The sequence below is a fragment of the Emys orbicularis genome, chromosome 14, assembly GCF_028017835.1.
Source record: "Emys orbicularis isolate rEmyOrb1 chromosome 14, rEmyOrb1.hap1, whole genome shotgun sequence".
NCBI lineage: Eukaryota > Metazoa > Chordata > Testudines > Emydidae > Emys > Emys orbicularis.
In genome coordinates, this window is record NC_088696.1 from 3,710,569 (window position 1) to 3,852,357 (window position 141,789).

At 52.6% G+C, this 141,789-nt stretch overlaps 3 protein-coding genes and 2 non-coding genes across 5 annotated transcripts; all 5 read right to left on the reverse strand.

The window, feature by feature from the left end:
• Positions 1 to 359: 359 nt before the first annotated feature.
• CPNE7 (copine 7) lies at positions 360 to 36,681 on the reverse strand. Its single transcript, XM_065416537.1, has 15 exons — positions 36,508 to 36,681; positions 18,316 to 18,498; positions 17,044 to 17,118; positions 15,375 to 15,449; positions 14,345 to 14,428; positions 12,622 to 12,711; positions 11,959 to 12,057; positions 11,284 to 11,370; positions 10,300 to 10,359; positions 7,484 to 7,617; positions 6,785 to 6,839; positions 6,006 to 6,057; positions 5,424 to 5,557; positions 3,480 to 3,716; positions 360 to 497 (listed from the first exon to the last, which is right to left on the reverse strand). Exons 1-15 carry the CDS (start codon positions 36,679 to 36,681, stop codon positions 360 to 362), a joined length of 1,677 nt encoding a protein of 558 aa, XP_065272609.1.
• A 22,937-nt stretch (positions 36,682 to 59,618) lies between these two features.
• On the reverse strand, positions 59,619 to 67,922 carry RPL13 (ribosomal protein L13). Its single transcript, XM_065416350.1, has 6 exons — positions 67,863 to 67,922; positions 67,313 to 67,430; positions 66,677 to 66,818; positions 63,413 to 63,586; positions 61,153 to 61,209; positions 59,619 to 59,821 (listed from the first exon to the last, which is right to left on the reverse strand). The coding sequence occupies exons 2-6, from the start codon at positions 67,414 to 67,416 to the stop codon at positions 59,663 to 59,665; spliced, it is 636 nt and encodes a 211-aa protein (XP_065272422.1). The 5' UTR covers positions 67,417 to 67,430; positions 67,863 to 67,922; the 3' UTR covers positions 59,619 to 59,662.
• LOC135889070 (small nucleolar RNA MBII-202) lies at positions 63,646 to 63,730 on the reverse strand. Its single transcript, XR_010561912.1, has one exon. It is a non-coding gene; the product is annotated as a small nucleolar RNA MBII-202 (small nucleolar RNA).
• LOC135889071 (small nucleolar RNA MBII-202) lies at positions 67,006 to 67,087 on the reverse strand. The gene has a single exon (XR_010561913.1). It is a non-coding gene; the product is annotated as a small nucleolar RNA MBII-202 (small nucleolar RNA).
• Positions 67,923 to 70,014: 2,092 nt separating the features above from the next.
• On the reverse strand, positions 70,015 to 117,655 carry SPG7 (SPG7 matrix AAA peptidase subunit, paraplegin). Its single transcript, XM_065416353.1, has 17 exons — positions 117,305 to 117,655; positions 113,407 to 113,509; positions 111,655 to 111,744; positions 102,745 to 102,986; positions 101,530 to 101,669; positions 98,413 to 98,515; positions 96,667 to 96,792; positions 95,868 to 96,030; positions 94,678 to 94,851; positions 86,813 to 86,937; positions 85,220 to 85,322; positions 83,416 to 83,526; positions 79,369 to 79,484; positions 78,018 to 78,174; positions 76,694 to 76,857; positions 74,307 to 74,384; positions 70,015 to 72,173 (listed from the first exon to the last, which is right to left on the reverse strand). Exons 1-17 carry the CDS (start codon positions 117,653 to 117,655, stop codon positions 71,964 to 71,966), a joined length of 2,556 nt encoding a protein of 851 aa, XP_065272425.1. The 3' UTR covers positions 70,015 to 71,963.
• Positions 117,656 to 141,789: the final 24,134 nt, after the last annotated feature.

The following is a 141,789-nucleotide window of genomic DNA, read 5'->3' on the forward strand; positions in this document are numbered from 1 at the left end:
CACTGCATCACGCCCAGAAGCCGGACGCTCATTGTCAAACTGAGCAGGGACCCGTCCCGAATGAGAAACCAGCAAGGCATGCCCCCCCCCCACTTCCCATGTGCCTTTGTGCTGCTGGCTCAGCTCGCTGGCTGGGTCCTTCAGAGGGCCAGGGGAGGCAGGGGGTGCAGCATGGCGTGTGGGTGGTGGGGGAGGCTGCCTGGGGCCCCGCGCTCGCTGCGGGGGGGGGGAGCCTGTACGATTCAGACAGCGACACACTCTTGCTCTCCTTTGCCTTTTATTTCTTTGTCCATCGTGGAACGGGCTGAGGGACGACGGCGGGGCAGGGGCGCCGGGGGGGGGGGGGGGGGGGCGGTCCCTCACTGGGGCGAGTTGAGGGTGGAGTTGGGCGAATCGGCTTTGGGACACCGGGGCGGCAGGGCCTTGTAGCTGTAATACTCCACCACCTGCTTCGGCACCTCGGCCAGCACGCACTTCGCCAGGGCCGTGGGCGAGGCCTGCAAGACAAAGGGCAGCCGTTGGTTCTGGGCCTCTCCCAGCCGCTCTCCAGCCAGCCGCTCCTCAGCACAGCCTCCCCTCCCCCCACTGCCCCCTTGTCCATGCATGGGCTCTGTCATTTCCCAGTGCTTCCCGCAACAGCATCTGAAGGGTTAATCCTGCCCAGTGGCTCTAGGTATCGCTGTGGCTGTAAGTCTCCAGGAGCTTCAATTACTGACAATCAGGATCAATTAGCCCTTGAAGTGCCCAAGCAGCTCAGATCTCAAGAGGGGCCAGAAATGCAAACTATAGATTTCCCCCTCCCCCCCCCAATTCCATCGCAGGAGATGCAGCTGCGCTGACCGTGAAGGACCCAGAGGAACCGTTCCCTCCATCTGTGGCTTCGCCCGCACACCCAGCTTCAGCTCAGCTTGATCAAGAGAGATTCCAGCATGGAGCCAGAGAAATCCATACACTGCGTCTCTGCCCCTTGGGGAGCCCAGCTGCTTAGATATTTGGCTAGTGCGGCTGGAGACCCTGGCCCGGCGGCTCTGGGGAAGAGCATTGACACGGGCAGAGACGTAGGCCAGGGCTCCCTGGTGGGGCATCTTGCTCACTGCCACCTTCCATGTGCAGGAAAACTCAGGGCAGCGTCGCCAGCAAAGCACCCGGCCACCCCCCCGTGCTACACACAGCGCCAGCGTCCCCGACACAGAGCACCACCCAGACACACCCCTGTGCTACACACAGCACCCGCATCCCCGACACAGAGCCCCACCCTGGCCCAGACACACACCCCCGTGCTACACACAGCGCCCGCGTCCCCGACACAGAGCCCCACCCAGACACACACCCCTGTGCTACACACAGTGCCCGCGTCCCCGACACAGAGCCCCACCCAGACACACCCCCGTGCTACACACAGCGCACGCGTCCCCGACACAGAGCCTGACCGAGACACACACCCCTGTGCTACACACAGCACCCGCGTCCCCGAGACAGAGCCCCACCCACACACACTCCCCCATGCTACACACAGCGCCCGCGTCCCCAACACAGAGCCTGACTGAGACACACACCCCTGTGCTACACACAGCGCCCGCGTCCCCGACACAGAGCCTGACCGAGACACACACCCCCGTGCTACACACAGCGCCCGCGTCCCCAACACAGAGCCTGACCGAGACACACACCCCCGTGCTACACACAGTGCCCGCGTCCCCGACACAGAGCCCCACCCAGACACACCCCCGTGCTACACACAGCGCCCGCGTCCCCGACACAGAGCCTGACTGAGACACACACCCCTGTGCTACACACAGCGCCCGCGTCCCCGACACAGAGCTCCACCCAGACACACCCCTGTGCTACACACAGCGCACGCGTCCCCGACACAGAGCTCCACCCAGACACACCCCCTGTGGGCTGTTTAAATGCCGTGTAGACATTTGGGCTCAGACTGGAGCTCGAGCTCTAAGACCCTGGCAGGAGGGAGGGTCCCAGAGCCGCACGTCTACACTGCAATTAAAGAGCCCCTTAGCGGGAGCCTGAGTCAGCTGCAGGGATCTAAGTGCAGTGTAGACACACCCTGTGGGGGTGAAACCAGACAATTGCTACACTCTGGAATGAACGCACACAGGACAACGATAAAAGAAAAAACCACCCCATCGCCTGTGGGTGAACACGGCTCACAAAGTGATCACGCTGCATGTGACCTCTCCGTCGTCAGCCCCAACGGAAACCTGCACAGTGCTTACATTCAGATCTCGGCTGGACACTACAATCATGGTCTTCACAAAGACACTGGCTTTTACAACACTAACCCCGCTTTCTGTCCTGTGACTGCAGGGCTGTCCCTTAGCCCCTTCACCTTGAATGGGCCCTTAGAATATGTGCTAACTGCTTATTCTAAACTATCGGTTTGATCTTGTATTTAGCCGGGACACACCACGGCTACACGACAGACCTATATCGGGAGAACTAGGTCGCTCGGGGATGTGAAAAATCCCCCAGTGCAGATAGCACTAGTGGCTGGGAGAGCTTCTCCCGCCAACACAGGTACTGCCTCTCGCGGGGTGGAGTAAGTGCGCCGAGCAGAGACCCTCTGCCATCGGTGTAAGCGCTGCACTGGTGCAGCTGTGTCGCTGAGCGTGAGGACACGTGGGCGCTCCGAGTACCTTTCCCCGCACTGACAAGGAGCTCCATGTAAATTGGAAGCTGGTCTCTCTCACCAACACCAGCTGGCCCCTCACCCACCTTGTCTCACCGCGTGTTTCAGCCTGGAGACCAGAGAGCAAAGCGGGTGTCTGGAGCCCCTTGGCTTACAGGTACCAGTGGGGTAAAGGCAGGGACGCCCCCTTCAGCCCCCTGTGATCCGCAGGAGCAGGAGAGTTTCCTTCGATGCACACAGCAAGGACATGGTTTTACTGAACAGGGAGAGAGGGCAGCCAGACTGTGACTGGGCCCATGGAGACCAAAGGGGGTGTGAGGAGAAGAGCCCTCGTGAGCTGCCTTCACCAACAGCACACCCCCTGAATCCTGCCCCTGTAGCCCTTGAGAGGGTCAGCAGACCAGCATGGCACCAGGCCACCCTCCCCTGGGAGCCCCGCGGTGCCAGGGCAGGCGGGAGAGGCCTGAGCCTCTCTGGTTTTGAGGAGGATACTGCCAGCGCCCTTCCTAGCCCTCCGAAGTGCATCTCTCTAGGTATTCCACAGCCCTCATCACTGAGCGCTGCCCCTTGACTTACCCTCACGGCACCTTGGGAGGGGTGGCAGTGCCACCAGCCCTGGTGATGGGGAAACTGAGGCACGGAGCCACAAAGGGACTCGCCCATAGCCAGTGATGGAGTCTGTGCCAGAGCCAGGATGTGACCCCAAGTCCCAGCCATGTGCCCTACCCACTAAACCATCCTCCCTGATGCCACAGTGACGGGCACGCCACAGACACGTGCGGTGGTCGCAGCCATGCGGTCATTACGGCAGCGGCTTCGGGGGCTGACTCACGTTCTTGAACTCTCTGAAGGGGACGAACTGCACGATGTCCCGGAGGACGGGCTCCCCCTTCGGGGAGCGCAGGACCCCGTCGTCCCCGTCCAGGATCTGCATGTCGGTGAAGTCCGCATTGCCCACCCCTACGATGATGATGGACATGGGGAGGTAGGAGGCCCGCACGATGGCCTCCCGCGTGTCTGCCATGTCGGTCACCACCCCGTCCGTCAGGATCAGCAGGATGTAGTATTGCTGTGGGGCAAAGGCGGGAGAGCGGCTATGGGTGACTGGGCAGAGCTGGGCTAGCCCCCCCCAGCCATCCCACTCGGGAGACCCCTGTCCCAGGCGGTGACCGATTCCTTGCTCCTCATCTAGCCCCGTCTTACGGCTGCTGGGCCCCGACTCCCCCAGCACCCCAGACACAGAGTGGGGTCAGCGCACAGGCTGAGGACGATGCATTAGCTGCCGTCATTAATTGATAGGCTCAGCCGGCGCTGTAAATGATTCAGTGAGCAAATAGCCAGGCAGGTCCCAGAAGAAAATGACATTTTCCTAAAACGCTCCACGTCCGCGGGTGTAAATAATTGACGGGATTTTAATGAAAGGCCCCCGCCCGCCCTGCCCAGTGCACGCACGCACACAGAGCCAGTCCATGGCAGACGCCCCGAGGCCAAGTGCCAGGTGAGCGGGGTGTTGCGTGGAGACTGCGATAACTGGCACCGCATCTCCGGAGCCAGGAATCTGCTCCGTGTATCCCTGTCACTCCACTGCCCCCCCCAAGAGCTCTGTGCAACCTCTGGCCTTTTCTTACTCGGCTGGCCTGGCCCAGTGACGCCACCCTGACCTGCCAGAAACAACACAGGCCCCGGAGGGTATTGGCTATTTATTCACAGCTGATCGAATGTTGCTGGAGGACAGGAGGACACCGCCTGAGCAGAGGGGAGAGGAGGCCTGTTCTGAGGAGCCCCTGGAACTCGGGATCTTCTAATAAGCACTTGGCTTCTGTCACATGCTCCAGGTCCACCAGGGCCGAGTGCGCCGGCTGTGCTGTGGAATGGGCCGATAATGTCCGTTCAGGCAGACGCCCTGCGTGTGAGGACTGGGCGCGTGCTGCCATGTTAAACGTTCCTGGCACGTGCAGCTGAGGTAGGAGCTGGCGTTCCTTCGATGGCCAGGGGCTAGCCCTGATGCCCAGCCAGCAGCCACGGGGCTGACAGTAGCAGTGCCGAGCCATGCTGGGCAGGACTGGCCTCTCCCTGCTAGGCCTGAGTCCCGAGTAATGGGCCTTCCCCACAGCCTGGAATGTCTCACTGAGGAAGCTTTCCCTGGCTCTCAGCTGCAGGTTCATGTTCTTTCACCCCATCTCTGCTCGGTGCACCCCCTCTTCCCCGCCACTAACTCCTGCTCCCGCCTGGTGCCTGCACTGTCGCAGGCTCTCCGAGGAGCAGACTCAGCATCCGCCACAGCTGTGCCCTTCCAGCTGAGGGGTGCAGAGTGAACTCAGCCTCCCAGCGCCCCGGGAGCGATACAACCCCAGGGGGCAGATGAAGAACATTTGCAAAGTGCCTCGCTGTCTTAGGAGCCAACGTCCCATTTGCCAACCTGGCATCGGACCCTCTCTGAGTCAATGGGCCGTAGTCGCTTTGACAATGTTACCCTAAGCGACTTGCCCCAGGCCACGGTAGCAGCCTGTCGCCGTGGGACTCAAACCCTGGAGAGATCACATGTGAAAGGAGTTAGGAGGGTCTCAGCCAGGTCCCTCACGTTGCAAACACCACACGCTATGGGCACAGCTGGCACTCTGTGCCCAGCCCAGGACTGTGCCCTCACAGAGCCGCATGGCAGAGGCTTACACAGCACAGCTGGACAGTCTACATCCAGGCAGAAGCAAGTGCCGGAGATCCCAGGCCCCTCGGCCTGCGGTGCAGGCAGCGCCGTAGGAACGGGGCAGGTACTCACAGAGGCCTCCTTCGTTCTCTCCTCCGCCGCCGCCACCCTGGCCACCTTGGAGATGATGGGGGACACGTTGGTGGGGCCGTAGAGCTGGATTTTCGGCAGGCAGTTCTGGTAGGATTCCACCACGCCCTGAATTCCTAGTGGGGGACATCAAATCGGGTGAGGAGCCGCCCAGCCCAGCAATTCCACGGCCCAGGGCTGCTAACCTCTCCCTGCCCATCCCCAGTGAGGACACTAATGAGGCAGGTCCAGGCTCCACTGCCCGGCTCCACCCACATGCCCAGCAGACAGGCTGCATCCATTCCTCGTGGGGGCACTGACAGCGGTCAGCGAGCAGGCCAGGGCAGCCTCGGGAGGAGGCCCCCGGATTGGAACATGGTCCATTTCCAGCGCAGAGGCAGGAGGGGAAGCGTCCGTGCTCAGCAGGGAGAGAGGGGGTGGGAACAGGGCCGTCGAGGGCAGCAGCACACCGGCCCACAGCCCCCTCCACACACAAGGGCTAGACGGGGTGAGGCCTGGCTGCCCCCCCGGGGCCTTGGCACGATGTGGAGTGGGCTGGCTCTCACTCCGCTGCCAGCCTCTTACCTTCACACTCGTCATCGTCTGGATTGAAGTTGATGGCGAAATCATGGGAAACCTACCAGAGAGCAGAGAATGAATCTGGGGGGGCTCCCGGCCCCTCATAACCACCCCACTGCCCCTTTGTGTGCAGTGAGGACACGTCTCTAGCCCTGCCTCTCGCCTCCCCTGGCTGGACTCTGGCTAAAGGGCAAACAACGCAGGGGCTGTTCCTGCCTCCTCGTGCGAAGCCCTCGCACCGCTTGGCCTCAGCCCTCCCCGGCACGTGCTCTGGAGACCACATTTAGTCCTGTCATTTCACTGGGGGGCCTTTGTCTGCTCTGCTCTATAGAGATGGCAGGTGCCGTCGACGGGACGTGTCGTGTCAGGGCTGCGCGCTGCTCCCCGGGACGGAGCCTACTCGGCAGTGCCAGCGAGAGGGAGGCCTGCCCAACTGAATCCATCCAAAACCCTCCACGCCCTGAACAGGGGGAATCAAGGCAGGCGAGCTGGGAGCAGCTGAGGCAAGCGGGAGCTGCCCAGCCTGGCCTGCCAACATCACCGCCCTGGACAGGAGTCTCCCCTACCCCCGCTCCTCAGTCCATCACCTTCCCCTACCTCCGCTGCTCAGCCCCCCTATAGCCTCTCCTGCATCTCACTCCCTGTAGCCTCCTCCGCCCTACACTCCTCAGCCCCCGTAACCTCCCCTACCCCCGCTCCTCAGCCCCGTAGCCATCCCATCCCCCACCATGCTGCTCCTCAAACCCCTCCCCCCCATCCTGTTTCTTACCCTGCAGGGGTCTTACCTCGTACTTGGGTGGGATCCTTGCACCAAACCCTAAGGCGGAGAATTTCTTATCGCTGGAAGGAAGCAGATGTCAGAAGCTCCCACCTGCTCCGGTGCCCCAGCACCCAAAGCGCCCCCACCCCTATAAAGGGATCCCCAGGGAGTGAGGGGCCCAGACAGGGCACAATGAACCCTGACGCAGACCGTCCAGCCGGCAACCCCGGCCCCTCCCCGCTCGGTGTCTGCAACAGACCCCTCTGCCCCAGGAGCCCCCCGGAATGGACCATACCATGGTAAGCTGCAGGGACTCCTGCCGGGCCCGGCCCCACCTGGCATGGGGGTGCCCGGGGAGCACTCAGTGTATCACCCGACCTCCCCCGCACTGGGAGGGGCCCATCCCGGCGAGCTCCCAGCAGTGGAAGGGCTTGGCAGCTGGGGGAGTGGGCCAAGCTGGGGCACTGCTCGCTGGGGCAGCAGGGGGGTGTCTGGGACCTTGTCATTTCTGTGTGACAGAGTCTACAAAAACCCAGAGAGGAAGAGCCGGCCCAGACGCAGGTGTGTGTGTGTGTGTGTGTGTGTGTGTGTGTGTGTGTGTGTGTGTGTGTGTGTGTGTGTGTGTGTGTGTGTGTGTGTGTGTGTGTGTGTGTGTGTGTGTGTGTGTCCAGGGGTGGGGCTAGCCAGACGGGCCAGGCACAGACAGAGCCCAGGGCTGTCTCACCTGTCGTAGTCCTGGCAAATCTCTCCCACTGCCACCAGGGCCTTCAGGTACTCGTTGGGCTGGTAGGGGTTGATGTAGTGGAGGGAGCAGCTGTTCCGGGGGTCTCCGTTCGACGCCGTGAAGTCAATAGCCACCTGGGAGCGGAAGGCAGGCGGTCAGCAGAGCCAGCGGCAGGCATAGCTGGGTATCCGAGAGCGGCAAAGCCACACCCTGCGCTGAACAGACCCCTGAGGCTGCCAGGCAAGGGCCTATGCAGGGGTCCGAGGAGCTGCGCCCCTTCCAGCCCACCTGGCTGCTCCCCCAGGGATCTCTGGCCACCGTCCTGCTCCCTGATCCCTGATGCCGTCAGCCTCGGCCCAGCCTCCAGCAAGGGGCAGGCAATTCGAATGGGAACCAGCTGCACCCCTTTGCTGTGGGGAGCCCCGAAGTGCCCCCGACACGCCTTGTCTGCACGCTTTTTAATACGCACCGTCAGCCACTGCGAGCGGACATTGGGTATTGGGCATTAGCCATCGGCAATACGTTCCGCGATGTCGTTCTGCCCCTCCCGCCCAGGATCTCAGAGCGCTTCGTCTCCAGCCCCGGGTTCACTGCTATCCCCCAGGGACAGACAGGGGAACTGGCCGCCCGGAGAGACGGGAGTTGCCCAAGCGCACCCAGAGAGGCAGCGGCACGGACGGCAGAAGGGCTCCCGTCACATCAGTGCCAGCCCAGGCACATGCCGCAAGTACCCAGAATTCTGCAGGAAAGTCTGTTGAGATCTTTCCTCGGGCTCTCCGACATTCCCAGGGAGCCCCGGCCAGCGGCAGAACCAAGGAGCTCAGAGAGTTGATGGAAGCACCCTCTGCCCACCCAGGGGCACACAGCCAAGCCCACCCACCAGCCCTGGACTCACAAAGCAGGTAGCGGGGAGCATCCAGCAGTAAAAGGCTTTGCTAACATCCCCCCACTCTGTGACATCCTCCCGGCACCTCCTCGGTCATGGACATTAGCCCAGGGTGCACCGTGGTTTGCAATGGGGGGGTGGGGGTGATGCCGCATGCGAGGTTGGCACCGGTGACAGAGCAAGTGGCAGGAGCATTGGGGAGGAATTTTCTAAAAGTTCCTGCAAACTTCTTTCATTGCTGCTCGGAAGGGACAGGCGGCCAGCAGGACTGGGCTAAGCCAGCCAGCGTTTCTGCCCCGCCGTTCCCCTTCAAGCCATGTCACGGAGTGATGGGACATGATGTCTCACAACATGACAGGCCTTGCTCCCGGGACCAACCACCACTCTCGGCTTGTCTCATGCGGCGGAGCAGAGCCAAGCAGCCTGCTTCCCGCACATTGCGGGTCTGACTCACTCCGGGGAGAAGATGCTTTTGCAATCTGGAGGCTGGTTGTTTTTTCATTTTTAATGAGGAATCTGTGCAAAGTACCAGCAAAGGTCTAACAGCAGGGAATGCAAAACGCTAAGGAGCAGAGGGAAGGAGCCTGGCTCATGCCCAGCACCAGAGTGTGACAGAGACTCAGGTGCAAAGCCAAGGAAGGAGGATGTTTTTAGGGACTGATATGCATTTGCATGTGCAAAAAACTATGCACACCCATGCGCTTAATTGACGTGTGCAGTTGTACGCACAACTCAGCTAGCTGCACGTGCAGCAGGTCGTTTAAATGCACCACTACCCAGCTGTGTGTGCATGTGCAGTTATTGCACATCCCAGGCCCCTACAGTCTGCGGGGAAAGAAGCTCACTAGTTGTGTTTTAAGGAATAGGACTGGAGTATGAAAAAGGAAACTGCACCATGACTGGCTCTGAGGTGTCAGTAGCCCTTGAGAAGCCACTTAGAACCTTACTGGACTCAGAGAGTTAAACACTGCATCTGCGTCCCGCCTTCCTCTAGCAAACTGAATCTCAGGGAGGGGGGGACCTGCGCCAGGGTCCAAGCAGGGGCTCTGGACTGCTGCTGGCTGCACAAGGGACGTCCAGTTCGAACTCACCTCCTGCATGGCTGATTGTGGCGGCTACGCCCTGAGGTTCTGGGGAGCTCAGTGAGGTGTTAATGGATGACTGTGGCCAAGCAGGAGCGGTGCCGACCGCTGAGCCAGCAGTTAAACGGCGTGGGGCAGGTTCACTGGTACGTTCTGGCTGTGTTGCCCCAGTCCAGCCAGGGAAGCAGCTGTAAAATCAGCCCCACTCGCCCGTTCATCAGGGTTTATGGCTGCTGTGGACTGCAGCCAGCGTGCACCTGGCCCCGTGCTTTTCTTGTTAGTCATGTAACGCTGCGCTGTCCCTCCCAGGCACACACAGCGAGGCAGAGACGGGAGCCGTGCGTCTGCAGGGCCGGGAGCTTGGGGGATCACATATTTCTCTTTGGGCATGAAGCTACGAACCCTTCCAAATGCCCCTGCTGGGGGCCCGTTAACAGCAGGGCATGGCCGAGGAGCAGCTCGTTGGTGCACTTTGCCGTTCATTTCCTTACGGGTGGAACGACCCTGTGCTGATACAGGGTGCGGGATGGGCAGGCCTGGAAGCCTAATGATCCCGAAGCTGGCAGAGGGGAGCTCACGCTCTATGCCCACGCAGCCCTCGGCCCCTCCATGTGCCGTGGAGATCTTCCCCCCAGGAACCAGACAGCGGCCCACCAAACACGTGTCCCATTGGCCGCCATAGCATGCCCCATCTCCAGCCTCCTGCCCCATCGGCTCCCCGGGACGGGCCTGAGCAGCATCAGCTCCTGTGCGAGGTTCGAAGACTTCTGTCCTGGGACCTAGGACGAGGTTTGCTCCGGGCTCGCTGCTCATCCCGCCATCCCCGCCGCGGAGGGAGTGTCCCTTACCGTGAAGTGGATCTGGCATCCGCCCATGATGTAATCCAGGAAGGAGTAGACCCTGTGGAGCTTCCAAACAAAGGCCGTGTTAGCCAGCCCCTAACAGCACAGCCCAGAGCTCTGCTGGCCGGCCAGCCTCTCCCAGGCAGCGATCCAGGCATAAGCAGCCCGGAAGGACAGACACGAGCGGAGCATTCTGCACTGCCAGACACACGGGGACACAGCAGCCGCCCGCCGGGTGCTGGGAGCCAAGGAGGCTGCAGCAAGGGAAGGGATATGGATACAGCGGGACATGTCGGTGTCACCGAGCCCGGACAGAGCTCGCCTAGTGTGACGAAGCAGGGAGCGGGGCAGATTTGACCTGGGAATGTTGCAGGGAAGTTGCATTGGGGATGGTAACCTGAGCCAGGAGGGGGTTGGGAGAAGTGACACCTTCTGCCCGGGACACTGAACAAAGGAGAGGGGAGAAAGCTGCTGGAGGAGTTTTTAGTTTCAGTTTGGGCTGGGTGGTGCAACGCAGGGAACCCCAAGCTGGGGTCTAAGCTCCCTAAACCCCCCAGAAGGACTTGATTGAGGGGTTCTGGTTGTACCTACACGCTCTGCTTGGGACTGTGTTCCTGTCGTCTAATAAACCTTCTGTGTTACTGGCTGGCTGAGAGTCCCGGTGAATCGCAGGAAGAGGGGTGCAGGGCCCTGACTCCCCCACACTCCGTGACACCTAGTCACTGCTCCTTTACCAAACAGCCTCTGAGGAGGAGTATGTCCTGCAGGCTTGTCCGACCAGCCCCCTTCCCCATAGTACAAAGGCGCTTTTGCCTCCTGCTAGTCCCTCTGGCATCGAGGGGCCAGGACAGGCGAGGGGCACTGAGTCACCGCTGGGCACGGGGCAGCTTCCCCTGGGGTCACCACAGGGCGCTGCAATACAGGGCAAAAGCGCTGATATGAGAGCGCCAGGAAACGCCAAGGGCAGGCTCGGCCCGGCTCCCGGCTCACCTTCAGATCCAGTAAGATGACCACGCCTGAGTTCTTGTAATTTCGTTTCTTGATTTTGTACTTTGGGTTCATGCAGTCCCACTGGACCTTGGAGCACAACAGAGAGAGCAGCGGAGATCTGTGATCTGCGGACGAGCAGCCCTGGAGCTCAGCCAGAGGCACCCAGCACCGCAACACGCAGCGCCCCCGCGCATCCCCGCAGGCACACGCCAGTCACACGCCCAGACTGTGCACCGGGCAAACAGCGACCCCCAGAGCTGGTCAGACAAGGGGAAATCTGTGTCGCAAAACAGCTCAAAAACCCTGGAACATTTGGGGGGGTTGGTTTGATAGTTTGAGGATTTTGCCTTTTCTCATTTTAAACGTCAAGAAAGGGGGAGAAAAGAAAAAAAAACAAACACCACAAAACAAAAACAACCCATTTTTGTTTTAGTTTTCCTAGATTCCCCCCCCCCCAAAAAAAACGGAAAAATTTGAAGCCACCACTTTGGGGACAATTGTTGAAAGTCGGCCAATTTCACGGAAACAGTTTTGACCCAACCTGTGACCAGCTCGGGCGAATACCCAGCACACACACACGGAACGGCTGAGACACCTCACGTGCATCGTCACCAGCAGCCGGCCCACCTGGACACCCAGATCCAGATGCGTAGGGTCCCCCCCCCCACAACAAACCTTGTTCTCCCCACTTGCTTTCTGCATTTCCTCAAACGTGGTGTAAAACTCTCCGATGAAGTCGTGTTTTCCCCGGGAGTCGTAGTCCCAGACCACACACTGTAAGGAGAGGAGCTCAGCTCAGCCAGAGGGTCCCCCCCCCTCTAGGGAGGGGCCTTTCCCAGCCCCCACCATTCCCCCTCCACTCACCCTGGACCGTCGCGGTGGATACGCTGCCTGACTGACCGCCTGTGCATGCAGCATGGTGTCCTCCCTCCAGCCCTGGGCTATACAGACATTTCAGAGGAAGGGCCCAATGCACCTGGACAGCTATGTAAGCACACGGGGGGGGGGGGGGGGGGGCACTTGCCCTTCTTGGGGGCCGGTTCAGGTTCTGAAGCAGGAGGACCGAAGGCCCTGGTCATGTGTCTGTGTGTTAGTGTCACTGCAGAGGCTACACTCACAAACACATGGGTGTCCTGTGGCAGTGAGTTCCACAGGCCAAGCCTATGTTGCATCAGGATGCATTTCCTCTGATCCATCGTGCCTAGGTTGCCTTTGACCTTGGGGGCAAGTTGCACTGTGACGGGGCCGGTCCCCCTTGCAGGAGACTCAGTGAGGTGGCCCCTTTCAGCTCCCCCGAGGGCGGAGTCTACTCAGGGCTTCCCCCCTTCCCTTCCTCACCCTCAGCTTCCTCTTCTCCTCACAGCTGCACAGCGAGTTCAGAGAGACCTTGAACGGTTCCCACACGGGGCTCAGGTTGTTCTTGACCACCTGTAAACACAAGGGGGCAGCGTGAACGTGCTGCATACGGCCTCTTGGGGCACCCCTGGGCGATGAGCAGGGTGCCCGCTGGGCTTCCATCTGCCAGAGGCCCAACGAGCTTTGCAAACAGCCCTGAGTGGCCCTTGCCCCCCTCCCAACCCCTGCGGGCACTGAGGCACAGAGAGGGGAGGGGGTTGGTGAAAGGAAGGAGGGGGGAAGGGTCAATTTCTCCTTGTTTTAAGATCCAAGGGGGTTTGGATCTGTATTCACCAGGAGTTGGTGAAAGGAAGGAGGGGGGAAGGGTCAATTTCTCCTTGTTTTAAGATCCAAGGAGTTTGGATCTGTATTCACCAGGGAATTGGTGAGAGGTTTCTAAAAGCTTCCCAGGGTAGGGAATGGTGGCAGCGGACCAGAACTAAGCTGGTAGTTAAGCTTAGAAGTCCTCATGCAGGCCCCCACACTTGTACCCTAAAGTTCAAAGTGGGGATACAGCCTAAAGTTCAAAGTGGGGATACAGCCTTGACCTGGACCCGCCCAGGGTCATGCAGGATCCAGGCAGTCCCATGCCCAGCCCTGTGCTCTAGACACTAGACCCTGCTCCGGCAGGGGGAGGCGCTAGGTAGCCATGCCCTAGAGGAGAGACTCCCTGGACCGGCATCCAAGCTGCTACTGCCCCTCTCGCCTCTGTCTCTCCCCTCCCTGCAGGCTCCCACCGCCCTGGTGCCAGGAAGGGAACGGCGGGGCCCAGGCGACAGGCGGGGCGGACAGCACCTGACAGTGTAATAGCTCTGCTAGGTGCCTAATCCTCCTAGGCCCCCCATCAGGGAGGCGTGAGCAGAGCAGCAGCAGGCACTTCCATGGTGCGCGGCCAGCACAGGGAGCAGCGGGGGCCCGTCACTCATCCCCTCTTCCCTTCCCAGGCAGAGCCCATTACGGCTCCGGGGGGCCCTACTCTGCCGGGGAGCAAGAGGAGCTGGCGGGGGAGGGTCCTCTGGCAGCACGGAGCCGCGGGGAACTTTCCGGGCACGGCGCGTCCTCTCCAGCGGGGGGGAGCTGCCTGGGGTGACAAGCACCTCGCGGCTGGGGGCTGGAGCAGGGGGCCGGGGCACAGGGGTGAGGGATCCAGCCTCCCTGCCAGCCCCTCCTCCGCCCACCGCATCACCCCATCCCCACCAGCCCCTCCTCCACCCCCTCACCCCATTCCCGCCTGCCCCTCCTCCACCCACCCTCATCCTTCCTGTCCCTGCCAGCCCCTCCTCCGCCCACCGCATCACCCCATCCTCACCAGCCCCTCCTCCGCCCACCGCATCCCCCCATCCCCACCAGCCCCTCCTCCGCACCCCCATCACCCCATCCCCACCAGCCCCTCCTCCATCCCCCCATCCCCCCATCCCCGCCAGCCCCTCCTCCGCACCCCCATCCCCCCATCCCTGTCAGCCCCTCCTCCGTCCCCCCCATCACCCCATCCCCACCAGCCCCTCCTCCATCACCCTATCACCCCATCCCCACCAGCCCCTCCTCCACCCACTCCCATCCCTTTGACCCCCACCCCTGTCGCTGCCCACCCTTGTCTCCCCATTCCCTTCCCCCTGGGGTGGCAGCGGGCGGCTCCTTGGAGGCTCTGCCCGCGGCGGGGACCCACCTCGGTGCGGTACACCAGCTGCTCACTCCCGTCGTCGTTGATCCGGTAGATCTCCAGGAAAGGATCCGACTTGCTGAAGAGATCCTGCCGGGCGGGTGGGCAGAAGGGCACGGTGAGCTCCACAGCTGGGGTTGCCCTCCCGCTCCGGGCAGGGCCAGCTCAGAGCAGCAAACCAACCTCCGGGCCATCTCCCCCGATACCCGCCAGAAAGGGGCACGTCCTCCCAGGCGGAAAGGACCAGCCTCTGAACCAGCCCTGCCCGGGATGGGGGCTCTGAGCACCCAGGGGCCACTGTGCCTACCCTCCACGCTCAGGCCTGTCGCAGCAGGCGGCTCCCTCGCCCCTGCCCGGCGAGGCCCTGCTCCCTGCCACGGCCACGCTGGGCTCCGTCCCCGTCTCTGCCTTGTGCCCACTCTGGCTCTGGCCCCAGCCTGTGGCTCCTGCATTCTCACTGCACCTCCTCTGCCCGGCCAGCCTCTCTCGTGCTGTGCCCGCAGCAGCCTGCCCCGATGACTTCCAGCCCTTGGCTATCGCTGAACTGCCCCCCAGCATCCCTGCCAGCCCGTGCTCTCCCAAGGGGCTCCGGGGAGTGGGGCTGGGAGAGGGAGCTCTTTCACCCCGGCGGGTGTGGGGAGCCCTTTGGACAGCTGGGTGGGGCTCGATCGGGACAGTGGCACCAGCACAACCCCCCGTCTCAGGGGGCAGGCTCAGCGGAGGGACAGAGTTCCATGTGTCCCGTCGCTGGGCAGGGCCACGGCCCGCTGACCAGGCTGCTGAGGGGCGAGCTGGCCTGGCCGCTCCCATCGCGCGCTCTGCCGGGGGCAGCTCCAGCCTCCCCCAGTAGCACCCAAGCGTTGGAAAGGTGCCAGAGGGGCGCCGGGGCCAGTCGGCAGCCACGGCTCCCAGCTCTCAGCAAATAACCACACTGGCTCCTCCGCGCGGCCATTCCCAGGCTGCACCCCGCCCGATCCGGGTCTCAGCAAAAGCAGAGCGGAGTCTCTTGGCCAACCCCAGCGGCAAGCACAGGTACCTTGTCGTCCAACTTCTTGGCCCGGAACGCCAGCTCCACATAGCCGTTGTTGCCGGAAATCTCCTCTGACAGCACCTGAGGGGAGAGCGCCAAGGGGCTCTCAGAGACAGGTGGCCGGGCACAAGGTCTGGGGAGAAACTCGCCCAGTCCTGGCTGCCTGTTGGAGCCACCACGCACAGAGCACAGCTGTGAGGTACTGGCAGCGATGTGTGTGTCAGGCCGGGCGGCAGGGCACGGAGAGGCCGTTGTGCACATGCCACGCGCCAGGCCGGGCAGCAGGGCACGGAGAGGCCGTTGTGCACACGCCACGCGCCAGGCCGGGCAGCAGGGCACGGAGAGGCCGTTGTGCACACGCCACGCGCCAGGCCGGGCAGCAGGGCACGGAGAGGCCGTTGTGCACACGCCATGCGCCAGGCCGGGCGGCAGGGCACGGAGAGGCCATTGTGCACACGCCACGCGCCAGGCCAGGCGGCAGGGCACGGAGAGGCTGTTGTGCACACGCCACGCGCCACGCCGGGCGGCAGGGCACAGACAGGCCGTTGTGCACGCGCGCCAGGCCGGGCGGCAGGGCACGGAGAGGCCGTTGTGCACGCGCGCCCGGCAGGGCATGGAGAGGCCGTTGTGCACACACCACGCACCAGGCCGGGCGGCAGGGCATGGAGAGGCCGTTGTGCACGCGCGCCTGGCCGGGCAGCAGGGCACGGAGAGGCCGTTGTGCACGCGCGCCAGGCCGGGCGGCAGGGCACGGAGAGGCCGTTGTGCACGCGCGCCTGGCCGGGCAGCAGGGCACGGAGAGGCCGTTGTGCACGCGCGCCAGGCCGGGCGGCAGGGCACGGAGAGGCCGTTGTGCACGCGCGCCAGGCCGGGCGGCAGGGCACGGAGAGGCCGTTGTGCACGTGCGCCAGGCCGGGCGGCAGGGCACGGAGAGGCAGCAGGGGCCAGGGGCCGCCATCCCAGCACACTCTTTAGTGTGTTCTCCATCGCGTTCAAAGAGCACAATTCCTGTGCTGCACGGAGTGGGTGTCCCAGCAACGCCCATACACCAGCTGGCGGGGCTGGACTCTGGGGAATGAATGTGGATTCCCTGTAGCCGAGGACCAGTGATGAGAACCTGGGTTCTAGGGACTGACCCCTCCCCTGAGCCACGTCTGCCAGCCTGGGGAGATGGCGGGGGCAGATCAGGGCTAGTCTGCGCAGGGTGGGACGGGCTGGGGGGCAGGAGGAGACGGGCAATGGGAATTCGGCCCCTGCAGCAGCAGGATCTTCAGCACAGACCTGGCTGGTTGTGAGCCATACCAGAGCTCCGGAGGACGTGGCAGGACCCCTCTCTGGGGCAGGTGGGGGGCAGCAGCGTTAGAAATACGAAGAGCTCCAGACTGGGGGAGCAGAGCACCGGGCAGCTCTCTAGAGACAGCTCCTGCCCACAGAGTGCCAGGCTCCAGAGCCCGTCAAACGGGTACATGTGCCTGAGGGTTTCCTGGCAGAGCCGTGTGGCACCGAGGCAGCCAGAGCAGGGCACGGTGCGGCTCTAGGGGCTGCCCCTCCCTGTCCTTTTCCAAAGGGAACGGCCCAAGCAGGCCCAGCCGAACGCGTTCCCCCCTCCCTGCAGGCTGCATGAGCAGCAGGACCGCTAGGAAGTGTAGAGCCGGACCGAGCCGGCCACACTCACCGTGATGGTGGACTTGCCGGCGTACTTCCCGTACTTGAGAAACAGCGGCTTGGTCACCCGCTTCTGGGCCACGATCTGGAAGGGAAGATGATAGCATGAGTCGGGGGGGAGGGAGCCGTGGGCCCACGCGATGCCCTGGGGATGGGGGCAGGGGACCCATGGGCCCATGCGACACCGTGCGGGTAGACACGGCCACGCCAGTCTCCCCAGGGGAGATGGTGGCCCTGGAGTCGCGCTGGAGCATGAGCGGCCTCAGGAGACACGTTGCCATGGGAGTTGTCTCGGGAGAGACGTTAGCGTGACTGGGCTCAGGGGACACGGTGCGTGAGTCACTCGGGGGACACGAGTCATCCCGGAGGACGTCAGCACGGGCGCCAGTGACCCCCTGCGGATGGAACTAGCGCTGGGCCAAGCCTGTGCCGCACGCTGAGCTCCCCGGCCCGGGCAAGGGCTCGCCAGCAATTCCCAGACTGCAGGGGAGGGCCTGGGGCTGCCAGGCTGCGGTTTCATGGACAGTGCTTGGCCTTTACAGACAGTCAGTGCTCAGACGTGCCAAGCAGCGGGACTTCCTGAGAGCGCTGAAATCGCTCCCTTCTCCTGGAGCTCAGAGCCATCCCTACTACGTCAAGTTCTCCCCAGCCCTGGCCACGTTAACCCGCAGCCAGGGCCGGCTCCAGGGTTTTGGCCGCCCCAAGCAGCCAAAAAAAAAAAAAAAAAGCCATCTGCGGCGGCAATTCGACGGGAGGTCCTTCTCTCCCAGGTGGAGTGAGGGACCGTCCGCCGAATTGCCGCCGAATACCTGGACGTGCCGCCCCTCTCCGGAGCCGCCGCCCCAAGCACCTGCTTGAGAAGCTGGTGCCTGGAGCCGGCCCTGCCCGCAGCATCATCCCTCCGCTTTCCTCTCAGCCCTGGGGATTTCCAGTCCCACCGGCAATGCCATTAGAGACTATCTGGGGCTTCCCCGGCCCTGGGAGATCAGCGTCCTCGGCCGGGAGCGCTCAGAACTCCCACTCCTAGGGCGTGCCGCTGATCGCAATGACAATATCCTGCAACGTGCAAATATGGCGGCGATACGTTTCTGGCACCGCTAAGCCCTTCTGCAGGCCGCCCTGAGCCACCTTCCCAGGCCAGGAATGGAGCAGCCCCGCGCCCGGGAGCAGAGAACGGTCGAATGGCAGGATTCCCCCCCCCAGGAAACACCGCAGCCCTGCTGGGCCACAGCCTGGGGACAGGCGAGAGGAGTGGCTCCCAGGGGACAGCCAGGGCGAGTACCTGGCCCACGGTGCACTCCATGCCCCCCAGGAAGTCGTCATCGTGTGTCCCGAGGCTGGAGTGCCCGTGACTGTCGTACACCTCGAACCGCAGCTTCTGCACTTCCTCAAAGTAATAGTCCACCGTGAAGACCTTGGAGAAGACGGGGTGCAGGTTGCTCTTGATGATCTCGCTCCTGTCCACCTGGAGGCCAGAGGAGAATCAGGGCCCAGCCCAGCAGCCCTGGAGACCGAGGGCCTCTCCTGATCCACCCAGCAGCCCTGGCAATAGCAGTGCAAGCTCCCCGCTCTCCTCACCTCACAGGGTGCCCCCGCACCCGCCCACAGGGCTGGGGCGCCGTCTCCAGGCCCCGAGCCTCTGCCGCGGAGACTGTCAGCTGGTGCCAACTGGCGTGGTGGGCTCAGAGATGGAGCCCCCTGTTCCCAGTGGGGAGACCACTGCCTCTTTTCACCCACAAGGCAGGGCCCTCAGGCCTACAGCCCTGTCCTGGGGGCGGGCAGGGTTCTGCACAGCACTAGGGCTCTGGCGCTCCGGATAAGATGGCCCCGTTACGAGCCGGGGGAGGGTTTTCCTAGCTCCCAGCACCACAAACTCCCCCTGGGCATGGAGAGTCCAACACCACCACTTGAGGGTGCTCTGCCAGGCGGTTGGGGAGGACGGGGGCAGTAGGGGGCACTATTCTGCCCTTTGTAATGTCCAAAGAGAAGCATATTTTTTTCCGCCGCCTCTTCCCGGCAGACGAGCAGCGACTGGTTCTCCACGTGTCAGACCTGGATGGCACCAAGATGAACCCAGTCCCTGTTCAGGGTCAGGGCCTGCAGCCCCAGCGCCCCGAACCAGCCCTTGGCATTGTGTGGGCACGGCTCTGACAAGGGGCTTTGTTCTTTAACTGCTGCCGAAAACATGGCAGGGGGAGCAAGGCTTGAAAACGTAGGTTTTGGTAGGGTCTACACAAATAGCCATTTTTAAAACACGTCTCAGTTTTCGAACGGCAGAATTCTTGGAAATGCCCTGCACCGAGGGCTTTTCCCCTCCCAAGATCCCAAGCTCTACATTTGTTTTTAACGCCGTTCTAAAAACAATTTGAACGTAGGTAAAACGCAGGAGCCAAATCAAACCTTCGGCTCCGTCCCTCCCGCAGGAGCAAACCCAGCATTTGTATGAACTGCCGTGAACGAACCCCAGAGCTCACACCGAGAGAGGGATTAACTCTAGGCTGCCACTTTCTCTTGCTGCCCCCATATTCCCGGCTTGGCGGCGGCTGGGCCGTGCCCCGACGTCCCCTCTGACAGGCAAGCTGGCTTCACACTGGGAGGCTTTGCCATCCCCCTCCCAGGAAGCCAGAGCAGGGCCCAGGCCCGGCCGAGTTACTAGCCACCCCGGGACATCAGCAGCTCCAGAATCCCAGAAACCTGCACTTTTAAGGTGTGACAAAGTGGGACTGTTCTTAATGTTTTCGTCAGTTTCCCCTATGCAGTTCTTAAGTATCTAGGGGGTGGGATAAGGGGGTATGGTTGCTGCAGAGCAAAGGGCCAGGGTACATAAATGCCCGACACTCTGTCTCCTAGCAACTGATGGCCTGGGCCCCTCCTCTGCAAAGGTGCCAACTGAAGGTGTTGGAGACAAAGGGATCAGGTGACCTCCTGGCCTGGAAAAAAGACAAAGCCCAGAGAAGGAGGGGCTGGACGGGGGTTGGAGTTTGGGGCTAGCTGGGGACTGGAAGGGAGGGCAGACGGGGGTCTGCCTCGCTGGGCCCCAGAATGGACCCGGCGGAGGGGTCCCGTTCGCTGGACCTACAAGCTCTGTTTTAGACCATGTTCCTGTCATCTAATAAACCTCTGTTTTACTGGCTGGCTGAGAGTCACGTCTGACTGCGAAGTGGGGGGTGCAGAACCCTTTGGCTTCCCCAGGACCCCGCCGGGGCGGACTCGCTGTGGGAAGCGCACGGAGGGGCCAAGGATGCTGAATGCTCCAAGGTCAGACCCAGGAAGGTGGAAGCCGTGTGAGCTTCTTGCCCTGAAGACAGTCTGCTCACAGAGAGGAGACTTCCCAAAGTCCTGACTGGCTTTGTGGGGAGCAGTTCCAGAGCATCGCCCGGGGACCCCGTGACATAAGGAAACTGAATAAAACGTCTCAAACCACCCTGAACATGGACTCGTTAGTGTGGGGAATGCAGATGAGATGCTAACGAGCTACTCGATTGTCAATGACTCTGGGAAGCGAGAGCTGCGTGTGTGGCCAATTCGCTTCTCGGGACCAAGCCTGGGGTATGCAGGTGGCTCTGGGTACTGAGCACTAGGGGGCACTCTTGGAACTGGAGGGTATTTGTCCTGCTGCCTCGCCCAGCCAGCCCTCCCCCCTCCGGTCTCTGGCTCCCCCGGACTCCATTCATCCCATGCAGCGATAGCCAGGGAGCTGCCCACCGAGGGGGCCACGCCCGCCGTTCTCGGTGGGGCAGCACCTCCTCCAAGCGACAGCCATGACAGCTTTGCCACCCCTCCCTGGAAGCTGGAACAGGGTGTGACATTATTGACATAATCTGGGACCATATAGAACATGGCTGCAACCAAAGTCCTGTTGTGGCACCAAATCTTGTATGAAGGGGGTCAAATGAGGTGTCAAGACAAGGTTATGGTTTACTGGTTATGATTAGGCTGTCTATATGTGTGTATCGATTTTGTAGTTGAAGTTATGAATATTGGCTCTATACTGTCTGTATTTCAAACTTATGCTATGCTTCTGGGAGACTTCCCAGACAAGCTGGTGTTAGCTCTGCCTAGCCTGCTTGATGGCCCATTAAGGACCATCAGCTATACAACTGACCCATTGAGAGAAGGCAGATACGCCTTGTAACTCAGCAAAGTATGCAGGGACTGGCCCATGTGACTCCAGACTCCATTTTGCTGTAATTTTCCACAGTAAGGACAAAGAGATGTTCTTACACCTGGAAAAGACTATAAAAGGCTGATGCCTCATCTCCATCTTGTCTTCAATCCTGCTTCTTACCTCTGGAGGGACTTTGCCACAAACTGAAGCTCTGAACAAAGGACTGATGACCCATCCCAGCTGGGGATATTCCAGAGACTTAATTTGAACCTGCAGTTTATTTCATCACTGCTACAAGCCTGAACCAAGAACTTTGCCATTACTGTATGTAATTGATTCCATTTAACCAATTCTAGCTCTCATCTCTATCTCTTTCCTTTTATGAATAAACCTTTAGATTTTAGATTCTAAAGGATTGGCAACAGCGTGATTTGTGGGTAAGATCAGATCTGTATATTGACCTGGTCTGGGGCTTGGTCCTGTGGGATCAAGAGAACCTTTTTTTTCTTTTACTGGGGTGTTGGTTTTCATAACCATTCATCCCTATAACGAGTGGCACTGGTGGTGATATTGGGAAACTGGAGCATCTAAGGGAATTGCTTGTGTGACTTGTGGTTAGCCAGTGGGGTGAGACCAAAGTCGTCTTTGTCTGGCTGGTTTGGTTTGCCTTAGAGGTGGAAAAACCCCAGCCTTGGGCTGTAACTGCCCTGCTTGAAGCAATTTGTCCTGAATTGACTCTCTCAGTTGGGTCCCGCCAGAACTGCATCGTTACACAGGTCCCACGCCCCTGAGTTACTAGCCACCCCAGGGTGTCAGGTAGCTGGTGGGGAGCACCCACGTTACGGGCGGGAGGGGCGCTCATTCCTCTCCCTTGCGGGCAGCGCCAGGGGCAGTTACATGGGCAGAGAGGGAGCACCCGCTCCTCTGGGCTGCTCAGGCCCACCCAATCAACGTGGGATCAGCCCTGTGCATGGAAATGGGCCACGTGCCTGGGTCAGGACCTGCCGAGAAGGGACCCAGGAAGCCCCAGAAGCTATGGGGAGAGAGAACAGGATTCCCCGAGAGGAGTGAACCCTCTCCAGGGGCAAGGGGTTCCCTGCCCCCTTGCTCTCTGCTTGTATCGTCGTCTTTCCCCCGGGCACATGCCCCACCTGCAGCCCTGTCAGCACAGTGGTGGGGGGCAGATGGGGACCCTGCAAACATTGGAGGGCTGCGATCTGGATCCTCCATCAACTCCCGGGGATGCTGGGCACAGCCGGCCCCCCCGGTAGGTGCTCTGGCATGAGGGAGCTGCGCCCAGCTGTCACCAATTTCAGCCGGGAAGACTTCGTGACGGGGACTGGTAGAGGGACCGATCTCCCATTCGCCAGCCAGCCCCTGGCTGCGGCCCTGGGCTCTGAGCCGGGGTGGAAGGATGGACACAGGAGCGGGACCCTTCGTGGATGTGCACAAAGCCAGGACGTGGAGGGCTCAGGCCCCACTGCCAAGGCAGAGGCCATGGGGTCCCGGGTAGGAATGGAGCTCAGCCATTGGAGGGGACTCTGCAGGGCTGGAGCCTTTTCTCTCGGGATTATCAAGCTGCTGCCGCAAATCTCTGTGCCGGTGTCAGTCTGCTGAACAGACACACACAATTTGACGGCTTAGCAGACTTAGCTGCAGCTTAAGCCCCCTGGCTGCTGTTCCACTGGGGGCTCGGATGCACAGCACAGAAACAAGCATGTTTTTATCCTTCCCTGCACTTGCTTTGCATCCGGCCACATCACCCCACCACTCAGCTGCCCCCGCTGCCTCTCCTCACCACCTCTCACCCCTTCTAATGGAGCCCAGAGCTGGGAAATTGCCTAGCCCATCACTAGTGCTTTATTCAGCATGCAGATCCGTGTCTGCCTGGGGGCACCGTGTGTAGATCCGTGTCTGCCTGGGGGCACCGTGTGTAGATCCGTGTCTGCCCGGGGACATGGGGTGCAGATCCGTATCTGCCCGGGGGCACCGGGGGCAGATCTGTGTCTGCCCGGGGGCAGCGGGTGCAGATCTGTGTCTGCCTGGGGGCACCGTGTGTAGATCCGTGTCTGCCCGGGGACATGGGGTGCAGATCCGTATCTGCCTGGGGGCACCAGGGGCAGATCTGTGTCTGCCTGGGGGCACCGGGGGCAGATCCGTGTCTGCCCAGGGGCACGGGGTGCAGATCTATGCCTGCCCGGGGGCACGGGGTGCAGATCCGTGTCTGCCCGGGGGCACTGTGTGTGGCAGAGGGTGGGGGCGAGAAATATGACTGTAGCAATGACTAATTTGAGGATTTAGAGAGCATCTCACTGCATCCCGGACCCGCTAGCCGGGTGCTTTGTCTTCCTCCGGCTCACATGGACGCGCGACAGGTGGGCCTGCCTTGGGAGAATCCCTGGGAGAAGCGTTATCCCAACGGCTGATCCCCTGGATATTCCTCATCCCTGCCACCCTGCCAGGTCACAGCACGGCCCAACCAACCACCCATACTGTGGGGCACTCAGCAGGACCGGCTCCAGGGTTATTGCCGCCCCAAGCGGCGGAAAAAAAACAAAACAAAAAAAACCCGCGATCGCAATTGCGATGGCGGCACTCCGGCGGCAGCTCCACCGCGCCACTTTCTTCTTCGGCGGGAATTAGGCAGCAGCTGCTTCCCTCCGAGAGGGACCCGCCGCCGAATTGCTGCCAAACAGCCCGACGTGCCGCCCCTTCCCCTTGGCCGCCCCAAGCACCTGCTTGCTGGGCTGGTGCCTGGAGCCGGCCCTGGCACTCGGCCACATCACATCCTGGCCACTGCCGGCCAGCCTGAGTGGGCAGTAGGTCAGCGGCTGTTCTCTGTGTCTCCGGCCTGGACCAGCGCAAGTCTCGGAATCAGGTGCCAGTTTAATATTATTTATTGGGATGGGGCTAGCACCAGGAGGCCCCAGCCCTGGCACCGTTGTGCAGGGTGCTGTACAAAGAAAGTTTGCAGAAGAGAAGAATGAGGGGGGATTTGATAGCAGTCTTCAGCTACCTGAAGGGGGGTTCCAAAGAGGATGGATCTAGACTGTTCTCAGTGGTACCAGCTGACCGAACAAGGAGTAATGGTCTCAAGTTGCAGTGGGGGAGGTCTAGGTTGGATATTAGGAAACACTATTTCACTGGGAGGGTGGTGAAGCACTGGAATGGGTTACCTAGGGAGGTGGTGGAATCTCCTTCCTTAGAGGTTTTTAAGGTCTGGCTTGACAAAGCCCTGGCTGGGATGATTTAGTTGAGGTTGGTCCTGCTTTGAGCAGGGGGTTGGACTAGATACCTCCTGAGGTCCTTTCCAACCCTGAGATTCTCTGATTCTATGAAAGAAAACAAAGCCAGGTCCAGCCCCAGGGCGCTCCTCTTCCGGGATTATTATGAGACACAACAGGTGGCTAACCAGACCCGTGGGGATGGTGGGGGCAGAGGACAGGTCACAGCGAACGTGGGGGCGTTGCATGGACATGACTGAACACTCCGGCTCCCAAGCAGAGCTCTCGTCCCACGGAGTCGCTCAGATATTTGATGGAAACGTGCTGTTTCCAGGATCGCTTCCCCTAGCCTGGCACAGGAAGGGAACCCACAGGGGCGGGGAGGTGGGAACCGGGGTGAATTCTGCTTTATAGTCAAGCCAGCTGGAAAGTCCTGGAGATGCTTGGCCAGCTGCACTGGGGCGCCAGGGATGCCCACCCCATAGCACCTGGGCTCCAGCATGGGGCATGGGCGAAGTGTGCCCTCGCCCTCGATCCTCTGCTCCCTGTCAGTACAGATGGGGAACAGGATTCCTCACGAACCGAACGGAGATTCCTATGAAGGGAAAAGCACCTGGTTCTGCTACGGGGTGAGCCCTGGGCAGCACGGCCCCACGGCCCCAGAGGAGGGAGAGACCAGAAGGGGTTCACAGCAGCTCCCTGCAAAGCGCACCCCATTCCAACACAGGAACCTCTGTTCATTGCAGCCCAGCGCTCCAGCCCCCGCCAGGAGAGAGCCTCGTGGCCCTGCCCTGCGGTATCCGGCGGGGAGAGGCTCGGAGATTAGCAGCGACCATGGCATCCCATTCCGTACTGATTACACGGCTGTGCTTTCCGTTCAGTGCCTGGAACAAGGATTTCAATATGGCCGTTATCAAATCTCAGCTGTGTAGCAATTGATTTCTAGGAGCGTGTTTATCTCGCAAAACCTCAACGAAGATTGTCTCGCTAATGAGCTGGGATGATGAATTAGATGCAATAACTGGCCGGGTTAATCTCATTGCACCGCATTAGTACATTGACAGGGCACTCAGCTCCCAGCGTTACACATGGGGGACTCCCTGCCCGGACGGGGCGGCTGGAAATCCAGCTTCTCTTTCACCGCAGAGTCGGACGCCAGGGAACCAGGTGGGAACCAGGTGACCCTCTCGGGCCAGCGTGGCTGTCCGCTGTGGAGCATCAAGCTCAGCTTCTGAAGCCAGGAGCCAGTGTCAGGCTGGACTCAGGAATGTGTAAAGCCCCAGCGGTTCTCCGGGGCAGTGGAAATGCCCCAGCTCAGCACCTGTTTTCTATTGATTTTCGCGGCACTCCAAGTGCGAATGGCAGTTTTATGATACAGCGCAGATCGGCTCCAGCAAAGAAATGAGTCTCCATAACTGCTACACAGGCACATTCCAGGGGAGGGCTCTGGGAGACAGGAGCCCCGTTCTGGGGGTTATTTCACAGCATCCTGCCTAAAGCCCTCTCGCCTCTTGGTTTGAATCTGCTCCGTAGCACTGCCGTGGGCAGGGGCAGCCTGGGGCACGTTCCAACTGTGGCAGCTGCATGCCAGTCGCGGATAAAGTGAGGGGTCAGGGTGCCCCACCATGGCTCCATGGATGTTATAATGAGTCCGTAGCCACCTAGGCCTTCATCTTTGTCACTTTGCTGCATACTACAGCCACTCAGAACAGTGGGGATGGAACTGAGAGCCTCTCACTCCCAACACCCAGGCCCCTCCCGCTAAAGGCGATTCCCCACTGGCCATTAGCAGTATAGTACCTATGACACACGCGGAGCACGTCTGATTCCATCCATCAGAGGGCACCCGAGTCTGTGAATGGGAATTACAGCCATCACACGAAGCTGGAAACACTCAGTTTGTTTCCTCGTGACTCTGCAGCAGGGCTCTGCCTGGCCGCTCTCGTCAGGTCTGAGGAGGCCAGATGGGGGTGTTCCTCACGGCCAGCCGGGGTCGCCTTCCCCTATTGCTCTCCTGAGCCTGGCCTGGCCTATGCCCTCCCGGTACCCTCGGGTGCTCTGGCACTGCAGCTCACTAGCCCCTCCACCCGCCCGTCCCTAGGGGCAAGTTAATCTTTCCCTTTGAAAGCAAACTCCTATTGCCTCTCCCAGGCCAGAGGCCCCATTAGGCAGAGCTCTTGGCAGACAATCCGGGGAACCATTAGTGAGCAACAAAGGCGGCCAGAGAATCAGCAGCGCACGCGGCCCCCGGCCGGCCCAGCCCTACCCCAGCAGTTCCTACACACTGAACTGTGCCCCCGCTGGTCCGGAGCGGACCCCCACCTGCGATGGTGCTGCACCTACAGAGTGACGTTGTGGCACCTTTGCTTCCCGTCCCCTGGCCCTGGGCTCCCCGGGGACTAAGTCAGCCCCCAGTGCAACTTAGAGCAGCCTATGGGAGGGCTGCTCTCAGTCAGACCCACTGCAGTGGGCCCCAGATAGGGTGACCAGATGTCCTTATTTTATAGGGACAGTCCCGATATTTGGGGCTTTTTCTTATATAGGTGCCAATTACCCCCCCACCCCCATCCTGATTTTTCACACTTACTATCTGGTCACCCTAGCCCCAGAGGGTTATTCCAGTAGGTGGGAACAGCCAAGCACTGAGGGGTTCGAGCACGGCCCCTTCTGGCCCTTGTCCCTCGCCCACTGTCCCCCTGCCCCACATGCAGGGAGGGCAGCTGGGGGAGAGGCCTCCCTCCCTGGACGACGGTGCCAAGGGCAGTGTCTGTGCGACGCCCTCGCTGCTCAGAGCCACGTGCCCGCGGGAGAGGGTGGCAGGGAACAAGGAAGCAACTGGGTCCTGGGGGCGGGTTCCCGCAGCCCGGCTGTCCGAGGGGAGCAGCTGCGTTCATCAAGCCAGTGCGCAGGGGAGGAGAGAGGTTCGGGGGAGGGAACAATGCTATCGCCATGGAGAACATCACCGCTCAGCTTGCAGCGCTGAGAAACCACTGCTCCAGTGCGGCTGGCTCCTCCACGCCTCCCTCCCCCAGCTTCCCGGGCATCCATCCCCAGCAGCGGGAGTCTCATGGCCCATGCTCAGCTGGAGCTGGCCTGCCTCCCATGAGTGCTGGGATTTACTGGCTGCTGCATGGACCCCCCCGGGAATGCAGCACTGAGGACTGGAGCCCGCACCCCTGTGCAGTGCTCCTGCTGCGCCTCAGCACCCACACCCCCGCGCAGTGCTCCTGCCACGCCCCATCACCTTCACCCCCCATGCAGTGCTCTTGCTGCATCCTGTCACCCACAGCCCCGTGCAGTGCTCCTGCCGCGCCCGCGCAGTGCTCCTGCCGCGCCCCATCACCCACACCCCCGCGCAGTGCTCCTGCCGCGCCCCGTCACCCACACCCCCGCGCAGTGCTCCTGCTGCGCCCCATCACCCACACCCCCGCGCAGTGCTCCTGCCGCGCCCCGTCACCCACACCCCCGCGCAGTGCTCCTGCCGCGCCCCGTCACCCACACCCCCGCGCAGTGCTCCTGCCGCGCCCCGTCACACACACCCCCGCGCAGTGCTCCTGCCGCGCCCCGTCACCTTCACCCCCCATGCAGTGCTCCTGCCGCGCCCCATCACCCACACCCCCGCGCAGTGCTCCTGCCGCGCCCCGTCACCCTCACCCCCGCGCAGTGCTCCTGCCGCGCCCCGTCACCCTCACCCCCGCGCAGTGCTCCTGCCGCGCCCCATCACCCACACCCCCGCGCAGTGCTCCTGCCGCGCCCCGTCACCCACACCCCCGTGCAGTGCTCCTGCCGCGCCCCATCACCCACACCCCCGCGCAGTGCTCCTGCCGCGCCCCGTCACCCACAACCCCGCGCAGTGCTTCTGCCGCGCCCCGTCACCCTCACCCCCGCGCAGTGCTCCTGCCGCGCCCCGTCACCCTCACCCCCGCGCAGTGCTCCTGCCGCGCCCCATCACCCACACCCCCGCGCAGTGCTCCTGCCGCGCCCCGTCACCCACACCCCCGTGCAGTGCTCCTGCCGCGCCCCATCACCCACACCCCCGCGCAGTGCTCCTGCCGCGCCCCGTCACCCACACCCCCGCGCAGTGCTCCTGCCGCGCCCCGTCACACACACCCCCGCGCAGTGCTCCTGCCGCGCCCCATCACCTTCACCCCCCATGCAGTGCTCCTGCCGCGCCCCATCACCCACACCCCCGCGCAGTGCTCCTGCCGCGCCCCGTCACCCTCACCCCCGCGCAGTGCTCCTGCCGCGCCCCGTCACCCTCACCCCCGCGCAGTGCTCCTGCCGCGCCCCGTCACCCTCACCCCCGCGCAGTGCTCCTGCCGCGCCCCATCACCTTCACTCCCCATGCAGTGCTCCTGCCGCGCCCCGTCACCCACACCCCCGCACAGTGTTCCTGCCGCGCCCCGTCACCCACACCCCCGCGCAGTGCTCCTGCCGCGCCCCGTCACCCTCACCCCCGCGCAGTGCTCCTGCCGCGCCCCGTCACACACCCCCCCGCGCAGTACTCCTGCCGCGCCCCATCACCTTCACCCCCCATGCAGTGCTCCTGCCGCGCCCCATCACCCACACCCCCGCGCAGTGCTCCTGCCGCGCCCCGTCACCCTCACCCCCGCGCAGTGCTCCTGCCGCGCCCCGTCACACACAGCTGGGGTGAAAATAATCAACACCCCAGGGACCAGGGAAAAGCCTTAAAATGCAGAGACGCTGGTGTCGGTGACAAAGGAGCCCAACACGACCCGAACCAGGGGACACCAGGCCACCGATGGAAACACACCCAAACGAGGAAGCCTCCCGGAGCTAGAGAAATCCCTCTCCACGCGGGCGCCAGGAGGGGCTCCCTCAGCGGGCTGCCTGGGCCAGTGTGGAATGGGGCTGGGCTAACTGGCAAGGGAAAGTGGCCCAGGCCCGTGGGTGCTGCACTGCTCGGAGCTGAGTGGAGACCCTCTGCCCTCACCCGGGCTGGCTCCCAGCACTGACTCCACACTGCAGGACTGCGCTCAGGCCCACCCCCGGCCCTGGCCCTTCGTGTGGTTTGCAGCTCTTTGCTGACTTGGCTGGGGAAGCAACGGAGCACAAGCCCTCGGTAGCCAGGCGCTACCCCCCTCCGTGCAAAGGGCTTGCACGACATTGCAGAGTGGAGGGTTCCTCTGGGCTACGGGCCCCAGAGGAAGTTGGTTCTTCCAGCGGATGCAGTTGCCCTTTCAAGGCAAGGAGTGGGTGGGGCGGAGTTCAGAGCAAACACCACTCACGTGCCAACAGAAAACACGGCGAGCTCAACTGGGACAGGAAACAGGCCCCCACCATACGGGAGTTGAGCGACTGATTCCAGATGGCTGGCCAGCAGGGCAAGCCCCGGCCCCGCACTGGCATGCCCTGGCACTAGTGAGGTGAAATCGCTGCGAAGGACCTTGTGTCGTAATGCCACACAACACGCGGCTGGAAATGCTGCACAGAGCCCACCTGGGTGCTGAGAAGCGTCAGAGCGGGGCTGGAGACGACCCGTTCTGGCCAGGCGTGAATGCTGCCGCGGGAGGGAAAGTACCCAGATGGGACAGCGGCAAGCAATACAAGATGCAGAAAGCACAGAAGCCACAGGGCATTGCGGCTGGTCCTTGGCGCAAGGCTGGCGCGGATCTGTCTGAATGGAGTGGAAAGGATCGTCTCTTCTCCGGGGACACCGCTCACGCTGCACAGCATGTCAAGTGGCAATGGGATCCTGGGAAAAATCGTTCCAGGGGATGCCCAGTGGCCGAAGAGCAGTAACAAGTCACCGGGGGCTCTTCGAGCTCTCAGTCCAAGCGCGCTGGGTGGAGCCCACACTAAGCCCAGGCAAAGGGGTTAGCAGAAAAGTCAGGCCAGATACCAAAGCCCTGGCAGGCTCGAGGGAGCCATTGTTAGAATATTGCAACATGCTGCACCAGGATTCATTGCGAGCGCCAGGTCACCGGCTCACAGACAAAAACCTTTGTGCCAACGTACGTTTTTCCTAATATCAAACCTGTCTCCTTGCTGCAGATTGAGCCCATCACTTCTCCTACCTTCAGTGGACACAGAGAGCAATTGATCCCTGGCCTCTTTAGAACAGCCCTGCACTGATTTGCAGACTGTTCTCAGGTCCCCGCTCAGTTTGCTTTTCTCAGAACTAAACACGCCCAGTATTTTAACCTTGCCTCACAGGGCAGGGTTCTAAACCTCTTCTCAGTTTTGTTGCTCTCCTCTGGACTCTCGCTAATTTGTCCACATTTTCCTAGAGTGCAGCGCCCAGGCCTGGACCCAGGACCCCAGCTGGAGCCTCACCATGCCAAGTCAAGCAGGACAATGACCTCCCGTGTCTTATATACAACGTGCCGGTTAACACACCCCGGAATGATAGGAGCCTTTTTTGCAACTGCATCACATTGTCGACTCAGATTCAATGTGTGATCCGCTTGAACCCCACATCCCTTTTCAGCAACACCAGTGCCTCGCCCGTTATTCCCCAGGTCGTAATTGTACATTTGCTTTTCCTTCCTAAGTGCAGTGTTTGGCACTTCTCTTTATTGAATTCTAATCCCGCCCTCCAAAGTGCTTGCAACCCCTCCCAGCTTCATGTCATCTGCACACTTGATATGCATACTCTCCACTCCATTATCCGAGTTATCAATGAAAACATGAACTAGCGCCGGACGCAGGACTGACCCCTGCGGGATCCACTCCCAGTTTGAGAGTGAGCCATTGAGAACTACTCTTTGAGAGCGATCCTTCAACTGCGTGCACGTCCACCTTCTTGTAATTTTATCTAGAGCACATTTCCCTTGTTTCCTTGTGAAAATGTCATGCAGAACGGTGTCAGAAGTCTAACTAAAATCAAGCTTTATCACATCTACTGTCACATCCCTCACATCCTGTAGGTCAGTAACCCTGGCAAAGAAGGAAATCAGGTTGGTTTGGCATGATCTGTTCTGGACAAATCCATGCTGTCTATTCTTTATAACCCTGTTATCCTCCAGGTGCTTCCAAACTGATTGCTTAATAATTTGTTCCAGTATCATTCCAGGTATCAAGATTAGGTTGACCAGCCTATAATACTACAGGTCCTTTTTGTTCCCCTTTCTAAAGCTAGGTACTATGTTTGCCCTTCTCCTGTCCTCTGGGACCTTACCGAACCTCCATGAGTCCTTGTAGATAATTGGTAACGGTTCTCAGATTGCTTCAGCTAGTTCCTTAAGTACCCTAGGGTGAATTTCATCAGACCCTGCCAAATTTAATCCATCTCACTTATCTAAATATTCATTAACCTGTTCTTGCCCTATTTTGGCTTGCGTTCCTTCCCCCTTGTTCTTAATATTAAGTACGTTGAATATCTGACGAAGTGGGTATTCACCCACGAAAGCTTATGCTCCAATACATCTGTTAGTCTTAAAGGTGCCACAGGACTCTCTGTCCCTCGTTGAATATCTGGTCACCATTAACCTTTTTAGTGAAGACTGAAACAAAATAGGCAGTAAGTACCTCAGACTGCTGCTATGTCATCAGTTATTAGCTCTCCTTCCCCGCTAAGTAGAGGACCTCCACTTTCCTTTGTCTTTCTCTTGCTCCTACGGTAGTTAAAGAAATGCTTCCTATTGCATTTTATGTCCCTTGCTAGGTGTAACTCATTTTGTGCCTTAGCCTTTCTGATTGTTGTCCCTACAGGCTGGTGCTGTTCTTTTGTGCTCCTCTCCTCCTTAGCAATTTGTCCATGTTTCCGCTTTTTGTAGGATCCTTTTTTGGTTTTCAGGTCATTCAAGAGCTCCTGATGCAGCCATACTGGCCTCTTACTAATCCTCCTGTCTTTCCTTTGCATTGGGATAGTTTGAAGTTGTGCCTTTAATATTGTCTCCTTGAGAAACTGCCAGCTCTCCTGATCTTCTATATCCTTTAGATATTCTCCCCGTGGGACCTCACCTACCAGTTCTCTGAGTTGGTTAAAGTGCGCTTTTTTGAAGTCCATTGTCCTTATTGTACTGCTCTCACGCCTTCCTTTCCTGAGAATCATAAAAACGACCATTTCATGGTCATTTTCACCCAAATTGCCTTCAGCTTTCAGATTCGCAGTCAACTCCCCCCATTGGTTAGAATCAATCCTAAAATGGCTGTGGCATGGGTTACTTCTTCCACGTTCTGGAACAAAAAGTCCTGCCCACCATATTCCATGAACTTACTGGACATTTTGTGTTTTGTACATTTCCAACCACTAACACCAAACCACCTTCTTGAGCCAAAGACAATTAATCATGAAGTAGCTACAGAAGAGCTAATATCAGGAAACTAGCACAAAAGCAACATTATGATGAGAATGTCCAACAGATATCAGATTCAAATTCCAGATTCAGCATTCAGATTTCAAAACAGAAAGAGGCCAGCAATCTGCCACGGTGACAGCTCTAACATCCGTCCCGTGTTATACCCACGGTGATGGCGCCGCCGCCTGTCCCACGCTGTACCCACCGTGACGGTGCCGCCGCCTGTCCCCCCTGTACTCACGGTGACGGCTCTGCCCCCCGCCCCACGCTGTACCCACCGTGACGGCTCCAGTCACCCTCCCCCGCTGTACCCACGGTGACGGCTCCACCCTCTGTACCACGCTGTATCCACGGTGACGGCTGTACCACCTGTCCTATGTCGCAACCAGGTCTGAGGCAAGTCCTAGCGGAGGAACAGAAGCCCCCTGGACCAATCCCAGGAGGACAGGGCACGCCCACCCACCCCATCCCAGACAACGCCAAACACCAGAAGCGGCACATAGGGGCTGCGGGGGGCAGAGCCCCCAGGCCTGCCCGTCTAAGCGCAGCAGAAGGAGCTGTCAGAAGGACTAGACGTGGCCGTGTGCTCCATGGCCCGTCGGTGGTGGTTACAGATGACGTCCTGCACGCGGATCCTGGCCTGGCGGGCTCTGGCTGCGTGGCCTATCCGCTAGCCAGTGTTGTTTGGGGGGGTCATTTTTAGCCAACTTCACATTTTATTGGCCCTTGATTTACCAAGTGAAGGCAGGGGTGTAATGGCAATCCCTGAAGCCAGGAGGCGCCAGTCTGGCTGTGCGATGGGGTGACCCTGCGCCTGGCCACGGGTCGGGGGGGTGTGGTACACAGGCCAGTCTCTCCCCAGGGCTGCTGTCGGGCCCTTGTCCCAGAGGGGGTGGCAGGGGCCGTGGGGGGCAGGGGTGTTGGCTGGCGCCCGAGTCCCTGTGTGCAGCAGGAAGGGCTGGGGGTGCGTTTTCTCATGCGCTGAGCCATGCTGGCAGAAGGCGCAGTGGAGCCGCTTCCAGGAACGGCGCGGCCTCCCACACACCAACCCCCTGCCAGCTCTGAGTCAACAGGACAACTTCCTGGGGAAGGCACCTTGCCAGGACAGCGCCAGTCCCAGCGCCCGGACCCCAGATCAACCCTGGTGAGCACAGCACCACCCCTGCCATCACCTCCAGGCACTGGAGAGCCACAGCCCCGCTGCCTCCCTCGCCTGCCGAGAGAACCTGCAAAATCCCAACCAAACCACCACCTAGCGCCAGCCTGGCCCCGCTGGGGGAGCACCAGTCCAGCAACATGCCACCCGCCCCTTGGCACCCAGCGAATGCAGCCCAGCAGGTCACAGAGAAGGTGGGCAGGGGGGTCTGCAGGCACCAGGCTCAGCTCAGCTCCCTCCCTGGCCAGCGCTGGGCTGTGGCCTGTGGGCAGCAGGGTGTGCATCGCACCTTGCATCCCCAGCTGCCTCAGTGCCCCCGGCACCACAGTCCCCCATCTCCTGCTGGTGGCAGCCCGGGTAATTCCCAGCACAGAATGCAACGGGCCCTGGGGGGGATGGAGACCCGGCCGCCTGGGTCATATTTCCTTGTCTAAAGGGGTTGTGTCCCCTGTGTGTTGTTTGCACAAAGAACCCCCCTAGGGCTGGGGGCTGGGCAGGCCAGCGATGGCCGCACCCCAGCAGGGCTCACTGCAGGTGTCTGACAACAGCCGGACCCAGGCACCCACCACACAGGGAGTTTTGCCCGTGTACAGTACGAGCGAGGAGCTCCCGATGCAGCCTGAGGGGATCAGCTGGGGCAAAAGGGGGACACCGGGACCCAGGCAAACCAACTGCAAAGTCCCCAGGCTTGGACCCTCTCCCTGTGTTGAAGCCCCCAGACTCCATCACTCACATTCACCCCGTGTCACATGATAGGTCATTAACCATCGTTAATTAGCATCTCCATTCGCCCTAGCGGCTCCGTGGTGAGGCAGGGTGGTGGAGCTATGCCTGTGTGACCGATGGGGAAACTGAGGCACAGAGCAAGTCCGGGACGTACAGGTTCCTGCATCGATTGTTTAGGCCAGAGGGGCTCATTAGCCTCATCCAGGCTGACCCTGCCTGGCACAGGCTGGAGACCCCTGCCCAGCGAGCCGGCCTCAGAGCTGGGAGCTGAAACCGGGTCGGCCTCCCCAGTCTCTGCTCGCTCTGCCAGGCAGGGGTGAGCGCAGGCAGGCCGGGGCCCCCGTGTGCCCCGCAGCCCGGCCCCTAGTGCAGCGTGGCCGGGCAGCGATTAAGCCCCCCTAGCCCTGAGAGATGGCAAAAAAGCCTCAATGCTGCTAAAAATAGTCCCACCGCAGAGCGATGGGGCAGGTGTGTGACGAAATCCAGCCTAAGCAGGGCTCAAGGGACGGGCTTAGTAGGGATCAGGGGAGCGGGAGGGTCTGCCTGACGCTCCCTTCCCTCCCTCTGCAACCAGGCTCATAAGGCGGCAATGCCTCGCGCCCCGGGGCAGGAGCCTGCGAGCCAGGGCTCCTGGTTCTGTCACTGATGCCGGGCAAGGCTCTGGACCTCTCTGTGGCTCAGTTTCCCTCTCTGCACCCCCTGCCTTGCGGGGCTGTGACAAGGCCCTTTGTGGCCCCAGGCTGAATGGCCGAGCAGGGCTCTCACCGGCTGCCACAGCCCACCCATGGGACCCAGTGTGTGTGACCCAGCCCCTGCCCAGTGTGAGGGGCTGGCATGAGGCCGTCCCCTGCAGACGAGCGACCAGGGCGAGGCGCTGCAGTCACGGTGTGTCTCTGGTGACGCGGTGTTACGGTCCCTAACCTGGAACACCGGCTAGTTAACCACCCCCTGGGCTCAGTGCACTTGCGGGGGGGGGAGTGTGCACATGGCCCCCCTCCACACCCAGACATGCCTGTGCAGCGCCGCCGGCCCCAGCTCCCAGGGAATCGGCCGTGAGAACCAGCTCTGGGAATCCAGCCTTTTCCCGACGGCTGTCAGCAATTCCCTGAATACACCTGCAGTCGGGGCCATCCCAGGGACAATTCCCAGCTCCGTGTGTTGTGCCCGGACCCGGCGGTCACATGGGCTCGCTCCCGGCTCCGGACGGGATGAGCGCAACTCACAGGATTGGGCCCCCAGGAGCAGGTCAAAATGGACGTGCCACGAAAGTGCCCCTGTGCTGACTCCGAACCCCCATCGCAGGGATGGCCATGAAAAGAGCAGCCGGGGAAGCTGTTCTCAGCGCAAACCTCCCCCCGGCTCTGCTTCCGAGCTGCGTGGGGAGGGGGAGCGATGGGGAAGCAGAGCTTCCCCTGCACCCACGCGGTTCCACCACTTCGGATGCCCAAGCCCAGCTGCTTGTGCTCAGGGCGCGGGAGGAACTCAAACAACCCTGCAAGTGCCTGGGAGTGTGAGGGTTTGCACGGGCTCGGGGGCAGGTCACTCACGCCCATGCGGAGCGTCTACACTGGGCGTTTGCAGCAGTGCAGCACGGCGTGGGGAGAAGCCCTGTGCATGTGCCACCCGCAGCGCAGGGATCCTGACGCCGGCCGAGCCCTGGGGCCCACCCGAACGGACCCAGAACACCGGGCGTCTACAAAATGTTCCGAGGCCACAGAGCGACTGGGGGGGGGGCTCAAATGTGGAATTCGCAGCCCCAAACAAGCGTGTTTTCATCCAGACCCCCCCTCCCCCCTGTTCAGCGTTTGGTGAGAAGTCCCTTGGCCCAGCCCTGGCTAGAGCCCCCGGGGTAGGTGCTGAGCCCCGCATTGCCCCGAGCCGCTGGGCACACCCAGCAGGGCCATCCTGCCAGCACCGTGCATGCGGGCAGCCCAATACAAACACCAAGAGGTCACCCAGCCCCGTCTCGGCCCCACCGCCTGCGCCTCCCACCTACCTCCATCCACTGGCCCTGGGACTGCATGAGCAGCACCACACAGGGGTCCGACTTGTTGAGCGTGTCCCGGTCGAGCAGGTGTTTGCAGCTGACCCGCAGCTCCACTTTGGAGACGCAGGTGGCAGAGACCACCCCCAAGGAGGACTGGGATGCCAGGTCCGGGATCTCGTTCATCCTGGCGGAGGCGGGCTGGGCAGGGTCCTTGCTCGGAGGAGTCGGTGGTGGGACGGACAGGCAGAAGAACGTGGAGTTAAGATCTGGATTTGGGGGCAAAGAGCATCCGGGGCTGTGATGGGTGGAGACGGGGCCCAAGGCAGCCCCGGGAAGAGTTATGGGACGAGGGCTCGTTCCAGCCCAGAGAAGCGCAGCCTCTCGGGGCAGCCGCCAGGGACTCTCCCACTAGACGGGCTGGGAGTCGGGCTGGGCACCGAGCCCTGTGGCAGAGAAGGAGCTCAGGTGAGGAGGGGCCAGCCCCAGTTAGCCGGTGGCTTCCGATTTGTTCCTCGCCGTCACTGGAGTCTCTGAAACCTGCACCTCATGACTGTGGCCTGCAGGAGGCGCTGCCACCTCCAGAGCCCGCCGCCAGCCAGCTGCCAAATGAAGCCAATTAGGGTTTATTTCCCTCCGGATATTGACGAGTGAGGATGTGTTGTTCTTCCCCTCCAGGCAGTGCCCTGCTCAGCACTGGCCCCGGCTGACCCGGGGGCACTGGCTGCAGCACGAACCCCCCCTCCCTCTCTCCCGGCTTTGAGTCGCTTGTGTCCTGGCGAACGGCGGCTCCGCTTCACGCTCCTATGGCCTTTGCCTGGTCCTCGCGCTGCCCTGGTCAGCAGGGAAGGCTAAGCCGCTGCTTTCATCGCGTTTGCCCAGGGGCGGGGGGAGGAAGCCAGGAGAGACGCAGGCTGGGCGGTCGATGGGCTTGGCTGCAAAGTCAACAGCTAAATGGAACCCCCCAAAAAGCGTCTCGAGTGGGCGGCAAGGCGGGTTCCACAGCAGCGAGGGGTCGGCTGGAATCAGCAGCAGACAGCCTGGCCAAGGGGGCCGCCGGAGGAATTGTCCAGGGGCGTCTGGGCCTAGGAGCAGAGGGTGAAGGAGGGATCCGCTGTTTGGCCTGGGTCAGTGTCTCTTGTTGGATGGCTCGATGAGCACTGGATACCCCGGGGTTCTCCGCCCCCGTTCCTCCTGGGGGGACAGGCGCCGGGGGTCGCTCAGCGGGGTCACCTGCAGGGTCCAAGAGCACAGACAGGTTGGATAAAGGCCAGGGCCCCTGGAGGGGAGCTGATCCCTGAGCACAGCCCCCTCTGTCCCCAGGCACACTCCAGGGGCAGGAGGGAGGGACCAGCGGCGCAGGGCAGGGAAGGATCTGAATGGAAAGGAGAGAACCATACACCCAGCCCCCGCCCGGAGCTGCCTTCCCCTCTCCCCCAGCCAGCGCCATGTGACTGGCACGCCAGCCTCTCCTGGCAGGGGCAGGGTGGCACGGCTCAGCACAGATGCCCCGGAAGGGAGGGGGCAGGTTGTGTGAGCGCCAGCGAGACGCCGATGGCGGGGATTCAAACCCACCCTGCTGAACAACAAGGGGCAGGAGCGGGGTGATAACTGCTCCCCCCGGCAGGCTGCCCACGCGGGAGCCACGTGCGGGACCCCCTCCACCAGGCCCTCGGCCGTAGCAACCCAGGCCAGGCACCCGCCAGTCCTGCCTGGGGCTCCTCACCCTGTTCTGCCCAGGCCAGAGAATCCCCCGCTGCCCAGTCAGCCCAGGGCATCCCCCACCCCCAGGGGCTCCCTAACACGCCGTCCCCCCCGCCAAGCGGCAAAGCCCACAGCGTTGCTAGGCGAGCCCAGGAAGCTCTCCTCCCTCCCCGCACGTTGCCATGAGACTCGGCTGAGGGAACAGCTGGCACGGCTCTTCTGTGCGCTGAGAACACCGAGGGCACCTCGGAAAGACGTCCCTTGGGGCCCGGGGCACGGACGCCCTGGCTTCACTCGGCGACGCCTGGGTTCAAATCCCGCCACACATCCCATGTGACAAGGAGCCCTGGGGCCTGGGGACACGCAGCTCCCTCCCGAAATCACCACAAAACTGTTCACTACAGTCTCTGTCCAAGAGCCGCCCAGGGCTGGGATAGCAGGAGGCTGCAGATTGGGAGTGAGGGGCACCGGCAGAGCTGTGTGCAGGGAGCTCAGGGCTGGGCTAGCAAGGGCTGCGGGTCAGGAGTGAGGGGTACCAGCAGAGCTGGGGGGGGGCAGCACTGGGCTAGCAGGGGCTGCGGGTCGGGAGTGAGGGGCACCAGCAGAGCTGGGGGGGGACAGCACTGGGCTAGCAGGGGCTGCGGGTCGGGAGTGAGGGGCACCGGCAGAGCTGTGGGGGCAGGGTTGGAGTAGCAGGGGGCTGCGGGTCGGGACTGAGGGGCGGCAGAGCTGTGTGCAGGGAGCTCAGGGCTGGGCTAGCAAGGGCTGTGGGTCAGGAGTGAGGGGCACCAGCAGAGCTGTGGGGGCAAGGTTGGAGTAGCAGGGGCTGCGGGTCGGGAGTGAGGGGCACCAGCAGAGCTGGGGGGGGGCAGCACTGGGCTAGCAGGGGCTGCGGGTCGGGAGTGAGGGGCACCGGCAGAGCTGTGGGGGCAGGGTTGGAGTAGCAGGGGGCTGCGGGTCGGGAGTGAGGGGCACCGGCAGAGCTGTGGGGGCAGGGTTGGAGTAGCAGGGGGCTGCGGGTCGGGACTGAGGGGCAGTGGCAGAGCTGTGTGGACCGCCTCCCCATACACCCACCAGGGTCCTTCTCCCTCCCCTCCCCCCCCCCACGCCTCCCCATGTACCCACCGGGGTCCTTCTCCCTCCCCTCCCCCACCACTCCGCCCCATGTACCCACCAGAGTCCCGCTCCCTCCCCCCCCAGCTTCCCCGTGTTATCACCGGGGTCCTGCTCCCCCCCTCCCCATGCAAACATTGGGGTCCCGCTCCCTCCCCTCCCCCCTGCCTCCCCGTGTAACCACCGGGGTCCCACTTCGACTCACCCCTCCCCGTGCACCTGGGGGATGCCCCAGGAATGGGCTGCACCCTGGGCTCAGCAGGACTTAGGCCGAGGGCTTTGCCTACCCGCAGCCGTTCCCAGGCTGGCCCGGCAGAGCCCAGTGGGCTGCGCGGGGCTGGCTCTGTGGCTCCACGCTGCTCTCTCGCCCTTCCAGGGGTTGCCAAAGTGCCCCTCACCCTGGCACCCGGCCCAGCCCACCGTGCAGGCTCCACTGCAGCTGGGATCTGGAGGGGTTTCGCTGGCCCGTGGCTGTGCCCAGTTGGCACAACGGGATGCGCTCGGCATTTCCCCCTTGCTCCCCGGGGAAACATGAGTGAGGGGGGCAGACGGCATGGGGACCCCGCAGGGCAGGGAGAGGCAAGGGGTCTCTTCCAGCCCCAAGGCCCCTGCCCTTGGCACCCAGCTGCAGTCTGTGGCTTTCACGCGCTCGCTCCTGCACACTCTGAGTCTGGGCTGGGACCCAGAGGGGGCCGTGCCGCCCGGCGCCCGGCGTTCACAGACTCGCCAAGTCGCAGGCTGTGGCTCTTTGTGACAAGTGGCAGCTGCTGCCAAAGTTCGCTGGGAAAGTTCTGTGGGCAGCGGCCCATTGCCCTGGCACACGGCGTTTGCCAAAGCCCCCGGGAGCCTCCCCCTGCCAGCTGCACCCGCCCGGCAACTCCCCAACTCCTTCACAGCCCCGCTCACAGCCGGGGATCCCTCAGTCCCAGCCCCTGTTCTGCTCCCCCCACCCGCTCACCTGCTTGTCGGCCCCAGCTTCACTTCTCTCTGCGCTGCCTCCTGGACCCAGCGAGTGCTCACACCACGAGCATCCTCTGCCAGCCTGAGCCGCCGTGCCGCCTGCCACCTCCACAGCCTCTGACTCAAGCTGCAGTTCATGAGTAAAACCCTAAGAGGGAGACTAGCAGCAACTTTTAACTGCTTCGCTGCCAGCCCCAGCGCTGCGCTGCCAGGCTCGGAGCAGAACTCAGCTCAGCAGAGGGGCCGGCCAAAGAACATTCCCATCCGCTGGGTGGATCCAACCCGGCGGGACCTGATCGATGCACCCTCGGGGGCTTGGGGAACGAGCGGACGCAATCGCGGAACCATTAGCAGTTACCTTTGAGGACTCCCAGCGGACGGGCGAGGGCCCAGAGGACTGGAGAAGGGCAAACATTGTACCTGTCTTTAAAAAGGGGGAACAAAGAGGACCCAGGGAACTATCAACCGGGCAGCCCGACTTCCATACCTGGAACAACTTGTTAAACCATCAGTTTGTGAGTCCCTAGAGGAGAAGCGAGTTCTAAGGACCAGTCAGCACAGGTGTGCCAAGAACAAATCAGGCCAAACCAACCTCAGATCCTTCTTTGCCAGGGTCACAGGCCTAGTGGCTGGGGGAAGCAGGAGACGTGGTAGACCTTGGTTTTAGTGAGGCTTTTGACAGTCTCATAGTAAACTAGGGGAATGTGGGCTAGGTGAAATGACTAGAAAGTGGGTGCACAAGTGGCTGAAAGACTGGACTCAGGCGAGTTCTCAATGGTTCCCTTCAACCTGCCTTCAGCTAGGGAAAGGCTGGTGGTAAGGACGACAGGGATCAATTGTTCTCCATGTCCACTGAAGGTAGGAGAAGTGATGGGCTTAATCTGCAGCCTGAGAGACTGAGGTGAGATACACCTCTACCCTGCTGTCCTCGGGAGCCAAAAAATCTTACCGTGTTATAGGTGAAACCGCGTGATATCGAACTTGCTTTGATCCGCTGGAGCGCGCAGCCCCACCCCCCCGGAGCACTGCTTTACCGCGTTCTATCCGAAGTCGTATTCTAGCGGAGTAGAGGTTTATTAGGAAAAGCTTCCTAACTCCCGGGGGAGTGACGCACTGGAGCAGGGACCACGGGAGGCTGGGGGGTTTCAGAACAGGATGGACAGACCCCAGTCTAGGTTTACTCAGCCCTGCCCCGGCGCAGGGGCTGGAGACGGTGACCTCTCGAGGTCCTTCCAGCCCGACACTCCCAGGATTCTGATTCTCAGAGCGGCCTCGGTGCATGGCAGCTCCGGACTCACGTCCCACCAGACACAGCCCAGAGCAACTCCTGCCCTGCAGTGCTGGGCTTGGGGGTGGCAGGCCCCCCCGGCCCGAGGGCGCCATGCTCTGCTCCTTGCTGCCTGGATCACAGCCACGCTCCAGAATGGCCCTGTCCCATTGGAACCCACAATCCCACATGCTCCAGTTGGGCCAGCACTGACCCTTCTGGCCATCTCACCTGGGGCTGGGCCATCCCCTCTCCCCTGCCACCAGTACCAACCTCCCATGCTCCCACCCCTCCCCAGCGTCCCCCTGCTCCCGGGCCGTTTCCAGGATGAAATCCTGCCATGTCTACAGAAAAGGCACCTGGGAATTTTGCAGGAACCCCCCCGCCCCATGAGGCCACAGCCCCCACGCACTGGCACAGGCCACAGGAACAGGCCTGGGGGGTTCGGGCTTTTCCAGCCAGCTCTGCCAGCCATCTACCAGTGAACCCTGCATTGCAGCCCCCCTCCTGTGTCACTGGCACTTCCCACTGCCTCACCACCGTCCCACTGTATCGCCAACCTGCCTGCCTGCGCTGCCCTCCCCTGCGGAGACGCACACGTGTCTGGGAGCTGGCAGAGCTGACTTAGGAGAGACGATGAAATTAGCCCATATTTGGAGCTATTGGAATGCAGATGTGGCTAAGGAACATGGTGACTAAGGGCGTCGCGGGAGCTAATCCCCAGCCTGCGTGGCAGAAATAGGGCACCCGCCTTTCAGTCGGGCATGACGCACGCCAGCGAGAGCTCTGCCGGCACCAGGGGCGACGCTCGTTGGGATTGACCCCGACAGCTTCTAGCAGCAGCTCAGGAATGAGAACGGCACATTCAGGGATCCAAGAGACAGAGGCCATCCATCCCCATGCTTCAGCCACCAGCAGGGGTCAGGAAGCAACAGCACCTCACGCTACAGCTGGTGATGTAACTCCTTCCTCTGGAGCAACAGCCATTGGTCGCTGCTGGAAGCAGGATCCGGGGCCCATTGGTCCTGGCCCCATGTGGCAGTTCCTGTGCCCTCACGCCAGTCTGCATGTCACAACGCACAGACAGGCTGCGTCTACCAGGCAAATCCCCCCGCTCTCCCACTCCTGGGGGCGCAACAGAGACCCTAGCGCTGACAGGCACGGGGATGTCCTCTAACCCGGCTCTGATCAAGTCTAGGTCGCAGCAACGCCAGAGCCCTGTCTGCACTAGTCCCCCACTCTGCTGCGAATGCCAGCAGAGCTGCACCAGTGCTCGCAACAATGGGGGAGCCCCCGGGGCGCCTCCTGCAGGCCAGGCCCCAGCACCGGGCAGCCACACGGGGGCACAAAGGAACCCGGCCTGCTGATTGTTGTGGCCTGTAGCACTGTCACTGCTGTTCACCTGACTCCGGGCACAGGAGCAATTAATGCTCTCTGCGCACTTGCTCCTGGCCCAGGTGCCTGCCCAGTGTCTGGGAGCCCTGCTCCCAGCAGGCAGCCAGCCAGCCCCAGGCAGTACTGAAACGGACGCTGGATGAGGCGCGGGGAAGCCGGAAAGCCCATCATTCCCCTATTTCATGTAATGGAAGGACATTAGTCAGGCTGCATGATCCAGGGTGGAAACACCGTGGGCAGGATCTAGCGGGCGCTGCTGCCTCTTGCCCGCACCCTGGGGGCTCCGCCCGCCTGTGTTTGCACCAAACAGACTCCAACACCAGCCTGACCTTGTAGCCAAGCTCGTTACCCCAGGGCTGGTGGGATCCAGCAACGCCCACCCTGGCGAAGCCCTGCTGGAGCCCCTGAACGGCCTGCCCCCTGCATTCCCCACGGGGAGCCAGTCTGCACCCTCCAGAACGAGCGACTCCAGCAACGCACGGTGAGTGTGGGACTGGGGCATGGCCGTGAGGCTGCGTGGTAGGGCAGGGGCTGCCATGCCGTCTGGGAGCTCAGGGCCGGCTACAAGAAGCCACGTGGGCCAGGTAACAGAGTCAGGCTGAGCCAGGCCATCCCCCTGCGCTTTGCTGACTGACAGCGACAGATGCCCTCAGCTCTGGCCCGGCCTCTAGGGGGCGCCGTCGCACCCCCACTCACTAATACTGGTGTTAGGAGCACGCAGCTGCTGCCCCGTCCATCCTCGGGGCAGGCTCCCCCCCCACAGCCTCCCAGCCACTGCCTTGCAGGGTCCCTTCTCAGGCCGCACTCGGGGCAAGGGGGCTGCATTTAACGTGGCCCCTTTTATTAAGGGGAATCAGAGGAAAATGGTCTCTCAGCCAGGGCCCACTGAAGCCCGACGGTGTCCCACTCGACCCCAGCCCATCCCCATGTGCCCTAGGGCTGGAAACACCACTGCTCCACTCCAGTTGGTGGGCACCCAAGGGACCAGCTCCGAGGCACCCAGAGGACCCTCCGGTGCATTCTGGGAATGTGGGCGTGGCCCATGAGACCCCCCCTCCCCATACCTGCAGCCTGCCTCTGCACCAGTCTCCCCTTCTGAGCCAGCTGGGTCCGTGTTCATGCCCATGAGAGACCAGAGCCAGGCCCTGGCCCAGGGAGCCTCTGCCAAGGGGGACAGCAGCTGAAGGGCCTGTGGCCGGAACCAGAGCCGAGCTGTGCCAGCACAGGGCATGAGGCAGGGCCCTGCCAGGACAACACTGGGCGTCTCTGCCTCGCCCCGCACCTGCCAGCCCCCCATCAGCCTGACGGCTGCCTGTGAGAATCCCCACAGGGGGTGGGCAGAGCCCCCCTCCATCCCCAGCTCACCAGAGCGCTCGAATGGCCCAATTTCTGCCGGTAAAATGATTTTATCTGCCTTGAATTTGCCTTCCCCGCCAGGCTGCAGAGCACAAAGCTCTGCCTGCTAGAAATCCTCAGCTGGAAACGCAGAGCGCAGCGGGAACCCGCTCAGCGCCTGGAGTTAAAACCACCCTCGCCCAGAGCACACAGGCGCTGGCCGGCACAGGGAGGCCTACGGGAATTCGGCACTGGCGAGCGGGGCTGGCCTGGCAGTCCCCGGGACGTGCGCCTCCGGTTTATGCCCAGCCATGGGACTGCAATGGAAGGGGGGCGATGTGGGGGGAGGAGGGAGGCCATGGACCATGGCTCATTGAGGGGCCAGCGTGTGGGAGGGGTCAGCACCAGCCCACGTGCCTTAGCAATGAGTCCAGGCCCCCGGAGCCATTGCACACAGGCTGCCAACGGGCATCAGCGCTTAGCAACTGGGGTCGCTCTCGCTGAGAAACCCCTGCCCCATTCCCAGCCCCACGCGGGGCCTTTTCCTGCTTTCACTAGTAACAGAAACCCCAGGCCTGAGGCCCCAGCACGTTAGTGCAAAACACCCTTTGCAGGGCCCCTCCCTGCTGGTGCACTAGCAGAGCAGGCCGGCCTGGAAACAGGCACAGCTCCATGGCTGGGCGACACCTGCTCTCTGCCTTGCTGCCCCTGCCTGCTAGGGGGTCCCACCTCTCCCACCACCTGGGGCTCCAGGCAGTAAGTAGCAGGCAGGGGCAGCGGGGCCAGCAGCCGCTGAGCGTGGGCATCTCCCTGCAGTAGGTACTGCCAGGGCTCTGGCCCAGCCAGCACTTGCACAGGGCTGGAGTGGGGAACAGAGAGCCGGGGTGGGAGCTTTATATCTGGCGAAGGGAGGTCTTCTGGCTAAAGCTCTGGACCGGGCTGTGGGGTGTGTGTGGTCAGGACTCCTGGGTTCTTTTCCTGGCTCTGCCCTGGCTGACCTTGTGTCCCACCCCCACTCGGTACAGGGGGTTGTTACAGCAGGAAGCCAGAGGGACTGGTGCCAAGACGCTCATGCAGCATCGCTGGCCCGCTGGAGAAGCTGCCGCCTGCCTGGGCCAGGCTGGTGTCTGGAGCCGCTGGCACATGGCCCCACGTCCCAGGGGAGCCAGCCGGCAGGTTAATTAAAATGAACGGCTGTAATTAGGCAAATGGGACATTGCTGCTGCAGAAATTACCTTCCTCCCAGGGCCTGTCACAGCGCTTGGCGCCTCGGCCTCATTGCCCAGGACTCGGGTCAGCGCTTTGTGCGGGGGGGCCTTCTGGCAAGTCTGGAAGAGGCAGGTTCTTGTGCTCGGTCTCCGGTGCTGGCTGCCCCCCCCCCCAACACACACACACAAGGGGGGCAGGCGGCCCTGGCACCACTGGCTGGGAAGAAATGACAAGTCCCAAGCTAAATGAACCCTGTGAACCACCAGGGTGACGTGGCTCAGCATAGCTGGGGGCAGAAGGCGACATTGTCCCTCCTCTGCCAGGCACCCCGAGCTCCACCCGAACCTCGCCCTGGGCGCCCAAGCAGCTGGGAGCTGGCAGGGTTTTCAGGGTAGCCAGGCCATGGGGTCCCCCTGTGCTCTGGAATTCCCCGCACCAGCACTCACTTGTTAGGCAAAGGGAGGTTCATGCAGGAGGGGGAACGGAGGCTCCAGGGCTGGGCAGGGGGCTATGCCAGCCCTGCTAGCCAGGCTGCGCTCTGGCATGTGACCAAGTTTCCTCAGTTTCCTTCTCTGTGCAGGGGGGGGGGGGGGGAGAGGGGGAGACAGCCCCGCTGCCTCCCTGCTGCTGCTGGCCAGGTCGGTGCCAAGGACTGTTAATTACTAACTAGTGCTGCTCATGTGAGGGGCATTCCCCATCCCCGAGCCTAGCAGGGGAAGGCAGGGGGGCTGGGGCGCCAGGCTGGAGCCACCAAGCTCCCTGTAAACTCCACTAGGGACAGGGAGCCAGAGCAGAGAGGGAGGTTGGTCTTTCCGTCCTTCAGTCTAACAGAGATGGGGCAGCGCCTGGGAGCCTCACGCTGCCCGGTGCCGCAGACAGTGCCAGGACTCCTGGGTTCCAGTCCCAGCTCTGGCACTGAGTCACGGCAGGACCTTGGGCTGATGTTTTCACAAGAAAGCTCAGATTTCAGGTGCTACCTTAAGACACTGGCCCAGCTCCTCTGAAAAGCAGGTCTGGGCCTTGCAACTAGCACCTCCACTCAGGCCCCACTGCCCGTGGTCCCTGGCTGGTGAGCGCCCGCTGAGGGCAGTTAGTGAAGGCGCAAGCTGATGTGGGTTGGAGGAAGACTCTGAAGGAAAGGGGGAACGAGGCATCTTCAGCAGTGAGAGTAATTCACCACTGGAACAACGTACCCAGGGTCAGGGTGGCTTCTCCGTCCCCGGCAAGGTTTAAATCCGGATGGAGGTTTTTTGAAGAGCTCTGCCCTAGGGATTATTGTGGGGGCAGGTCTCTGGCCTGTGCTGTCCAGGTCAAACGACGTGACCACAACGGTTCCTTCTGACCTTGGAATCTAGGAACTGCTCGAGTCCAGGGTGGACTGGCGCTGGGATCCCTGCCTCCACAGCAGCCCATTTTAGACAGATTTCCCCCCTTTTCAGAATTTCCAAGGGGAAGAGCCAGCTCTCGCCAGCGACCCTGTGCTTCCCCTCGTTCCCTTGGCAGGCTCAAAGCCCAGCACTGAGCGGCTGATGGAATGGTGACATCACAATGCCGCTGTGATGTCACACAGCGAGGGGGTTTCTGAATGGGCCGGGGGGCGGGGAAGAGCTGCTCTGATGGTATGCAGGGAGAGGGGAATGCAGGAGAGCTCACACCAGCGCGGACCCTTCTCCAGAGAGGGGACGAGCCCCACACTGCGCAGGACGAGCCACCCACATGGTCCCTGCTTTCCATGCAGACACGGGGCCACCATGAGCCGTGTTTTCATTGTGGGGTGAATGCTTCTGTGCAGGTCTCTCAGCTCTGGACTTGGTACGCAGCCAGGATCCCCAGGGCCTTCTATGGGCTCTCGCCCAGCACCCAGGGGAATTACTGGATGTCTCTGGAGTCAGACAGTGCGTGGGCAGTGCAGAGGGGCTGGTGCAGATGCCCCAAGAAGGGGTATGCTGCCTGAGGTGCAAACCATCCCTGCTTTATTAAAGCCAAGGCCAGCAGGGGTTTGATGCCAGCTGAAGATTTACAAGATGTACGACTCCTGCGTGAAGAATGATATTAAAACCCAGACCTCATCATCGAGCCAGGCTCCTTGGAGGCAGCGCGGGGAGGAACCATCAGATTGTTCAATTAAGATCCTATTCAAACGTGCAAGCCCTGAGCTCTTGGAGCCAGGCTGACGAGAAGCAGAGTGTCCCAGACCAGGACATGTCTTGCCAGAGGCTTGGGAAGGTCAGGCTGCCCCCCTCACAGCTGTCCTACGTGCTGGTCAGTCACTCGGCCCCTCCTTTGCAAAGCCTCTGAGAAGTCAGGGCCCATGGCTGGAAGCTGGGGTGACTGGCGGGAGACCCATTAGGAGGCAGTGACCAGAAAAGCCGAGTGAGGAGGACAGCAGAGCTCAGGACACTGCACTGGGGCAGCTGCTGCCGTCACCCCATAGGCAGCCCCACTGCCAGCAGGCGCCGTGGTTAAACCTCTTCCGTGTGTGACTGGAGGTGCTGCTCGCCCACCCTGGCAGCCTGGGCTAAGCACACTAGGGCAGGGGGCCGTCCCTCCCGCTCCCCCAGCCTGCTGTCTTTGCACAGGATCTGACACTGCGAGCTGCCAGCGTTCCAAGAAAAGCCCTTCACTCAACCCCCATCAACCCAATTTCCAAGCTGACTGGTGCTGCAGAGTCCGCCCGGCCTCACACCACCCGCTGACCACTGCTGCTCAGTGCCAGCTCAGTCCGGCTGGAGCATCCTTCCCTTTGGCCCGGGCTGCCCCTAGCCAGACATGGATTGGACACTGCCGCAGCCCTGCCTGAGCTTGGCCCCTTCCCTCCGCCTGGAACCAGCACAGCGCTCCAAGGCGTGAACTGACATAGGAGGGGCAGGCTAATTAACCTGGCCGGCCTAGGGTGCGCCTGCTACTTACATGAGCTCTAACGAGGCCCGGGAAACTGGAAACACGCAGCCTTGGGCCTCTCCCATACACCGCCCCCAAAGCAAGAGGACAGAGAATCAGGCGCGGGGGGAGGGGGGGCCCGTTCTGCAGACCCCTTGTGCTGCGAGCCGGGGGAAAGGCTAATAACCAGCAAGGGGAGTGGGAGCTTACAGCAGACAGCCTCAGCCGGGACATGCAGAGGTGCTGAGCATCACAGGACAAGGGCTTAGCAGGAGGCCGCAGGTCCCTGCTCCCACTGCAGGGCTCTGCTAGATGCCCAAGCAAGCAGCTGGCACCAGTCTGAACAGCAGCACCTCCTGCAGAGATCGCAGGGAGGAGCTGGCCATCCCTGGCAGACAGGTGGAGCATCCGCCCCATCAGTTGTTCTGTGTGGTCTGGTGGTTTCTTTAGCAGGTTTATCCCTCTGCAGAGGGCGTCCAGGGAAAATGCCTCCTTGGGAGCAGAGTCCCATTTTGAGGGGTTCCTGGAAAGGCAGAGTACTGTCATCTCAGCCCGCTCAGCCCAGCGCACTCTGCATAGGCGGGCAGGACATCTGGGCCTGGAAAGACGTTTTTCTGCAGCAAAATGTTGAATTTATGGCAGGGCAAATTCCCAAAATTCAGGGTGGTGCCCAGGGATTGGAACGAGGCTGCCTAAAGCGGCACGGTTACCCCCCCGAGTCATATCCACGGGCTCCTTTCCCACAAGCTGGACATTTCCTGGCTCCATTTCCAGGGAGCCATGTTCAAACGGGCAGGGAGAGCCCAGCAGGGCTAATTCCCCGTCTGCAAGGGACCGGAACACAGGCGGGGGGACAGGATGGCGCTCAGTCCTATCAACACTTGTCTGCCAGCAGGGCCAGTCCCCCAGCTGCTGTGCAAAGAGCATAAGGCGGCTGCAGGGTGTTCCCAGCAGTGCCCGGATCTCTGTCGATCTCAGGGGAACACGCATGAGTCTCCAAGCAGGGACTTGCCGCTGGGTGCAGCCCAGCCCAGGACGCTCAGAGGGTTGGTTTCCTGAGGGGTTTTTTGACTAGCTAGTCTAGGTACAAAGACCCAGATCCTCCAGGTACCAAACTCCTATTCATTTCAGTGGCAGTTAGGAATCCAAAGACCTTTGAGGATCTGCACCAAAGCCTCACTCTGTGCTTCCAAGGTGGCAATAAACAGCAAAGGAAAGAACCAAGCTGCCCAGGGACCGGGGAGGGGAAAGCAGTGTGGGCAGCTGGGCAGAATGGGAGTCAGGGCTATGAAATGTAAACCCTGCCTGTGGGGAGAGGAAACCAAGAGCCCAGATACCAGAAGGGGAAAGAGGATGGTGACCACACAAGCACTCACAGGAGGGCGCGTCGATTTCAAACCTGCCCTGGTGTGACTTGGCTGAGTCAGCCAGGCCCGTAGCTGCAGCGGGGAAGGTGTGGGAGGCCGTCCGGGCCAGACCACACACCTCCCACGTATCACGGGGGAAGCAGGGAGCGCTTGCTGCACCGGGCGACATTTTCCTCTTCAAATCAGTTTCCAGAAGCCCAGATTGACAATCCGGAGGCTCTGAAGCCAGCTAATCAGATAGTACGTGACAGTGAGCCAAGCGCCTCCTGAAAAGCAGAACACACAGTTAGCAACAGCTGAAAAGCTTCAATTAATTTCCTGTCATGTACGGAGACTGGGAAGTGCAAATGGTGTTTTCTGGCAGCCCAGCTGCAGGCTCGCCCACGGCTCTGGACCCAGATTGCTCCGGCTTCCCTGCCTAAGTGACACGGGTGATTGGGTCCTCTCCAGCCATGGAGCTCCCTGAGAAAGCCCCGGGTCCTGACGGACCCAACCCCCCCCCCTTGCTGGGCAGGCAGCTTGTTCCCTTTGCAGCCTGCCAGCAAGCGTCGTGGGACAAGGCTGTGTAAGCCCACGGCGAGCCAGCCAGCGCAGCCTCCCACCTGCAGCTCCCCAGGGACGGACGCCTTCAGGGCTACAGATCCACTGCTGACATTGTCCTGGGAGCCAAAGTGGAACATCATCAGGGTAAAGGTTTGGTCTTCAAACGCAGAACTTCCCCAGCCTCTTCCCTCAGCTCCACCATCCCAGCAGCCTTCCTCGGCTAATGGAGGGTGGATGGAACCCAGACCCCATCCCCACCGCCCCGCCTTTACTCCGCTACCCGGGGGAATGCAGCGGAGTGGCCCGTGGTACTCCCTCCTCTGCCGCAGGGCCTAAGCAGCAGCCCAAGCACAGGGGAAGATGGTTAAATAAGGCACATGATGGGGACTCTCCACCTAGGTTCTACTGCCAGCGCCGCTGCGGACATGCTACAAGAGCTTAGGCGTGTTTCTTACCTTCTTTGCCCCACTTTCCCCCACCTGCCTCCTGCCAGGCTGAGTCAGGGCCCATTTGTGAAGGGCTATAAAGTCCTCACATACTTTGCAGTTCTATTAGTACTGGAAGGTTGCCTTGAACGAAAAACAAGATAGCAGCTGCTCATCCCAGATTTGCATGGAAGCAGGCACATTAGCGTTCCTTCAGCCAGCAAGATGAACCCGCCTTATTCAGAGGCACCCTTGCCTAGCTGAGCGCGCTACAGTCATAATTATCTAGCTCTGCTTCACAGACCACGCAGGAACAAACCTCAATGAAAGCCTCTAGGCATGCCCTGACCATCTGCAGCTCAGAGCAGGTGGCCAGAGGGTCAGGCCAGAGCACTTAACAGCAGAGTCAGTAACTGACAAGGCTAGGGAAGACTGTCTTGAAATGCTCATTCACATGGACCTGATAGAATTTCAGTTCTTTAATGAAAACTGCTCACAACACCTGCTGGTCTCTGAAGGGATTTCAAACCATGCAGCCTCCAGCACTGTTTGTTTCACAGAAGAGAAGCCCTGAGAGGCAGCCTCACTGATCAGACTGCCCATCACCCATCCCAATTGTGCTTTAACATTCAAAGTATCAAACTTTGCAGTGCGGCCACCTCTGGGGTGGAGAGCACCAGGCAGCCTGGCGCACAGCAAACTGGTGGGATTGAGCGGAGGATTAGCCACACACATCGCAAGCCTCACCATCTATTGAAAGTGGGTTGGATCCCATTTGCTAAAGTTTTCTATGAAAGACACTCCCACTGCCTGAGCAAAGCGCATGGAACTCAACCTATGGAGGAGGAAGTGCCAAACAGACCCTGCTAGGATTGACCTGACGCATCTGGGGAGTTTAATATTTTCAAGGCCAAGGCTCAGACCCGAGCCACAGCCCCCAGCCCATTGGTTGGGTAGGAAAAATGGTGAAGACACTTCCCAGGACAGCCACCTTTAAAAATGGTAATAGTGGAAAAATCTAAACTGAGGTTTTTGCTCCATCAAGTGGCAACAGTGAGTAGCTGCACCTTGACATTTGAAAGAAATTGCACTCTAAGATGCCCCTTCATTTACCTACTTTTATGGCTAAAGTAACAAATATTTAAAATCTGACCTGTTAAAACCCCTGTATAAACTGGAAGCTGTCATGAGGCCTGACAGAGGGCTTAGAACACGAGATGAGCACCTCCCACCATGACTGCAGGAGACAATGTACAATTTCTTAGATGTCTGTTTAATAAATGTCTATGTACCTGAGGCCTGGTCTACATTACGAGTTTAGGTCGACTTTAGCAACGTTAAATCGAATTAAGCCTGGACACGTTCACACGACGAAGCCCTTTCTTTCGACTTAAAAGGGCCCTTTAAACCGGTTTCTTTACTCCACCTCCGACGAGGGGATTAGCGATAAAATCAACCTTAGCGGGTCGGAATTGGGGTAGTGTGGACGGAATTCGACGTTATTGGCCTCCGGGAGCTATCCCACAGTGCTTCATTGTGACCGCTCTGGACAGCACTCTCAACTCAGATGCACTGACCAGGTAGACAGGAAAAGCCCCGCGAACGTTTGAATTTCATTTCCTGTTTGCTCAGCGTGGAGAGCACAGGTGACCACGCAGAGCTCATCAGCACAGGTAACCGTGATGGAGTCCCAGGATCGCAAAAGAGCTCCATCATGGACCGAACGGGAGGTACGGGATCTGCTCGCCATATGGGGAGATGAATCAGTGCTAGCTGAACTCCGTAGCAGTAAACGAAATGGCAAAATATTAGAAAAGGTCTCCAAGGCCGTGAAGGACAGAGGCCATAACAGGGACGCACAGCCGTGCCGCGTGAAAATTAAGGAGCTAAGGCAAGCCTACCACAAAGCCAGAGAGGCAAACGGAAGGTCCGGGGCAAAGCCGCAAACATGCCGCTTCTACGCGGAGCTGCATGCCATGCTAGGGGATGCAGCCACCACTACCCCAACCGTGTGCTATGACTCCCTCACTGGAGAAACACACAGGGAAGCGGGTTCGGGGTACGAGGAAGATGAAGATAATGTAGATAGCTCACAGCAGCAAGGAAGCGGAGAAACCGGTTTCCCCAACAGCCAGGATATGTTTATCACCCTGGACCTGGAACCAGTAACCCCCGAACTCACCCAAGGCGTGCTCCCAGACCCTGAGGGCACACAGGGGACCTCTGGTGAGTGTACCTTTGTAAATATTACACATGGTTTAAAAGCAAGCGTGTTTAATGATTAATGATTAATTTGCCCTGGCAATCGCGGCCAGTACAGCTACTGGAAAAGTCTGTTAATGTGTATGGGGATGGAGCGGAAATCCTCCAGGGACATCTCCAGAAAGCTCTCCTTCATGTACTCCCAAAGCCTTTGCAAAAGGTTTCTGGGGAGGGCTGCCTTATCCCGTCTGCCATGGTAGGACACTTTACCACGCCAGGCCAGTAACACGTAGTCTGGAATCATTGCATAACAAAGCATGGCAGCGTATGGTCCCGGTGTTTGCTGGCATGCAGACAACATCCATTCCTTATCGCTCTTTGTTATCTTCAGGAGAGTGATATCATTCACGGTCACCTGGTTGAAATGGGGCGATTTTATTAAGGGGACATTCAGAGGTGCCCGTTCCTGCTCTGCTGAACAGAAATGTTCCCCGCTGTTAGCCACGCGGTGAGCGGGAGGGGTGAAGTGATCATCCCCGATAATTGGGTGTGTGTGGGGGGCAGGGGGGTTAGTTGGGTTTGTGCTGCATGTTAACCCGGAAACTGCAGCCCCTCCTTTTACATTGCAAACCCATTTTAAATGGCCAACCCAACGGGTGCTTGGTATGGGAAATGAGGGCGCTACTGTTTGAAACCATTTCCACATGTTAAGAAGGTTAAAAAAGCCAAAAGACTGTGGCTTACCATGGCTGCCTGCAAGCCGAAATCTGTTGCCTGGCACTGCGTGAGTGATCTCTCACACCAAACTGGCAGGCCCTCAATATAAGAGGAAAAATGCGACCTTGTAACGAAAGCACATGTGCTGTGTAATGTGAACAGCAAAATTTAACGTGAAAGAGTGTACCCATTGTTCTCTAAAATGTGTCTTTTTTAACCACCTCTCCCTTCTCCTCCACCAGCTGCAAATGTTTCTCCTTCACAGAGGCTAGTGAAGATTAGAAAGAGAAAACGGCGGACTCGGGATGATATGTTCACGGAGTTCCAGCTGTCCTCCCACGCGGACAGAGCACAGCAGAATGCGTGGAGGCAGTCAATGTCAGACTACAGAAAAGCACAGTATGAACGAGAGGAGAGGTGGTGGGCTGAATTGCGGGATGAACAGAGCAAGTGGCGGGCTGAAGATGATAGGTGGCGTCAGCTTGCAGACAGAAGGCAAGAGTCGATGCTCCGGCTGCTGGAGCATCAAACTGATATGCTCCAGCGTATGGTTGAGCTGCAGGAAAGGCAGCAGGAGCAGAGACCGCCGCTACAGCCCCTGTGTAACCAACAGCCCTCCTCCCCAAGTTCCATAGCCTCCTCACCCAGACGCCCAAGAACACGGTGGGGGGGCCTCCGGCCACCCAGTCACTCCACCCCAGATGATTGCCCGAGCATCAGAAGGCTGGCCTTCAATAAGAGTTAAAGTTTTAAACTGCAGTGTGTCCTTTTCCTTCCCTCCTCCCCCACCCATCCCGGGCTACCTTGGCAATTATCCCCCTAGTTGTGTGATGAATTAATAAAGAATGCATGAATGTGAAGTAACAATGACTTTATTGCCTCTGCAAGTGGTGCTCGAAGGGGGGAGGGGAGGGTGGGGTGGTTGGTTTACAGGGAAGTAGAGTGAACCGTGTGTGTGTGGGGGGGGGGGGGGGGCGGCGGAGGGTTCATCAAGGAGAAACAAACAGAAGTTTCACACCGTAGCCTGGCCAGTCACAAAACTCGTTTTCAAAGCTTCTCTGATGCGCACCGCGCCCTGCTGTGCTCTTCTAACCGCCCTGGTGTCTGGCTGCGCGTAATCAGCGGCCAGGCGATTTGCCTCAACCTCCCACCCCACTATAAATGTCTCCCCCTTACTCTCACAGATATTGTGGAGCGCACAGCAAGCAGCAATAACAATGGGGATATTCTTTTCGCTGAGGTCTGAGCGAATCAGTAAGCTGCGCCAGCGCGCTTTTAAACGTCCAAATGCACATTCCATCACCATTCGGCACTTGCTCAGCCTGTAGTTGAACAGGTCCTGACTACTGTCCAGGCTGCCTGTGTACGGCTTCATGAGCCATGGCATTAAGGGGTAGGCTGGGTCCCCAAGGATCACGATAGGCATTTCAACATCCCCAACGGTTATTTTCTGGTCCGGGAAGAAAGTCCCTTCCTCCAGCTTTCGAAACAGACCAGAGTGCCTGAAGACGCGAGCATCATGTACCTTTCCCGGCCATCCCACGTTGATGTTGGTGAAACGTTCCTTGTGATCCACCAGGGCTTGCAGCAGCATTGAAAAGTACCCCTTGTGGTTTATGTACTCGGTGGCTTGGTGCTCCGGTGACAAGATAGGGATATGGGTTCCGTCTATCGCCCCACCACAGTTTGGGAATCCCATTGCAGCAAAGCCATCCACTATGGCCTGCACGTTTCCCAGAGTCACTACCCTTGATATCACCAGGTCTTTCATTGCCCTGGCAACTTGGATCACAGCAGCCCCCACAGTAGATTTTGCCCACTCCAAATTGATTCCCGACTGACCGGTAGCTGTCTGGCGTTGCAAGCTTCCACAGGGCTATCGCCACTCGCTTCTCAACTGTGAGGTCTGCTCTCATCCTGCACTTAGAGCATTTTATGTGGAGACACACACAATCGGCTGTATACAACCGATTTCTATAAAACCTGCTTCTATAAATTTGACCTAATTTCGTAGTGTAGACATACCCTCAGTTTTTCTAGCTTATGTCTTGGCCACTTTCCAATCTGGATAATTACGGCTTTAGTCTTGCCTGCATATTCCACTGGTTAGGTATTCACGGCCTGCCCGTCGGGAGCAGTTAGATAGCTGTCACATTCCATCCCAGGGTTGGATTCTTGTTCCCTGTGCATATACGAGCCACTCGTCTTCTCAAAGCACCTTTTGTTTCTTTCTATAAACACAGGCTATGTCTACACTACAAAGATAAGCTGACCTATGCTAGGTCATTATCATTAACTCCATTAATTCCTCCAGTGGCTGATGTCTATCCTAGCCTCCTCCTGTTGGTGGGGAGTGTCCTCACCACGAGTGCTCCCAACAACTAAAGAGGGGCAGTGTGGAGGACTGAGCGTCCGGGCTCTCCACTCCGTGCAGCTCCCCAGCCAGGAGCGGGGAGGGAAGGAGGAGGCAGCTGCCTGGACTGTCTTGCCTCTGGTGGAGAGATCGGTGTTCCGAGTCCAGTCAGCTGCTGTGCTCCCAGCGGAGGGCAGCAGGGCTCCAAGGAGGGAGTGGAGAGCCCAGGTGGCAGCCCAAGCCTGGAGCCTGGGAGGAAGCCCGGCTTGGAGTGGAGACTGGGCAGCAGCCCAGCTGGGAAGCCGGATTTCTTGTCAATTTCACAGCTCCAGCAGAGCTGAAATTGACAAGAATGTCAGCCAACAGCTGATGTAAGAAACAGTGTGTCCACATAGATAGTGCATCACCCTAACTACACCCACATAAGCCCTACGCCTCTTGGTGAGGTGGTTTTATGAGGTTGGCATAGCACGGGAGTTACATTGGTGGGAGAAGCATTTCAGCTGACTTTTGTCAACAAAACTGGGTAGTGTAGACAAGGCCACAATATGTGCAGATCAGTTAAGTCAGACCCATTCAGGAGAGCCAGTAATAGAACAAATCACATTAAAATCTGATTGAATGAAAAACAGGCTCTCCCGAAAACACTTCTCTTCATTCCTCTGCCCCTTTCCTTCACGTGGCCCATTAATCTCAATTGCAAGCTCCGCAGGAAATTGTTTCTTCCAGGACTCTATAATACCATTCACACCTTTGGCACTGTACAAATAACCCTCCAATCCCCTCAGAAGTTTTACACGTTCTAGCAAGTAAGCCTTTCTTTGAATGGATAAGGTGCCAGCTTCTCTCCTCTATTAACTACTTAGCATGGTCCTTTTCACAATGGGATGCAGCAGGGAGATGGCAGCTCATTCACACAGTGAAATACTGACAACTATTTCAGAGAAGGCATTTAGCTATTCTTGCCTGTATGCTCGGGGTTCTACTGATCGCCATATTTGGGGTCGGGAAGGAATTTTCCTCCAGGGTAGATTGGCAGAGGCCCTGGAGGTTTTTCACCTTCCTCCGCAGCATAGGGCAGGGGTCGCAAGCTGGAGGATTCTCTGCGACTTGAAGTCTTTAAATCACGATCTGGAGACTTCAACAGCTGAGTTAAGGGAAAGTGGGTGGGTCAGCTTTTGTGGCCTGCATCATGCGGGAGGTCAGACTAGATGACCACAATGGTCCCTTCTGACCTTAAAGTCTATGAGTCTATTTAGTGGCAATATCGTAAAATCACGGCTTTTTCCCCTTTAGGAATGGCTGGACTTGCCCCTTGTCCCCAACACCAAACCATGTGAAATACGGGGCTAGGAGGGCAAGAAATAGCCTCGGGTTCCACCTCTTTCATAGAAAAGCCTCACATACTGTTAGGGGCAGGAACTTGGGCAACCCCATACACCAGAAGAGAAAATATTAGCTGTGAAAGACAAGTCATTGCTTAGAGATGACAAACAAGATCTGGTTGTGAGGGGAGTTCTCTGCTTGTCCCAGATGCAGAACCCAGCATTTTCTCCATGCTCGGAGACAAAGGGCTGGCTGGGTCAGGTCAGTAGAGCTCTGGAATGGATTTTACTTCACAATGCACATTACACACAACACACCAGTGCAGGTAAAGTTAACTGGTCCCTGTATGTCCTGCTCATTCTTATACAGAGGGGAAAATGAGTGTGTTGTTTAAAGAGTCAAGCTCAAATACGTGGGAGTCCAAGCAAGCATGGAACAAGCAGTAACAAAACAGCTATTATGGCGAGCAGGTAAAAAGCAAATTTGCAATTGATTGGGGGGGGAGGGGAGGGGGCGCGCAGAGGGAGATCTATTTCTCTTGCTGTTTCTTCGTTCCAAATTCAACAGGCTGGGTAGTACTTTGTGCCTCCCAGAAGCTATGGTGCTACTCTGAACAAGATACCCAGGGACCTAGTTCAAACAGCCTACAGAGGGGATGCTAGAGAAGCAAAGGAAAATCAGAATCCCTATTTACTAGTAAGAATCCAGAGGAGGTACCCTGCTACTAAAGACACCATACATACCACAGCTGAGATTGGCACCCTACATTCTACCAATTCCTTTTGGAAAGCCCAGGCACTAAGGAAACCTGCACAGCAATTTTACAGGGTATCAGACTGGCTTGTCAGAGAAAAAAAACATGTAGTTAGTGCTGCATGAAGACAGGCGCCCCCCAGTGGTAGTTTAGGACTGTATCAAATTCAGGTTTCAGAGTAAAAAGAACAGGAGTACTTGTGGCACCTTAGAGACTAACAAATTTATTAGAGCATAATTGTGTCTAGTTTGCATATCAATTCCAGCTCAGCAGTCTCTCGTTGGAGTCTGTTTTTGAAGTTTTTCTGTTGTAAGATAGCCACCCGCAGGTCTTTCATTGAATGGCCAGACAGGTTAAAGTGTTCTCCCACTGGTTTCTGAGTATTATGATTCCTGATGTCAGATTTGTGTCCATTAATTCTTTTGCGTAGAGACTGTCCGGTTTGGCCAATGTACATGGCAGAGGGGCATTGCTGGCACATGATGGCATATATCACATTGGTAGATGTGCAGGTGAACGAGCCCCTGATGGTATGGCTGATGTGATTAGGCCCTATGATGATGTCACTTGAATAGATATGTGGACAGAGTTGGCATTGGGCTTTGTTACAAGGATAGGTTCCTGGGTCAGTGTTTTTGTTCAGTGATGTGTGGTTGCTGGTGAGTATTTGCTTCAGGTTGGGGGGCTGTCTGTAAGCGAGGACAGGTCTGTCTCCCAAGATCTGTGAGAGTAAAGGATCATCTTTCAGGATAGGTTGTAGATCAACACAATCAACTCAGGATTGAATAAGGACTGGGAATGGCTGAGCCATTACAAACATTGACTCTATCTCCCCTTGTAAGTATTCTCACACTTCTTATCAAACTGTCTGTACTGAGCTATCTTGATTATCACTTCAAAAGTTTTTTTTCTCTTACTTAATTGGCCTCTCGGAGTTGGTAAGACAACTCCCACCTGTTCATGCTCTCTGTATGTGTGGATATATATCTCAATATATGTTTCACTCTATATGCATCCGAAGAAGTGGGCTGTAGCCCACGAAAGCTTATGCTCTAATAAATGTGTTAGTCTCTAAGGTGCCACAAGTACTCCTGTTCTTTTATCAAATTCAGTTCTCTTTTACAACTTGATTCAGCCAACTCCTCCACACACTGGAAATTTCAGTCCTGTTTCTTACAGGCAAAAGCGAGCAGGCTGCTCCGTAAGAAGAGAGGAGCAATGCAGGGCCGTGTCTCGCTACTGATTAAAGAGCCATCTGCTCAGGTTTCCCTCAAAGCAGCTGTGATTAAACAGCAAGCAGAGGGGGAAACTTAACTGTTTAAACCTAAGGCAACTCCACCCAGACTGAATGAGTACCTGCCACCCACAATGCCAGGAGCCTATTACCTGCTCATCTCAGAAGCAGTGAGCAAACCAGTTGAGACTACTGTTCAATTTACTTTTATACAACACACGGCTAGAATGTAGCTGAACAAACTAACTAACACTGCTGAGTATAGGCTTCATGTCAAAAGTATCACCTTCCTTTATTCTGGATCCCTTTGCATCCGGCCTAAGAAGACACCACACCAGGTTACATTTCTATACTCTTTTATTGACAGTTCGAGGGAGAACAGTTCATTTCTTCTTCTCCACATCCTGCTCTGCAGCTTCCTTGGCTCGTTTAGCACGGATTCCAAAGAGACGGGCATTTGCCCGGGCCATACGCAGGCTGGCAAAGGCTTTGAAGTTCTTCTCATCCTCAGAGATAACACGGGCCTTTTCCTTTTTGTAAACCTAGCAGAAACAAGAGCCAGATAGAATGTGTAACCATCTTCTCTGGAATCCTCTGGCCTATTCAATGTTTAGAAGAGTTACTTTTTGGTACAGATTTCTACTAGCAACAGGACACCGTGACTGGCAGGGATGCTTTATCAAAGCAGGAGGCCATGCCTGCAACACTATTCGATCAGGTGCCTCATTTTATTCAGCTTCTGTATTTGTCAGCTCACACCACTGATGAGGTGAGGGAAGAAACTCCAAGAATAACCATCTCAGGGTAGCTTGATATTTACCTTGCAGTCAGTTTACACTCATTTGTGGATTACCAACAGCAAGCATCAAATGTAACCCTTCAAAAGTAGCAATGGTTCTAGAACAAACTGCAGTGAACCCAGAGTTTGTCATGTTATACTTAGTAAAGAGCTACCAGCCCTGGGTCACTGAAGACTAAATTACCAAAGCACAGGGCTGTGCACAGACAGCTGGTAACTCTTCCATCCTCAGTTCTGAATTGCTTCAGGCAGAACCCGCAATTTCAGAACAAATTCTGACAGCTGAAACTGCATCCATTAGTCTACCACCAGACAAAACACTGCCACTACTTCAAGCCCATGATCTTGCCCTGCGGCTCCCTCAAGGGAGCTCTGATTTAACCAACAGTTGGTTAAAAGTTTTAGCAGTCAGCTCTGTGCATCTCATTACACAGTGGCAAAAAATCCAGAGACCCTGCTAAAGTTACACTCTCACAGTAAAATATTGAGATTAAAAAAAAAACAAAAAACCCAACAACAGTATTTTACTAGAGCAGTGGTTCTTAACCTTTACTGCAGCCTGCATTGGGTCTCAAAATATGTTCTCGCACCCCTTATCAAAAATTGTTGAAGTAGGTCAGTTCTTTAAACCTAGATATATTTTTTGTTTGTATATTACAGGGTAATTGTTAAAAAATGTATAATGTCAATAAACACATAGGTTTGATGAAACAAAGTAGTTGTACTTGCGTGCCTGTGTTTAATTTGTGTTTTCGATGATTTACCTTCTAAAAAAAATGGGCATGTCTCACACCCCCAGAAAGGGCACCTTGCACCCCCAGGGGGTGCGTGCACCCCAGGTTAAGAACCACTGTACTAGAGAAATAGGAGGTCAATTTTAACAGGCTCTTGTTCTTTCGTCTCAAGGTAACTGCTGCAGTCTACAGAGAGTGAAACGTAACTGCAGTGTCACAATGCAGCACTGAAAAACCCATTTCTGTCGAGTCCGTTCTCTCTAGTATTTAGAGATACATCACAGCAGCGTCTAACTTCAGAACAATCAAACAAAAGCACATGATTTGCAAGTTCACTTACGTTCCTGATCGGCATAACAGGTCCAGAGAGCTGAGTTGCCATCTTGAGTTCTTCTGGCTGTGTAACAGAGGAAACAAGTGATTACTGAGTTCAGACAGACAAGCTGACTCCTTTGGTGGCAGGCCTGTGGGAGCTGCCTGGGTTAGGGAACATACCTTCTGGAGCAAAACATAAGCTCTTCAGTTTCATATCTTAACTAAAAACTAGGCCTGTGTGCAAGGCCCCAGCTTGGTGATCTGACTGGAGAATCTAGCAATACATGTTTAACAGAAAAAGTTCCATGGTTTGGACCTCAGGAATTCTGGCCCATATTTCAGACTGAAGAGAGGGCCCTACATTCCCACATACACACCATGGAGAGTCTCGGAAACACACAAGTGGAGAAGTGCGCTATTCCCCACTCCAACAGAGGGTGTGCTAGCATTTTGAAGGGGCCAGCCTAAAGCAGACTTGTTTGTTTTTAAGAGAAATTCAACTGAACCCAGAATTTGCAATTGCACTGGGGAGTGTGACCTATTAACTATGCCCAGTTAAGAGAGGTGGAAGGAAGCAAAGTCATCTTGAGGGCTTGACAAGGTGCTGATGCATCACCATTACTCCACCACCAAATTGCCTCTCCTGGCCACACCAAAAACAGGAACCAAGAATGTAAAGCCCTGGTTCAAGGGCACAACACCAACTTTATAAAAGTTACACCAACCTGAAAAAATTTCAAGTTTACTATTGTTTCCAGTAACGTCTCTGGCTCCCATACCAGAGAAAAGTTACTTTGCAGTTTATTTTGTATATTCAAACAGCATTCAGCTTCCCCTATTTGTCTGGCTCTCATGCAAAACCACAGGGAAAAGAAACATTTAAAAATGTGGCAACAGAAGGCACAAGAATTAACAAAGGGACCGTTGGGAGGAGATAATACGTTTAACAATTTTTATCTCACTCTGAAACTGGCTATATTTCAAGTTCATTGTACCATTTTAAAGCTGTGCTGGTGCTAAACATTCACAACTAGATCTGCCTTGCTAACCAGTCTAGGATATGAACACACAGGACTACACTATTTTAGGTTTTCTAATTGCACCAGTTATCAGTGATATTCACATGACACTCCAGGAAAGTCGGCACGAATTGCCCCCAAGGAAACCGTTGTTACAGAAGACCTTGCTGGAGAAAAGGGGAAACCTTTAGTCTGCATATAAAGTAGTTTCTACTTCAGCTTCTTCACATCCACACCTCCAGCAGTCCCAAACCAGGTTCAAAGGGACGTTTTCCAGGACTGTCTACAATGGGCTTAGGGAATATGTTAAACTGATAATAAGTTCCAACAAAGCCACATTTTATATAGTTTAGCCAGCCAGTATAAATGCAGTCAGAGAAAAGCTTAATGACCAGTTTGAAAGAGTTTTAACACACTTTGACCCAATTCCTGCTGGCAGACTATGCCACATTAGAAACATTTAAGCAGGAAGTATGTTTAAATACAGGTAAAAAGCCTAGAGCACATAAGAGTCTATGGATGTTGCCTAGAAATCCCCTTCTTCAAATCTTTCATTTCACTACATATACCTCCTCATTGGAAGCACGGAGCCTACATAGCTGGAGCAAAGAAATATATGGAAATCCACCTTATTTCAGAAGCTTAGCTGATACAAGTGTTTTCTCTGAATTAAGATTTACAGGTTGATAGGTGGAACTCCCCTAAAATTGACCAACTCACCACCTCTGGAGGTTACTCAGCTGAAAAAACCTCTCTGTCCCTGCATTTTTTCTCATTGCTCTCTTTTGTAATTATTTACATAGTGAGACAAGTACTCCTGAAACGGTGGCTCATTATCCACCCTAACACATTAACAGCTTTTACTAAATTTCAACTGCTTAGGCAAAAATCAGACGTTGTGAGAGAGTTGCTAAAGTATCATGGCTTTGATTCAGGGCAGCTTCCCCCCAATGTGGCTTTAAATCACCACTGCACACTCCAGGCCCAGCTCCCAGCACAACAGAGGTGGTACAAGTTATAGCACATATCCTGGCCAACACCCAAGCCCATCCCTCCATCAGATAGATGAACCTGAAGGCAGACTAGAGCTGCTCTATCAACCCTTTGCCAGTGGAAGAGGCCTCCCGTGCAGGGGCATTACGTTAGGAGATGCGTCTAAGTAAACAACGCTTTACAGTAGAACATTAGAGGATCAGCCATAACCAACCCGTAGCACCACTGAGCAGGAGAAGGCCTCTAAAAGCTTCCAGGACCCAATGTACTTACAGAGCTGTCTCCCTTCTTGGGTGCAGAGGGCTTCCTTGGGAAGAGGATAAGTTTGGAGCGATACTCCTTCAGTCTCTGCACATTGGCCTGCAGGGATTCTGTAGACTTGTTGCGTCGTCTGGGATCCACAGAGATTCCAATAGTCCGGGCAACCCTTTTATTGATGCCAGCCATCTGTAAAGCAAGAGAGTTAATGTCAACCTTCAAGTGACTGTTATGCCATTGTGCTACTGAATGAAGCCACTACAGTCATCAGCTGGAAAAGGGTTCAATACAGTCATCACAGAGACTACAGAGATTCCGGAGAAAGTGTCATCATTTGACTGTAAGGCCCATCAGAAGCAGGAGCAGTGATTAAGAAATATGAATTGTGCTACGCCCAGAGGTTGGACAACAACAGATAAGGCATCTCCAAAAGTCAAAGATTAAACTCAAATATAAGACAACACGTATTACATAACTTTCAAGTCTGAGGCCAACACTCCTTCAAATAGCAAAAGGAGGGCACAAAATCTGAGGCCACAGGGAAAAGAATGGGGGATATCACTTTCACTCACTGAAATAAGCAAGTGTCCTTATATAATTATACATTATACTGCAACGTGCAATTCCAACTGTAACAAGCAACTGGGCCATTTAAATCACACATGCCAACCTGACTCATGAAGTTGGCTATACTATTAAGGTTTAAATCAATGCTTTATCAGGTATCACTTACATCATGAGCCCCTAAAAAATACCAGAGAACCAAAAGAAGCAAACTATTTCTTGGTGCTGAACAGTCCTGTAGACATTTGCTTTTGTTGTCCCATAAGATGACTGTACAGAAAGGTGCATTACCATAACACTCCCTCCTCCTCGCTCCTGAAGTTGAGTGGTTTAAAACCCTGGAATTTTATTAAACTGGCAAGTTGACCACATCTCTTTAATTTTCAAAACAATCTTGTGTTGACCTATGCTGCTGCCTACACATCTCATTCCCATACTATTGGAATGCCTGAAATTAATATGAATACGGGAAACCACCAAACGTAACCATAAATTCCTTTATTAAATCCAAAGTTATACAATTACTCTAAACATGCATATATAATTTACTACATCCAAACAGTAACAAAACATTTGATCAAGATACTTACAAACGGGTTAAACCCAGGGTGCTTAGACCCATATTGGTTGGCTCTAACGTGGCCAGGCAGGTATTAGCAATGAACTTCTTTATACTCTTCAACAAACAAGTGATGTCATTGCCAAGTACTGACTTCAGTTAAACACCAATTTCAGACAGTTCACCCTTATTTCCAGTCTTACCTGGATGAAGATTTACAAACTCCTCTCTTCCCAAGGCCTTTCCTCCTCTCCTTGCTGCCAACAGCTTTGCCATTGCCCCTGGATTCACACAGGCTTTAACACTGGTGTGTGGGTTGGCAAGGGCCATATTGGCTCATTTTAAGACAGATTCTCTTGGTCTTATTTAAAACCATCTGCAGTCATCCTCAAGGGTCAGAGGCCTTCTTTTTAGAAGTTCTTTTACCTCATTTGTTATTCTTTGAACCAAATGTAGAATCACAGAACTGGAAGGGACCTCAAGAGGTCATCTAGTCCAGCCCCCTGCATCCTCCCTACTTCATTCCATCTGGCCTTAGAAGGAAGGCCTTGAAAATAATAAGTTATAATTGCTAATCAGAGCCTCTCTTTACAACATATATATATTTTCTTAACCAAACTTAAGCTAACTAATTCTCTAATTTCAAATTTATCCTACACATATTGTCCATTTTCTGCATCTACAGCAATTACACACCTACCTATAGCGACCACCATCCTGTACTCTGGATAATAATGTTGTGTTATCTAGGCCTTGTCTACACTGCCACTTTGCAGCGCTGCAAATTTCTCACTAAGGGGTGTGAAAAAACACTCCACTGAGCGCTGCAAGTTTCGGCACTGTAAAGTGCCAGTGTAGACCAGAGGTGGGCAAACTACGGCCCGCGGGACCGTTCTCCCTGGACCCTGAGCTCCTGGACAGGGAGGCTAGCCCCAGGCCCCTCCCTCTCCCCCACAGCCTCAGCTCACTGCACCACCGGCGCAATGCTCTGGGCAGCGCGCTCCTGGGGCAGCGCAGCTACAGAGCCTAGCCTGACCCGGTGCTCTGTGCTGTGCAGTGAGTGGCTGGCTCCAGCCGGGCGGCGTGGCTGCCTGTCATGGTGCAGCCGCTCCACCAGTGCTCCAGGCGCGATAAGGGGGCAGGGAGCGGGGTTGGATAGAGGGCAGGGCAGTACGGGGCCAGGGGTGTGGCTAGGGGTCAGGGCAGTCAGAGGGCGGGGAATGGGGGGGGGGGGGGGTTAAATGGGGGCAGTCAGGGAGAAGGAGTGGTTGGATGGGGCAGAGGTCCAGGGAGGAGAGAAGGGGTTGGATAGGGTGGCTGGGGGCAGTCAGGGATGGAGGTTCCAGGGGTGGTCAGGGGACAGGGAGAAGGGGTGGTTGGGTGGGGCAGGGGTCCCGGGTGTGTGTCTGTCAGGAAGGAGAGGGAGTGTTAAGATGGGGCGGCAGGGGGCAGTTAGGGGTGGGGGGTCTGGGGGCGGTCAGGGAGAAGGGGTGGTTGGATGGGGCAGGGGTCCCGTGGGGGGCAGTCAGGAAGGGGGGGTTGGGGGCAGGGGATCCGTCAGGGGCGAGACGTACGTGCGTGCGTGCCAGAGTCAGATAGAGGTTGGGGGCTGGAAAACGCCTGCCTGTTCGGGGAGGCACAGCCTCCCCTAACCGGCCCCTCCATACAATTTCTGAAACCCGATGTGGCCCTCAGGCCAAAAAGAAGTTTGTCACCCCTGGTGTAGGCAGTGCACCGGTGCCGGCAGCCGCGCTTCCAGCGCTGGTAGCTACTCCCTTTGTGGGGATGCTACAACTACACTGCCATGTTAAAGCGCTGCCACGGCAACGATTTAACGTTGCTAGTGAAGACACATCCCTAGAAAATTCCAAAATGGCCACATGCACAACCAGTTTAAACAGATATCCATTTGCCAACCACGCTCAGCTGCTTACATCTCACACTAGCTACCGACAGACTAACCAGGCCACGCAAGACAGGGAAATATATCAAGGAGTTCATTTCACCCACTCGAAAACACAAAATTGAGTTGAAACACCAAATTACAGTTGGATACTTTACTCTGCACCCACCTAACACTGGACACATTTATAGAATGTATCTGTTGCATGGGAGCGCACTCTACTATGAGATGCTAACCAACCAGTTATACTCACTCGCAGCTCTTCCAAGCTGAATCCTCTGCCAGCACGAACTTTTGTGTGGTACCTAACAGTGGGACACCTCACAATGGGTCGGATTGGCCCTGACACCGGGCGTGGAGCAATGCGCCGAGCCTTTGCCTGACGGGCCTTCCTCCTGGTCAAAGAGAAATATCACAGCAGTCAACAAAAGGATGTTTGTATAAGATACATAACTTCTACACGGACAATCTTCTAAATGCCCAGAGTCCCTCCCAGAGGAACATGAGGGCCCATCAAACTTGCTGAGGTAAGGAATGTGTCCATCTAGTAACTGATGTGAACAAGGCCAGACTACATGCTCTCATAGTAAGCTACAGTCATCAGCTAAAAAAGGGTTCAAGCAAATCATCAATGTTGTGCAGAGATTCCGGAGAATTTTCATCATTTGACTGTAGACCTAATTAAAGGCATTAAACTGTTTTACTGGCCTCTGTGATTACAACCACGGTAACTTTTAATCAATCACTCTCTAACCACCACAACATGCCACGGGAGACACGGGGGCAAAATTCCCAAGTAAGTGATCTCGATGTCACAAGGCAGGTAGAGACAATCTCACCAGACACTGGTCTCACTGACACACGTAGCCAGCTGTCCTTAGCATCTCACCTGCGGATCTTCCTGGCAGGTTGGTTAAACCATGTGGCAACTCGTCTCTGCCAATCTTTGTGGAAATGGGGTCTCAAGATCATGCCATTTCGACTGGGTGCCATGATTGCTTATATCCCTGCAGACACAAGGGGCACGTTTAATGACAGCTACAATTCGCGGCAGGCGCGGCTTACAGAAAGCAGCCCTCGACAGCAGAGAGCGGCGAGGGCCCAGCACCCCACGAGCCTGGGGAGCGGAGGGCCCGGCCAGGCCGGACTGCAACAGCTCCCAGCAGCCCCCCAAACCCGAACCACGGCCCCCGAGGGCTGTCGCTCGGCAGCCCCGCGCGGGGCGCCACCCTGGGAACGACTGAGGCGAATGCCCGGCCCCGGCCGCCGGGGAGCGGCCCCCAGGCCCGGCACCTGCCCGCCGCCGCCTCCCCCCGGGACGCGACAGGCCGCAGGCGGCCCCCCTGCGTTCGGCTGCCCAAGGCCCAGGCCCCGCGGGCCGCCCAGGCGGCGGATGGAAGGGGATAACCCTGCAGGGCCCGGCCTCCGCTCAAACCTACCTCCACGGGGGGAAATGGCCGACCGGAAAAGGAGGGGGTGACGCAGGGCACGCTGGGATATTAGGCCTAGCGGAAACGGAACTGGTTACTGACCAATTAGAATAAAGGATGGCGGGAGGCCCGCCCAGGGAGCTTCAGCGCCCATCTCGCCAAAGGCCCTCTGCCCTTTACAAAGATGGCGCCCGTTTTAAAGCGGCCGCGTATGAAAAACCAATGAGTGCCGTTACCTGCACCAGGTGGGCTAGGGAAAGGCAGCTGGCTGCACCGAGGAAGCGCTAAAGTTGCTCATCCATGACAGTTCATGGAAGATGGGTGAGGTAGCAGAGGACTGAAGAAGTGCAAACACAATTCCTAGCTTTAAAAAAAGGGAACAAAGACAACCAGGGAATTACAGACCAGTCAGCCTACAGCCACCTACAAGATTCACTTTATTTTTTAAAATCTTGGTCCTAATTTCTAGACCATGTACACTAATCCCTCAAATTCCATACCCCCCACAGTAAAACAATGTCTCTTAAATAAGATACACAAACAGCAAAGAGGAACAATCGCAACCTAGACTGAACTTTTGTGACGATTCAAAAATAATTAGGTTGTGAAACTGATTGACCCAGTCAGGAACTGTCCTGTTGGTGTAGCAGATATAGAAGCTATTTGCAGCGGCAAGTTCTTATTTGGTTTGCTGTAAATCAAGTCCATGATCTTAAAAAATGATCTAGCAGTAATGTTTAGCGTGTACATGGTGAGCTACACCTGTGGAGCGCAACTCAAACATTCATCCAATTCATTCCAAGCTACGCTAGCCTGCTTAGCCACATCCATTTCCCCTACATTCTTTGTTAGATTCCAGAACTGAATACATTCCTGTGCGTGCATCCTCCCCAGAGCCCTGCATGCCTAGCGAGAGCAGCTGATCTAATGGTCTGAGCCCAGGACTGCCCAATACCTCAGGAGCCTTGGACCAGAGGTAACTTGCACTTCTATTACCACACACACTTGCATGTAAAATGGTGACATCATAAAATTATAGCTGCCCAGAGCGTAACTATGCTGTTCCTACTCCATGTATGCATTTCATCTATGCCTGGTCAGATAGACGTGGATGAATAATTCCTATAGACGTGTACATTTCTCCTCCAGAACGGCAGTTGCCTGCGGCACTAGTTTCGTATGGGCTCATGTCTAGATCCTGCACATTAGACCTGCTTTGGCTTACACAGCTCATCCCAGCCCCTTCTCAAACTACTTCCTATACCCAGTGTTGCCCCATGTTTTAATGGCTGCTTCTTCTCAGACTGGAGTTCCTCATTCAAGTCAAGCGAGGAAGGAGAGGGGCCCTCATAAGTCTCGTACCACCACCACTAGGGGATTGCAAGTGCTTGGAGGACAATTTTTCGGACATTCACACGACACACATTCTTTTCAAGGTGGCTATGGCCACTGTCACAGCATTTAGAACACAGCCAGACTACACCTGCCTTGAGCCAAACTCCCACAGGGTGTTATACTTTGCATAAACAGAGCTGTCCTACAAGACTGCTGATGTGCTACCTGCTGTCCACCTTAACTGGCATTTCTTACCATCAGTCAACTCCTGCACTGACTCAAGTGCGGGCTTTGGGATGAGGCCTGATGCTTCCCCAAGGAGTAGGAGCAAGAAACAGCAGCTCTCGAGCAGGTTCCTGCCCTCATTGCAGAGGATCCCGGTGACCGGCAAATGGGGCTGGCTTCAACGCACATGAAAGCAGAGCAAACCGAAGATACACGGAGAGAGTGCCTTACAAATGGAGTAAGACACAATGAGGGGAAAAGGTCTGGGGTAAGCAGGTGCACTTGTTGAGCTGACACAAGCAGTGACTTCACGGAATCTCCCATCACTTCTGCTTTACAGTTCATTTGATGACTGATGCATTTTGTGGTCAGATGATAAAGAGACCACGACAAATCTTTAACGCAGGTTTCGCTATTCACAGCCAGCGACCCAGCCATGCCGCAACATCTGCTCCACAAAGCATTTTTCTGCATGTGGATACTTCCATTTGTCTGACCAGTTAAAAGTCAATCCTGTGCCAGAATATGGAATGACAAAGCACCACTAGATGCTGCAGGTTGCACAGGCAGGTCTTTCAAAATGATCAGACTGGTAAGGAGACTGTAAACACAGGAGCCTGCTGTTTATTAAGAAAAGTCCCAAACCAATTGCATTACATTTGTATTCACACTACAATTAACAGCAGTGCTACCAGATTCCACGTATGCATGCAAACAGGCCCAGAACATATTTGAGACCATTTTTAGAAGGTTGAGAAGTGAATACAGTTTCTATAGCAGGTGAAATTCTAGAGTTCAAATAATAAAGGGGAAGCCCATCATGTTAAAAAGAAAAAAAAGGGAAAAAGCAATGGAAATATCAAGTCCCAGACTAGAAGAAAAACATCCCTCCCTCATAAGATTAACAAGTAAAAACTACTACAGAATGCTGTGCCAACACCGAGCTGGCATTACAACTAGTACAACCAGTGGGTCAGGCAGGTGGCACCGCCCTACAGTAGCCTATAGAGACCAGGCAGGTCAATTTTCAGGACCCAGCCTTACTCCTAAACCCAGCAGAGGTTGGGAGTCCTGAGACAGAAGCAGGCTCTGCATCAGATAAGTGATGGTGGGCAAGAATGGCTTGGATAACTGCATCCCTTCCATCTGAACAACACAACATCAGCTGCCTCAAAAGTCTTGTCTAGTTCTCCACAAATGGAAGTCTGATGGCAATAATGTGAGGCGTGTTCATTTGCACTGATTTCTACGGCGGGCTGTAGACTGAAGCCCTTCACTTGTGTTCAGACCTCTTAGCCCCCTATAGAAGAAACTGGGGTGGGGGAGCACCTGGACTGGGGCCTTTCAGGGACACAGACAATAATCCTCATGGAATAATCCATGGAAATAATCCTCAATAAGAGAAAAGGGCACATTATACAGCCAGCCAGCAAAATACCCCAGACATCAACGCACAGATATTTCAGATGCTCTCATTGTGGAGTGAGAATGATCATGCCCCAACAAGGTTCTTCTGCAGAGGACTTAAAGGTCTGAACACAAGTAAAGGAATTCAGTCTACAGCCCCCTGTAAAAATCAATGCAAATGAACACCCGGGTTTCCATCCCAGAGTCCTTACTGAAAGGTGCTTCTCAAGTTCCTATTGAGAAAAGAAACCGCACATCTAGACTCAGCCTCTCAATGCACTTGTGTTCAGTCCTGATCTGGAAAATGGGCTTCTGATGTAAAAGTAGATCCTAGACATGTGGAGTTGGCCAGTACCTGCACACAAACTGGTAACTCAAACTATGTTGATAATCCACGAACTGATAACCCCAAACCAACCAATCCCCAGAGAGAGAGACAGGCACAGAACTATCAGAGAGATCAACGAGCAGAGGAAGCCCCTAAATCTGCAGAACTGTGTACTTGTCATAACAGGTCTCATGTACATCTTAGAATGCCCCAGCCTCCTGCATGTATTAATATGTTCTATAGAACAATGCGCAAAGACCATTTTACTCCAGTGAACCTTGTTCTCTCAGTCAGTATATTTTTAAACTCTGAGCAGAGATAATCAAAGGGTACAGTCAAGTCATGTAGTAACTACTGTGTCTTAAACTGCCTTGAGCCCTTTCAAGTGGTTGTGCCTGACAGAGAGACACTTCCAAAGCTGTGGCATGGGAAGGAATGGCAGCGCACACCCATGTCACAGCACAGATGTTGAGCGTTTACACTGTGCTGAGCCCAAAAGAGATTTTAGCATTTAAATTCATTCTGAACCCATGTATTACCCCTTTCTGCCTCACATGACCAACTACGTCTGTGCTTGCATCAGGAATCCCCAACCCTGGAGATAACCAGCTGCAGAATCCCTCCCTGAAGACAGCCTTCCTCATACAGTGGCTGACACACCCAGAAGATAGGGGCAGGATATTGGCAACACACAGATCCCCTGCTCTGGTCTCTCAGTGCCTTTGACCCTGCAGCTGAAAGGGGAAGGGCTCTGGTATGGTGCTGGAAGAAAGCCTCTAAAGCCCTCCTCTCCCATTCCGGATCAGGAATGGGTTTCATACTAGTCTCAAACTGGGTTCCTCCTCCTCTTCCCGGGTCTGGGGTTGCTGGGGTGGCTCTTCATCGCCTGTGTCTTGTTTCTCTCTCTCTGCTTCAAGCCAGCTCTGAGGAACGATCATTTTCTTTGGCCCGTGAGGAGGCGGCCCAATCAGGGCTTCCATGTCCTCGTAGTTTATCACTTCCTTCTCCAGGAGGGTATTAGCCAGCTAGAAAGAGCAGACAGGGCAGAAGGTGAGTGTACATGCACTGTGAGTTCAGACAAGTTAGTGGCAGCTCTGGCAAGGCATGAAGGAGAGCATGCTGACATGGCAGCTAGTGCTTGGGGTAAAGCATCTCCAGGACATGCCGTCATCCTCCCCAGGAGGTCAGCTAAAACAGAAGAGAAGGTGTTTGTCCATGACTGTAAGCAGCAAACAATATCAAGGTGTATATTTGGACAAAGATGCAGCCAAAGCAAGATGTGCTGGTGTCTGAGGGAAACAAACACACCTGGGTTACCAAATCCACTGGTCTGACAGCTAATACTATAGGTCTGCACTAGGAATACTTTACCAGTATAGAAATACCAGTATGTTATTCCGGCAAAGTGCTCCTAGTGTGGTCACAGCTACATCAGCACAGCTCATTCTATACTGGTTAGTAAGACAACCCCGTACAAGCTGTATCAGTAAAAGTGCAGCTTTGCTGCTATAGCTGCATCTACACTAGGGGCTTCTGCTGGCTTCACACCCTGACCAACATAGCTATGCCAGCAGAAGCACCTAGTGTAGATCTGGTCTATCTGTAGTTTTTGGGGGCCAATACGCAACTTTTTGAGCTGCTGGCACCTGCTACAAAGACTGAAAAACAGCCAGGAGAGCTTTGGGGACGGGGCACTCTCACAGCAGAGTATGACTTATGCTCTGTTCCCCTAAGCTCGGCAATCTACAGCTACTGGGGTATAAGTTAAGCAGATGATCTCTAGCTGCTAGCCTGGAGGAGTGACCAGGAGAATCACTTTAGCTGAATGAGGTCCAAGGAGCAGAGGTAGAAAGGTCTGCCTCTCTATTCCATACACTTAAGTGACTTTGCACCTGTGTGAATACTTGTGAAAGGTGCCAGGTTAACAGTCAATGAAAATAAAGGCCTCCATAGGATAGGTACAGTCTGGACAAAGGCAACACAAGTTTTCCTCACTGCCCATTGGACAGAAACTCTCTAGGCATGGGAGGAAAGTTCATTCTCCAGGTCCATTCAAACTTGCCAAGGTGTGTGAAAGTGACAGGACTGCCCACAATACCAATGAATATGTCAGCAATTAGGTAAAACAGATGTGTGTGTAGACAGTTGTATTCAAGTCCTTTTTCTCTAAATGGTTTGTTCCCACTGTTAAAGCGAACAATACTGTGGTTGAAGCAGGCTGGCTGGTCATTATATATCACTGGTCACAGACTCCCTAAAGGAAGAATCAAAGGTGTCCATACTCAGCTGGGCCACTGGGTGAGCACAGTTGATGCAGACGGTACTATAGCCCAGGCCCTGCTCCAGGAGTGGGAGAATTGTGAAATTCCATCCCAGGCTAGGTAAAGGCCCACAACCTGACCCCTGAGGGGGCAGAGGTGCAGCCAGCCCTGTAACTCTTGCAGCGGTAGCTTAACAATGTGAACTGAGACTATCAACTCATTCACACTGGTGACCTGGAGGTAAAAGGCTCTACGTCCCATTATTCCTCCCCTCAGATACTGTCCACTTCAATCCCCACATAGATTTCCTGTGGACTGGTCCCCAGCTGCAGTGGTAAAGGCAGCACTTGCTTTTTGACTCCGGCAGACATGCGGTTTCTGACATGGCAGACTCCTCCGGGCAAGGGCAATATCTAGTATCCTTGCAGTGGTATAAATTACACCTCAGTCCCATATTTGGCATCCCAGGATCAGAAAGTCACCATGGAAGTAAACAAAGGAACTGCAGTTCTGTGCTAGAGTCTAACCTTCAGCCACCCCCATCAAGCCCTCCACAGAGAGTACCTCTCTTACCAAGCAGTGAGTCCCTGAACACCACCAGTTAATGTCTAGAGACTCAGATCATTCACCACTAAAGAAAGTTCCCACTGCAAACACACATGCATGTCAAGTCCTAATCCAATGGCTGACCGGATACGCAGCTCAAAGTCTCTCTTTCCTTTGCTTCCCTAATCTTCTTGCAATCTTGAAATGCACCAGAACCCACACTGCTTCTCAAAGCTGGAAGATAAGCACAGAAACACTGCTTCCTGAAAGTACCACCGCCACTCCTGGGGACACTAGCAACCAAGGACCTGGTGGCTGCAATGATGCCAGAAGCACTAATGAAGTCCGTACCGTTTGCAGTTTGTCCCGGTTGTCCAGTAAGAGTTTCTCTGTGTGCCTATATGCTTGAGCCACCAGCACTTTTGCTTCCTGGGAAGAGAAGTGAGAAATAATGATAATGGAAGAGAGACTTGGAGAACAGACAAAGACGAATGAACACTATGTTCATATAAATGATGAGCTGTGCCTAGAGACATGATTTACAAACAGGAGCTGGTCAGAAAGTCCTGTCCCTATGGAAAAGTTTGGTTTTCTCTTTTCTTTAAACCAAAAAAATCAAAGATTTTCTGCCAAAAACTAGTCTACTCTCTTGATGAACTGCCACAGCACATCAGGTGAGTCCCCAGTTGTGGGGCATCATGGGAGATGTAGTCCAGCTGGGAAACCTGGCCATAGAGGAGAATAGGAGCATGAGGCAGCTGAACTGTAATTCCCATAATGCACCATGGTAGCATTTCTGAATCAAAACGTTTCAGTTTTCAAGTGTTTGGTTTCTCACGAGTTGACACTGTCTGGAGAAGGTAGACACTTCTCATAAAACATTGCATTTTGTCAAACGCCCAATTTTCTGTTTAAAAACAATTTCACTTGGAAGTTTTCAACCAGCCCTAATACAAACACCTGCTTTCTCCCTCCTCTAGGGTGTCCAAGAGATCTAGAAACCAAAGAAACAAAAATTCTATTCTTGAGATTTTTAGCTACGTATCTTCTCGTGATCCAGACACCACACAGTATTGTTTATTGCAAATTGTTACTCCTGGTGGGATTCTGCGCCACTGCACATGCACAGAATTTATGACCCCCGCTGATTTCTTTGCTTCCCGCAGAAAAATAACTTTGACAGGGAAGCAAAGGGAAGCCACAAGAGCAGCCATACAACCCCCCCGCCCCAGCAGTATGTTTTGGGTGCCCAGGGCAGCCGGCAGAGAGGTAAATCACTGGGGGCAGGACTGGAGAAGACCCTGTTGGTGGCTCCTACTCGGCGCTGGGCTCAGCTGCTAGTCCCGGCTAGGCTGGGGAGGATGGGACTTCCTCTTCCCCTGCACGACATCTGGGGCTGTGTCAGACCCACCCCAAGATTTCTCCTCCAGGTGCAGGAAGATCTGCAAACTCCCCTCTCCCCCAGCTTCCTACACCCATTGCTCCTCAGCTGCAGGGGAAAGGATCCCTGTACAGGGAGCTACTCCCCCCAACCCTCATGTATCCAGACCCCCTCATACCCAGACCCCTGCACCTGGACCACCCCGACAAGCCACCCTACTGAGCCCCCAACCAGCTGCACATGGATCCCCACCCACTGAGTCCCACTCCCCCAGCATCTGGAACTCCTCACTAAGCCCCCCACACCCGGACCCCACTGCCAAGCTCTATCCCTCCCAAACCCAGACACACACACACCCACCCCTCACTGAGCCCCAAACACCTTCCCCTGGACCCCCCTGCAGAGTCCCATTGCACCCAGAACCCCCCAACAAGCCCCTGTGCATCCAGATCCCCCCCCACACCCAGATCCCCCACTGAGCCACCCGCACTCAGACTGCCTCACACAGAACCCTCTCAACCCACATCTAGATCCCCCCAAACTAAGCCCCTCAACACTTGGATCCTGCCTTGCTGAGCCTGTCTGCACCTGGCACAGAGGGGCAGCACCCTGGGGTGTTTCTGGGGCAGGCCTGGTCCTTGCGCTGTGGCAGGGTTGGGTGCAGCCTCACCGCTGAGTCTGTGTCCTGGGGAGGAGCTGCACAGTGATCTCCCACCTGTGTGCCGCCAGTGGCCTGTGCTCCCCACTGCCATGCTGGAGTTTCCACATTTATTTGACAAATAAAATTTGCAGAATTTTAAAATATTATGCACAGAATTTTTACTGTTTTGGCACAGAATGCCCTCAGGAGTAGCATGAACGTGAAGGGGATGGATACGCTCAGATAATCACAGCGTCTTTCCCTATCTAGGCATCTACTCTCAATCCCACAATCACCCCATCCTTATTTTGTTTCCCACTCCACCCTCAAAAAAGTTATAGTCACACCTCACCACCCTGTCCCCCATTCTGCCCCATCTCGTCAGACTCCGGTCACGCTGAAATCATGACTGCAGCTCTCTGCATAGATTACGTTTTTATACATTGCAACCTATTTTATGGCAACTAACTGAGGTTCAAAGCAGCAGCATCACTAGTGCAGAAGTTGCAGCTTCACATGATTCTGCCTGTTAGGACTCAGTAAATGTTCCTATCAAGGTGACACAGAACAAACCCATGCTGGTTTCAAGGCATTTACTTCTAAATGGCCAGTGAACACAAAATAGTGGGCTGCCAGTTTTATTTGCAATTTGTTTTTTTTTAATGAAGTGGGAGAAGCAAAGAACAAAAGGGAAGCTGCCAGGACAAAGAGACTTACATGGTCCATCATTTGCTGAAGGCCCTGGCTGAAGGGGCGCCGACCTATCCCGGGCGTGTGCTCCAACTCTGGGAAAGAAAGATGCCCAATGCTGGGCACCATTCCATACTGCTTCACCATCGAATAGGCTATCTTGGTCACTTTCCTCAGGTCATCCTCTGCTCCTGAGAGAGACAGGGAGACAGGAACTCAGCATGGGATCACAGAGCTGACAGGTGTAGCAATTGGTGCACCTCCAGCACACAACCCACTCTGCGAGTCAGGAGTTCAGAGCTGCAAGATCTGTGTAGTTGAACAGCCCTCCCCAACCACTGACTTTGCTAACTAACCCAGGGGAAACTGTCACTCATTCTACTGACAGCTCCTACAATGCACAATCTCCCCTCACCCCTCCTTCAAAGTTTGAAAATACAGTATTTCACCCCATTCGTTAAAGGAAGGAGGCTCTAGGCCCCTCATCGCTACAGCGTGCTGCAGCCAGAGCCTCTAGGAATAAGTCTCAGACAGCAAGCTGGCATGTCAGTTAGGAACAGATGACCTACACACTGATGAGGACAAACCCATGATCAAAAAACTCATTCAATATTTCACCCCACTCACCAGTCTGCAGATATTCTGCTGCTCAGATCACCACCAGGAAACGGGTAAGCACAGACCCAGGGTCAGGTTTTCTAAACACCCTGTAAACTACTTCAGAGACTAGAGAGAGAACACTGACGTTCTTGGCACATAGCATAATGCTTCAAGGTGGGGATTTCGAGACTGCTCAGCGATGGTCTAGCTCTGCTCCCATCCAGGTCAATTTGCCAGAAGCTAGGAACGGGCAACAGGGGATGGATCACCTGATGATTCCCTGTTCTGTTCATTCCCTCTGGGGCACCTGGCACTGGCCACTGTTGGCAGACAGGACACTGGGCTAGATGGACCTTTGGTCTGACCCAGTCTGGCCGTTCTTATATAGACATTTCGCTGTTGGCTTCATTGTGAACAGAGTTAGGCCAACGCTGAACACTTCTGAAAACCACACCCTCCGCTTGGATTTCAATGATTCGTGCTATTCTCTCACACGTTCTACCTAAAGACAACGCCACTGGCGTTAAATCCCCTTTCTTCCCACCCTGACTTCCTCCAGCTGGTGTTACTAGGGCAGGCAGTTGACACTTCTGTACAGAACTGTAGATCCTCTCTACAGAACAGCTCCTTATACACCAACATGCTCTGAAAGCCAAGGAGGCAGACAGCTATCTCCCTTCTATGTAAGAGAAGGGTCCTGTTAACCTGGCACCTCATCTGGGCCAACCCGTGCAAGGTTCTGGCTCCTCACCCGTCGTGACTTTGTTAAAGGTGATGGCTTCAGACACTCTCCCTCCCAACGCCATGCACATCCTGTCAAACAGGTGCTCCTTGGTGAAGAGGTTCTGCTCTTTCGGGAGGATCTGAGTAAACCCCAAGGCAGCATTTGTTCGAGGGGCTATGGAAACCTGAAACACACAAACAGCCTCTGCCAATTTCAGAGAACAGGAGCTACAAAACAGAATCCAAGCAGGGAGAGGAGAGGAAGATATTCAGATTTTCTATTTAACCTTGGGTTTGAGAGAGGCTCCGGGGTGCACTTGTGTGAGGGAACCCTTGAGATTACAGGCACAGGAGGCCAAAATGTGACAATGTTCTTTGACAGCGTTCCCACATTGAAAGATTTGCCTTCATGATTGTGCTTTTTGACATTACGGAGAGAGGCAGAGAGGAATGAGACATGGAAGTCACTCTTAGGGTAGTAGTCAACTAGCCAGTGAACCCTCAAGATGCCAAAGTGATTTTAGAAACCATCAACCAAATTCAACTCACTTCAAACTTGTAAGCATGTCCTGCAGAAGTTAGTGGGATTACCAGAGTTAGTAAGGCAAGCAGAAATTGGCTCTATATTAAACAGGCACCATTTGTAAGATCATTTAAATGTTGGGAGTGCAGTAATCACTTAACAAAGCAACACTACACAACAGGGTTTAGTGCTAGTGTAACACAAACGAGCCTCTGATACTGTAAGATTTTATTCCAATGTTAGGATTTTTTTGGGGTAGGAGGAAACACATGGGAGAATACAGCCCCAAGTCTGAAAGGAAGCCCTTTCCTATGGAGTGCCTCCTGAGGCAGGCCAACTCACAAGCCTACCAGTCTCAAAAAGCATCCCTTCAAACCAGGGACACGCGATGACCCAACCGATAGTTTTCTAACATGCTGGCAAACCATCTCTGAGAGGGGAAGATTTTTGCATGCACGCGCAGGCCATGCTGTGTGTCTGGGAGGGACATACGAATCAAGGAGCAATTGTAGGCAGATTTTAGTCCCTTTAGTGTGCACAGGGAACACTGTGGTCTCTGAGCACATCCAGTTCAGCTTTTAAACGTAAAATGATGATGGCTGAAGACGATTACCTAGCTTAACAGCACAAAGTGCAATGCCTCACCGTTAGTAATGGAGTCTGCTAATGGATTTCCAAATTGTGTACTTGGCTGTGTTACTGTAACCAAGTTCAGAAGAGGTGAGGGATGATGCAGCAGAGTTTAGCACAAGCTGTTGCATTATGGTCAGTATACATTAGACTGGAATCCAAAAGGACTCTCTCCCCACCCCCGCATTGAGCTTGGTTATTAATTCATAGCAGACAGTTAGGTTACCTTCCTCACAGCATCTGTGTGTTCCAGCAGCCAGCCAACCAGTGCATGGCCTGACTCATGAAAGGCCACGACCCTCCGCTCCTCCTGCGACAGGATCTTACTCTTTTTGGCAGTGCCTGGGGAAGCAGGGACAGAGCTTCAGTTGGGAAAATGGGTTCTTGGCTTACACCTGTCACCAGCTCAGAGTTCACTCTCTTTTCCAACTCCTGGTGCGAGCCAGCCAAGTGTGCAGTGTAACAGTTAGCGAGCTCATTACTCTTGCCTGCCCTGCCACCCCGGCCAGATGGAAAAAGCAACACCGCTTCAATTCTGTGCTGTTAAAGAGGTGCCCTCGGTCACCTTACTAGTTAACCATGGAAGAATTCAGCCTGAAGCGTAGGCGGTTTCATTCTGCACTGAACTGAAGCATGAGATGTTTTCAGCGGAGATCTCTTATTCTCTCTTTTCAAAGGGATGAGTTGAGACACATTTTAATAGATTATCTCCGCCTTCCTAATGACTAAAGCACAGACCTAGGATTCAGAGCTGGGATCAGGTGTACCACAGACTCCCTGTAACCTTGGCCAACTCACTTTTCGGTGTCTCAGTTCCACATCTACAAGATGAAGATACCCACTGAGCTGGCAGGGGTGTTCTGAGGCTTAGTTTGGCTGTAAGGCCCTTGAGCTCCTTAGGGCTGGTTTACACTGGGGGGGTGTCAATGTAAGATACGCAACTTCAGCTACGGGAATAGCGTAGCTGAAGTCAACGTATCTTATTTCGACTTGCATCCTGTCCTAACGGCGCGGGATCGACGGCCGCGGCTCCCCTGTCGACTCCGCTACCGCCGCTCGCCCTGGTGGAGTTCCGGAGTCGACGGGAGCGCGTTTGGGGATCAATATATCGCGTCTCTAGACAAGACGCGATATATCGATCCCCGATAGATCAATCACTACCCGCCGGATGTACCCCTAGATAGGAGACATCATAGAAATGCAAGATGTTTATATTATAAACATCTGCAACAGAAGAGGGTCCCCGTCCGAGGATTCAGTCTATTGGGAACACTGAAATAGTGCAAGATCAAGGTTGCACATGAAAGCTTAGTGCAAATCTAGGGAGGTTTTTCATGCTGGTTATTCATGGAACAGTCTAAAGCCTCACAGTCTGGAGCCAAGCTTTTGGAATTAGCAAATTAAGATGAACTCTCAGTGTTCTCTCCTCTCCTTAAAAAATGAAAAAAAGTATTTTTTTAATGTCCATTTTCCACACCAATGCACTATACATTGGAAAAAGCCCAATTCATATTTGGAAGAGATGCTGAATGGAAGTCAAACTTGTAGCACATGTGCAGAAAATATGCTAACTGCAGAGTACAGTGCACATCAAGAACTCCACGACATGTACTGTGCAAGGTGCCAGTATTTTAAAGCAGCTGTTTTTGCATGGTGCCAGGATCTGTAGGGGGCAGAATGGGCTCAGTGGAGAACATCAGCAGGGCACTGATTTTGCATGATACCTTGGAAAAAACACTGTTTAAAATATAATGTTAACAGAAAGCCAGGGGCCTTACTCAACAAAGAAATTGCAAATTACATTCAAGTATGTTTTGTACACTCACTGCCCAGGGATCCCAGCAAAAGCTATGCCTCAGAAGGCATGATGGGGATGGAACAGCAGCTTCAAATCAGAATGGCCTTAATTTTAATCAGAATAAGGTCAGTCCCTTAATCTTCTTTTAACGCAGGTTGGGCTATTATTATTATTATTTAATTCTAGAAGCATTTCCTTGTCAACCCACCAGGGAGAGAGACTGTATGAAACTCTTTGCAATAGCACAGAATGTTCCTGCATAATTGCTTCTTCCCTTGACTAAAGCCAGCCTCGGCTAGGAGAGGCCCCGAGGGCTTGTTTTTACTCGGTTTAGGAGCAGAATGGGCCAAGGATGCTGCTTCAATGCAGCACTAGTCGGGTTCCACAGGCAGCCAAGGGTGCAAGCAGGCTCCACCATAGGCACAGCCGCTCTCTCTGCTGGCATCCTCCACAGGGAGCCTATTAGACACTGCTCCATCTTCTCAATACATTCTCCCTCATTCCCAGGAGACAAGACTTCCAGACTAGTCCCATTTTCAGGCTTGAAGCCTTGTCAGTGATTAGCATTTGAGAAGCACCTTTACCCCTTCTCCCTCGTTACAGCAAAGGGTTTAAGGCTGACATGGCTTTCAGCACCTGCTATCAAATCCCTTGATTTAACACCACTCTTCCTAAAGCAAAGACACTTGGTATGTCTCCTTCACTTTCAGGGAAGTCCAGCAATGACATTGTGTGTGTGTGGATGGTTAAGACAGCAGCAGCACCATTAAGTATTTTTGTGCTTGGCGGCAGCATGAAAGCTCCAGACTCCCCTAACCCAAAGAGCTACAATCCTGCTGGTTGTTCAGTGAGTCAAAAAACCTTGTGACCTCAGACTTGCATCATAGACTTTAGTTACAAAATCAAAATGCGTCAGAATGAGGATGCAACATTTTGGGTGTGATTGGGGAAGGCAAGCGTGACCACCAATGGAAAACTCAACTAAGTCCCTTCCTCAAGGAGACTGGCATTTTCTCCAGCTGAGGCAGCAGCTGCATCGTAGGAGAAGCTGAAACAAGCACTGGCCTTTGCTGGTTTATGCCTTTGCAGAGCAACTCGGAAGGACCTTCACTGGCCACACTTGGTGCTGCTAAGCAGCCAGGTGTCTGGCTTTGTGCAAGTGTGCACAGAATTACCAAGAATGCTCAGGGGGAATTGCACTTTTAAGGTAGATGAAATTGTAAATAGTCTCCTGCAATTCTTATTTAAGATGTTTAGAAAGCACCTATTCATGGGCATTTAAGCACCTTATAATAAAACAAGACAAACTCCAAATGAGGAAACAACTGACCCAACACAAGTGTTCTGGCCCATGGACCATAACCATCTGGCAGAGCACCTCACTAGACAAGCATGCAGCCTCTTCTGTGTGTCCAGTATCACACCTCTTATAGTGGCACTGTACTATGTAAGTAGCCAAATATTTGCATTCTCATAATCAAGACCCTGTGTGCTCTGCAGCAGACTGGACCAAAATTCTGCAGCATTCTAGTGCAGCAGGCTCAAAATTCTGTGGCAGTTTCAGGTAAATTCAAAGAGGTCTTTACAGAATTAAAAAGGAATACTACCATTAGTACAGTGTAGTCTACAGTGAGTACAGTGCAGTCCCTGGCCTATTTTGATATTAAACATACTCTGCTCACAAATTTTCAGTGTGCTGCAGATTGTTACATGAACAGTTCATAGTTTGCATTGTTGGAGTTTTTGGTTTGGGGAGGAGAGCCTGAAATTTAATCAGCTCATTGGGGGACAGTTGTGACTTTGGCACCTGGGAAAACATGGCAGCTGGCTTGGGATTGTGGGATAAGTGCTCAAGCTGGAGCTCCCCCAAACACAAACAACATGGAGTTGCTAGCAGGATGTTCTCTGTGAGGGCTCCTCACCCCAACTTGGTCCACCAGAACCTGGATTTGTTAACCTTGCAGACATACTGCAAAGCTCCTCTTTTTCCTCTTTTCTAGGGCTGTTGAGGAGGGGGCATCCCTTTAGCATGGTTTTGCTATTTATATTTATGCCAGAGGTGCCCAGAGCGCTGGATGGGCACCGAAAGCTACATTTTAGAAATGTAAAGAATTGAAGAACAAACATGTGAATTGTCCTCCTTAGGTTTCAGAGTTACCCGTTTGTGATAGGAGCAGATTGCACCTACTAGTCCAGGTGGTCTATAGACTCAGACGAGAACTATCAGTTTGGGCTCAGGTTTGGAAAGTTCTCTGCACCATAAGGGCTAAACACATGTTCTAAAAAGAATGCTTAGACCCTCAAGCACAGTCCTGCAATGGCAGGATTCCCAAAGCCCTACCTGTACTAAGGGGAGAGCATGGTCAGAACCATCTGTCTTGCTAGAACTCTGCCCACTAAAGAACCATATTCCAAAAGGCATGACAAGCGCCACGGAGGCATTAGAAAGAATGAAATAAGGTCAGGGCTTCTTACCTGCAATGACTCTCTCTACAGCATACTCAAAGTTGGAAGTATCAATGGATTTATAGCCCTCCCTGCCAGCATGGAGAGCGGCCTCGTTACAGATGTTTGCTATGTCAGCGCCTACAGGTAAGAGTTATGTAAGGAGGGACAAAGAACACAGGAGGACAGAAAAGGCAGGCACAAACCTGGGGGAGGCTCGATGGAAATGAAATACACCTGCATCACCAGCTCCCTTTGTTCCCTTGGAAGAGAGCACAAACTTTGTTTCTGTTGCTTATGTTAGATTTAAATAACATGGTCAGCTTCTTGGCAATCAGCACTGGGCTGCCGCACAGGACAGAGCTCAGCTATCAGTCAGCAGGGCGAAAGCCCACACTGGCTCTCAGCAATAGAGGAGCGGTGCGGGTAGTTGGTCTGGCTTGGGCCACTGCGTTGTTCTTAAAGCAACCGCACAAACCTCTCCACAGGAGAGAAAACATCTGTTCTGAGTTTGTGTGCATGAGTGATGGGGGGGAAGGGGGATTGCTGCAAGAAGTCACAACAGAAGCAGTGTGCTGGGGCCTGTTAGAGGGGAAACCCAGCAAGGGTATTCCAGGAACTACATGCAGGCCGACGCCTTGGAGTCCGTGGTCAGAAGCTGTGTTCCAGTAAACTATCCCTAAAAGTTCCGGGGTGTGGGAATGTGGAGAGCAGCTTGATTTTACCCTGCTCTACACGTAGCCTCTACTCAGTGCTACCCAGCAGCGAATTATTTTCTGTTAAAGTGTTTATTGATCTACAAGTCTGTCCCCAGCTTAATGCACTGAGGGGCAGCATCTCATTCTCAATAGCAACCAGGAAGAGGCAAAAGCAGCAGCTCTTTCCCATGGGAATCTGGGTCATAAGTGTTGTAATGGCTCCCCTCCCCGCCCCACCACCGAGGTAGAAAACAGCTGGATGCCCAAAACATTCAGGGACTGAAAAACATCCACAAACAGTCGCTCATCCACACACAGATTTGTATCCAAGAGAGTCTGCGTAGGTTCTGGCCATTTCAACAAGAGAGGGAGCAGAGAGGAAATAAAACCATTTGGACCAACAGACATTGTAAAGGAGGGTATGGCTAAAACAAAGGTGGGCAAACTACAGCCCGCAGGACTGTCCTGCCCGGCCCTTGAGCTCACAGCTGGGGAAGCTCCCCCGGCCCCTCCCCTACTGTTCCTATTTCCCTGCAGCCACGCCACCATGCGGGCAGCACGGCTTGCACCCACCCACCTCTCAGGCTTTCCAATAAGCCAGTCCTGCTGCTCTGAGCGGCATGGTAAGGGGGCGGGGAGTGTGGGGGGTTAGATAAGGGGCAGGAGGGCAGTTGGATGGGGCAGAGGTTCGGGGGCAGTCAGGGGATGGGGCGTGGGGGGGTTGGATAGGCGTGGGAGCCCTGGGGGGCCTGTCAGGGGGCAGGGGTGTGGATAGGGGGTGGGGCAGTCAGGGGACAGGGGGAGTTGGATGGGGGTGGGGTCCTGGGGGAGGCAGTTAGGGGCAGGGGCGGTGAGAGGACAAGGAGCAGGGGGGGTTCGATGGGTCGGGAGTTCTGAGGGGGGCAGTCAGGGGGCGGGAAGTGGGAGGGGTCAGATAGGGGGTGGGGGCCAAGCTGTTTGGGGAGGCACAGCTTTCCCTACCCAGCCCTCCATGCAGTTTTGCAACCCCGATGTGGCCCTCGGGCCAAAAAAAACTTTGCCCACCCCTGGGCTAAAACAACCAACCCTTGAGTTCACAAACAAGGAAACCCTTACAGCGCCTCAACCCCTGCCTAAGGAAAAAGCCTGGCTCATACCACTGAACCCTGGGGTGAGCTCAGCCAGGCGCTGGGAATAGAAGCTGCCAGCTTGGGTCAGCTTCAGACTCTTCAGGTGCTGTTCGAAGATCTCTCTTCTCTCCTGTAATGAAAAGGAAGAGCGTTTGCATGGAGGGGTTAGCGCCCCAGCCCAGCAACCTGGCACCACCGTCACCTGGAGGTGAGATTAGGGGGAATAAATGTCCCCCCCATCACACACGGCAGCAAGCTACATCACTGGGAAGCCAGAGGTAAGAAGCCCAAGTGACTAAGCTGTGATGAGGACCAGCCACAAGAGGGCAGAGATGCCCTGCTTTGAGCCCTCAAAGTATTTACCAGTTTTGATTTCACCAGTGACACAGAGTTTTCAAATTCAGGACAGACATATGGAGGCTTACAATGAGTCACCGGCTCCTCTCTCCAAGGGGAACTCTCCCCCCTCCCAACTTTCACCCTCATTGATCTCTGAAAATTTCTTTAACAGCACAGCACTTAGAGCAAAGGAATCAAGAACTCACAGCCCAAAGCCTGCTCCCTCCCCTGCCACTGGGAAGACGTCTCCGACTTGCTGTGTGGCATGTGGCCAGTTCTTAGATTAAGTTGGGGGGCTAGATGAGAGCTGGCAAAGGGCCAAAGAGTGACTCATGCAGCTGGTCCAGGAGGTCCTGATTAAAACAATGGGTTCCACTGCCAGGGGTTTTCCCCCTCCTCCTTCGGGGCAGCTGCACAGTTCATATGTCCGGTGCCAGATTGTATCCGGCATTGAAGGTATTTTAAATGAAAAGTCTGTGGATGACGGTAAAGCCGCAGATGGAAGGAGGAGACAATCTGCTGGAAGAGTGAGTTTCCTTGCTGCTTTCAGAGGCTGTGTCCAGACTCTGCTACAAGTCCCATCCTAGCAAACATGTTGGACTCCCACTGTTAAGTGGATCTGAATGCGCTCATGGTTCAGGATACGCACGCCAAGCAGGCTGCAAGGAAGAGAGTGGGTATCCAAACACAAGCAAGACAGAGAGTGAGGTAACTAGTGCTTCATTTATAATGAAAGAGGAGCTGGGGCTCAAGCAATTTTTTTTACTTTCATAACTGACCTGCCAAGCCCAGAGGTGCCGGGCCCTGACCTGCCAAGCCCAGAGGTGCCCGGGCTCAGCCCCGGCAAGCCCCAGCACAAATTAAGCACTGCAGGTAACACACAGGAATGAATGGTGAAGGTGCATTACTAACCTGGGCTCTGCCCAGACAGGCAGTATTGGCTAGAGAACCAGTTTAGGCTGCTCCTAGTTTCATGGAGAGAGGATACAGATATGCATGAAATTGCTGTCTCCATGACAAAAGGAGAACTCCAAAGCAAACCTCTCAGGCAAGGCCAGATTGAAGCAAAGGGAGGCGCTAATACCATGGAGTCGCTGTACAGTGGGCTACTGCATTCATAGATTGGGTCTTTGGCTTAGGACACAAGTGGTAAGACGGGCAACACAGGATTGCCGTTCTCACTACTGCCAACCTTGGACTTTGCCAGCACAGATACTGACCAAAGAGTGAAGAATTGTGACACCAGATTCACACACACAGATGGTGGGAGGGGATACATACCTGGAGGGTGGGAAGATCAATAAAAATGTGTCTGTCAAGCCTCCCGGGTCTCATCAGAGCATCATCCAAGATGTCAGCACGGTTGGTGGAAGCCAACACTATGACATGATCTGTGGTTCCCATCCCTGCAGCAAAACGAGAGCAGACATGAAGGTGAAGGGTTTCTGTATCAGAACGTACAGTGCAGGCTTCGTGTTGCTGAGGCGCGATGGGAAGTGGAGAATTCCATCCACAGCTTTACAACATTCAGCCACAGCACGTCTGTGGCATCCTTTGGGGCAGGCGAGATTGAAGACATTTGCTTCTTTTTAGTACTGTGTGAAGGGAGGACTGGTGTGTGTGTGTGTGTGTGTGTGTGTGTGTGTGTGTGTGTGTGTGTGTGTGTGTGTGTGTGTGTGTGTGTGTGTGTGTGTGTGTGTGTGTGTGAGAGAGAGAGAGAGAGAGATTAGAAGTGGGTTATGGATTTTGGTCTTTCCTTGCACCCCTTGGTAAACAAAGGCATCCCAGGTGCGCTATACACAGGTATAAAGAGTCCAAGCCCAAGGCGCTTACAACCTGAACAAACAACATACAGACGAGGGACAGAATGCAACAAAAAGTGACTGAGCAGCGATGTTCAGCACACAGCTCCCGAGTGCCATGATTTGCACTGGGTTTGCTTTCCATGCTGAGAAGGATAGAAGGGAGTTATAGGGCTAATAAACCTGTGGTGCTGGTGTGGGGCTTGTAGGAAGGGAGCCTGGCAGACAGGGTTTCATGTGTTGGGGGCCTCATGGAAGGCATGGTGCCAAAGGCAGGAGTAAGGTACGAAGGGCAGTTGCTCATGTAGCTTAGGGGAGAGCATTAGTGCCAAATTGAGGCACCAAGCCACGCTGCTTATTGTATTCCATTAGGTGCTCTGATGCCTATGGACATGGGTCACCTTAATACACTGTCTTACCACAGCAGACACCAAGAGCCCCCAGAGCTGTAAGGCATGCAGCAAGCTTCCAGGGGAAGGGACAAGTGAGCATTCCACAATTCCAGCAGCGAAGCTGCCAAATGTGTCAATCCTATCGCTCAGTGGAGAGTTGAAGGTTACAGGTAAGTCAGACGAATGGCCCTATAGAAAAAAGCAGCTTGTGCTACAGTGAACTTCAGTTCTTCCTCCCCAAAGGATGCCTTCTAAATAGGCTCCTGAAAAGAATGAAGCACGATCGTTCTTTGGTCATGTATTACACGGCACTTTAGAGTGTGATAAATAAGCAGAGAGACTGGCAGTCACCTGGGGGCTAACCAGCTTTATTCACAGGGCAGGATTAGAATGTACAGTGCATCATCTGCTTTGTAGCTGGGAAGACGCAGTCTTAAAATAGGTCGAACCATTAGAACAAAAACAAAAACCACTGACTGCACCCTCCTTGCATCAGCCTCTGCCACACTCGCTTTCAGTCTGGGTCCCAGTGGGTGGGAAATACACAGCTCCAGGAAATCTAGATCAGCAGCCTTGAATCTATACTAATCCTCCCAACATGATGTCACCTGGCTATTAACATGCTTTGGCCTCAGCATGCAAGCATCAGTCACAATGAACAGTCTATAAAAGTAACACCTAAGAGTCCGTGACAGCGAATCAAAGCTAGTGCTGGGAATCCAGCTTGAAAAACCTTCTTGTTTGCAGCACTTGTGAGACAAACCATTTCAAGGAAATGGTGAAGAGGATTTGGTTGATTTTACAAATCCCCTGCTTCCTCCACCACTACTGTAACAGAGTAGCTCAGCCGTACACATATAGCTTCACTGAAATACAGCCACTGTGCTGGGGGGCCGAGCAGCTGTCAGGCCAACAACTGGCTCACAACACAAGAGCTGGGAAGAGGGAGATTTTGGCCAAGGACTCAGGGCAAATAACTGCTTCTGAAAAGCGTTATTGGCTCTAATGTTCATGTAGTGCAAAAAGGATCTTGGCCTTAAAGGTCTCATCTATTGAGACATTGCAGAAGATTTGTAGGGATTGTGCTTCCTTGTCTGCTGTTTAGTTGTTTGTGCTCAGAAAATTCACATTCAAACTGCTTTGCTGTTCTGAGAAAGAGTTAAATTTATGAATATTGCCAGGCAATTTGAACTTGTAAATACAACACCAGGCATCTTTGATCAGTGCCCTATTCTTCCCTTGCTGCATAACCAGAACTTGCAGAACACGGTCACAGATCTGATGAAGAGCAAGGTCGCCTATATGCATGAGAAACATCACAATCATTCTCTAAATTGCACAGTGAAATTAACAAGACACAAACTTACATTCACCCAGTTTAGCTGGGCTTAATTGCTCCTTCAAAGGATCTGCCTCACCCCCCTCCAGCTTTTTGGGGGATTCCATGGGGCTCTGTCCTTGGTCCCCTTCTCTTTTTTCCTCTATACCTTATCTCTGGGTAATCTCAGGCACAAACACAAATATAAGCTATTCTATGACTCACAGATTTACTTCTACTCAAAACTATCTCTTCTGTCCAAACTAATCTTGGCCTGTCTCTGACACCTACTCATCAATGTCTAGTGTCAGCTCAAGATTAACATAGCTAAAACGGAGCTCCTAATCCACCTTGCCCCCACCCTTCTCGATCACTATGGACCATACCACCATCCTGCCTGTCACTCGGGAGCATAACCTGGACATCCAACTCAGATCCCTTAGGTCCTCACATCTAAATTATGTCTAAATCTTGCAGATTCTCTCTGCATACGATCTCTGAGATACAGCCTGTCCTACAGAAACACAACATCAGAAATGTAGGGCCCAAAGGGACCTTATGAAGTCATCTAATCCAGCTCTCTGTGCTGAGGAAGGACCAAGTAAACCCAGATCATCCCTGACTGGTGTTTGTGCTGTTTAAAACTTCCAACGATGGAGATTCCACAACCTCCCTTGGAAGCCTATTCCAGAGCTTAACTACTCTAAGAGCTAGAAAGTTTTTCCTAATATCTAACCTGAATCTCCTTTGCTGCAGATTAAACCCATTACTTCTTGTCCTAGCTTCACTAGAGAACAACTGATCATTGTCCTCTAACATATTTGAAGATTTATTTAGGTCCCTTCCTCAGTCTTCTTTTCTCAAAATTAAACATCCCCAGGTGTTTAAAAAACAAACAAACAAAAAAAACCTTTTCCTCCTAGCTCAGGTTTTCTAAAACTTTGTATCATTTTTGTTGCTCTCTTTTAGACTCTCTTCATTTTAACCACATCTTTCCTACAGTGTGACGTCCAGAATTGGACACAGGCCTCACCAGTGCCAAGTACGGCAGGACAATTACTTCCTGTGTCTTACATCTGACACTTCCTTCAATACACCCCAGAATTATATTCGCTTTTTTAGAACTGCATTGCACTGTTGACTAACATTCAATTTGTGAACCACTAAAATCCTGATTCTTTTCAGCAGTACTAACACCTAGCTAGTTATTCCCCTTTTCATAGTTATGCTTTTGATTTTTTCTTCTGAAGAGTACTACTTTGCACTTGTAATTAACAACAAGCCATATTATTTATAGCCATACAGGTAAAACTCTCATCCAGGTTCACATCTCTGTTACTGCAACATCCTTCTCTCTGGCCTTTACAAACGCAATCTTATCCCACTTATATCCATTCAGAACGCTGCTGCCAAATTCAGTCTCCTAGCCTGTCACTTTGACCACGTCACCACCACCACCCCTTTTGCATCCCTCCACTGGCTCCCCCTTCTCTTTGCATTAAACGTAAGCTGCCGGTCTTCACTTTCAACACCCTTCATGGCCCACCCCACCCGACCAGTCATCTCTCATTCACTATAAATATGACTCAAGCATCCAATTGGTCCAGATCTTTCTCCATCCCCCACTCGATACATTTTCAAACAAACACCTTTGTGCTTTCTCTGATGCTGTCCCTCAGGCTTGGGAGGAGCTCCCTGTAAACATCTGCAAAACTAATTCATCCTCTTTCAAATTCTCCTTTTCCAGGATGCCTCCAAAAAATTTGACACTGGTTAGGATGCTGGTGTGCTGAGACCATGGCATATCATGCTGACCTACTGTCTCCCTGTTTCCTTGTACTCCCCCATCACGCTCTGTCTCCATCTGCTGTTTCTTGTCTTGTACCCTGATTACAAACTCGTTGGGAGCCAGGGACCGTCTTTTTGTTCTCTGTCTGCACGGTGCCTAGGATACTGAGGTCCTAGTCCATGACTAGGACTCCTGGGCACGACAGTAATACAAATAAATAACTATTTCTTTTCAGAAGGCAGCCTGTGGCAAGAGTGAAGAGAATCCATCAGTGCGTTAGTAAAGACTTTCTATAAAGCATGTATTTAATAAGGAGATCATTTTACCTTTCATCTTCTGACACCTGTAACAGGGGGCTGGGCCCTAATTTCGGAACTGGCAGCTCACCAGGGTCTCCAGAACTACACCTGATTTCTATAAACTGGAGGAGACCACAGACATTTTCATCTTTAAAAGAGGGGGGGGGGGGGGACACTACACTTCCCAGAATGTGGAACTTCATTTTGGTCTAATGGCTCTCCACTTGACTCATGATGCAGCAGCTCACGCTGGGCCGTAGTGTCCTTCCAGGCCACCCTGCTGCATTAAAATGAGGATAGCCATGGGCAGTAGTTGGGCTGGGGGCCACTCCTGGCCTTTGCCCACCAAGAAACCTACTGTGCATTATACAGCTGAGGTGGTAATGCCAAGCCCAAGTAAGGTTACATCTTTGGTCAAGTTTTCCAAAGCTGAGGTACGCACAAAGCGTCGGGGACCGCGAGCATGGATTCGAAGTGCCTCTGGAACCCTGGCCCATGGGGCCTCCAGCGCACTGTGCACTGGCTTCAAGGATGTTCCTGTGCACAAGGCACTCAGCTGTCTGCCTACTCAAGGCAAACTCACAGCTCACTCCCCCCGCTCCTGCAGGGCGGTCACAGAACCCATGCTGAAACGGTGGCACCCTGTGGCCCTCTGCACTGTAGGACAGTCCATATCCCTCCTCACCCCATACTGCGCTCTAGCTTCAATTCCTCTCCCCTCAGGAGGGAGGGTACAAATCCGTAACAGAGACAAGCTTGTGAGACATGCAGGGGGATCACAGGTGCATTCTGATGAGCAGGCAGCTAGTGCAACTTCTCTCGCCAAGAAGCTAAGGCATACATCAAAGCACCCGCCTATGGGGCAGCCTCACTGAGGAACAGGAACTTTGTGGGGCACAAATTGCAGAAGCTGCTCTGCTCTCAGCTCCGCAGTGGGTCAAATTCCAATCTCCTTCCTGACTGACTGCACCCCAGGAAGTAGCCTGGAGTTCAGATCCCAGAAAGGCCTGCCGGAGAAGCGTTCCTCACACCTCACTGCTGCACTGAATTTCTTGCATGGAGACAATCTGGGGAGGCAGCAAATTTCATGACTGTAAACAGGGATCTCTCCCACCAAATGTATCCTAGAATCTGAACCATTCCCTGCTGGGCAGAGCCCTGACACATCTATTCTTTGTCCTGCTCTACAGTAATAAGACAGCTACAGAAGTAATGCAAGTTGGGTTAGTGCGGTAGGGGCTGACAGACCTCAGTTACAAAGAGCAGTCAAATGTGCATTTTCCTTCATCCCATCAAGGCTCTTTGTAAATGCCCAAAATAAGTAGGGCCGACACCAGGTGGGATCTAGGCAGTGGCACCCAGGGCTTGCTTGCAAACTACAAGGCTGTCTCCCCTGATTCGGAAGTGGATTTCCTAGCAAAGCCGGGAAGATGGAGATTAAGTTAGAGGACAGCAGAGGAAATTTACTACATTGCTTATGCCCCTCTGGGACAACTAAATTTTAAATCCCATCAGGCTTTAAAATTACCTGTCTTGGACAGGTTGTAACAAGTATTAAACAATATTTAATGGCTAGCAAACCGCAAATGTTACCCTCGAAATATAGTTCTGCCCTTGATGCAGACTAGCTTTACTTTACTTCTTCAGGGCTGTAAATTATCTCCATCCTGTCACCAGTGGGAAGACATATTTCTGAGCTGAAACAATTACATTGTGCATTAAGAGTGTCTCTGGGCTTCCTGGCCTCCTCCAGCCCCAGTCTTTGATGCACATGTTGCCTTGGTTTTATTAGCAGGCTGCAAGATGATGCCAAAGTTATCTCCAGTGCACATACTGCCTCAGGACACCACAGCAAGCTCCCTTCTGTCTCATAGCCTTTAAAGTTACCACTAAACAGACCTGCTCGCCGGAGGATTTTAATTTTAGTCCTACTGCTGTTAGTAGCCAGAGATTATATCCTCTTTCCAATTTTATATATTAAACTCTCATGAGGGCTGGCCCAATGATCCAGTGACAGTGCAGAAATCAAGTCCAAAGTCTGTCTCCTAGAAGTCTCCGATTACTCTCTAGCAACTACAGGCTCTGAAGAGAGTCATGTCCAGTCTTCCAAAGACAAAGGAACGGTTGCTACGATGTGGGGCCTTTCAGCATACTGAGGAAAAATGTCAAGTACCAGAGGGGTAGCCGTGTTAGTCTGGATCTGTAAAAAGCAACAGAGGGTCCTGTGGCACCTTTAAGACTAACAGATGTATTGGAGCATAAGCTTTCGTGGGTGAATGCCCACTTCGTCAGACGCATGAGGAAAAATGGAGTGTGGTGAGGGGGAGTGAGGTGAAAACTGAAGTCCCAGAGGACTCTTCACAGAGTTTCTTGTGGGGATGGCTGGGCAGGCTTGGGGGAGAAAGAGGGAAAACAGGAACAAAGTGTAAAGCACTTTGCTTTGAGAAGTTCTCTGCTGAAGAGATGCAGCTGCTTCTGCTCGCCCTACGACACACGCTCAATATAGCAACTGATGGAGGGGGAGCAAGTAGAACATAACAGAAAAATAACTCTTCTGGATTCATCTACACTGCAATTAAACTTACCCCCCCACCTCCCGGCTGGCCTGTGCTAACTGACTTGTGCTTGTGGGGCTCCGGCTAAGGCATAGGCGTCGACTCCATTGGTGCTCCGGGGCTGGAGCACCCATGGGGAAAAATTAGCGGGTGCTCTGCACCCACCGGCAGCCAAGCTCCCCATACCCCCCGCCCCACCTCCTCCTCCTCCACCCCTGAGCGCGCCGCGTCCCCGCTCCTCCGCCTACCTTCCAGTGCTTCCCGCCCAGCCGCCGCCAAACAGGCATAGGGACTTTGGGGAAGGGGTGGAATGGGGGTGGGGTGAGGGAGAAGGGGGTCGAACATCCACCGGGAACAGGGGAAGTTGGCGCCAATGGGCTAAGGGGCTTTTTAAATTGCAGTGTAGGAGTTTGGACTCTGGCTGCGCTCTGGGACTGCTGACCTTGCAGGGTCTTAGAGCCCGGGCTCCAGCCTGAGTGTCTACACCACAATTAAACCACCCGCAGCCCGAGTCAGCTGGCATGGGCCAGCCATGGGTTTTTTACTTGCTGTGTAGACGTACTCTCTGAGTGAGTGATATACCTGCTATGTCAGAACAAGGCCAAGTGATGCCACATTGACACCTGAGAACTGTGAAAAGGAGTCCAACTTTCAGTGCCAGGGTCCCTCTCCCTACAGGCGTTCGAGAGCCATAGATTTCACCTGTCACGTGGAGTGGGATCTATAGGAGACACTATCTGAGTTGGAGGCTTAGAGGGTGGCCGCCTTGGACAGGGAGCATTGTGTGAGCTGCAGCTTGACGCAGTAGGAGACACTGGCATGGGGAGGGGGAAATGGAGTTCAAGTCAATGGGCAAAAACAGAAAATACTTAAACATGAGGAGAACGGTAAAGCAACATGATCGGTAGGGGTGGAAATGCATGTTTAAGAAGCTGAATCCTTATGGAGGCAGAAAAGGCCTCCTCCCTGGCTGGGTGAGAGGAATACTAACCATCCATTTCTACCAGCAGCTGGTTTAAGGTCTGCTCCTCCTCAGTGTTGGAAAAGCCAGACATGTTGGTCGAGCGTGTCTTACCCACAGCATCTATTTCATCAATATACACAATACACGGGGCACGAGCCCTGGCTTCTTTGAAGAGGCTCCGTACACGAGCAGCTCCAAGACCTAGAGAAGGGCAAAGAGTAAGATGAAGAGAGACTTGCAGGAATCAATCCTTACTTGCTATGTATTTTAATGATCTGTAGTACAGTTGTACCCAGAGGCCCCAGCCGAGATACTGCCCCGGCCCTGTACACACACAGGAAGTGACAGTCCCTGCCCTGAGGAGCTTACAATCTAAACAGGCAAGATAGACAAAGGCTGGGGGAAAGAGGTACAGAGAAACACTTGGCCTAGGTCCCCTCGTGGGTTAGGGACTAGAACCCAGGTATCCTGAGTCCCTGTCCCCTGGATCACACCCAACTGCAAACAGGCACACCTGCTCCTTTCACAGGGTTAGGAGTTTAAATGCTTAGCTATGTTAGCGAACTGCACGCAGCCCCTGTGCTGTGCTTTAAGGACTGGGGGCAGCTATGTGCCGTTCCAGCGCTCCCCATTGGCAAGAGCGTTCTACTCATGCACTGGAAATCCACTGATCTGTACAAAGAGGGCAGCCTCAAGGGGAGCGATTTAACTTTTTGAAAGACAAGCCATGAGAGCATACGTAAGGGCAGGGAAGTCAGTGAACGGATGGTTATAGAGTAAAGGCTCTACTCCAAAGAGCAAGTGCCGTGTGTGGGTGTTATCAGAAACAAAGCTGCATGGGAGTTCCCACACCATATCCTAGGTAGTAAGGAATGTTCCGGAAGAGTCTGAGGAAACCAGACTCTCTCTGATGAAGGTTTGCTGTAGACAAGAGGATGAAGAACTCTCTTCTAAACAGATGAGCAGGTGAGAGGGAAGGAGTTTACATTCCCATAGCTGCACTAATGGCACTGTCTGCTGATGACAAAGTGTTTTATACCCTCTACAGAAACACTCAGTCCTGCTCCAACACTCCCCGTGCAAAGACAACAAGGAGTTCAGTTCCTTGTCACAGACATGGAGAACACTTACTCTAGATGGCAGCAACCTTGTGTGCTCCCACCACAGATTGATTTACATCTTCTCTTTTCTTCCTAGCAGAAGGTCAGAGGACTTACCTCCTATTACCTCCACAAACTCAGAGCCGGCCATCGCCAGGAACGGCACTTGTGCTTCTGTAGCCACTGCCTTTGCCAACAAGGTCTTTCCACAGCCTGGTGGTCCAAGTAACAAGGCACCTTTGGGCACTTTGGCCCCAAGCTGGAGGTAGCACTCTGGGCTCTAGAATTATAACACAATTCCATCAGGCATCTGGGTTCACGAGGAGTGTTTCTGGAAGAAAAGACTTGTGCAGAGGTTCACTGGATGCTTTTCCCAACAGACGTCACAGCAGCAATAGCTGCTGGCTCGGGACTCATGTGAACAGCAGTCTGTCCTTTCTCCCTCAGGAGCCAGACAATACAGAGTCTGGCTTTTGCCATCACTGACCAAAGCCTCGGAAGACTGTCAGCTCGTTAAAACGGAGGCTGCTCAATATCCCTACAGGACAAGAAAAAGAATGAGCCCTGCTCCCCAGGCTACCAGACTATTCCAGGGCACCACTGGCAAACACACCCAAACTCTTATTTTATTTCTCTCTTTTGGGGTGGAGGAAAGGCAGAGGAGGGGATTACAGGACACTTGAAGCACTGCTGGCACCGGGCATCTTATTCACAAAGGACAGGAGCCACAAGCCAATCAGCTCTTGAGTCAAACACTCTCTTTCAGCAGAGAGAATCTCCACCACCTCCTCTTGTCCAGCTTTATGCAGATAAGAAACCCAGTAATTGCTGGAATCACATTGCATTCACATGGGCTATCTGGCAGATTTGCTCCCTCCACTTCCACCTCTGTACCAAGCATATTTGAGGTTCTTACCTTCAGATAATCCACAAATTCCATGACCTCCATTTTGGCCTCATGCATTCCTGCTACATCCTTGAAGCTGATCCCTTTCCCAGACTTCCCATCCACAATGGTAAAGCGAGCCATTTTCAGTTGGTTCTGTGGAGGACAGCACACTCTGAATTCTGAGGGCACAGTCCTGACGAGGGAGATGGGGGGCACACTGGAGAGGCTGTGCAAGATCAGGCAGTGGAATACACTTTTTTTTTTGAATGGGAGGAGGCATAATATATGAATGGGTTACGCGTGATCTTCCCATATGAAGTGCATTACAATGCCCACCGTCTCTCTCGTTGTTGTAGCAGAGCAGAATGATTCTAGGCCCCAAGTTCAGTAATGTACTTTAACGAAAAGGTTTCCTCCTGTGGATGTTGGAGTTTGGTACTGTGACTCAACAATTTAATTAACCAATGTTTTATTAGCACCAGGCATAGAAGAAACCTGCAGCAATTTCCCCCATAAATCAACTGAGGGCATTTAATTCAAAAACTTGTGCAGATTGCCCAAGTCTGTAGGGTTTGTCAAGAACCCCTGCTCTCTAATTCTTATTGACCCTAGTCCTTAGTATACCTGGGCTGGTTACTACTGGTACAGTTTGAAGAAATAATGTGAATTAATGGTTATTTATCATCAGCACGCTGTTATAAATACACAAACACACACAGCCAACCATCGCCGGGAGCTGTTGCCACAGTTATTGTTCTTGTTCCAAGACAGTCCAGGAATGGAACTCTAGGCTCTCAAGTAGAACAGGCCCCACATTTTAGCCTCCTGGTGCGTGTTAAGCCACAGTGACAGTCAAAACAACAATTTAGTTAAACACCCTCCTTGTAACTGCTTATTATGCGCTGCTGAAAACAGCCACTAAGACTTTATTTATTTATTTATTTTGAAGAGGAAAAAAAAAAGTTTAAAGCAGTTCAGGCCCTCAGACCTGCCGGCTTCTTCAAGTGAAGAGAGTTAAAGATGGGGGGGCTAATTGTGCTCACTCCCCAAAGACAGGAATCTAGCCCTTAAAGCCCCCCTACACGCCAAGCTTTCTAAAGCACTTCTTTCCATCCAAGCAGTTACACTTCACTCCATAAAAACCGTCTCTCAGAGCAAGGTGAAGAGGGCACAGGAAGGGGCTGCTGGGAACCACCTTGATGGGGGATTTAGGTCTCCACTCCTTTCATCCAGAAGCCCCCTCAGTTACTGCTCCTGCACCCGGAGCAGACTTATGCAAGTTGTATCAGCTGATTGAGAGGGAGGGATTTGATTGATGTTGCAAGCGGGGTATGGGCGGGGAGACGCCAGCCCATAATGAAATCCAGAATTGGAGCATATTTTTAAAAAAAGAAGTTATTTTGTAAAACCCAGAGATTCCTACTCCCGGCTGTACGGGAGGCTTGCTGGCAGGACAAAACGAAACACACTATTGGCAGCTGCAACTCATTAGTGAGTTTTGAAAATAGCATAGCAAACTGCACTGGAAATTCACTGAGCTCAGCCCTTCTTGCAGTCAGGGAAAGAGGGCCTCAAGTGAAACCAGTTACCGTACAATCTAGTCAGCTGATCAGGAAAAGATGCAAGATATGACAGGACCGCACAGTCTCTGGTATCAGCTAATTCTCGTCCTCTGTTGACTTTATCAGGGAAAGAGCAGGAAATCGCGCCAGCACAAAGTGAGACTAACCAAGAGCTTTAAAACAACTATTATACAGGACCTAAAGTACTTACAAAGGCACTGAATCCTCCTTCCCTTCCTGCGATCCCAGCAAGGCGGAAGATGTACCACAATATGGCTACACCAACAGCTGCCATTCCCAGGGCATAAAGGGCACTGAAAGAAAACCGCTAGTTCAGTACAAATTTAAGCATCTAGCCATGAGACAGTTATTAAATTAGTAAACATTTCCCAACGGTTATCTGTTTTCAGGATTTTAAAGGTCCTCGCAGTTAGGCTAGAAGTGCAGCTATGGGCAGAGGAGTGACTGAGAATGTGGTACATTTTGAAAAATATTAATTCTGTATAGAACACCCCCAACAAAAAAGATAAACAGATAAGACCCAGAGTGGCACTGGCTTCCCATCTCTTTCAGAGTCATATCTGCTCATAACAAATGGGCTAGATCTTCACAGACTGGCTATGCTGCATCAGTTCAGAATCTGATGGGGAACAGGCAAAGGTGGCAGCCAAGGGCCAATTTGGCTCCCAGTGTAAATCAGAGTCACCTCAGGGCTGCTCTAATCTATGCTGGCTGGCAATGGCCCCCAGGGGACATTACAGAGCCAGGGATTGCTGGAATGCAAGGCACTCTGGTCATCTCTCTTACATGCCCACTATGCCAGGAGCAGGTAGCACAGCAACCAGCATTGCCAGGGGAATTCCCAGATGCCCCCTTAGGACAGCTGCCTGGCCTCTTTGTGCTGCTGGTCCAAATGGGGGGCCCAAACACTACAGCTCCAATGCAGCTCCAGGCACACAAGCCAGAGTTTATTCTGCCTCCCGCATCAGCAACAACATTCTCCATTAAGTTCCAACTACAGAATCTTTTTGGCAATAAGAGGAAGGATGGTCCAGTAGTTTGGGACTTATGAGACCCCAGTTCAAGTCCCTGCTCTGCTAGAGACTTCCTGTGCAACCTTGGGCAAGTCACTTAGCCTCTCTGTAACTCAGTTCCCCCATCTATAACATGGGAGTAGTAGCCCTGCGCTACCTCTCAAAAGGATGAATACATTAATGATTGTATGGCAGTCAGGTAGTATGGTAATGGGGGGGTCATAGAAGTACCATACACAGAGAAATAAGAGGCAGAAAGAATGCAGCTGGATTTGTAGACCTTAATCTGCAGCGCTGGCAGTTAAGAAGTCATATTTGACTTGTCAACTGAGCAAACAAGGGGCTTGAGCCTGCAAGGTACCAAATGCTCTGTTCTCTGAAAGAAGCAAATTTGAGTTGCCAGCACTCAGCATTTTACCAGATCAGGCTCTAGGTCTTGAAGCCACTGAGAATATGGAACCCCACAACATCACCTTTAGAAAGTCTATTTTCAGAGCAGAACCACAGCAGAACAGTTCTGAAAGGTAAAGAACAGCTAGAAATACAGACTCCCTGGGGCTGGTATACAAAAATTGTAAATTTACAAATTTGAGGTAGAGCTCTCAGGCCTTATGATCAAAAACTAAAAACAAATTGCTGAATCTTGAAACATTTATTCAAGTAAATTGCCAGCTGTAGGACCTGGCAGCAGAACACAAGACCATACCCAGGTTTCTCTTTTATATGAAGCATTTTCTAATACATTCATAAAATGCATGTTTTGCATCCATGGTGAAAGTTCCGGGAGAGGAAGTTACACACAGTAGCCAACCATGATTGTTAAGATATGTCTGGTCCGCTGCGCTTCACAAACCACAGAAAACAGAACCCTTGCACATCCAGTTAATGCTGCCACCATGATACTATGTTGCAAGTATGTGGCTAGGGAATGCTGAAAGACAGCTATGGTTCCTCTGAACCAGCAAGGTAGCTTGAAACATCATGCCTTCTTTTTGGAGAGGGGACCTCTTGGGTTGGCAGATACAGGATTGCAACATTACACATCTTTGTTGATGGATTAGAGAGAATACACAATTAAGAATACTCCCTATGGTGGAGTCTCCACACATACTCTTATGGAAAGCTTCCCTGTACAACACGGTATCTGTTCTCAGGGACAGAGGTGCTTCTGGACTCATTCAAATCCTCAGTGAGTGGGCTTTATAAATCTGTTTTGCATTCTGGATTCCATAAATCTCGGTTTGCAAAAGCTGCCAGTTGTAATAGAAGGACAAATAAACCACAGCAGCAGAAAACAGACCACAAAAAGTTGGTGCTAGTGTTTGAAAACACAAAATAAATTCCAGCCAGCAGCTGACTGACAGATTTTTTTCCTTTCTTTGCTCACTCACCCGTTAGAGGCCCATATTACAATTAAAATGTTAATCTTTGTTGAATTGTTTTGACAAAGGATCCTGGCTTTGGATAACAAAAAAAAAAAAAGTCTATACATTTAATAGGAATACTCATTTCTCATTGACATTTTATGTCTTATCATTAAAGCTGTTCTGCTCAGTATGTGGCTGTAAATCTGAGTCAGTGTCAGACCCTGTTATCTGTCTGAACTGCAGCTCCTGTTGTAGTGGGCTAAAGCTAAGAATTTATTTTTATAACCGGGCTCACCTCAGAATAAACCAGTCAATTTTAAAGCATTATAAAATGGGGAAGGCTCATTATGGATCTACTCCAATGGGTAATTTAAACGAGGGGCCAATATCATGTTTGTTGAGCCCACTGTGTTATGGGTTTTATCATGGTTTTCACTATAATAATTGATTAAAGACAAAGTGCTCAATTAGGAAAACTACTACATATTACAAAAATCCATAGCGACTGATAATGGGTTTTCTCAGACGTGCAGATTCTATTCTGCACGCCAACAGAAGGAGTTTTTCTGCAGGCACAGCAACACCACCTCCCCGAATGACATTACTAAGTGACAAAAGCACTCTGTCAGCATAGTTGCATCTACACTACAAAGTTTTGCCAACATAGCTATGTCGACTAGGGGGGTGTTTTTTCACACAATGACCGACATAGCTACGATGACAAAAACTTGTCGTGTAGACCTGGCCTAAGTTTTAACATGTCTTCTAAAGATGGGGCTACTTCTGAAAGCCACATGTGAGCTCTTCAGGGCAGGGACCGTCTCTTCGTTATGTGTTTGTAGGATGCCCTACACTGCGAGGCCCTGATCCCTGACTGGGGCCCCAGGCACTACTACAGTACAAATAAGTGATCAGTTAATATCATACTTTCCAAAAAAGCCTGTGCGTTTGTAGGAGACTGGGATCCTGTCCTTCACATCAATATTCAACTCCTCCTCCGCTGCTCGCAGCTTCTCTTCGAACTTGTCAATATTTGCCACCTGCATCCTGTACATCATGGAAAACCTCTGGGGACATGAAATCAAGAGAACCACATTGCAGACTGAGGATAAAGCAGAAACTAGGTCACCTATCTACAGTGGATAGTTAGAATAAAGGCTTCTCTAAATTATCGGTCACCCTCTTGCCAGCAACACCAGTGGAGTGTGAGAAAGTGACTTTGGGACCAGAAGTGAGGACTAAAGGAGAAAACACTTTTTTTTAAGTTAAAAATTCACAGCGATGTCATTGTAAGGACAAAATCTGCTGAAATCCAGCAAAGAAGTTAGTCTGCAGACAAGGAGATGCAAGGACTTTATACGCAAGTCAGAGGATGGATTTAATCCTTCAAAAGCCCACATTTACTGATACCTTGAGCCCATAATCATGCACTTGCTCTGCACATGAAGATCTGAGAAATCCACAGGAATAGAGTTTCTTGTGCTTAATGTAGATTTCTTAGATACCATCTGCACACCACATAGACAGTAATGGATTTCAGTGATCAGAAGCTATCTAACTAAACAATGGGCCAATCACCAGAGAAATAATTTACTGTCTCACCAGTTTCTGTTTCGCAGTGGTGACAAGCCCAGCAGCCTGTGTCCTAACATGCACTCACACTTCTTTTGGTTTTAAAAAGAAACAAAAAGGCATGTGCTATTAGTGCTTGTCAAACATCTGGAACTAGCTTCCACATTGGTTGCTTTGGATATTATGTTTTTCCTAATCCAGCCAGTGGTAAAAAATTACAACCAATTCCTAGCTCCATGAATCATCTTAAATTGTGCTAATATTCGGGATAATTAAAAAAAAAATCATCGAACTTTTCCAAAATCTGCAATGGATTTTCTGACTTTCTCCCAACCAGTGGGGATGGGGGAGATTCAGGCAATATTCTTTATAAAACAAACGAAGACTGATTCATTTCTCAGTTGGTACAGTATAATTGACAAGAGTCACACAGAACTTCAAACACAAGGAGGAGAAGGAAATCAGTAATGAGCAAAACAGCAGCTGGGGCTTTAATGAAAATACATTTAAGAAACTCTTCTCAACAGCTTAATCTGGAATTATTCATTCTAATTGTACAAAGACACTCACAGGCCGTCCAAATACGACTGCTCCTGGGTGCAGATAGATTTGCACAATATCACTCTCTGGAACCACCTGAATGCTCTGGACCTCCCCTTTCGCCAGCATCTCATTCACAAAGTCATTCCAGGAAATGTTGACCCCGCTGGTGGTCAGTGAGTTTAGCAGGCTCATGATGACAGCTATTAGGAAGAGCATCCGCAAACGCTCACGATATATCTGATCTTCCCGTTCCTTACGTTTCTTTTCCTCTTTACAAAAAAGAAGAGAGGTATGAGAGGAGAGACAGGAGAGTATATAATGATTAAGCTCTGTGATCCAGAGAATAGAAAATTACACAACAGACCAAAGACTGACCAGCTACACAGTTTGGTATGAGTTCTAGATTTGATTTGTCTAGGAAAGCTATACTCAGAAGCAGTGTCTAATTTGCTGTGAGGTCTTGTAAGGCCAGTTTTCCAGCTGAGCTGAATGAGGTCCAAGGTCACATGTCTTGTCCAAGGTCACACAGTGAGTCAGTGTTTTAGGTCACATTACAGTCCAGGACCTTGCTGGCTCCCAGATCTTGTCAGACCACAAGGCCTCCTCTTCTCCACAAGTTAAACAGTATCAACTCAAAAGCCTGTTTATTAACGTGCATGCAGCCAGATCCAAAATTAACAGTTGCTAGGAAGGAGGCAAAGTTTGCATTCTATTAGCTAGCAAATATTTGCTTGTATCATGGAGTCTGTTTTAGCTGCTGCCACAGAGAGACTGTGTGCACTGGATACAAGGGAGGGTGAAGTTTTTCACTTCACCTGTTAATTTAGTAAGAAGAGGAAATGAAGTGGCACGAAGAGCCAAAAATTCACTTTTGGAAGCTGCCCTAAGAAATTAAATTCTTCATCTCCGTACCGGATAATCGCAACACATTTTCGAAAAGCTTTGATCAGCAGCTTGTTTTTATTTAAATCTAATCCTAGTCCATAAGGTTTTAGAGGGTCAAAATCCATTAACTAGTTAGTGAAAAGTCAATTCATCAAGAATCCCAGCCCACTCTAAACTGAGGAACCATTTCAGCTGCCTGGTCTAATGCATGTATAGATCAAACAAAACCACTGGAGCATCAAACCAAAGGCTTCAACTACTGTAACCCCCTCCATATACTGCATTTTACTACACTGTAACAAACCAGTGGCCCAACTAGTCTGGTTGCTGCTGGCTAATACTATGCTGGAAATTTTGAGAGAATGAGTAAAACCCATCACAATGCTCTTGGCCAGTTGTGCAATAATACAGCGCAAATCATTTCCTGACCAGCTCTTGATCAACTGATGTCCTAAACCACAAAGGTTGACAACATTTACATTATACAGAATCATTAATAAAATGATTATTAATATTACACAAGCATCTAATAGCGGCATCTAATCTGCACTGCATTTTACTAAACTATTAGTCTCAATAATATCCTGCAACAGTGAGTTGCACAGTTTAATTACATGTAGTGTAAAAAATGTTTTTGAATAGACTACTGGAAGTTCTGTAGGTACCATAGATGGATTTGTTTCGACAACATGCTGACTTTTCATCTTACAATGCCAAAAACACCTAGTCAAGTAAGTAACTTTATAATGCAATTAGAAGGCTTGAGAACCACAGGAGAATCAATGGCTTGCGTGTCTTAGTATTTGCAGCTAACCTGTTTTTTAGAATCCTGGCATTTTCCAGACTCCTTCAGCAGATTTAGAAGATTGCCACCTATAAAGGACTGTCAGGGCAGAATGTTTGATTTCAGTTGCTGACCATCATGTGATTTAAAAGACAGTCATCTCCCCATTTATATGGTCGAATCTGGATGTTCTTGATATACAATTTACCACCACTGGCACCATGACATATGTAAATACCATTCTACACATAGAAATAAATTAACTCTTCACCACTGGATTTTTAGTGTGTCTGCCTGCTGCAGCCCCGATTAGGTTTATTTGCAAATTCATAACAAAGACATTTACATTGGCATTTATCACTAGCCAGCAATTAGACCCTACACAACACAACAAAACCAAGGCAAAAAAAAAAAAAAAAAAGATATGACCCAGTCATCAGACCCCAGGAAGTCCTCTGTCCTTCAGATATGCGACATCATTTTTCACTTCTCCCTAGCTCTGTTCTGTGTTTCCAACAGGAAAGGTCTGTGACTAAATAGAAACAATACAGCTTTTCAGATAAAGTCATAGTTTCAGAACACAATGACAGCTCAGGATCTGTGTGCAGCTCATCCCCTTTTGTTCTTTCATGCCATCTTCCCACCCATGTTATCAGCTAGATCCAGCTACACTAGAATGAGTAAATTCATCACAAAGCTATAATCTAACATCCAGCAATGTCTTATTAAAAGGAGAACAGTGTTAGCCAAGGATGATAGAAACCTTAAAGCTAGGCAATATCCCGTTCCATTAAATTATAGAATCATAGAATCATAGAATCATAGAATATCAGGGTTGGAAGGGACCTCAAGAGGTCATCTAGTCCAACCCCCTGCTCAAAGCAGGACCAATTCCCAACTAAATCATCCCAGCCAGGGCTTTGTCAAGCCGGGCCTTAAAAACCTCCAAGGAAGGAGACTCCACCACCTCCCTAGGTAACGCATTCCAGTGCTTCACCACCCTCCTAGTGAAATAGTGTTTCCTAATATCCAACCTGGACCTCCCCCACTGCAACTTGAGACCATTGCTCCTTGTTCTGTCATCTGCCACCACTGAGAACAGCCGAACTCCATCCTCTTTGGAACCTCCCTTCAGGTAGTTGAAGGCTGCTATCAAATCCCCCCTCATTCTTCTCTTCTGGAGACTAAACAATCCCAGTTCCCTCAGCCTCTCCTCATAAGTCATGTGCTCCAGACCCCTAATCATTTTTGTTGCCCTCCGCTGGACTCTTTCCAATTTTTCCACATCCTTCTTGTAGTGTGGGGCCCAAAATTGGACACAGTATTCCAGATGAGGCCTCACCAATGTCGAATAAAGGGGAACGATCACGTTCCTCGATCTGCTGGCAATGCCCCTACTTATACAGCCCAAAATGCCGTTAGCCTTCTTGGCAACAAGAGCACACTGTTGACTCATATCCAGCTTCTCGTCCACTGTGACCCCTAGGTCCTTTTCTGCAGAACTGCTACCTAGCCATTCGGTCCCTAGTCTGTAGCAGTGCATGGGATTCTTCCGTCCTAAGTGCAGGACTCTGCACTTATCCTTGTTGAACCTCATCAGGTTTTTTTTGGCCCAATCCTCTAATTTGTCTAGGTCCCTCTGTATCCGATCCCTACCCTCTAGTGTATCTACCACGCCTCCTAGTTTAGTGTCATCTGCAAACTTGCTGAGAGTGCAGTCCACACCATCCTCCAGATCATTAATAAAGATATTAAACAAAACCGGCCCCAGGACCGACCCTTGGGGCACTCCGCTTGAAACCGGCTGCCAACTAGACATGGAGCCATTGATCACTACCCGTTGAGCCCGACGATCTAGCCAGCTTTCTATCCACCTTACAGTCCATTCATCCAGCCCATATTTCTTTAACTTGGCGGCAAGAATACTGTGGGAGACTGTGTCAAAAGCTTTGCTAAAGTCAAGGAATAACACATCCACTGCTTTCCCCTCATCCACAGAGCCAGTTATCTCATCATAGAAGGCAATTAGGTTAGTCAGGCACGACTTCCCTTTGGTGAATCCATGCTGACTGTTCCTGATCACTTTCCTCTCCTCTAAGTGTTTCATAATTGATTCCTTGAGGACCTGTTCCATGATTTTTCCAGGGACTGAGGTGAGGCTGACTGGCCTGTAGTTCCCCGGATCCTCCTTCTTCCCTTTTTTAAAGATGGGCACTACATTAGCCTTTTTCCAGTCATCCGGGACCTCCCCCGATCGCCATGAGTTTTCAAAAATAATGGCTAATGGCTCTGCAATCTCATCCGCCAACTCCTTTAGCACCCTCGGATGCAGCGCATCCGGCCCCATGGACTTGTGCACATCCAGTTTTTCTAAATAGTCCCGAACCACTTCTTTCTCCACATAGGGCTGGTCACCTTCTCCCCATATTGTGCTGCCCAGTGCAGCAGTCTGGGAGCTGACCTTGTTTGTGAAGACAGAGGCAAAAAAATCATTGAGTACATTAGCTTTTTCCACATCCTCGGTCACTAGGTTGCCTCCCACATTCAGTAAGGGGCCCACACTTTCCTTGACTTTCTTCTTGTTGCTAACATACCTGAAGAAACCTTTCTTGTTACTCTTAACATCTCTTGCTAGCTGCAACTCCAAGTGTGATTTGGCCTTCCTGATTTCATTCCTGCATGCCTGAGCAATAGTTTTATACTCCTCCCTGGTCATTTGTCCAATCTTCCACTTCTTGTAAGCTTCTTTTTTGCGTTTAAGTTCAGCAAGGATTTCACTGTTTAGCCAAGCTGGTCGCCTGCCATATTTACTATTCTTTCTACACATCGGGATGTTTTTTTCCTGCAACCGCAATAAGGATTCTTTAAAATACAGCCAGCTCTCCTGGACCCCTTTGCCCTTCATGTTATTCTCCCAGGGGATCCTGCCCATCTGTTCCCTGAGGGAGTCAAAGTCTGCTTTTCTGAAGTCCAGGGTCCGTATTCTGCTGCTCTCCTTTCTTCCTTGTGTCAGGATCCTGAACTCGACCATCTCATGGTCACTGCCTCCCAGGTTCCCATCCACTTTTGCTTCCCCTACTAATTCTTCCCTGTTTGTGAGCAGCAGGTCAAGAAAAGCTCTGCCCCTAGTTGGTTCCTCCAGGACTTGCACCAGGAAATTGTCCCCTACACTTTCCAAAAACTTCCTGGATTGTCTGTGCACCGCTGTATTGCTCTCCCAGCAGATATCAGGGTGATTAAAGTCTCCCATGAGAACCAGGGCCTGCGATCTAGCAACTTCTGCTAGTTGCCAGAAGAAAGCCTCATCCACCTCATCCCCCTGGTCTGGTGGTCTATAGCAGACTCCAACCACGACATCACCCTTGTTGCTCACACTTCTCAACTTTATCCAGAGACTCTCAGGTTTTTCTGCAGTTTCATATCGGAGCTCTGAGCAGTCATACTCCTCTCTTACATACAACGCAACTCCCCCACCTTTTCTGCCCTGCCTGTCCTTCCTGAACAGTTTATATCCATCCATGACAGTACTCCAGTCATGTGAGTTATCCCACCAAGTCTCTGTTATTCCAATCGCATCATAGTTCCCTGATTGTGCCAGGACTTCCAGTTCTCCCTGCTTGTTTCCCAGGCTTCTTGCATTTGTGTATAGGCACTTAAGATAACTCATCGATCGTCCCTCTTTCTCAGCATGAGACAGGAGTCCTCCCCTCTTGCGCTCTCCTGCTCGTGCTTCCTCCCAGGATCCCATTTCCCCACTTACCTCAGGGCTTTGGTCTCCTTCCCCCGGTGAACCTAGTTTAAAGCCCTCCTCACTAGGTTAGCCAGCCTGCTGGCGAAGATGCTCTTCCCTGTCTTCGTTAGGTGGAGCCCGTCTCTGCCCAGCACTCCTCCTTCTTGGAACACCATCCCATGGTCGAAGAATCCAAAGCCTTCTCTCCGACACCACCTGCGTAGCCATTCATTGACTTCCACGATTCGACGGTCTCTACCCAGGCCTTTTCCTTGCACAGGGAGGATGGACGAGAACACCACTTGCGCCTCAAACTCCTTTATCCTTCTTCCCAGAGCCACGTAGTCTGCAGTGATCCGCTCAAGGTCATTCTTGGCAGTATCATTGGTGCCCACATGGAGAAGCAGGAAGGGGTAGCGATCCGAGGGCTTGATGAGTCTCGGCAGTCTCTCTGTCACATCGTGAACTATATATATATATAGAACTATATAAACAGACAACAACTTTCCTTTCTACAAACAACTGAGGCAACTCTGGGAGAGGTGAACCCCAGTACAAAAAGAGTCTAAGTGCAGCGAGGATGATTTTCAATGAGATCTCAGATGGAAAAGCAACACCCCAGGGAAATGCTGTTACAGCACTTCTTCCCTTCTAAGTTTCAGATGAAATCAAGAGAGATGCATGCAATATTTTCCTTGATCAGAGTATGGGGGTTTCCCCATCTTTCTCTCTTCTCTTCTGAGAAGCAGCCATAATCTTGAGAATGTCACTGAAAAAAATATCATGTTGAAATCAGAACTGGCCATCAGATATCTTGCCATGATGGACATTTCTGGATTAATGCAAATTGGAAGCACCTTCACCCTCAAAACTGCAGCTGACCACTTTCAGATGACAATGCCTTAGAAAACTGGAGGAAAGACATCTATTGCTATGAGAGGTCTTCTACCAGTCCATCTTCAGGGACAGCAGACACAGTATGCAATTCAAACTTCCTGATTTCTGTACCTCTATCATCCTGCCACTTCGGTTTGTCAGAAAATGCAATCACTTTTGCCATGCAGCATTCATATTACAATGTAAACTGCCCACAATAACTATTAAATCAATAAGTAATGGTAGCTGGAAGAGACACTTGCAAACAACCACTGTGGGAACACTTCCAGCTCTTTAGTCTCAGAAAGCCTTCATGAAGAAATGATTTGCCATTAACCCCAAACCTGAACTCTGTGATTAAAAGCTTGCAAGGGTTGCAGTGACAGTCCAAAGAGTTCTTTTTAATAATTACTGCAGACAGTGTCTTTCTGCTAGAGACACGGAGGAGAATTCCACCTCCCAAAGTCAAATTATCCATTAATCACAGGAGAAGGGCCACTGAACACAGCAGGTTACTGTTTACAAATTGTAATAGCCACAATACTTCTTGTAGGATCTCTGGTCACAATCATTCTGTGTGGTCTTCCAGGCAGCAGAAATCCCAGGCTTTGAAAAAAACATTCAATAAAGACCATGTGGTATTTGTACTAGCATCCCACTGTACATTCGATCTCTGTTCCTTGCATATGGTTTCAGCAGTGGCCTAAGTCTGACTGAACTGACAAGACCCTCACTCCTGACCTACAAAGGCTGTAGATTACCACCATGAATGGGGCTGAAAGTGTGCATGGCATTTTGTTGGCCAGATGCAACCTGATGGGTCCCACCAGCATGTTTGGAACCACAAAAACAACAACAACAACGTCATGCCTTTTGTACTGTCTCAATCTTTGTATTTAAGTGAAAATGTATTAAAAAATTAATCATTATAAAACAGAACTATAATGCTACTGTCACAGACTGCAATTATATTGTGTAAAGTTAAACTGGAGCCCTGTGTGTCTGGAGATTTAGCCTTCATCCAAGGTTCCAGAAAACAAACAATAGCACCACAGAAAGTGCAAGCCTAGATCGGCCTTTATTCACAGTCGACAGTCCTGGCATCAACTGAGATGAAGAAGAAACTCTCAGATGCTGGTTCTCGCTTTATAGGCCTCTGTCACATTTCAGCGGATACCACCATACCCATGGAAGAGCATGAGGCTTTTCACATGGGACATTTCTGACATCTTTAAAATAAATCCTTAAGCCAGGATACAGTACATGTCACCAGCTAGGGGACTTTCCAGCTGGAAATTCATACCACACACATCGAACTGCAAGCCTCGTCGCAGACTGGGAACTTTTCCAGTCCCTTATACAGGGGTGGGGGGTGGGGGGGGGTGGGGTGGAGGTGGAGGGCAATTTGCTCACTTTTCAAAGCCAAGTCAAATTACACTTGTAAAAAAAGGGAATACAGCTGTTGCCTATCCACCTATAGGAGAGCTGCTGACAACACCAAGGGGGCACTGTTAGGTCAGTTTAGACTCAAGATATAGCTGCTGTGAAAACAAGCTATTAGAAAGTAGAAAATCTCAGTGATTTTTTTTTTTTTTATTTAAATTGAAACCATTTTGAAAGAATAACATCCTCCTGAGATGTTTGCAACCCAAAACACTGCAGTATCCTAGGAAGATCAGAAAATTAAACCTATTAGAAATTGCTAAGGCCTTGTCTACACACAACGGTTGTACCAATTTAGTTATGATACTTTAAAAACCCACGTAGTTCTATCAATGCAACTCCCTTGTGGGGACACACTTCAAATCAGTTGAAGAGTGCCTGGTATTTGCTCAGCTTAACTAAATGCACCAAATCAGCTACAGAGGTTTCTGAACAGATTTAGTAAAATTGGTACAACTTGTGTTTAGACAAGGCCTAACATAAAAGTGAAATTGACAAATGTATTTCCAATGTACAAGATGAAAAAGACAAGAAGTACACAGCTTAAATAGTGAAATGTAGATTTTAATATTTCCTTAGATTTCATTTTTGTTAGGTGATATTAGTAACAAAGGTAAGGACTCAAATATTTCCACTGATGATAAAATTTGCCTATAGGTGAAGAAGAAGAAATTCTCTGCTTGAGAACTTTAATTAGAGTTTGATTTAAGGACATTGACTTTGCATATTTTGACATGTGATGTTGATAATTTATGTTTTAACCATGATAAAACTTTAATATTTTGAATCTCAACATCTACTGTTAAATAATTTTTGGGACCACACCACTGTAATTTCCTGCAACTCTGAAAATTTAAATTGATAATAGATAAAATTAAAAAAAAAAAGCTTTAAAATAATCAATGCCTGTCAAAATTATTTAAAAAGTCTGCCAAACCTAGATATACATTACAAAAACAAACGGATATACAAAAGAGAAATGAAAGCCTTTGAACCAAGCTCAGATGTGTGTGAATTAGACTCAGCAGTTTATGATTTACAAGCCTAGGACTGAGAATACTTTACCGTTATGGCTCCAGTACACAGAGCAATACCTAGCACTATTTAGCATTAACATGGATCTTGCATGTTCTCCCGCACACACTCACACAAAGAGTGACACTCCAATTTGGAACCTTCATTTCATTAAGTATCTTCTGTATCAAAACTTCATACATACCTTCATCCTCCTCTGGAGACTTCCCTTTGGATCCTTCATTCTTATTGCTATTCCACCGAGACCCCGAGGTACTAAAATAGTAAGTGCCACCTATAGACAAATAAAGGGAAAAGATTAGTAACTGAAGCACTTAGTTCTGGGACCCAGGAAGAGAAATTAGACATACAGTACAAGCTTTGAATATGCCACGTGTTAAATTCTGCCCTCCCCTACACACATGTAATTCCCATTAACTTCAATGGAAATTGGGTGCACACATCAGAGGAAGGAATCTGACCAAGAATGAGGAAACTTTTCATGTTATTTCTAAATTAAATATTTGTTGTTGTTTTTCTGCAATCCAGTCAAAATACAGCTTTGTCTGCCATCTTAGAATAATTTCTAAACAGTCTTTTCGAGAGAATTCTCCATCAGTTCCTAGTTATTAAACTTTCCTATAGAGTAAGAGAAAATTTGGAGTATATTCATGTAGTAGTTTCAGTATCCTTGTACTACTGGGTGTGAACATATACTAATGGGAATGTTGTATGTGTTGCAACTGAAGAACACGAATCGGTCAATATATACATCTCATTACAAAACCCACTGCTATCACTAGTAGTGAACACTCTGAGGGGAGCAGCAAAGAGCTCAGAAATGAAAAGAACTGACTTGAGCTATTGCTTGCACTCTCCCTGGAAAGGTAGGCAAGGCTAGAAATTACAGTACTCGACAGAAGTTACTCCTAACTGGAGAGTTCGCTTGCATTTGTGCAGACTGTATGGATGTAGCACTTTAAAGAGAGACATCCATGTGTTTTTAACCACAACACAAACACAGAGGTTTAACACATTGCAGGTCATGCTCACCAGCTCCATAACAACGGCCCTGTGTAAGTCATGATTTCACAGATTGCACAGAAATCATGAAATTAGCCCAATAATGTGATTTTTCTAAGAGCAGGGAGGCAGAAGCGAGCATTCCCACTTATACCTCCCTGCTGCTGGAAAAGTCATTGTATTGGGCTAAGCTGGCTGCTCGGGCCAGGGAGTGATATCTCACCATATGGCACCAGCTGGTCAGTCTGGCGCAGGGCAGGGATTGGGGCCTGGCTTGCTCCACACACAGCTCCAGCCCAGGACACTGCTGTTGCTTCCTTTCCAGCCAGCCAGCAGGAAGGGGGGTGGCAATGACAACACATGGTGATTAGGAGCCCCCGGCAATCCCAAGGAGACATTACAGTGCCAGCTGGTGAGAAGCTGAGACCAGGATCTGCCATTTGGGAGCATATATGTGAGGGGGCCTTGGCCTGACAGGGAGAATCAGGGTTGGGGGGATGAGACAGACCCCACCACACCCACACTCCTCCTCATGCTCCAAGGATGGCAGATCCTGGTTCCACCCCAATTCCTAGGGATAGGATTGGCCCACCACCCCTCTACAATATCTATTCTCAAAGCTGCATCAAGATTTCCTATTAACATCCACCAATGAGGCACAGAAGCAAATCCATTAAAAAAAAAAAATACAAGCTCTTAACTGTAAACTCAAATGCAAAACATTTTCAAGTTAAATGAATGAGGTTTGGTTTCAGAGCTCAGATAGGTAGCTCATCACACTGAGCCTGACTGTGAAGATGCCACGGCTTATCGCTAGCCAAAAAAACTACAAGTAATTACATTTCTTAGTAGACCCCAAATTAATGTCATTTCAAAGACAATGTCCTTGCCAAAGCAGACATCCCCCTCAGAAATACTTTAGTAGGGAGCTCACCTAAGAGTTTCCAGAGTCTCACTGGATCCCGAATTACATGTTGCTTCACTAAGAGTCCGCTGAGCCCTTGAAATGTGGGGGAAAGTGTTCGGGACAGAAGGGTCTGAAGAGAAAAAAAAGACTACTGTAACAGGAAAAACTGCACAGTGCAGCATAGAATCAGGGGACAATCAAAGTAGATTTCCTCAGTAGGAAGGAAGGATATTTTTGTGATTTGGTCACAGGACGAGGAGTCTGAACACCCGTATATCATTCCTGGCTCTGCTGCAGACTTGCTATGTGATTATGAGCAAGTCATTTATAGCCTGGTTTTAGGAGAGCAAACGTGCACACAGAGCATATGACTAAAATATTTGGAAGTCATACTCTTCTTCTTGTGCCTAGGTTTATCCATCAAGTGTACACTGGGGCTAACAAATCAGAGATATGGAGAAGCTACATTCATTAACATTGGTGAAGTGCTTTGATTTTCTCAGATGAGAAAGGCTAGAGGAGGGCAAAGTTGTAACCTAACAGATTCCACAGTAACGAGACTATACACCTACTCCTCACACCAGCTAATAAGTACTGCCTGTAGTCTTGATTAACCCTAAGGGTGACGTTCCATGGATGCAAGAATTGGCTTGAATTATAGATCAAATTTCACAGTCACATTAGTCATTGGTTGACATGGCCTACTGTGACATACAGTACTCTCACTGCAACGAAGATACAAAACTGTTAATAATGTTCAATGACTAATTTAAACTGAAAGAAGCAAAGATTCCTACAATATACCTGCTACTCCGGCCAAGTTTACACTAAAAGCTTCTGCCAGCACAGCTATGTTGGTCACACGTGTGAAGAAGTGTGATCCCTAATTGATAGATCTGGATTGGCTGAAGCCCCTGTGTAGATACTGTTATACCAGCAAAACTGTGCTTTTACTAGGATAGCTTGTCTCTCTTGTGGGAGGTGGATTTACTATCCCAGTACAAAGCACAGCTTTGCTGTACAGCTGTGTCCATACTAGAAGTGTGTATGCCGGTATTCCTATACTAGTAAAGCACTCCTACTGTAGAAATAGCCTCCGTTTTTCACTTATTCACTGGGTTGGGGTATTGCAGGGGGTGAAGCCTCACCTGTACAAAAGTAGTAGAAGCTTATGATAAAAGCATTGCAGAATTTCAGCAGAGAAGAGCAAATTAGTCAGAGAACATTTAAGTCAGAATTTCCTTGTTTGTGTGAGTTTACGTCTTATTTTAACAAACTTGATTTTTTCATTTTCTTTAAGTGCTAGTTTATATAGTTAAATCGGTTCAAAAAGTGTATCTGTTCAGAAGCAGATATAGCTTACATGAATGTAACCCCCATGGGTGGATGTAGTTTCTGCAAAATAAACTACGTTGATACAAATACTCCTATATGGATATAAACGTGCCCACACTTAAGGCCAATTTCACCAATTTAAACAATACCCCTTTGGAAACAGATATAATTAAATAAGGACAAAAACTGTCCAAATAATAGCCCTAAAGATGTTAAAAAGTTAAAGATGAGAAAACAATTTAAAGAAAAGAAGCCACATCCATTGAAGTTACATCCCTTCAGAGGATGCGTATGGAACTCATGTGCCTCCTTCATTTACATAATTGCTCCTGTGAAGACAAAAATAAAGCTAACTTACCCTTAAGATTTTGGTTATCTTTATTGTAAGCTGATGTGCTATTCTGCTGACTAGGATTTTGACCCTATAACACCCACTAAAAAGGGGTAACTAAAACGTTAAACAACATTTTGCATACAGCCCAAAGCATATACAAAATATGTAGTTTGCAGGACCTCATGACGTTTGATCCTCTCCTGCAGCACAGACAACTTAAACAGCAAATATTAGGGAAATGCAACCTAGATGAAGCTACTATCAGGTGGGTGCAAAACTGGTTGGAAAATCATTCCCAGAGAGTAGTTATCAGTGATTCAGTGTCCCACTGGAAGGGCATAACAAGTGGGGTCCTGCAGGGATCAGTTCTGGGTCCGATTCTATTCAGTATCTTCATCAATGATTTAGATAATGGCATAGAGAGTACACTTATAAAGGACGATACCAAATCGGGAGGGGTTGCAAGTGCTTTGGAGGATAGGATTAAAATTCAAAATGATCTGGACAAACTGGAGAAATGGTCTGAAGTAAACAGGATGAAATTCAATAAGGACAAATGCAAAGTACACCATTTAGGAAGGAACAATCAGTTGTACACATACAGAATGGGAAATGACTGCCTAGGAAGGAGTACTGTGGAAAGGGATATGAGTGTCATAGTGGACCATAAGCTCAATATGAGTCAACAATGTAACACTGTTGCAAAAAAAGCGAACATCATTCTGGGATGTATTAGCAGGAGTGTTGTAAGCAAGACATGAGAAGTAATTCTTCTGCTCTACTCCGCACTGACTAGGCCTCAATTGGAGCATTGTGTCCAGTTCTGGGCCCCACATTGCAGGAAAGATGTGGACAAATTGGAGAAAGTCCAGAGAAGAGCAACAAAAATTATTAAAGGTCTAGAAAACATAACCTACGAGGGAAGATTGAAAAAAAATGGGTTTGTTTAACCTGGAAAAGAGAAGACTGAAAGGGGACATGATAACAGTTTTCAAGTTTGTAAAAGGTTGTTACAAGGAGGAGGGGAAAGAATCGTTCTTCTTAACCTCTGAGGATAGGACAAGAAACAATGGGCGTAAATTGCAGCAAGGGAGGTTTAGGTTGGAACTTCCTTCTACACTCCCTTCAGAGCTGGGTAGCCGGACAGAGGCAGCTGTTGGCCTGGTGCCCAGCTCTGAAGGTGATACCCCACCAGCAGCAGCTCAGAAGTAAGGTTGGCAATAGCATGCCATGCCATCCTTCTGCGCTGCTGCTGCTGGTGGCAGCGCTGCCTTCAGAGCTGGGCAACTAGAGAGTGGCAGCTGCTGGCGGGGAGCCCAGCTCTAAAGGCAGAGCTGCCACCACCAGCAGCAGCAGCGCAGAAGGATGGCATGGCATGCTATTGCCAACCTTACTTCTGAGCTGCTGCTGGTGGGGTATCACCTTCAGAGCTGGGCACCAGGCCAACAGCTGCCTCTGTCCGGCTACCCAGCTCTGAAGGGAGTGCAGAAGGGTGGCAATACCACGACCTCCCCCTAAAATAACCTTGCAACCCCACGCAACTCCCTTTTGGGTCAGGACTCCTAATTTGATAAATGCTGGTCTCCCCCATGAAATCTATAAAAGCACACAAAAGACCAGATTTCACAGTCCGGGACGCGTTTTTCATGGCCATGAATTTGGTAGGGCCCTAGCTATAGGTAATACTAGACTAGCCAGGATCTCTCTAATACTAGCAAGGCTTCTCCATCATTAAACTCTTCTGTTTTCTAGGACTGCAGCCAGGGGATTCCTGGAAAGTGTGCACAGATGTTAGGAGCACTGGGGATTTCTCCCATTCCACCAGGCCCACGGCAGCGGGTTTAGGAATTACTCGGAACTCGGGAGCGGTTAGACGCTCTGACGCAAGTGGCGCCCGCTGTGCTCGGTGCTGCACATACACGCTGTGCCAGACAGCTTCTGCCTCAAGGCGCTTCCATGGGGCAGCAGAAAAGAGGAACTCCCACCTGCACTGCACGGGAAGTCTCACCCCCCCACCCCCGGAATAACAATGGCCCGGGTCGCATCAGTCGCTCTCCAGTCTCCTCCCTGTACAGGGCACGGGAAGGGGGTCCCGGGTCTCCCAGCAGGCCCCTGCCAGAGCCAAGACCAGATCCCAGGGCTCCAGCGCCGGGCGATCCCCGGGCCACGCAGCCCCGGCCGCCCCAGAGCCAGCCGACCCCAGGCCCGGCCCGCGCTCCCCCGGCTCGCAGGGCTCAGCCTGCCGCGGCCACTCACCGGGAGCACTCCGCCACCCCGAGGCCGGCCCCAGCTCCGAGCGGGCCCCGCCAGGCCGAGCCGCCGCCAGCAGGGGCCCCTTAGCAGCAGCTGCAGCAGCGCCATGTCCCGCGGCGACCGCCCGGCTCGGAGGCCCCGAGACGCGAGGCCGCTGCGGACCGGGCAGCGAGGAAGGGCCTCGCCGAGACGAGCAGCGGGACTAACGGCAGCCGGGCCCTGAGAGAAACCGGAAATGCCGGCAGAAGGCGGAGTCAGCCATCTTGAAAGCGGGCCGATTCGGCGGCGGCGGCCAGCCTTCAAGATGGCCGTCTCGCCAACGCCGGGGAACGCCACGCCCTCACTTACCCCCATGGGCCCTTCACCCGTCTGCCTGTCCGTGAGCTGCCGCCGCCATCATCCTGGGTAGGGCCCCCGCAGCGCCGGGCAGCTCAGGCCTTGACACCCACCCCCGCCGGCCCGGGGCCCCCGCAGCGCCGGGCAGCTCAGGCCTTGACACCCCCCCCCCCCCGCCGGCCCGGGGCCCCCGCAGCGCCGGGCAGCTCAGGCCTTGACACCCCCCCCCCGCCGGCCCGGGGCCCCCGCAGCGCCGGGCAGCTCGGGCCTTGACCCCCCGCCGGCCCGGGGCCCCCGCAGCGCCGGGCAGCTCGGGCCTTGACCCCCCGCCGGCCCGGGGCCCCCGCAGCGCCGGGCAGCTCGGGCCTTGACCCCCCGCCGGCCCGGGGCCCCCGCAGCGCCGGGCAGCTCGGGCCTTGACCCCCCGCCGGCCCGGGGCCCCCGCAGCGCCGGGCAGCTCGGGCCTTGACCCCCCGCCGGCCCGGGGCCCCCGCAGCGCCGGGCAGCTCGGGCCTTGACCCCCCGCCGGCCCGGGGCCCCCGCAGCGCCGGGCAGCTCGGGCCTTAAACCCCTCTCTCCAACCCCCCCCGCCGGCCCGGGGCCCCCGCAGCGCCGGGCAGCTCGGGCCTTGACCCCCGCCGGCCCGGGGCCCCCGCAGCGCCGGGCAGCTCGGGCCTTAAACCCCTCTCTCCAACCCCCCCCCCCCGCCGGCCCGGGGCCCCCGCAGCGCCGGGCAGCTCGGGCCTTGACCCCCGCCGGCCCGGGGCCCCCGCAGCGCCGGGCAGCTCAGGTTCTTTCCAAGTGTCCCACCCCCGTAAAACGGATTTTCATGGATTGGTTTTGAACATAAGAACGGCCAGGCTGGGTCAGACCACCAAAGGTCCGTCTCGCCCAGTATCCTGTCGGCTGACCGTGGCCGAAGCCAGGTGCTTCAGAAGGAATGAACAGACCAGGTAATCACGGAGTGATGCATCCCTTATCATCCACTCCCGGCTTCTATACCAGCCTAGATCTCCTGGTAGGGCTGCACCAGCAAACCTCTAGGGACCATGCAGTTTATATGGCAAGGGAGTGCTTTTGCCATTATCGCTTAAACCAGTTCCCAGAAAGGAATAAGCTGTTCTGGCAAAAAGGCTTTATTGCTGTCTAAATGCTTCTACACAAGGGCTCTTTTGCCAGCATAGCTAGTCAGTTGGCGGTGATTTTTCCTTCCTTGTCAATCAGTCAAACTCAATCTGTTGTTTTCTCTCTTCTGGATCCTTCCCTTCTGTGCTTAATTTTGCTGTTTTCCTTTAGCCTAAAAGCAATCTTCACTCAACCCCATATTCTATCTCCTCCCCTTTGTTGCGAAGCACTTTGTGTAGGCTGTCTCTTCTCATGGGGTGGACTTCTCTTACCCCCTTCTCTGTCTCTTTTCACTTTCTCTACTCCACTGAAATGAATTGCCTGTTTTCCAAGTGAGAGGCCATGTCTACACTACAACCTTTGGTCAGCACAAGTTCTGGTAGGATACAGTACTGAAGTTTGGATATTACTTGGGTGCATGCATTCTTGGCTGCTTGCATTGGTGATGGACCATGGGTAAGTATACCTGTGTGCCATGCTGTGCTGTTTGGCGCAATGCCTAGTGGGACTTTTTTGCAGTGTTTTTGGGGATACTAATGATTCACCCAGGGGTTGCTGAGAGCTAGGGGTTAAGTTCCCAGCATGCAACTTTCTCCATCCCATAATACCTTTCACAGCTCATAATTTTAGTGCTTTTTTTTTTTTAAATCACACAATCCTGTGCAGTGCTTTTCTGTCTGCTATCCCTAAACAAAGCACGGAACCCGCATAGTTCAGCACTATTCTTATGACCATTGTAAATACAGGACACAATTCTTCTGTATTTGCAGACCTTCATAGGGGAGTGGCTTGAAGTGGCTTCCATTATATACAGGGTTTACAGTTTGGTTCAATGGCTCTCAGCACCCCCACTATACAAATTGTTCCAGACCCCCTGCAGACCTTCAGGGAGCACTGCAACAGCTGGGACCACAATGAGGAAGATGAGGATATCTTTGAGAAGAGATTGCTGATGGACATAGCAAAAAAAGAAATAAATCCCAGATCGCTTGTGTAGTAAGAGGGGACCCTGAGATATAAACCTTGGTATCAGAGGCCCGGTATGAGACCTAAGGCCTGAACTAAAGTAATGGTCAAGACTTTGCTAACATAAAGCAAAGTTAAGCTGTGAGCCAGAGGCAGGCCCTGCTCACAGAAGCTGGCAAGGAAAGGGCTGATGCTGCAAAAAGAGACATACCTACAAGGTACTGGACACCAGATATCAGAACATTCGCATACTTGTACATTCCACACACAACAAGGAACAGGCTGACCCATCCCAATGACAGGGCCAAAAGGGGAATATGATGGATAGAGTTGTTTTGATCGAACCAACATGTACAAGGTGAGAGGCGGCACCTTACTACGTAGAGGGGTTGTACCTTGCTGCGTAGAGGGGTTGCGCCTCAATACGTCAGGAGTGATGTGTAACTTGTTTGTATCTGTGTATAAGAATGCATCCCTGAGTGGATATCTTTGTCCGGCCGAGGGGGCAGTGGAAAGTCCCGCCACTGACTGAGCCGGGTCCATTGCCAAGAGGCACTTTCTCGTAGTATGCCCTGAATTAGGCTAAGAAACCTACAGGGAACTGCAATTGTGTCCAAGGTCGCAATAAACCTAGTCGACGTGACTTTGCATCTTACTAGACTCTGTGGTTATTGGGGGTTCTCTTCGGGTCTGCTGTGTCAGCTATCTGCGCAGAGCTGGGGCAGCACACAGAGGGAACACACGCACGCAGCCGAGTGATATCAACGTAGGAGAAAGCAGAGCACCACTCCGGTAGCATCTGTGACATTCATGGAGCAGCTGCAGACTGTGGAGCATTTCTTCTGGGCCTAAGAAACGAGCACTGACTGGTGCGATCGCATATGATGCAGATTTGGGACAATGAGCAGTGGCTGCAGAACTTTTGGATGCAAAAGGCCGCTTTCCTGGATCTGTGCCATGCTCACCCCAGCCCTCCAGTGCAGGGACAGAATGAGAGCTCATTGACAGTGGAGAAGTAGTGGTGATCATGTTCTGGAAGCTTAAAGCACTGGATTGCGACTGGTCAGTGGGAAATCATTTTGAAGTTAGAAAATCCACAGTGGGGGCCATTGTCATCCAAGTGTGTAAGGCCATTGAATGCTGTGGAGGACTGTGACTCCCAGCAATATGCAAGAAATGGTGGATGGATTTGCAAAAATGGGGTTCCCAGCTGTGGTGGGGGAATAGACAGAATGCACATCCCTACCTTGGTGCCAGCCACCTTGCTACAGACTACATTGACGGAAAGGCCTATTTTTCTATAGTTATGCAAGTGCTATTGGATCCCTGGAGATGCTTCACTGATATCAGTGAAGGCTGGTATGGGAAGGTGCATGATGCTTACATCTTTAAGATTACAGACTTGTTCAGAAAGCTGCAAGCAGGGACATTCTTTCCTGGGTGGCTGATTAACATTGGTGATGTGGAAATGCTTACAGTGATCCTGGAGGCTCAGCTGACCCCTTGATCCCCTGATGCATGAAGCTGTACATTGCCCACCTTGATGGCACCAAGGAAAGATTCTACTACTGGCTCAGTAGGTGCGGAATGACTGTTGAATGAGCTTTGGTAGATTGTAGGGTCACTCACTGGATTAGATCTCCGGGAGAAAAACATCCCAATGGTTATAGCTGCCTGTTGTGTACTGCATAATATATGTGAGGCAAAGGGGGGAAAGCTACCACCAGGGTGGAGGGGCAAGGTTGACCACCTTTCTGCTAAATTTGAACATCCAAACACCAAGGCTATTAGAGGAGCCCAACCTGGAGCTCTGTGTTTGAGGGAAGCTTTAAAAGTTTGTTTTCAGTCAGCCACAGTAGCATTCTCTCTTGCTGTCTTGAGACAGTGTCTGTCTTGCATAATTTAAACCAGGTATTTTTTGGTTCTTGACTGCTGGTATCTGTTCTGTTGTGCTTGCTGCAGATTATAAATACTGCTGGGCCTGGGGCTTTGCATGCCACTATGAATTGTGTGATGCTTGCTGTTCACGTATAAACATGGCTGGGTCCTGGGTGTTTTCCTGGTGGTATTGCTTTGCGACTGTGGTGCTTGGTGTCCATTTGAGAATTGTTTCATTTCTTGGCCTCTTCTGTGCATTCTGATAAGGATACTTTGAGTCTCCAAAAATACAACTTTGTTGAGTGCAAAAATTCAGGGCACAAAATCAAAATGAAAACAAACACATACAATGTTGCACATAATTTAATGGGTTGAAACTTTTAAATCTCCAATTGAAAAGGAAGCAAACATTTTTGTCCATTTGTGTAAACAGAAAGGTAGTTCAGTGCAGGTCGTTGTGGCTACACATACACCAATGTGGTTTTCACAGGTCAGAGTCTGTGAAATTGTGGTTTCCCTTGTTATCCTGTGGCGTGGAGTAGTAGGGGTGAAAAAGATGCAGTCCATGCTGCCATATGGTATGTTGGGGGTGTAGGCAGGGCCGGATTAACTCCCCTTTGGGCCCCTGTATACAAGTCTTTTTTTGCTGGGAGGAAGTTTGGTGCAGGAGGGGGCTGGGGCAGGGGATTGGGATGCATGAGGGGTGTGGGGTCTGGGAGGGAGTTTGGTGCAGGAGGGGGCTGGGGCAGGGGATTGGGATGCATGAGGGGTGTGGGGTCTAGGAGGGAGTTTGGTGCAGGAGGGGGCTGGGGCAGGGGATTGGGGTGCAGGTGGGGGCATGGGGTCTAGGAGGGAGTTTGGTGCAGGAAGGGGCTGGGGCAGGGGATTGGGGTGTGGGGTCTAGGAGGGAGTTTGGTGCAGGAGATTGGGGTGCAGGAGGGGGTGTGGGGTCTGGGAGGGAGTTTGGGTGCAGGAGGGGGCTCTGGGCTGTGGCAGGGGATTGGGGTGCAGGAGGAGGTGTGGGGTGCAGGCTCTGGCCAGGAGCCGCTTACCACAGGCGGCTCCTGGCCGGCGGTGCAGCAGGGCTCAGACAGGCTGCCTGCATGCTGTGGCCCCACATCACTCCTGGAAGCCGCTGGCTGCTGGCACGTCTCTCTGGCCCCTGGGGGAGGGGACATCATGTCTCCATGCACTGCCCCTGCTCGCAAGCACCGCCCTTGCAGCTCCCAATGTCTGGTTCTCGGCTAATGGGAGCTGTGAGGACGGTGCTGGGGGCGGGGGTAGGCCCCCCCTCCCTGCCAGGGGCTGCAAAGATGTGCCAGCAGCCAGTCACTTCCAGGAGCGGCGTGGGGCCAGGGCAGGCAGGCAGCCTGAGCACCCCTTTTAGTGGCCCAGAGATGGCTGCCTGTGATTTATTTTTGTGGGGCACCCTCTTGAGCCGGGGCCCTGGGCTGCAGCCCCTAAAGCCCCTGCCTTAATCTGGCACTGGGTGTAGGGAGCACCGACCATGGCTCTGCAAGGGATGCAAAAGCTGGTGAGCCAAGGATTTTTGGGCCTGTAGGTCAGCCAGAGTCTGCAGCATTTGGGTTTGCTGCCTGAGAAGTCCCATTATGTCCTGGTGCATTTCCTGCTCCTTGTCCTCCTGGGATTCCTAGGCCTTTTGCCTGTGCTTTGTCTTTCTCTAGGCTCTTGGTCATATTGGCCCGCCAAGCCCTTGTTCACAGGCTGCTGCAGCACTCGCCTGTAGGATCTCGCAGAGCACTATGGAGGGCATGTTCTTCCTTCTCCTCCTCTTTTGAGTCAGGCTCCACACTAAAAGCTGCTGATAAAAACAGACACCTGCTCTATTAGATTTACAAGAAAGATAAGCTTCCAAACTCCCTTCCCTTAAGTCCCATAAATACTTCTGAGAAATGCTTATTGGCAGTTCAGCTTTGGAGCCCCTCAGTACAGCACCACTCTCCAGCTCCAACCATGATGAGTATGGCCTGGCAGGGACTGGCTGAGAGGGATATTCTGTTGCATGAAGTTATAGAATTCTGGCCCCTATTCCATGAGTATAGGACAATGGCACTGAAAATTGGCACTATTTTCTACAGACAGTGGTAATTTTAGCTGATTTATCTCACTTCTGAGGATCACAAGGCGCAGAGAATGCAGATGATATTGGTGTCCCGAAGCCACCTCGTCCAGTATGCTATTAGCCTGTTTACGGCAATGGTGCCAGCTGAACTCTTCGCAGTGTGTCATGGGAAAGTGCCTTACTGCACAGGGAGAAATAAGACTACCCTTCCTAGACACGTTCAGGAGAGGATTGCAGAGTATCTCCATGAAAGTCAAGATCTCTCAGGAGGCTAAAAAGGGACATCCCTAGTCACATAAACAGACTGCTCCGTCTTATCCCCCAGCACCCTCCTGCCTAGCCCAACAAGGGAATGAAAAACAGATGATGACTCTACCTCTGGTTGTCCTACGTCTGCCCGAGTACAGGACACTGAATCAATGTGGATCATGGAATTGGACTGACATAGGACTGTTCAGGAATTTGTTTTGAATTTACTTCCTAACTTTTTAGTTTCTCAAGTAAATCGGTAAAGCAATGAAAAGTCAATACTTTTGTCTTGCACACTTGGCGGTGGGCTGGGCGACATCTTTAAATGGGGGTGGGGGAAGGAGAGGAAGGAAAAGCAAATAAAACATTGGAAAGAAAATGCATGCATGCTCACACTTACCCGAGCTCCCTTCCTCTTCATCATCAGGCTCATCTGCACTAAATTCCTGTGGAATTTCAAACAGGTCCTGGCTTGCGGCATGCTTGAAATCCCTCACCATGTCCCCCCCATACACCCCCCCCGCCACCCACCTTCACTGTTCATGGGAGCAGTCTCCTGAAGAATCCAGAGAGATCTGCCCATCGCTGGTAGGACCTTTCCGAAGGATGGTGTACAATTCATTGTAAAAGTGTGAGGTCTGTGGGGCAGCACCAGATTTCTTGTTACCCACCCTGGCCTTGTGGTGTTCCTGGTGAAGTTCCTTTGCCTTCATGCAGGACTGCTGCTGATCCCTGTTATACTCCTTTGCCTGCATCCCCCATCCAGTCTGCTCGTAGATGTCCACGTTTCTATGGCTGGTCCATAGCTGTGGTGGCACAGGTGATTCAATACTCCTGCCTACCCCAGTGTGGGCGTGGACTCGTGATCAGTTGGATGCAGACAACAAAAGTGAACTGCTAGGTGTGCTCACCAAGCCGGGCAACCAGGAAAGGGCATTTCAAAAACACTCAAGATTTTTAAAGGGGGGTTGGTTTTCTGTCTTTTTGACCCCTAGGCAATGGAGTTTAAAGTCGTGAGCAGAGTGGTCACTATTATGGGGACTGGGGCATTGTGGGATAGCTGCTGGAGGACTGTTAGGGTCGACACAGGTCATGCAGTGTCTACACTCACGGTGTGGACCTCAGTCGGTTGATTGTGGTTCTACGCTATTTGGGATGGTGGTGTTACTGCATCACTGTAACAGGACATTGATGTTGGCCAGAGACAAATTTGAGCATAGCCATATGCACAAATAGGTCAACGTATGTGGGACTTGTCAACCTACCTTTGTAATGTAGACCAGGCCTGTAGGTCTCTTCGTTATACTTATTCACTCATTCTATCTGCTCTTTGACATGGTTGATCGCTCCATTTTCCTTGAAACTCTGGTTTGGCCTACGCTTAAAACATAGGGTGACACAGCTATAGTCTTGAGTGCCATAGCTTTACTGACCTAACCCCTGGTGTAGATGCAGCTAGGTCAGTAGTTCTTAACCTATGGGGCGGGCCTCCCAAGGCAGGTGTGGGAATGTGTCATGGGAGGCGCGAGCTGTGTGTTAGAGCTCTGGGTGGCTGGGGCTTGTGCACACCCGGGAGGTAGGGATAAAGGGGACAGCAAGAGCCCTACCACCCAGGTTTGCGCTCTCCTTCTTCCCCCTGCCCAATCCCTTACCTGTAGATGGCTGGGTTCTGGCTGTCAGCCCCGGGGTGGCAACAGCAATGCAGAAGTAAGGGTGGTAATGGGGCGCTAAGTCTGCTGTGAAAAGTGATATTGCCAAATATCACTTTTCACATTGCCACCCTTACTTCTCCACCACGGTTGGTGTGGCACTGCCTTCAGAGCTGGGTGCCCAGCCAGCAGCAGCTGCTGCTCTCAGCTCTGCCTTCAGAGCTGGGTGGCAGAATATGTACTTGTGGGAGGGAGGCATGAACGACTTCAGACACAAAGGGGACCCGATCAAATAAGTTTGAGAACCACTCACCTAGTCAGTGGAAGAATGCTTCTGTCAACTAGCTACCGTTGCTTGGGGAGGTGGAGTTTTAACAGCGATGGAAAAAACCCTTCCGTTATTGTAGTCTGTGTCTACACTACGAGTTACAGTGGCATATCTCTGGCACCCAAGGCATACACATGGCCCTTGTCTCCCATCCAGAATTGCTTTGTGGTTCTCCTATTTTGCTAGCTGGTCCTTCAGTGTCACTTTCAGTACATTGTCTTCCTCCCCTGCTCTATGGCCATTTGCCAGGGGTCTGTGCTTGTTTCCCTCTACACTTGCTCCCTGGAGGACTTCATTCACTGCCATGGTTTCTTCTCACCTCTGTTTTGGTGAGACTCCAGATTTCTCTCTCTCCAGCCCAGAGTTCTCCTTAGTCCAAGCTCACCTGTCTCCAACATCTTTTTAATGAAAGGTTACGGTGATATGTAAAAGTAAAGTAGTAATAGTAATCTTTTCAAAGGATCTCCCCCTGCTCACTGGTTTCTGAATTAACACTCCCTTTTTGGAAGAGTGTCTTAGGACGTTAATTGTCATCTACCCCTCAGATGTGTCTCTGTGAACCTTCTACTTAGCAAGGTCTGTTAGCATATTAATATCCTCCTTATGCCTGGAAGTCTGTTTGTATCACTGGCCTAACTGTCAAACAGCTTAATTAAACTCAATTAATCCATAGAGGGCGGACAGAGCTGCTATCACCGCAGTGGGTATATGATAGGTTGTGAGACTGAAACCCAGGGTCATGAAACAGCAGGTTCCTGCTCCTCAGGCTCTCAGAGACCAGATTTGACACAGAGGTGAGGGGTTTAAACTCTGGCCTTGTCTAGATTAAGAAAATAATTCATGTTTTTAAAAATATTAACCAAGGTGTGAGGCTCCCCCAGGGTACATGGTGACCAGTTAACATGAATTTAAAAGGTATTAAATGGAACCTCTACTAAGTGCTAATCATGTTAGCTAACTCCATTGAAAAACAACATCTTTTAATTAATCATGTTTATTATGGTGGTGCCTAAGGACCCCCCATGATTGGGACCCCATTGTGCTAGGTACTGGACAGACAATAGCAGACCTTCCCATCTAAATAGACAAGACAGACACAGTGTGCGGGAGGGGGAAGAACACAAGCAGAGCAAGCTATGCAATGGTGGCAAATGGCATGTTAGTTCCATTTTTATGGGGGGTGAGGAAGATGGGTCTAGTTTGGGGAAGGGGGAAATCAGCTAAATGGAACGAAAAGTGAAAGGATGGGGATATTGAAGGCAAGGTTGATGAGGGGTCTTTCCCCTAGGCCTTATCTACAGTGGAAAAGTGCAGTCATTTAACTAAACTGATTTAAAACAAAATGACAAAACACAATTGAGTTAAAGCAGTACGCCCCCCTAATGCAGACTCACTTAAAACCATTTGAAAACCTTGCTTACATCAATTTATCATGTGTTGGCAAGTTAGGCCCTGGATTACACACACAAGATGCACTGTTTAACTAAAGTATCAGAGGGGTAGCCGTGTTAGTCTGGATCGGTAAAAAGCGACAAAGAATCCTGTGGCACCTTATAGACTAACAGAAGTATTGGAGCATAAGCTTTCGTGGGTGAATACCCACTTCGTCAGACGCATGTGGTGGAAATTTCCAGAGGCAGGTATAAATATGCAGGCAAGAATCAGGCTGGAGATAACGAGGTTAGCTCAATCAGGGAGGATGAGGCCATCTTGGGTGTAGACCGAAGACATCTACACCGAAGAGGGCCTCATCCTCCAATACTTCTGTTAGTCTATAAGGTGCCACAGGACTCTTTGTTGCTGTTTAACTAAACTGATTTTAAAATAGATTTTAAGTAAACTAGGGCAACTTTTGTTTTTAGACATGACTGACTCAGCTAAATGGATATAATGAAGGATTAAGCAGGTTTAAGTTTAGCTACATTAGGGGGTTCTGCCAGTTTCATTAGGCCTTGTCTACACAAAAATTTGCACCAGGTTAGCTAAGGCTGTGTTTACGCTAGGATTTGGCACCCAGGTTGAGAAACAACTGCTCTCCCTGCAATCACAGTGGAGCATAATTTGGCTAATTACACAGGGTATGACTACATTTGGTACTAGGGGTGATTCTCAGTTTGAGAAGATATTCCCGCTAGCTCTCATTGAGCTAGTATGCTAAAAATCAAACGTAGATGTGGCAGCACAAGCAGCAGGAGGGGCTAGCCGCTTTGAGCGTGCACCCCTGAGAGAAGCAAGGTCTGTAGTTGGGATGGATAGTGTTGTAGGAGCAGCAGTGATCTGTATGCTATGTATAACTATGCTCTGTATGCTCAAAAGGTCTGTTACACTTCCCCCTCCCCCTTTTGTCTCCTCCCTCTTTGAATACCTGTGAAGTGGCTTTCCCCCTCCCTCCTGGAATGCTTGTGGGATGAATGGGCTGCTTGAACAGCTGGAAGATCAGAAGAGCTCCCAGGTAGACAAGGTGTCTGGGACTCTAATTAGGCAGCACTCACACACCCAATGCATGGACACTGCCCGAGGTGGAGTGTGACCAACCAGACGTGGCCAAGTCATCTCCAGTTGCAGGCCGTGAGGAGCAGGTCCTTAAAAGGGGAAGGGGCCATGTGCTCAGCAGTGCACTCACAAGCTTGTACCTCCCGTGAAGGCCCTTTGCCCGGACCGCCTGGCCAATGGTTCGCCGCATTGCATTTGGGAAGACTTACCTTCATTGTACCGTCCATTGCTGTGCTGTGGGACACTTACCTTGAAGGATCCTGACATCTCCAATGCTGTGCCTGTCCTGGGAGCATGAGTATGCGAGTGAGACAACCCTACCCCCCCTTCTTTTGAGCTTAGCTATCACTATAATAAACGTGCTGCTTTCTGCCAAACTCCGGTGGGTCATTAGTCCTCCCTAAGCTTACTAGCTGGCCCAATTTCGGGTAACAGCTCACCCCGCTGCCATGTTATGCTATGTTTAACATGCCAGCTGAATAAGAGCTGGCATGAGTGTGTGAATTGCACCTCCAGCTTGAAGCACCAACGCAACCACAGAATGGGCCAAACTCAGTCTCTCCCATACCAAAAGATTTTAGCCCTGATGCAATAGTCGACGTGTCCAGAGAGGCTTGAAACAATCTTCTCTGCTTCAGGAACTATTTATTTACCAACATAATGTGTAGTTGAGTTGTGATGCTTGAACTCCTGCTCCACTGCCTAAGTCAAACTCACTCTCTCTCTCTCTAAGAAATATCATCAATCATCAGCTGGGAGAGGAACTATAAGAAGCCAGTACAAAGAAACAAGATCCTCCCTTTTGCCGTGCCTAGCACAAAGTAGGGTACAATTAGAGGGAGATGCAAGAAACCTTGGCTAATGTGTCCCAGATGAATATCCAAGATATATTATTAGCCTGATAAGATGTATTCAGGAGCCAAAATGTTTTAATTACAACTCTAGAATTCAATAGATCTGATGATGTATTGTATAGATTACAAATTTGCAAGTACTTTCCTCCCCCTGTGTATGAAATGTAACCTTGGAAAAGGTGACTTCATTCCCTGCCCTTGGATCTGTAAGACTTTCCTTTGGGAGTGTATCCAATACTCTGAGAAGATGGATATAACCTGATCCAGACTTGGCCAAGCTGGGATATGCTCCAGCTATGACGACATTGAGTAATATTGCAATTAAAAAAAAAGTGTATTTACTACTGGTGAAAGGTGCTGGACTGGAGACTAAAACCCCCAATTTATCTACTGAACAGAAACACCACAAGAAGCAGTACTACCTTCCCCTGGCCCATGTGCCTCATCCCAGATACAGAGAGACCACCTTTAAGAGTGGGACATGGGAGAAAGGTCCATTTCCTTGGCCTCCCTTTTCAACCTGATGAGAAAAAGGACAACTAGCATCCCCTGCGATGGTGCTGTTGTCCCCTGTCAACCCTAGCAGTTAGTCAAAGTTTGGGGCTCTGTGGTTTTCCAGTTCAGCATAGAAGTTTGTTATAATCAGGTGTTTATTTAATACAGTTTTGTTTATTTACAAAGAATGTGTTAAGTCTTGTGTAGGAACAAAGAAGGAATCAACTAGCAGGAAAAGCTGTGACAGACCCATGGTACAATCTAGACTAATGAGTAGCTGTATCACCCCTGCCCTCTAACCTAGGGTGCCATTTCCAATGCTTTGGTGCTGTAGCCTCCAGTCTAGACTGCTCACAAACAGCCTCCAGCATGTAAGTCAATCCCAGCTATGTTTGTGTGTGTGCTCCAGCCAGCCACACCTTGGCTCTCACCAGCCTTAGTTATCCTTCAGGGTGACCCCAAAGCATTCCCAGTCTTAGATTTCCCCTCACAAACGTGTCTTGTATTGCCCAGCCCTCTCCTGGACAATACAAATTCATGTAGCATCTGTATTTGTTTAAAAGAAATAATAGGCACACATCTTATTACCACAAATGGAGTTTCACAAACACTTCAATTTAAACACACTGAAATAGGTAAAACAAGTTTATTAACTACAAAGAGATAGATTTTAAGTGAGTAAGAGTAATGATGCATAAAGTCAGAAATGGTTACAAGAACAATAAAGATAAAATGCAACTCGTGTCTAACAAACTGTTAAATTCAAAGCAGTTTTTTCACCACATGTTCTCAGCAATCTTACTGACCAAACTTCTTAGCTCAAGACCCCTTCTTCAGTTCAATGGCTTTTTCCTTTGTCCCTCCTGGTGCAGTGAATCAATGGGCAGAGAGAGAGGGAGATAGGGTGCCTTGGGGTGTTTGTCCCTCCTTTTTATAGTGTCGGTCCCCTCCTTGGAAAACTTTCCAGATGAGATTCAAGAGACAGGCCATAGGAAGGAATGTTCCCTGCTACATTTTCTTCACCTGTTGGAGCTTCTTTTGTTTCCCTTCCTGCTTGATGACTGTTTGCTGCTTAAATGCAAATTAAGCAGCGCACACATTCCTTTGAGACCGACCTGTTTGTCAACCTCAGTTTGGAACTTGTGTTAAGGTCACCATATAGTGGAATCTTATAACTTCACATACATTGTTGCCACACATTTTATCGGGACAATATTGACTAGCAAATCATGAGTTTTCAAATGATGTCTCAAAGGCACACTTTGTACAAAAATTCTTGCAATAGCGTGTAGGGTATGGACACGGGTACATTGTGTTGTAACAGCTTCTCTTGTTCACAGCACCACAAGAACTCTTTTAGCCTACACCTCTGACCCAAAAACCTCTCCCCAGGTTTCTTCCAGGAGCAGCTACTCTGCGTTCAGCTAATGTGAATTAGGCATTGAAGTTCAATAGTTGTTAACATAAGGAGTTATAAATTAAAAGTAAAAATCTCTTCTGCTCTCAGGCCTTGGCTACACTGGCGCTGTACAGCGCTGCAACTTGCTGCGCTCAGGGGTGTGAAAATGCCCCCCCCCCTGAGCGCAGCGCTGTAAAGCGCCAGTGTAATCAGCGCCTGCAGCGCTGCAAGCTATTCCCCTCGGAGAGGTGGAGTACTTGCAGTGCTGCGAGAGCTCTCTCACAGCGCTGGCGGCACGACTACACTCAAGTGTAGCCAAGGCCTCAGATGCTCAACTTTCACTCTCGGCCCTTTTGATGTTATACTTTTACTAGTCCTCTGATCCTCATGGGCCTTTTCTTTATTAGCAAACTTAATAGTTGTCATGATTCACACCCAGTGCAGATTATATGATACAATGGTAAAAACAATTAAGCTTGCTGGAAGGGAGAACTGGGGGGAGAGGAGTTTGGGGCTACGGAGAGTGGAGGGGGATTAATGGGAATGGGGGGAGGGAAAGGGAGAGAGGCTGGGGGGGGCTCAGGTCAGGGATGTCAGTTATTGGGAGGGGGAGAGACAGAAGGGTAACGAGGTTAGGTCAGGGTCACCTGTCAACCCTACATTCTCCCCTCCTATGTGCAAATTGGGATTTGGGGCCCCCTGTCCTTTTGGGAGTGTCTGAGCTTTTTTCCCTACCCCCTTCATGTGGCATCTGGGCTCTTGGGGGCCTGCACCATTAGGGGTGGTTTAGCACCTCTCTTCATTCTCCACAGGTGGAAGTTGGGATCTGAGCCTCTCTCCCTGCCCCCATGTGAGCCAGTATTCCGGGAAACGCACATTCTCTAGATGAGGAGTTGAGAACAGGCATGCTTGATGCATACAACAGCCTCAAACACTGGGGATGGGAACACCCAATGAGGTGAATGGACCATTTCACACATCTCAGAGCTATTGTTTAATCTCTGTGGGGTGTTCTCATTCAACTGAGACTATCACCTTGAGATGAATGGGTCACTTAAAACCTCTCAAAACTGCTGGTGTTCCCAGGATTATCCTGTGCTGGGGATTTGGCTACAGCAAAGCAGTTGATAATTCATTTCATATTATAATGGAGAGCCAGTTCTGCTACAGTTAAGATTGCAAAGACTTTTCTGTCTAAAGCAGAGGTTCTCAGGACAAAATTTTTGGTGTCCTCAGAGTACAGCCACCAACTCTTGCTGGTGGCCACTGTAACATTGCACTCCATATGTTTATGGAAATATGCTTATGAGTGTAAATATAATGTAACTGGAATATGCTTTATGCAAAAGGTCTCTTGTAAGGTATCATTACAAAGCTTATAATCTGAGTGTGTTCATCCTATTTGTATGAATGTATCACTCTTGTATCTGAAGCTAGAAATATGAAGTATTACTCTGAACTGCTATTCTAACTATGCAGTGTGGGCCATTAATGGTGGCTTGGAATCTTGATGGCTCCCATTAACCAAGACAATTGGTTGTAAATGGCTCTGTTTACTTGTAAGCCTTCCTGTGAGTCAGACTGGAAAGAATGGAGAGTAGGGGTCTCACAGGACACGTGATCATGTCACCTGGTACTGGAATCCATCTTAAACCTGGTGCTTTTCCATTTAGAAAGAGGGGTGGGGACCCAGAGAGACAAAAGATTCCCACCTTGTGCCAAAGATATAAAGGGGGATGGAACAGAACAAAGGGGGCGGCAGTCATGAGAAATCCCCTAGTTACCACCTGAGCTGGAACAAGGACTGTACCGGGGGAAAGGATTGGGCCCAGTCTAGGAAGGAGTCTAGTCTGTGAAAGAAGCTTATTGGAACATCTCTGAGGGTGAGATTTACCTGTATTCAGTTTCTTAAATGTATTAGGCTTAGTCTTGCATGTTTTGTTTTATTTTGCTTGGTAACTTACTTTGTTCTGTCTGTTATTACTTGAAACCACTGAAATCCTACTTTTATACTTAATAAAATCACTTGTGTTTATTAATTAACCCAGAGTAAGTGATTAATGGAGGAGCAAACAGCTGTGCATATCTCTATCAGTTTCATAGAGGGCGGACAATTTATGAGTTTACCCTGTATAAGCTTTATACAGAGTAAAACGGATTTATTTGTAGTTTGGATCCCATTGGGAGCTGGGTGTCTGGGTGCTGGAGACAGGAGCACTTCTTAAGCTCTTTTCAGTTAAGTCTGCAGCTTTGGGGGCGTGGTTCAGACCCCAGGTCTGTGTTGCAGCAGACTTGCGTGTCTGGCTCAACAAGGCAGGGTTCTGAAGGCCCAAACTGTCAGAGAATACAGGCTCAGAGGTAGTCTCAGCACATCAGGTAACAGTCCCAACGGCGTCCCTGTGACCGAACCCCGTCACAGCCACTCACACTTTTTCCTAAAATACTTAATTAGCTATATGCATGTTTATTCAGATTGTCTGAAAATTTGCTGCAAGAGGTTCCTGAGATACAGGGAGGGTTGCCAACTTTCTAATAGCAGAAAACTGAACAACCTTGCCTTGCCCCCACCACTGTGCCACTGCTTCTCCAAGGTCCTGCCCCCACTCCCTACCCCCTCCGCTCACCCTCCCCAACCCTCGCTCACATGGTCATTTTCACTGGGCTGGGGCAAGGGTGGGGGTGAGGGCTCTGGGGTGGGGCCAGGGATGAAGGGTTTGGGGTGCAGGATGGGGCTGGAGGCTAGGGGTTTGGAGTGTGGGAGGGAGCTCCAGGCTGAGGTACGGGTGCTGGGCCGGAGGTGCGGGCTCTGGGGCCAGAAATGAGAGGTTCTGGGTGCAGCAGGGGGCTCTGGGCTGGGGTAGGGGTGCGGGCTCCAGGTGGCGCTTACCTCACGCAGTTCCGGAAAGCAGCGTCATGTTCCTCGGGCTCCTAGGCGGAGGCACAGCCAGGGGACTCTGCACAGTGCCCCTGTCCACAGGTGCCACCCCTGCAGCTCCCATTGGCCCTGGTTCCTGGCCAATGGGAGTTGTAGAGCCAGTGCTTGGGACAGCACGTGTGGGCGGGGGCAGCACGTGGAACCTCCCTGGCCGCTCCTTTGCCTAGGAGCTGAACATGCCGGCTGCTTCCCAGGAGCCACTCAGAGCCAGGTAGAGAGCCTGCCAGCCCCGCTGTGCTGCCAACTGGACTTTTAATGGCCTGTCAGCAGTGCTGACCGGAGCTGCCAGGGTCCCTTTTTGATCAGGTGTTCCAGTCGAAAACTGGACACCTGGCAACCCTAGATACAGCCCCCTGGGGAAAAACAAATAAAGAGCTTTTCTTAAAGTTAACAGATTCTAGCATATTTATTTATGGCTGGCTTCCAAAGTGCTGATGGCTTAATGGGACCAGAAGGGGGGGGGTGAGATGGAAATGGTGGCGGGGTTATATGTTGCAGGGGGAGGAACAGTGTAAGTGGCAGGGGAGAGAGAGACACACAAGTCTTCTCTCCCATGTTTAAAATCACTGTATCCACCATGTAATAAACTGTCAAGTTTTTGGGACAGACCATGGATGAGATTTCCGTCACTGGCCAGTTAGCAATTACTCTCCCCCGCACCCAGCAAAGCTTCAGAGCACAACCATTATCCTCATTCCACTATAACAAAATGAACAGAGAGGGAGCACTTAGGAATCCCGATAGTGGCCTGCAACAGGCACACTCCATCCTCATCCTCTGATGCCTTAGAGACCTCTCAGACCCTGTCCAGTAACGTGGAACTTTGTATGAATTTATTTACATTGCCCTCACCATCAGTCTCATGCAGCAACGTATTGACAGTGTTTCTTACCCCTCCCCACAGGAGCCAGGGAAGAACAGTGCTCTCAGCACATACTGTGCTCACCTAGCCCAGATCCTCCCCTTTGCATCTTTCCTGTTTCTTTATACCCCTTAGCTGATGCTCATTGGTTCATCAGCCTGATCAGCTAATTAGCTACATATCTCTATTCAGCCTTCTCCAGGGAAACTGATTGGTGCCTAATGATCAGATTGCTGGCTCCCACCCCCAACCCTCAGTCATGCTACCTTAATGACCACCAGTTCCTACCAAGAACCTCTCTCTGTTTCAAAAATCTGGCAATTCACTGACAAAAAATTCATTGATGCAGAGTTAAGGTTGCCAGGTGGGATCTCAGACCTTCGCAGACAACACCACCCAGCAAATATCAAACTTCTGAAAACCAGGCAACCAAGAGTTAAGATACATGCCGTGCAACCTTAACTTTGCCCTCTCTGAGTGATGCCCCACTATGCCCAGAGTGCATGCGCACACTGCCTTTGAACTGTACTGAGCAGGAGCTACCAACATTTGCCCAACCTGCAAACACTTTGCCTACTCCACAGAAATTTTACAACAACTTTGCGATTACATGCACAATGCCATTTAACATTACACTCTACTTTTGCTACCATTCATAACCCCCCCCCCCAGACCACCCGCATCTCCCACCTAACTGTGCCCTGCTACTGACATCACCCTCACAACGCAACGCTGGAATCTCTCAAGGTACACATGCACGTCTTTCCTTCAATCAGACATGGGGAGGGGGGTCAGGGAGAGGGGCTACCCCCCACCCACCTTGTGTCACCATCACAGGTTTGCCAAGATGCTCCAGCTAATCCCTGCACCATTCAATACAGCTACACCTAGCACAGTCAATGCAGCTGGGGTGCGTGAAAAGAATTCACAGTGGTTATTGCCAGCTTCAGGGGGCCAGAGTTAAGGTTGCATGGGCATTTACTTTAACTCATTTCCTGGTTTTCAGAAGTTTTGAGTGTTGCTGAAATTGACATTCTAGAAGGGCACGAGACACCACCGGGCAAATTTAACACTGCGTTAATGAAGTTATTTGTCAGAATGTATTTATTATTTAACAGAAATATATTGTGACAGGGTGCAGGGGTTTTATCTGGTCTCCTGCTCAGCTCTGCCCCCACCCTGGCACTGGTGTTCAGAGGAAGATAGAGAGCTGGAGACTGGAGGATCTCAGCAGGAGGGTTTGGGCGAAAGGAAGGGGAGAGCGCCTTGGAGGTAGAACTCCATACCCATTCACTACAGGACTGAGGAGATTGCTCACGTTAGGGGTTTTCTGGAAATATTTGGTTAAAAAAATATTAGAGTATCCTCAAGAATTAAACCCTTAAGACAGAACACAGGCAACTTGGAAGATTTCTTGCTAATTTCCATTGTGATCACTCTACTGGCTTAAAAATTTAGACTTAACATCTGTGTATATAACAAAGACTCAGTATTGCCAGCCTCAGGCATTTAGAATTTATATCTGAAGCCACCCAAATGCATGACATTTAAAAAAAAAAAAAAAAAAAGGTATTTTAAAAAATTTGTCTTCTGGTTTTTTGAGCTTTTAGAGTGTACTTGAGCCACATTTTCCAGCTATAAACTGCTTTTCTTTTTAAAATTAAAAAGAGATTCTCACATAGTCCCATGGCTCCAGGAGCTGGGGCTTTAAAACTCCAGCTATTGTGAGAGTGGGCATCTGTAAAGACTAACGTTCTAGCATCTTTTCTCTTTAAAGGGTGCCTGTGAAAGGAAAAGAGTGAATTTGTGCCCTTTTTTGCTTCCCTGTGTTGTACAAAGTAGGCCTAAATATATATTTTTATCCAAGTATTTTTCTTTGCTTCCCCCGCATATTAGGGTTGTCAAGGTTTGTCTTCCATTTTTAGTGGAGGGATTCAAATATGCATTGGTTCTTTCTGAAGCCTTAATTGAAGGGTAAGGGAGCTGAACCCTTAAAGAATTTTTTCCCCCTAAATGTTTCAGCTAACGTGGAAGGAACAAAAGCAAGCAAACAAAGAGCCAGAATAGTCATTTCTCTCACATTTTATTTATTGTGAAGTCATAATCCTAGCAGTTCCCTAGTCATCCACAGAGTCTAAAGGAGACTATACCAAAAGTTCTAATGTAAAAAACCCACACATTAAAAATATAGATTTTTTTATATATCATAAAACCCCCTCTGGAAAAACACAAAAGAAACTCGATTTTGCTTTCTTTTACAGGTCACCTTTAATCCTTTTCCAGTAGATGGACAGTTCAGAAGGAGGTTTTAACTTCCAACATAATGCAGGACCTCTGACGTGAAAGACATTAACGTCTTTCAGGGAAACTGTCACAGCCAAATATATTTAGAATATGAAGGGGGGAAAAGGACATTTGCCCTCTTGCTCACTACTGAATATTAGGGTATGACTATACTAGAAATGCTACAGCAGCACAGCTGCGCTGCTGGAGTGTTGACACTTATTACAGTGATGATTGGAAGGGGTTCTTCTGTAGCTGTAGTAAATTCACTTCCCTGAGGGGCAGTAGCTAGGTTAACGGAAGAATTCTTCTGTCAACCGAGCAGTGTCCATATCGAGACTTTGGACAGCTTAATTACATTGCACAGGACGTGACATTTTTCACAGTCCTGAGCGATGTAGTTAAGCTGATCTAGCTTTGCAGCGTAGACCAGCCCGAAGGCAGCAGAGGAAGGCATCTAACTTGGACACACTTTTCACAGTGGAATGTGTAGAAGAGAAGCTAGTGGGGGGAGGACAAGTCAGTCTGTTTCTTTTGACAGTTTCATTAGATCTTACGGAGAAGGGAGAGAAGGCTTTGTCCTTTTATCTCATGTAAGACAGGACAGTCTTAAGAAGCCAAGCAGTACGAGGCCTGTGCTTAAAGATTAGGTCAACCTAGCTACATCGCTCAGGGATGTGAAAAACGTTGCCCCCGAGTACTGTAGTTAGGTCAACCTAACTCCCAGTGTAGATGCAGCTAGGTCAATGGAAGAATTAACAATTCTTAACAATGCAGTCAGACACCCAGGCTCTAACCTATCCCTACAGAGCCTGATAAAGGCATCTAATATTTCAGAGCCAGAGCAACCCCAATTTGTGCTCTGGCTCTGAAAAAAAAAACCTAAGCGTTTTAACACCTGGGAAACAGCCAATATTTAGGAATGCCTGCCCCTGGCCACACCCATCTCAACGGTGTGCTGGGAGTTTCTGGGGGGCAAGGTTACCCTGATTCCATACCTGTTGGAGCTCTTATGCCAGGAATAAGCTCTATGGGGCCTTACAGCTGCTTTGCCTTTGTCATCGTAAAGGGGCTGCAATGAATGCGTCCCATGGCACAGTAGGTGTGGAAGCTAAACCTCTATGTCAGAAACAAATGAGCCCCATACACAATACAAAAGAGTTTTGTTGAGCTCTTCCTGGCTTGCTGACCATTGCTGGCTGGCTGTTTCTTTGTACTCCCCACAGGTTGTCTTGTCTGATTCTGTGATTGTGAGCTCTTTGAGGCTAGGACTGTCTTTTTGCTCTGTTTGTACAGCACCCAGCACAATGGGACACTAGTCCGTAACTGGGCTCAATGCTGCTACAGCCATACACATAACCATATCCAGTGCAACTGGAGTATTTTTGCACTGGTACTGTAATGCTGGAACCACCAAAATGCAGCATCAGCACAGCAGGAGTCAGTAATCCCAAGTGCAGCATTAGGGCGGTGGCAGTCAAGCATGCAATCCCCTGCTTTTGTTGCTACCTCAAGCCCTTTGTGACAAAGGCAGGAGGCCAGTCCAGCACGAGAGAGAGAGAGAACTGCTCCATCCCCAAAGGAAGCAGGAGAAATGGCTGAAGAGCCACATTCAGTGGCAAACCGAGGTTCTGATTCATAAGGGTCTCAATTTTCCTTATGTGACTGACACGTGTAACTGGAATGAAAAAGCCTCACACAAAACAGTCACAGCCATCGTGGCATGGGCAGGGCAGTCTGAGTTTAGGTGCAAACGTAGGCCTGGCTTGACATAATGAATTGGGCATGGATGAGGCCTCATTTCTTGGGAGACAGGACTCAGAAGGTATTGGGATCAGCAGGCTGGAAACAGAATGTCTGTACTACCTAAGACAAGGGGGACACCCAGAGACACAATTACAATGGATAAGATGATAGAGGATAAAAAAAGGCTGGAACATACAATGAGATAAAGAGTAAGTCGTGCACAAACAGTGCGTGGACTTATTGTGGGATTGTATGTAATGTCCCTCAGGGGGAGACATGACTCATGTAAACCCTGGAAAATGTTATGCGCTTCAAAGGTCTCTTTTAAACAATGTGCCAGACAAGAATCCTAGGAACTACGTCAGAAGAGGGGAACACAGATGCCAATCCCTGGATCCAAACTTAAGATTCTTCACCCTGAGGAGAAACCCATTGTCAAATGATTACTTGTTACCAGGGTCACAGGATCAAAGACCCCACTTGTATAAAGGGGGGCAGGGAAATCTCAGATTAATGGGGGTTCTTGTCCTGAGCAAAAGGTGATATGAACTAATAACCACAGGAAAACTTCCATGTGAGGTCTGAGGGACTGACTCCTACCAGAACCCTTGCTGGAGTTGGGGGTAAGCTAATCAGCATGTGTGCAGGTTTTTATTTTAATAAGATATCTGTTAATGCTTTCACCTTAAGAATAAATGGGCTTGCTTAGGAAAACCTGTGTGGTACCTTAAAACTTTAGGTGATTATGCTGTTTTTAACTTCTGTGGAGAAAGCAAAGCAGGCCTGCTTAAGCACTTTGGCATGCTGGGGAACTCAATGTAGGTAGGGAACTCTGTAGCCCAGCAAACCCTGGTGAGAAGAGAGAGACCCCTGGGTCTCCGGCCAAGAGAGGTAACAGCTGAGGAGCTGGGAGTCTAGAAGTGTGTGCCTTTCCTGAGCTACAAGGGGGAAAACATATGTGCAGTTCCCTCGAGTTATATGTGCAAGAAGAAAAAGGGAGATTAAGTTTGGGAGAAATTTGGGACTTGGCCATGGCTGATGAGTTTAAAGTGTGTTATGGCTGCAAAAAAGTTCTGGGTTGCTTGTTCAGATGCATTATTTCATGTCTCACCATGACAGTTGTGATAGTCAGAAGCACCATAGCTCAACAAGTCCCCAGCACCCTCACATGAGGGCAGTACCTTTTCTGTTGCAGGGCCTTGACTATGGAATATGATCAAACAAGAGCTCAGAATGAATCCTGATGTCTCAAGATTTGGATAAAAAAAGTGAAGACCTGCTGTGATAGGTGAATCCCTGCCTCGAGCGCTCTCCAGCAGGTCACAGAACAAGTGCACTTGCCTCAATTTCCTCTCGGTCCAGTCATAAAGGGAATACAGTATCCAATCCAAAAAGCTCACTTCTAGGCATAATTTAGTACTGTACATGTTCTGTAGTCCACAGAATCCTCATGATAAAACCATTCTTCCAAAACCCCAAACTAGAACACGTACCATCACAGCAGTTTTTCATGCTCCCTCCCTCCCAGGCTATTATTTCCAATTCACCCTCCCAAGAGTCCATCCCCAGACTTTCTACCTTGTTCCCTCCAGGCCATCTACCTGAGAGCTCCCAGATTTGCTCACTTTCCCCAACTCTTCTCTGGTATCCCCAAGTCAGGTCTCCCACTAGGTAACTCTCCGCAGCATTTCACTCAGCCAGGCCAACCCCCGCCCAGTGAACGTACTTCCAGGACTAACCCCTTGTTCTGGTCTTGGCTGCCTGCAGTCCTTCACTCAGGCCTGCTGCAAGACAGCTTCGCAGTGTTCCACTCACCCAGTCCTACCCACCTACCCCTCCTGCTCCTGGGATCCACCCTCCAGCATCCACCCTTTTGTGTTGGGCTCACCTTCTCCTTACCAGGCTGGTTATTCCTAGCAGAGCCCGCATGAGCTCTAACTCAGCAGGTGTTCCCCAGCTCTGGCCAGTCCTCACCATCAGCCTTTTGCTGTTCCCCATGGTGCTCTGGACCTGCTCTCCGCTGCTGCTCCTGGTTCTCCCTGGGCCTCTCCTTTCCTCCCCACGGAGATCTGCCCTAGCCCTTTCCTGACTGGCTCCTCGGCGGCTGTCTCCGGTCCCTCTCCTTGTACTCTCTTCGCACAGCCCAGGCCTGGCTCTGGCATGACCGTCTACACTAAGTGCCCCCGCTGGGGGTGGCCCCGGGGGCAGGCAGCGCCTTACCGGAGACAGAGGGGCGGGGGTCAGAGAAGGAAGCGACCAGGGCCCTGGAGCCAATGACCTCGTTGGAGCCGATCGGCGCCCCTCCCCTGAGCGAGCGGAGATCCAGCCGCGACACCCGGGAGCGGGAGCCGCCCTCCAGCGGGGCCTGGGGCGGGCTGCGAACGGGGCGCTGCCGGGAGCCCGCGGCCGCCCTGCCCTGGCAACCGTCCCCGCGCAGCCTCTTCCACGGGCCGACACGGCCTCCAAGGCTACCGCGGAGCAGAAGCAACATAGCCCGACCCCGGAAATGGCCGTTCACGTGATTCTCCTAAGGCAGCCAATCGGATGCCTAACGTCACGATAAATGAACCAATCCGGGTTGCCCGCCGCTGCCGTCACCGCGCATGACAACAGGCTCCGCCTCGCGCCGGCGCGCTAATGGGAGGGTTTCTTCTGTTTACGCCGCGCGCAGCGTGCCTGTGTCACCCCGTGCGGGACTTTCCCTGCCGGAGCCAGCCAATGGGGCGGCGCGGTGCGGCGGACCAATGGGCAGGCGCGTCTCAGCGGCGGGTGGGAGCGAGGCTGGCAGCGCTGGCGAGCCGGAGCCG

Coding starts and splice junctions, on each gene's coding strand:
- CPNE7 (XM_065416537.1), bottom strand. CDS start 36,681: ATGAACGAGATCCCGGACCTGGCATCCCAGTCCTCCTTGGGGGTGGTC. Junction 11,371..11,958: donor AAGCAAGTGGGGAGAACAAG/GTTTGTTGTGGG, acceptor TTGTGCTCCAAG/GTCCAGTGGGACTGCATGAA. Junction 6,058..6,784: donor GGATCCCACCCAAGTACGAG/GTAAGACCCCTG, acceptor GCTCTCTGGTAG/GTTTCCCATGATTTCGCCAT.
- RPL13 (XM_065416350.1), bottom strand. CDS start 67,416: ATGGCACCCAGTCGAAATGGCATGATCTTGAGACCCCATTTCCACAAA. Junction 63,587..66,676: donor TCAGCTTGGAAGAGCTGCGA/GTGAGTATAACT, acceptor CTTGCTTTACAG/ATGGCTGGCATCAATAAAAG. Junction 61,210..63,412: donor CCAAGAAGGGAGACAGCTCT/GTAAGTACATTG, acceptor TCTGTTACACAG/CCAGAAGAACTCAAGATGGC.
- SPG7 (XM_065416353.1), bottom strand. CDS start 117,655: ATGGGGGTAAGTGAGGGCGTGGCGTTCCCCGGCGTTGGCGAGACGGCC. Junction 111,745..113,406: donor GAGACTCTGGAAACTCTTAG/GTGAGCTCCCTA, acceptor ATTTGTCTATAG/GTGGCACTTACTATTTTAGT. Junction 102,987..111,654: donor GTCTCCAGAGGAGGATGAAG/GTATGTATGAAG, acceptor TTTTTTGTAAAG/AGGAAAAGAAACGTAAGGAA.